The 144,179-nt window shown below is 43.7% G+C and overlaps 1 protein-coding gene and 1 non-coding gene across 4 annotated transcripts; both read left to right on the top strand.

The window, feature by feature from the left end:
* Positions 1-66,476: 66,476 nt before the first annotated feature.
* LOC119925056 lies at positions 66,477-66,614 on the top strand. The gene has a single exon (XR_005449728.1). It is a non-coding gene; the product is annotated as a small nucleolar RNA SNORA7 (small nucleolar RNA).
* A 14,350-nt stretch (positions 66,615-80,964) lies between these two features.
* Positions 80,965-139,467, top strand: TMEM196 (transmembrane protein 196). 3 transcript variants are annotated; one of them, XM_038741436.1, is made up of 5 exons: positions 80,965-81,145; positions 126,606-126,662; positions 135,693-135,947; positions 137,646-137,719; positions 139,189-139,243. In XM_038741436.1, exons 1-5 carry the CDS (start codon positions 80,999-81,001, stop codon positions 139,193-139,195), a joined length of 540 nt encoding a protein of 179 aa, XP_038597364.1. In that variant the 5' UTR covers positions 80,965-80,998; the 3' UTR covers positions 139,196-139,243. The 3 variants fall into 3 exon arrangements, 2 of the variants coding, with proteins under 2 accessions (XP_038597364.1, XP_038597372.1); XR_005448461.1 differs by lacking the exon at positions 137,646-137,719 and having other exon boundaries at positions 135,693-136,112; positions 139,189-139,241; XM_038741444.1 differs by lacking the exon at positions 137,646-137,719 and having other exon boundaries at positions 139,189-139,467.
* The last annotated feature ends 4,712 nt before the right edge of the window (positions 139,468-144,179 follow it).

Here is a 144,179-nt window from a genome sequence, read left to right as displayed (position 1 = left end):
GGAATCCTATGTCTCTTACTTAAATGACCTATTTCAGAAAAGTGAAAAATCACTTCACATTGACTGGCGAATTTTCAGTGAATTATTATGGAAGAAGTTGGGTTTTCCAATACACCTTTGCCTTGACAATGATCAATTTGGGTTTTTCAGTCTCTCTTTTCCAGCTCAACACACATGGGCACTCTCTCTCTCTCTCTCTCTCTCTCTCTCTCTCTCTCTCTCTCTCTCTCTCTCTCTCTCTCTCTCCCTCTTTCTCTCTCTCAGAAATTTTAAAAGAAGAGAGGCTGAACTTATTGACCCCTTTTGTTTCACTCCCTGGCACAAGTCTCCTGGGTCCAACCTTTTCTTTTTCTCTTTAACTATTAGAGTACAAAGATCTCCCATTCACTCAGTGACTCCCTGCCCTACCTGAACAAGGCAGTGATTAGCTCGGTGGGGAGCCTGTCTTCCTCCCAAGTTCCTTCACTCAACTCCCACCTGTGACTTTTCTCCCATTAGCTGGGACCAACTCTCCTGCTGCCTCTTTCCTACACCTACCTACTTTCACCCACTCTTTGGACCTGTGATGTGCTCTGGCTGATCAGTCCTTTTCTAGAAGGAACTCACTGTAATAATAATAATAATAATAATTATGGTACTTAAGTGCTTACTTTGGGTGAGGCATTGTACTAAATACTGATGCAGATACAAAGTAATTGAGTTGACACAGTCCCTGTACCACATGGGGCTTACAGTGTTAACCTCCATTTTACAGATGAGATAATTGAGGCACAGAGAAGTGAAGTGATTTACCCAAGATCACACAGAAGAAAAGTGGCAGAGCAGGGATTAGAATTCAAGTCCCTCTGACTCCCAGGACCATGCTGTGTCTACTAAGCCATTCTTCTTCCCATCAAGCCGTGCTGCTTCCCACGGACCTCCTGAATCTTGTCTGTCTTGTTGCTGACTGCTCACCCACATCCTGCCCCTGGTCTGGAACTCCCTCCCATTCATATAATAACAATAATAATAATAACAATGGTATTTGTTAAGCACTTACTATATGCAAAGCACTGTTCTAAGCACTGCTGTCACCAAAACCTGCCAGTCTCACCTCCACAACATCGCCAAGATCTACCCTTTCCTCACCATCCAAACCACTACCCTCCTCGTTCAATCTCTCATCCTATCCTGACTGGATTACCGCATCAGTCTCCTCTCCAATCTCCCATCCTCCTGTCTCTCCCCACTTCAATCTATACTTCATACTGCTGCCTGGATCGTCTTTGTGCAGAAACACTCCGGGCATGTTGCTCCCCTCCTCAAAAATCTCCAGTGGCTACCAAACAACCTACGCATCAGGCAAAAACTCCTCACTCTCGGCTTCAAGGCTGTCCATCACCTCGCCCCCACCTACCTCACCTCCCTTCTCTCCTTCTCCAGCCCAGCCTGCACCCTCCGCTCCTCTGCCGCTAACCTCCTCACCGGGCCTCGTTCTCACCTGTCCCGCCATCGACCCCCGGCCCACATCCTCCCCCGGGCCTGGAATGCCCTCCCTCTGCACATCCGCCAAGCTAGCTCTCTTCCTCCCTTCAAAGCCCTACTGAGAGCTCACCTCCTCCAGGAGGCCTCCCACACTGAGCCCCCTCCTTCCTCTCCCCCCCTTCCCCCTCTCCATCCCCCCGCCTTACCTCCCTCCCCTCCCCACACCACCTGTATATATGTATATATGTTTGTACATATTTATTACTCTATATATTTATTTTACTTGTACATATTTATTCTATTTATTTTATTTTGTTAGTATGTTTTGTTTTGTTGTCTATCTCCCGCTTCTAGACTGTGAGCCTGCTGTTGGGTAGGGACCGTCTCTATATGTTGCCAACTTGTACTTCCCAAGCGCTTAGTACAGTGCTCTGCACACAGTAAGCACTCAATAAATATGATTGAATGAGTGAATGAATGCAAGGTGATCAGGTTGTCCCACGGGGGGCTCGCGGTTTTAATCCCCATTTTACAGATGAGGTAACTGAGGCCCAAAGAAGTGAAGTGACTTGCCCAAAGTCACACTGCTGACAGTTGGGGGAGCAGGAATTTGAACCCATGACCTCTGACACCAAAGCCTGGGCTCTTTCCACTGAGTAATGCTGCTTCTCAAGCTCCTTGTGGACAGGGAACATGTCTACCATCTCTGTGTGACTTTGGGCAAGTCACTTCACTTCTCTGGGCCTCAGTTCCCTCATCTGTAAAGTGGGGATTAGGACTGTGAGCCCAAGGTGGGACAATGAACGAATAGCACCTGGGGTGCTGGGGACCATCTGCAGAGCCGGGGTGTTGGGGAAAGTGACACTTCACACGTGGCCAGGCAAGGTTCCCTGCTTGAAATAGCCTCTCTCTTCTATATCACCAAGAGCCTTCTCTTTAAACTGGTGTCCAGCGCTTAGAACAGTGCCCAGCGCTTAGAACAGTGCTTTGCACATAGTAAGCATTTAATAAATGCCATTATTATTATTATTATTATTATTATTATTTAGTAAAGCAGAGCTGGGGAGGTTCTTTAAATTTTAAATACCTCTGAAGGAATTTAGATACCTCTCCCCCTTCTAGTCTGTGAGCCCATTGTTGGGTAGGGACCGTCTCTGTATGTTGCCAACTTGTACTTCCCATGCGCTTAGTACAGTGCTCTGCACACAGTAAGTGCTCAATAGATACGATTGAATGAATGAATGAATGAATGACAACCTGATCTCCTTGTAACCTCCCCAGCACCTAGAACAGTGCTTTGCACATAGTAAGCGCTTAATAAATGCCATCATCATTATTTCTCTCCCAAGCGGTTAGTACAGTACTCGGCACACAGTAAGCATTCAATAAATACGATTGATTGATTCATTGATTAGAAGGAAACATCCTCAAGGGATATAGGTAGTTTTATATCCTACAGTGCTATTTCCCAGTGACCCAAAAGGCTAAAAGCAATGCTATTATTGGATCAGGTGAATGGTCCACTCCAACAAACATTTTTGTCTCTGAAGGTGGCAGAAAGGTTCTTGGAGAACCATTTGGTGGTTAATAAATGCCATCATTATTATTTCTAGGGGGATAGTTAGGAAATCTAGAACAGAAACTTGGGGATTCATTCATTCAATCATATTAATTGAGCACTTACTGTGTGCAGAGCACTGTACTAAGCACTTGGGATGGTAGATAATTGCCCCTTAGTCATTGGTATTGATGTCAAGGAGAATGATAGCCCCACATGGTTAATAATAACAATATCAATGTATTATAATTAATAATAATAATTAAGGTACTTGTTAAGCACTTAGTATGTGCCAAGAACTGCTCTAAGCTCTGGGGTAGTCACAGGTTAATTAGGTTGGACACAGTCCCTGTCCCACATGAGGCTCACACTCTTAACAGATGAGGTAATTGAGGCCCAGAGAAGTTAAGGGACTTCCCCAAGGTCACACAGCAAAAACGTTGCAGAGCTAAGATTAGAACCCAGGTCCTTCTGAATTCCTGGACTGTGTTTTACCCAATAAGCCATGCTGCTCCTCGTATATAATAATAGTATTATTATTATAATTCCTCTAAAAACCTTGTTTTTTATGGCATTTATTAAGCGCTTACTGTGTGTGCAAAGCACTGTTCTAAGTGCTGGGGAGGTTACAAGGTGATCAGGTTGTCCCACGGGGGGCTCACAGTTTTCATCCCCATTTTACAGATGAGGGAACTGAGGCTCAGAGAAGTGAAGTGACTTGCCCAAAGTCACACAGCTGACAAGTGGCACAGCCGGGATTTGAACCCATGACCTCTGACTCCAAAGCCCAGGCTCTTTCCACTGAGCCAGGCTGCTTCTTCTTGTTGCCATTGTTAGGCCTGGAATCAGACCTAGGTAGACCATTGTTGGTCTGATTCAGTAATGGCATTTCTTCCACCGTTGTGTCCTCCTTAAACGATGGGGTTGAAAGTTTTTTAAATTTGAATTTAACCTTGAAATAAAACATATTTTCTGTGATTACTTACTAAATATGCCTTATGGCCATGTTGTGCATCTAAGGTTTATAAATCTTTTATGAATCAAACCTTTAATTTCCAATTTGAAAATTAAATATTCATGCCAAAGCTTACTCTACAAGGAAAATTAAGTTCTCTAGAACTATTCTACACATTTGCAAGTCATGGTTAAATTACAATGCTTTGAAACTACCCATACTTATTTCCCTTTGGTATCCTGTCTAGGTATTCAATAAACTGAACGGGAAACAATTATAGATAAATTAGATAAGCTCATATCCCTGGGTTCTTAAAATAGCCATAATGATTACAATAGGAAAGAGTCTAAATAGTCAAGCTAGAGAGGGAATCTTATACAATACTAATGAGAAGGTTTTCTAGATTTCACTTTTTACTTTAACCTTACTGAGAGAGCAGCAGTTTCAGATGTAAAGTGACACTAACCTATTCATTAAGGTGTTTTAATTTCACCAAGGTGTTTTAATTTCTTTGTCTTCACGATGACCATTTTGCCAGTTTTCCTCCAGTTACTCCCCAATTTCTTTCTCCCTTTGCTGTGGTAAGTATTCTAAATTGCATTATTATAATGATATAATTCTCCACATTCTGCAGTCCACTTAATTATCCAGAGAGGATCACTTAAATCGATAGCTCAGTGGTCATTCTGTGTGTCACTAAGGTTGAAAAAGAAATTGATACAATTAGAACAATCCTATGCAAAGTAAGGTATGTTAATAGGACACATCTATGCAGAAGACTAAATTTTATCTAAGCTTTTGAAAGCAAACTGTGGGTTCTCCCAGGGAAACTCAGTGTCTTCCCACTGACAGAACCTGTGGAGTTTAGCGGGCTGCATTTCTGCCAACTGAAGATGATGATATGTTACTTGTCATGATGTAGTAATACATTTTATTCTGTTGTTGGAAAGACTCATTCCCTAGTGTTGTCAGTACTGTGTACCTGCTGGCAAGCACATGTACACAAACGGATATACAACTTTTATTGATTTTTGAGGTCCAAATGAATTGAAGAGGTGATTTAGATATCTTTATTTTTGGCAAGTATATTCTCTCCTTTCCTCCCTTGTGAATGGAACTCTATGTACCTTCTGGGTCCTAATTGGAAAGGGGTAACCTCTCTGAGATGCCCCAGCTTAAGAGTCTCATCAACCTCCAAAAACACAATTGTGTCCAGAAGTTTGCGTGTGTGTGAGAGTTTTGTGAGGCAGCCAAAGAATCTGCTGGGAGAGAAACGGAAAACAGCAGCACCATTTGGAATGTGGGATTATACTTAGAGATGGAACTCCCTCCCCATTCATATCTGACGAACTATCACAATCTCCATCTTCAAAAGCCTACTAAAATCACGTCTCCTCGTGGAAGCCTTCCCTGGCTAACCTTGCATCTCTCCTTCTGACTTTGTTTTTGTTCTGTGTATTTGTCTGTGTTGTGTTGTAATGTTTCCTCATTCCTGATGCATCTGTCTTCAGCCCTTTATCACCACTTGGACTCATAATTTGTGAACTCCCTGAGGGAGGAAGGGACCATATCTCATTTCCATTGTTATATAAGCTTCCGGAGCTTAGTACTGTGCTCTGCCAACAGTAAGCGCTTAATAAATGCTATTACTACTATTAGTTATCCCTCTGCACTATCCCCAGATGGAGTGATGAGAGACCTGTTCAAGTTTCTCTGACACAATGCTACAGCTAGCTAGGGAAACATAGATCTCTTTCATTAAGGTCATGAACCCTGATTGCTTCTGTCCCTTTCCTAGAACAGCAACTGGCTTTCTAAATTTGCAATCTTTATCCCATATTCACCTGTCCACATATCTTCGGAAGACTCCTCTCCCCTCTGTGGGCTGTAAAGTGATCAAATTACAGTAATCTGCAGCAGGCTTCTTTGAAATGCCTGGCCCCCTGGCTCTGAAAGAATAAAAATCAATGAAAATCTTTCTCTTCTTCATTCTGAAAGGAAAAGCCGTGGTTCTCTAGTCACCAGAGACACCTTCTAGCTACAGTGACGGAAGCAGAAGCCTTCAGTTTGTGAAAGGTGAATAACAGCTATTTGATTCTCGTTCCTTTAAACAGGAACCTAGTTTTGCTCAAGAGATTAAGCCTCAGAATAATGGGAAAGGGACACTGAAAATCTGCATTTTTCTGTATTTTGTCTCTAAGCATCCTGTTTTGAAATTTGCTGTAGATTACCATAACCTGCATGATGTTGTGTGTGTGTTTGTGTGTGTGTGCGCATGTACATTATTATAGCTGTCTTTTGAGCTCAAAGTTGTAATAATAATAATAATAATAATAATGGCATTTATTAAGTGCTTACTATGTGCAAAGCACTGTTCTAAGCACTGGGGAGGTTTCAAGGTGATCAGGTTGTCCCAAGGGGGGCTCACAGTCTTTATCCCCATTTTACAGATGAGGGAACTAAGGCCTAGAGAAGTGACTTCCCCAAAGTCACACAGCTGACAATTGGCGGGGTAGGGATTTGAACCCATGACCTCTGACTCCAAAGTCCGTGCTCTTTTCCACTGAGCCAAGCTGCTTCTCTGCATTACTACTAACAATAATAATAATGACATTTGTTCATCACTTACTATGTGCCAAGCACTGTTCTAAGTGCTGGGGGTAATAATAATAATAATAATGGCATTTATTAAGCACTTACTATGTGCAAAGCACTGTTCTAAGCGCTGGAAAGATACAAGGTAATTAGGTTAGTAGCCGTAACTGTAGTAGTAGTATTCCTAGAACAGCCACTCAGTGCAGTGCACTATAGGAGACACTTGTCACTGACATTGGTTTTTTTTTCTCTAGAACAGCCACTCAGTGCAGTGCACTATAGGAGACACTTGTCACTGACATTGGTTTTTTTTTCTCCATTCTTGCAAGTGTGGCTGATGAGAACAATGTTTTTCACTTCTTGTGCATGAAAGTATTGTCCCATGCTGAATCACTGCATTTATAGCCCTCTGGAGCTGTTGCTGTTCTCCTTTCAAGTGTTATGTAAGTCTCTGCTTTCAAACAGTTACCTCTTATCTGAACGCCAAGATGATCTGTTTTTGGCAGCTGTCTCCCTCTCGCCCACCCTAAAGTAAGATGGTCTAGTGGAAAGAGTACGGGCCTGGGTGTTAGAGGATGTGGATCCTAATCCCGGCTCTGCCACTGGTCTGCTGTGTGACCTTGGGCAAGTCGCTTCACTTCTCTGTACCTCAGTTACCTCATATGTAAAATGGATATTAAGACTGTGAGGCCCATGTGGAACCAAGACTGTGTCCAACCTGATTATCTTGTATCTACCCCAGTGCTAAGAACGGTGCTTGGCACATAGTAAGTACTTAACAAGTACCACAATTATTATTATTATATGCTTTATCTTTTTGCCTCATGGTGTCTTTAAAGGATTTTTTTTTTTCTGTCTCTCTGGCTCATGGTTCACCCCATTTCATAAAACATACATTTGGGTATCCTGCTATCATCCATTCCCCTGACATGGCCCTGCCAGTGAAGGTGAGATAATGTGATAATCATTGGTGTGATGTCGACAGCATAATTGCACTCCCCAAACTCATTGTTTGGTTGCCTATTTTACCACTTACTGATAAATGGTGTAGGTGGGTAGGTGGTGGTAGGGAAACTGCTTCAGAAGTCTATTTGTATGGCTCTTACAGCTATAAAGAAAGTGGAACACTGCATTAGTTATATAGACTTTCTGTTTGGTCTCAATCTTAATATAATATTTGTTCCTCATTCTGACTGTCTCTTGAAGGACCTATGAGCTTCTGTGATTTGATATTTTAACTATAGAAGTAATGGTATTTATTGAGCAGTTACTATATAATGTAATAGATGCTGGGTAATTGAATCAGATAAGGTCTTTGTGCCCCAGAGGGCTCAAAGTCTAAGTGGGGGTAAACAGATCCAAAGAAGAGTTAGAGTTAATTATGAATAACAGTAGATAGAAACTCAAAGATCCAATCTCAGAGTGCTGGACATCATGATGCCTGAGTAGCAAAATTCAAAGATGGCATTCATCAACAGCTCTCGGTAGCTGATGGTGGTCTTTTTGGTGCGTGGGGTTTTCCAAGTGTGAGCCAGTTCATGATTTCAGTCTTCTTCAGACCAATTTGCTGATCCTGAGAAGAAGTTAAAATTTACCTGCTTGTGTTCCTGGAGTGTACCTCTCTAGCCTACTCATTAACAAGCAGAAACTCCTGAGTGACTGAACCAAGGACTTGCAGCTCACCGGGCTGAGAACGTCATTGGAAGAGTTTCCCAGGGAATTGAAACTAGCTTCTTGATAATAATAACTGTGGTTAATCGCTTACTATGCGCCAGGCACTGTTCTAAGCACTGGAGTAGATACAAGGTAATCAGGTTAAACACAGTCCCAAGTGGGGCTCATAGCCTGAAACCCCATTCTACAGATGAGGTAACTAAGGCACAGAGAAGTGAAATGACTTGCCCACGGTCATGCAGAAGACATATGGCAGAGCCAAGATTAGAACCTCCATCCTCGGACTCCCAAGTCCATGGTCTTTCCACTGAGCCATGCATGCTGTGTCCTTGAGCATGGCTACCTCTACTAGATTAAATGTAGCTCCCTCCCTAGATTGTAAACTTGCCCTCTATGCTGTAATTTCCTTGTGGGCAGTGAATATGTCTACCTCCTCTATTGTATTGTAATAATGATAATAATAATAATAATAATAATGATAATATAATTGGCATTTGTTAAGTGCTTACTATGTGCAAAGCACTGTTCTAAGCACTGGGGAGGATACAAGATGATCAGGTTGTCCTACGTGGGGCTCACAGTCTTAATCCCCATTTTACAGATGAGGTAACTGAGGCCAAGAGAAGTTAAGTGACTTGCCCAAGATCACACAGCAGACAGGTGGCGGAGTCGGGATTTGAACCCATGACCTCTGACTCCAAAGCCCGTGCTCTTTCCACTGAGCCACGCTGCTTCTCTACTCTTCCAAGCACTTAGTACAGTGCTTTACACACAGAAGACTCCCTCCACACTGACGCAGCAGGGAAATTCATCCAGCCCCGTGTGGACAGGGACTGCATCCAAGCCAATTTGCTTGTGCCCACCCAGAGCTTAGTACGGTGCTTGGCACACAGTAAGCGCTTAACAAATACCACAATTATTATTATTATCATCAACCAATAGAGAGGTCCAGAAAGTAGGAGGATATATGAGACTGCAGAGAAGGAGAGAGATCAGGGCTGGAGATACAGATTTAGGAATCATCCACGTAGAGATGGTAGTTGAAGCTATGAATCTCCAAGGAGAGAGAAGGGGACCCAGAACTGAGCCTTTAGGGACTCCCAAAGTCAGGCGATGGGAGGCAGAGGAGGAGCCCATGAAAGAGACTGAGAATGAGCAGCTAGAGAGACAGGAATAGTATTTATTAAGCATGCATTGTGTACACAATATTGTACTAAGTACTTGGGAGAGCACGATAGCATTGGCAAATATGACCCCTGTCCCTGAGGAGCTTATTCGGTAATTGAGAACTTACAATCTAGTTGGGATTTTACAATCTAGGGGCACATATTCACTTTTTATCCGGAAACCTATTCTAGTAGTAGTGCAGTATTTACTGCAGTGCAGTGTACTCTACTAAGCAGTTGAGAAGGACAAAACAAAGAAATAATATAGACTCCCTGCCACCAGGAGCTTGTATTCTAACAGAGAAACTAAAGCTCTAATGGTTCGAAGAACATCATCTTCAAAGGTGGAATGGGTTACCGAGGCAAATAGCTTCTTCCTGTATCTCGCCCTGCCCTATTCATTCATTCATTCATTCAATCGTATTTATTGAGCGCTTTCTGTGTGCAGAGTACTAAGCACTTGGGAAGTACAAGTCGGCAACATATAGAGATGGTCCCTGCCCAACAACGGGCTCACAGTCTAGAAGGGGGAAACAGACAACAATACAAAACATGTAATATTCAAGGTAGAGGGGGCCAGCCACATGAGCTGAGTTGGTTGTTCTGCCAGCCAGAGACCAGATTTCCATCAGGAGCTTGTCCAGGCAAAGAAAAGGTGTGGGGAGATAATAATAATCATAGTAATGATAATGATAATAATAATCATAACTGTGGTATTTGTTAAGCATTTACTATGTTCCTAGCACTATACTAAATACTGGGGTAGATTCAACACAGTGAGGTCCCACACGGGGCTCACAGTCTAAGTAGGGGAGAGAAGAGAAGCAGCATGGCTCAGTGGAAAGGGCATGGGCTTTGGAGACAGAGGTCATGGGTTCAAACCCCCGCTCCGCCAATTGTCATCTGTGTGACTTCGGGCAAGTCACTTCACTTCTCTGGGCCTCAGTTCCCTCATCTGCAAAATGGGGATTGACTGTGAGCCCCCCATGGGACAACCTGATCACCTTGTAACCTTCCCAGTGCTTGGAACAGTGCTTTGCACATAGTAAGCGCTTACTAAATACGATTGAATGAATGAATGAGTAGGTATCAAATCCCCATTTTATAGATAAGGAAACTGATACAGTATTCTAGACTGTGAGCCCACTGTTGGGTAGGGACCGTCTCTATATATTGCCAACTTGTACTTCCCAAGCGCTTAGTACAGTGCTCTGCACACAGTAAGCGGTCAATAAATACAATTGAATGAATGAATGATACACAGAGAAGTGAATTGACTTGACCCAGGTCACACAGAAGGTAGGTGGTAGAGCCTTTATTAGAGTCCAGGTCCTCTGACTCCCAGGAACCGTGTTCTTTCCACTAGGCCATGCTGCTCCCTAGTGGAAATCATCATAATAATGATAATTATGGTATCTGGTAACTGCTCACTGTGTGCCGAGCACTGTATTAAGCGCTGGGGCAATACAAGTTAATCAGGTACCCCATTGGGCTCTCAGCCTGAGTAGGAGGGAGAACAGGTATTGAATCCCCATTGTGCAGATGAGCTAAACGAGGACTTGCCCAAGGTCACACGGTAGATACGTGCAGGAGCCGGGAATAGACCCCAGGTCCTCTGATTCTCCTGCCCGGGTTCTGTCCACTGGGCTGGTGTTTTTCAAAATTACTAGGATGTAGGTGAGCAGCGTCAGTGGACAGGAATGAGGAGGGGTCTACGCTCCACTAGCAAGGTCAGAGTACATTAACTTCTCTGTGCCTCAGTTACCTCATCTGTAAAATGGGGATTAAGACTGTGAGCCCCATGTGGGACAACCTGTCTTCTAGACTGTGAACCCACTGTTGGGTAGGGACCGCCTCTATATGTTGCCAACTTGTACTTCCCAAGCGCTTTGTACAGTGCTCTGCACACAGTAAGCGCTCAATAAATATGATTGAATGAATGAATGAATGAATCACAGGGGTGGGGAAGGGCTGGCCTGGGGCTGGGCCATGGGTGGGGATGAGGGAAAGCAAGAACACCATGTGGAGAGATCTCTAGCTCTCACTGTGTGCTGAGCACTATACTAACCGCTTAGGACAGTACAATATAATAATATAACAGGCACATGCCCTACCCACAGCGAGCTTGCAGTCTAGAGACAGGCTTGCAGTCTAGCTACAGTCTAGCGCCCAGTCTTCTGTTGATCTGGCATCCCCTTTCCTCTCTCCTCAGAGACCAGAACCCTAGTTTCCCCCTTTCTTCACCGTCTCCTTCCCCTCTCGACACGCTCTGGAAGAGCAGACGTTAATGGTGGTGACTTGCCAGTCCAGCAACCAATAGAGAGACATGGAAGATTCACGCCTTTGTGACTGTCTCGGGGAGGGAGTGGGCAAATAGACAAAAGCTATAAATGGCCAGTTCTGGAGGTAACTTGTGATGAGCACCTGGACCCTCAGACGTTCATTTATTCATTCATTCATTCATTCGTTCAGTCATATTTATTGAGCGCTTACTGTGTGCAGAGCACTGTATTAAGCGCTTGGGAAGTCCAAGTTGGCAACATATAGAGACGGTCCCTACCCAACAGTGGGCTCACAGTCTAGAAGGGGGAGCCAGAGAACAAAACAAAACATATTAACAAATGAAATAAATAAAATAAACATGTACAAATAAAATAAATAAGTAAATGGAGTAATAAATCCGTACAAACATATATACATATATACAGGTGCTGTGGGGAGGGGAAGGAGGTAGGGCAGGCAGATGGAGAGGGGGAGGGGACGTGTGTTGGGGCCTACTGGGTGAGAGTGAAAATGAAGGTGCTTGGACTGAAATGAGCTGCCTTTGGGGTGTTTTCTACACTATGCTCCTCAGGGGCGTGGTAGCAGAAGGGTTGTTAAAGGACCCAGTGAAGTGTGGTTGCCAACTCAGTAATGTTTCCGTTTTGTCTGTGTTGAGGGCGGAGCAATTACTCCTTTCCCGTGGCGCAGTGATGGTGAAGATGGGTCTCTGGGCTCTCTTCAGGCCTGTATAGAAGATCTTGATTTGGTTTCAGAATATGTAGCTCTTCAGCCTTGGCATCCTGCCACGAGTTTCACACGGACACATGCATATGTGTATAAATACACACACGCAAACACACACACCCCTCTTAGCTTGTTGGGTGCTTCATTAGGCCTCTGTAAATATCCCTCTTGTGAGGATTGGCAGGTATTGTTAGTAACTCTTTGATCTCAGTGACATTCTCTTGTGTTTTCCTTTTTCCTACAGCACCCACAGTCTTAAGGACTTTCTGGTCTTAACTATCTTGGAGAGACTCCCAATCATTGCTCTCACAGGAGAAGCAAACATCTGCTTCTGATGTTCATCCTGAAGTTTCTGTCTCTGGGAAATTAAGATATCAGATCAACAGCCTGTTTGTTTATAACTCAAGACCTAGGCGTGGTGGTTAATTCAGCTCAGACCATCTCAGCAATGACTGGATCAAATCTATTGAGCACTTATTGGATGCAGACTACCGTACTAAATACTTGGGAGAATACAATACAACTGATTTGGTAGACATATTCCCTACCCACAAGAATCTTACAGTGCAGAGGAGAAGACAGGCATTTTTTAATAGCATTTTATTAAGTGCTTACTACGTGCCAAGCAGTGTTCTAAGCTCTGGGGAGGTTACAAGGTGATCAGCTTGTCCCACATGGGGCTCACAGTCTTAATCCCCATTTTTCAGATGAGGGAACTGAGGCCTAGAGAAGTTAAGTGACTTGCCCAAAGTCACACAGCAGACAGGCGGCGAAGCGGGGATGAGAACCCATGACCACTGACTCCAAAGCCCAGGCTCTTTCCACTGAGCCACGCTGCTTCCCATTAATAAATATTAATATTTATTTATATAAATAATATATAAATAAATCAATTACAACCCAAGTACATGTCCCACTGGTGGTAGGATACAGCTTTCGCCTCAACCACTTAGTACAGTGCTCTATGCATGGTAAGTGCTCAGTAAATGCCATTGATTGATTTACTGGCATGTGAGCAACACTAACTTGACGTCAAGGAACAAGAAAAAGAGCAATACTGGTCTCAAATCAGAAATGTTTTCAAGACTGGTCTCTGTAAGGCACTGTGGTAGGATAAGAGCCCGGGCTTGGGAGCCAGAGGTCCTGGGTTTTAATCCTGGCTCTGCCACTTGTCAGCTGTGTGACTTTGGGCAAGTCACTTCACTTCTCTGGGCCTCAGTTACCTCATCTGTAAAATGGGGATGAAGACTGTGAGCCCCATGTGGGACAACCTGATCACCTTGCATCCCTTGCATGGGGAAGCAGCACCTTGCACCTTGCATGGGGAAGCAGCATGGCTTAGTGGAAAGAGCCCAGGCTTTGGAGTCAGAGTTCATGGGTTCGAATCCCGGCTCCGCCAATTGTCAGCTGTGTGACTTTGGGCAAGTCACTTAACTTCTCTGTGTCTCAGTTACCTCATCTGTAAAGTGGGGATTAAGATTGTTAGCTCCCCATGGGACAACCTGATCACCTTGTAACCTCCCCAGCGCTTAGAACAGTGCTTTGCACATAGTAAGCGCTTAATAAATGCCATTATTATTATTATTATCCCCCAGCGCTTAGAACAGTGCTTCGCACATAGTAAGTGCTTAACAAATGCCATTATCATTATTATTATTATTATAAGCACTCTGCCCCTCTGCTTGTGGCAAGGCATATTTCAATGAAAGAGAGTTCCCCATATTTTTCATCCCCCGTTTTTCTTTTCCTCAGTTTATTTTAATGGTATTTGTTAAGTACTGACCATGTGTCAAACACTGTTCTAAGCATTGGAGTGGGTACAATTTAATTAGCATCGGATCCCTGTCCTGTATGGGTCTAACAGTCTAAGTAGGAGGGAGAACAGGTATTGAAGCCCCATTTTACAACTGAGAAAACTGAGGCACAGAGAAGGGAAGTGACTTGCCCATGGTCACACAGCAAGCAATTGGCAGATCTGGTATTAGAACCCAGGTCCCCAGATTTCCAGGCCAATGCTCTTTCTACTAGGCCACACTGCTTCTCACTTCACTTTTCTCTGACTCCAGGAACTGGGCCTCCTTTCCTCAGCCCCCACTAAGCTTTAGAGCAGTGGAGAGTCCTACAGTGCTGTAGTCTGCTGTACTTTAATAGATCTGTCCCAAATTTATTTGCTAAAGTATACAAAGTCCGTCCTCGGTGACCTCCTTTCCCACTGACTCAGTGATTCAGAAGAAGTGGTTACTTCTCAGGGAGAGTTTTAATAATAATAATGATGGCATTTATTAAGCGCTTACTATGTGCAATGCACTGTTCTAAGCGTTGGGGAGGTTACAAGGTGATCAGATTGTCCCACGGGGGGCTCACAGTCTTAATCCCCATTTTACAGATGAGGGAACTGAGGCACAGAGAAGTTAAGTGACTTGCCCAAAGTCACACAGCTGATAATTGGTGGAGCAGGGATTTGAACCCATGGCCTCTGACTCCACAGCTCCTGCTCTTTCCACTGAGCCACGCTGCTTCTAACAACCATGCTATTGGGAATTCAGTTTATCTTCTCAAGGAAATTCAATCATCATTCAATCGTATATATTGAGAGCTTTCTGTGTGCAGAGCACCGTACTAAGCACTTGGGAAGTACAAGTTGGCAACATTTAGAGACGGTTCCTACCCAAAAATGGGCTCACAGTCTAGAAGGGGGAGACAGACAACAAAACAAAACACGTAGAGAGGTGTCAAAACCTTCAGAACAAATAGAATTATAGCTATATGCACATCATTAATAAAATAGAGTAGTAGATATGTACAAGTAAAATAAATAGAGTAATAAATATGTACACATATATACAAGTGCTGTGGGGAGGGGAAGGATGTAGGGCAGAGGGGGAGTGATGGAGAGGGAAGGAGGAGAGGAAAAGGGGGGCTCAGTCTGGGAAGGCCTCCTGGAGGAGATGAGCTCTCAGTAGAGCCTTGAAGGGAGGAAGAGAGCTAGTTTGGCGGATGTGTGGAGGAAGGGCATTCCAAGACAGGGGAAGGACATGGGCTGGGGGTCAACGGCAGGATAGGTGAGAACGAGGCACAGTGAGGAGGTTAGCAACAGAGGAATAGAGGGTGCAGGCTGGGCTGTAGAAGGAGAGAAGGGAGATGAGGTAGGAGGGGGCGAGGTGATGGAAAGACTTGAAGCTGAGAGTGAGGTGCTTTTGCTTGTTTCATAGGTTGACACGCACCACTGGAGATTTTTGAGGAGAGGAGTGACATGCCCAGAGCATTTCTGTACAGAGATAATCAGGGCAGCAGAGTGAAATATAGACTGAAGCAGGGAGAGACAGGAGGAAGGGAGATCAGAGAAGAGGCTGATGCAGTAATCCAGTTGGGATAGGAAGAGAGATTGAACCAGCAAGGTAGTACCAGCTGGTAATCACGGAAGTGACAGTGCTTTTGCCAACTAGGTCCTAATTCCCCCTACTCTGTCTCCCTTCTGGGTCACCTTTGAACTTGGATCTGTATCCTATATTCATCCCACCCTCAGCCCCACAGCACTTTAGTACATATCGGTAATTTATTTATTTTCATAACTGTCTTCTCTGCTAGGTTGTATGTTTTTTGTGGGCAAGGAACATGTCTACCAACTCTGTTATATTGTTCTCCACTAAGGGCTCAGTATAGTGCTCTGTACACAAGAAGCACACAATACATCTAATTGATTGATTGATTTCTGTGGGTGGTTGGAGGGATGTTTCCCAAGACATGTAGGCTGGGAAAGTGAGAGAAAGAGAAGACTGACTGAGTGGGGGGGGGGCGGGGGGGGAGGTGAAGAGAGGGAAAGAGAAAGGAAATCAAAGTGAGGAGACAGAGGTAGAAAATGACAAGGAGAGAGACGAAGAAAAGAATTAATCATAATTGTTGTGTTTCTTAAAACTTATGCCAAGCACTATACTTAATGCTAGAGTAGATATGAGATCATCAGATTGGGATTGGATGCAGTCCCCCTCCCATTGTGGATTCTCACATCATTTTACAGTCAAGGAAACTGAAGAACAGAGAAGTTAAATGACTTGACCAAGGTCACAGAGCAGGAAAATAGAGGAAACCAAGATTAGAACCTAGAGGGAGAGAAAGAGAATGAGAGAGAAAGAGAACAAAAGAGATTGGCAATGTGCAATGGCAAGCCAGGGTCATTCTATAGATTTCACAAGGCAGAATTCCCAGGATCAGAATGTTGTATATTACCTTCTATTAAAAAAATAGGTCATAGTGGGGTGGAAAGGGAGAGGAAGAAGGGAGGGAAAGGGGATAAGAATAAGGGGGAGAACCCAGGAGCCTAAAATCCTCACAAGAAGCAAAAAAGATGTTTCCAATGGAAACAGGAGTGTGGTCATCTCCTGTGTGTGTGTGCTCTAGAAGTTATAAATTTGCCCTTGGGATGTAATAACACTTTTAATTATTATTACCCAACTTTCCTGACTTTTTATTGTGAAAAGATGAATTTCTATTGTTGGAATTCTCTATGGAGTTGCCCTAACTGGAGTGCCCAGATTTGGCTTTTGAGTGAATGCAGTAATGAATGCCGGGTGGAAACTTTGGCAGCAAAGCATAATCATTAAGAAGAAAAAAAATCCATCTGTCACCTCAACTATCGAGCAATAATATTATGAATTTTTTTCTCGAATAACAAAAACAGATGCAAACATTTTTAGCTGTTTGCAATCGGATGAATGAGACAATGATTTATTGCAGCGGTTACTAGTAATTGTATTTGAGTTAGAGTAAGGACTGCCATTCTCTTGTGTCTAGGAAAAATCATTCAAAAGAAAATGCAGCAACAGTTGGGAAGTTCTGTGGTCTGAGGGATTTGATAAATCTTTTCAAAAATAAATTGTAAACCCGGTGTCATTATAGTTCATTTTCAAACTCTGTATGCTTGTGTTAGGTACCTCTTATTCTCTGCCACCAGGAAGGAGACTGTAAGAAGAGAGTTTGGATGGGATAAGGGCTGAGTGGTTTTTAATTTAACAGAACCATCTTCTGGGGAATTCAAAGCTCAGTTTTTAATGGGATAACTTTACGGTTCATCTTATTTGAGCTGCCAAAGGGATCCTGTCGATCTTGAGATTGACTGATGCAATGTGTAAGAGCAAAGAGACAGGTGACCAGCTTCTGAAACTCTGAGCTCTGCCAAGCCTAGAAACAAGATTTCTCTGTCACTACCACATTCAGCCAGATCAAAGGCTTCTTCTCTCTTTCCTCTCCTTCCTTTCTCTACCTTCCTATTTCTCTTCTCTCTCCTCTTCCTTTGACACTTCTACCCTCTCTTCCTCTTACTCTTCTGCTCTCTTTCCCTCTCTCCCACCCTATTTTTCTCCCACAATCTCCCTCCCTTCAGTTCTCTACCTCTCTTTTATTCTACCTTATTCTCTCTCTCATATTTTCCCTTTCTGCTTTTTTCTCCCTCTACTTCTCTCCCACTCCCTCATATTCCTCTATTCTGCTCTGTCTTGATGCTTTCTCCCTTCTTCCCTCCCTTACTCTTTAACTCTCCCTGTCACTCCCTTACACTGTCTCTGTCTCTCCCTCTCTCTCTCTCTCTCTCTCTCTCTCTCTCTCTCTCTCTCCCTCTCTCTCTCTCTCTCTCTCTCTCTCTCTCTCTCTCTCCCCTCCCTTGAAAAGGGAAGGCTAGCACTCAACTCTTCGGCCAGAGCCGAATGGAATGTTTGGACTGGTATCTGGTCAATTCTGGGCAGGCAAGAGAGTTGACAGGTTCAGGGAAAAGCAGAGCTTTGGCCAGACTTCTCCAGACTGGCTGTCTGCTCTGCCCTATTTTCCCTGGATGAGTCTATAACCCTCCTCTTTCCTTTTGGCTGTCTCATCCAGGGGTGTCAAACTCAGAGTTGCTGCTGGATCAAATTTCTTCAGGAAATCTGGCCAGTTTATGCTTAGAGGGGTGGGGAAGATGGGAGAGGAATAGAAGGTGGGGATGGACTGATGAAGCTAGTCTCTTTAGAAGGGTGTACACTCAAGAGCCAAAGCTAAATAGTGACAGAGCTCTGTTCCCCAGATTCGGTCAACAACACTCATTCTGAAAATACACCCTGTCCCACATGGGGATCACAGTCTCAATCCTTATTTTATAGATGAGGGAAATGAGGCACAGAGAAGTTGAGTGACTTGTCTGAAGACAAGTGGCAGACCCCAGAACAAGTATTTTGTTGTAAGAAAAGCCTGCTTTCTTCCTTCCCCTATAGCACTGTATTCATTCATTCATTCACACGTATTTACTGAGCACTTACTGTGTGCAGGGCACTGTACTAAGGGCTTGGGAGAGTATGATTCAACAATAAACAGTCACATTCCCAGCCCACAATGAGCTTAAAGTCTAGAGGACAAGCCCCACTACCCTGGTCTTCCCCAGTCAATCAGTTGATCAATCAGTAGTACTTACTGACCACCTGTGGTGTGTAGATCACTGAACTAAGCCCCTCGGGGAGTGCAAAGAGGAAAACTTACAATCCAGCAGAGGGGAGTCAGACACTAATAATAACTGTGATATTTGTTAAGGGCTCATTATATGCCAAACACTGTACTAAGCATTGGGGTAGATATGAGATATTCAGGTCCCACATGTGTAGGAGGGAGAAGAGGTATTTTGCAGATGAGGTAGAGACATAGAGAAGTTAAGTGACTCAGCCAAGGTCACACAGTAGACAAGTGGCAGAGCTGGGATTAGAATACAGGGCCTTTGATTCCCAGGCCTGTTCTCTTTTCAGTAGACCACACTGCTTCCCACACTAAATATGTGGAAGGACTGATGGAGGAACTGGAGGATAGAAAGTGGGGAGCTGAGAGAAGAAACAAAGATGGCCTCTTGGAGGAGATGTGATTTCAGATGGGTTTTGAAGATGGGAAGGGCTGTGATCTGTAGGATGTAAAGGGGGAAGGAGTTCCAGACAGGAAGAAGGATGTGAGCAAGAGGATGGTGTCCAGAGAGGTGAGATGAGTACACAGACGGGTGAGTTAGTTGGCATGAGAGGGATGAAGAGAGTGAGCTGAGGTAAATTAGGAGAAGACAGCAGATAAATTGGAGGAAGAGATTCAATTGAGGGCCTTAAAAACAATGGTCAGAAATATTTTTTTCTTGAAGCAGAAAGAAATGGACAAAGACTGCAGGTTTGTGAGGAGTGGGAAGATGTGTGCAGACCATCTTTTTAGAAACCAACCCAAACAGCAGAGTGAATAACAAACTAGAGAGGGGAGAGATCAGACACAAGGACATCAGTGAAGAGGCTGAGGCAGTAATTAAATGGGGATATGACAAGTGCCTGGACCAGTGTGGTGGCCATTTGGATGGAGAGAATGGGGTGGATCTTGGAACACACTTTCTGGCACATACAAACTGGCACGTATTAGCTGGCACATAGACTGGCCCACATATTTACCTCATCCTTTTCCCAGCCTCTGGCATCCAGGATGGTGCCAATCAGCACTCTAGAACTCTTGCATCCCTTATATATTCCAGAGCCCAAGTTCCCCACTGTCATCCACCTCATTCCAAGGTGATGGCCTCCATATTTGAAAGGAATCCAATGCAGACTATTGTGTCAGACCTGAGGGTCTCTACAGCCCAGTCCGCACCCTCTGCTCCTCCACTGCTGATCTCCTCACCGTACCTCGCTCTCACCTGTCCCGCCATCGGCCCCCGGCCCACGTCATCCCCCGGGCCTGGAATGCCCTCCCTCTGCCCATCCGCCAAGCTAGCTCTCTTCCTCCCTTCAAGGCCCTGCTGAGAGCTCACCTCCTCCAGGAGGCCTTCCCAGACTGAGCCCCTTCCTTCCTCTCCCCCTCGTCCCCCTCTCCATCCCCCCATCTTACCTCCCTCCCTTCCCCACAGCACCTGTATATATGTATATATGCTTGTACATATTTTTTGACTCTATTTATTTATTTATTTATTTATTTAACTTATTTGTACATATCTATTCTATTTATTTTATTTTGTTAGTATGTTTGGTCTCTGTCTCCCCCTTTTAGACTGTGAGCCCACTGTTGGGTAGGGACTGTCTCTATATGTTGCCAATTTGTACTTCCCAAGCGCTTAGTACAGTGCTCTGCACATAGTAAGCGCTCAATAAATACGATTGATGATGATGATGATGATGAGGGATTTCTCTCTGGCTCTTTCTTAGCAACCTCCTTAGCCCCACCTCATCTGGGAGGTCGAGGGCAGAGATCATGTCTACTAACTCTATTATACTCTCCCAAGTGCTTAATACAGTGATCTGGCCACAGCAGGTGCTTAATGGATATGATTAATTGACGATACAGGATAATGCAGCAACTAATACACTTAATCCAGATTGAGAGGCAGCTGGGGTGGGGTGGAGCAGAGCCGGGCGCCAGGGGAGGGAAATGGTGGGAGCACACTGAAGTGTAGCTGCAGCTGCCAGATGGGGAAGAAATAAGAGCAGGGATGGGTCTCAGGCCTGATGGGAGTTGGGTTTTTCTCTTGGCTCTGGCTTTGTCCTACTTCAGGCCTTAGGGAAAAGTTCTGGAAAGAGCCGAACCAACACTGGGACACACACACACTCACACACACACACCCGCACACACGCACCACTCGGTCAACTCACCATCTCCATTTCAATCAGTCAATCAATCAGTCAATCAGAGAGAGAGGGAGAGAAGTATTTATTGAGAGCTTACTGTGTGTAGAGAACTGCACTAAGCGCTTGGGCGACTCAAATGCAACAATATAACAGACACATTCCCTGCCTGCAATGACCTTACAGTCTAGAGGGGAAGACAGAAATTCATATAAATAACTAAATTATGGCTATGTACATAAGTGTTGTGGGGCTGGAGGGAGGAATGGATTGGGAATAAAGGGAGCAATTCAAGGTGACACAGAAGGGAGTGCATAAAGAGGAAATGAAGGCTTAGCCAGGGAAGGCCTCCTGGAGAAGATAGGCATGAAATAAGGCTTTGAAGAGGGAGGGGATTCCAGGCTAGAGGCAGGATGTGGCTGAGAGGTTGGTGAGACAGATGAAATCCAGATACAGTGAGTAGGTTGGCATTAGAAGAGTGAAGTATGAGGGCTGGGTTGTAGTAGGAGAGTAGCGAGGTGAGGTAGCAGGGAGCAAAGTCATCGAGCTCCATTTCCCTGTGTCCCAGAGCCTGCTATTGCCATGACGGTGGTGTGAGGGAACACATGGTTATTTGCCCTTTGGAACTTCTGTTTGGGAACCATCAGGGAAGGCCTGGAAGAAGGATGGGAGTCGGGATGGAAAAGCCAGGCAAGCTCCTCCTTCTCTTCCTCCTCCTCCTCTTTTTCCTCCTCCTCTCACATTTAGACACTTGACTATCACTCAACAAACCCACGGCTGCATTCTTGGCTGCATATCCATAATTTATTTATTTATATTAATGTCTGTCTCCCCCTCTAGACTGTAAGTTCATTGTGGGCAGGGCATGTGTCTACCAACATGTTCAATAAATATGTTTGATTAATTGATAGACTGATTCTCCGCAAAGGGCTGAGCATGACTTGAGGACGTCCAGGACAAGAAGATGGGCAAAAGCTACAGTTGGCAGAAAGCAGAAGGGAACCCAAGGGAGAAAAAAGAAAGAGTCCATCTAAGAACTGCAGGATCAGACAATTATTCCAGGGAACCTCTTCCAGATCATTCGGGCCATAAGGACAACTCCAAGTTCTGTGAAAAGTCCCTTTGGCTAAAGATATATAGGTGGCAAATGACCCCATCCCTGGCTGGTCAAACACTTCCCAGGTTGGGAAGACAGCGGAAAGAACCCAGGACGAGTCAGACACCCGGATTCTAATCACGGTACTGCCACTTCCTAGCTGTGGGATCTTAGGCCAGTCACATTTATTGTAGTGTACTAAATGTTCCAAGCCCTAGCCAGGAGCCTAAAGCCAATCAATCAATCAGTGGTACTGACTGAGTACTTTCTGTTCACAGAGCTCTCACTGTACTAAGCTCTTGAGAAAGTACAATCCAACAGAGTTAGTAGACTTGATCCCTGCTCAAAATGACAGGGGAAAGAAGCAGCATGGACCAGGGGAAAGACCACAGGCTTATGAATGGGAGGACCTGGGTTCTAATTTAGGTCCCCTACTTACCTGCTCTGTGACCCTGGGCAAGTCACTTAACTTTTCTGAGTCTCAGTTTCCTCATCCTCAAAATGAGGATTCAATACTTGCTCTCCCTTCTATTGAAATTTCAAGCCCCACGTGGGATCTGATTATCTAGTATCTATCCCAGGGCTTAGTACAGTGCTTGGCACATACTAAGCACTAAACAAATACCACATTATCATTCTCTGTGTCTCCGCTTCCTCAAGCGTAATAAGGGAGTTTAAATATTGTTCTCCCTCCTCTACAGACTCAGTGGAACAGGGAACCTGTTCAATCTGACTACCCTCTATCTACCCTAGGGCTTTACACGGTGCTTGACATATGCTAAATTATTAACTGGTACTACAGTTATTATTATTATTATTATTACAATTGTTGTTGTTATTATTGAAGGCCTTTGTCCCCCAGCCCTGAGGAACTTAAGTATCATTCTGCACAGTCTCACAAGGAGAGAAAACTCAGACCTCTTTTCATTGCTTTCCAAGTGACCCATTTGGGACTTCTTAGTCTTGGGGTCATCAGTCAGACAATGTTATTTATTGAGTGTTTACTGTGTGCAGCATAGCTTAGAGGAAAGAGCATGGCCTTGGGAGTCAGAGGACGTGGGTTTTAATTCCAGCTCCATCACCTCTCTGCTGTATGACCTTGGGCAAGCCACTTAACTGCTCTGTACCTCACTTACCTCATCTGCAAAGTGGGGATAAAGACTGTGAGCCCCACGTGGGACAATCTGATTACCTTGTATCCGTCCCAGTGCTTAGAACGGGGCTTGACATATAGTAAGTGCTTAATGAATGTCATAATTATTATTATTATTATTACTATGAGGGGGTGCAGTTCAGTAAAGTTGGTAGACATGGTTCCTGCCCACGAGGAACTTTCAGTCTACAAGCGGAGACAGACATTAAAATAGATAGAGGAAATAGGAGGATAAGGATATTTACATAATCAGGGTGAGCATTCAAGGCATGTGGGTTATTGCTCCCAACACATGAATTGAGAGAAGGACAGATGGATAACAAAAACTGCCCCTCACCAAGGCAGTATCCTTCTTCAGTTCTCATAATCAGGGGTTGGGGGCATTTCTCCAAACCTTCATCCTCCTCTCAGCCCAGGCCAAGGAAGCAGTGTTGGGATGTGGGGGTCAGCAGCAGGTATGGAGGGGGATTTGATAAGGAGTGGCCTAATAGAGAGAGCTTCCATCTGGGAATCAGAGAACCTGAGTTCTAATCGTAGCTCCACCACTTGTCCTCTGTGTGATCTTGAGCAGGTCCCTTAACTTCTCTGCCTCGGTTTCCTTATCTGAGAAGTGGGATAAAATCCATTTTAGACTGTGAGCCCCATGTGGGGCAGGGTCTGTGTCCAGGCTGATTATCTTGTATCCACCCCAGTGCTTAATATCTGGCCCACAGTTAGTATTTAACAAATCCCATTAAAACAAAAGAGTGGGAGCAGCAGCAATGTGGCCAGATGTAGAAACTGGACTGCATTCCTCAGTAGCACTATGACCAAAACTGTATCCATCAATCAATCATTAAGCACTTAGTGTTTTTTTAATGGTATTTGTTCAGTACTCACTGTGTGCCAGGCACTGTACTAAGCTCTGGAGTAGATACGAGATCATCAGGTTGGACACAGTCCCCATCCCACATGGAGCTCACAGTCTTATTCCCCATTTTGCAGATGAGGGAACCGAGGCACGGAGAAGTAAAGTGACTTGCCTGAGGTCACACAGCAGACCTTGGCGGAGAATCCCGGGCCTTTTGATTCCCAGGCCCGTGCTCTATCCACTAGACCATGCTGCTTCTCAAACTACTTACTGTGTGCAGAGTACTATACTAAATGCTTGGGGGAGGCTGATACAAAAGAGTTGGTAGATATGATCCCTGCCCTCCAGAAGCGTACAGTCTGGAGGGGGAATCTCCAGCATCTTCCCTATCTTCTCTTGGGTCTCAATCCTTCCCCAAGTCCAGAGGTCCAGACAGGGAGGGGTTCCCAGTCCCCAAATTCAGGCACCTTCTCTCCCCATAGCATCCTGTCAAATGCTTTGTACAGGACTACAGATCACCTGACCCTGATAGAGCTCCTGCCTCCACTGCAAACAGAAAAAATGCACGGGGCTTGACTCAGAGGGAAATGAAAACACACTCCAGACTCAAAGCCTCAGTCAACTAGAACGGCAGACATGCCAGTGTGTGTCATTAGAGGGACCCGCTTCCACACAGACATAACAAATACCTTTGCAGTGAAAGAATTTCATTTATTTTCCTCCTCCAAAATATGCCAGAATCATGTGGAAAAAAGACCAAGGAATTTATTATACCTATAAAGGGTCCCTGATCTTTCACATAGCTTTTGGTGGGATTTTTATAAGCGTTGAGTTAAAAACAGGCTTTTATTGATTTTGCTATCTCACTGGAGTGGGTTACTACCAGATTGTTGTGCCAGAGAAATGATAATCACAAAACAGGACCGACGTTTTGTGAGTTACAGGATCAAAGTTCTGTCCATCCAAGTTGAACTAGCATTCCTGCGAGCTCTCAGGTTAGAAGTCCTTGACAGATAATAATAATAATAATAATAATAATGGTAGCATTTGTTAAGCACTTACTATGTGCAAAGGACTGTTCTAAGCGCTGGGGATGTTACAAGGTGATCAAGTTGTCCCACGGGGGGCTCACAGTCTTAATCCCCATATGTACAAAGTACTGTTCTAAGCACTGGGGAGGTTACAAGGTGATCAAGTTGTCCCACGGGGGGCTCACAGTCTTAATCCCCATTTTATAGATGGGGTAACTGAGGCACAGAGAAGTTAAGTGACTTGCTCGAAGTCACACAGCTGACAAGTGGTGGACTCAGGATTTGAACCCATGACCTCTGACTACAAAGCCCGTGCTCTTTCCACTGAGCCACGCTGCTTCTCTTAAGAAGAAGCAGGTGGTTCCACGGGTAGAGGGCAGGATTTAAGATCAGCCTGGCTCTCCCTGGTTCCATTTTCCTACTGTTTTAGGGCCCTTTCTATCTGGAGGACCACTCTCTTCCATCTTTAGAGCCCTTCTGAAATAACACCACTTCCTGGAAGCCTTCCCTGATTAGTCTCTTATCCGCCCGATGCATTTCCCCCTCTACTGGCACTTCCCTATCACTTAAGCACTTGAATACTCCCATCCATCCCTGACTCCCTGATAGCACTTTGATAATAGTATTTATTATGCACTTTGCTAAGCACTGAGAAAGATATAAGATATGGAGATCACACACAGACTCTGTCCCATAGGGGCTCACAGTTTAAGAGGGAGGGTGAGCTGACACCCCCCTCCCCCCCCATTTTGCAGATGAGAAAACAGAGCCCCAGAGAAGTTAAACAACTTGCCCAAGGTCACACAGCGGGCAAATGGCTCTTTGAGGTGGGGAACGTGTCTACCAACTCTTGTATTGTGCTCTCCCAAGGGTTTGGTATGGTGCTCTGCACGCAGTAAGCATTCTGCTTTATAGTATTTATAGTATCTATACTATTTATAGTATAGTATAGTATTTATAGTATCTATAAATACTATTGATTGATTGAAATGGGAAAGCTGGGACCAAAACAAGGTCTCCCATCTCCCAGTCCCAGGCCCACTAGGCCATGATGCCATTTTATAAGCCCCTTAAAGGCAGGGGTTACATCTACCAGCTCTATCGTATTGTACTGTCCCAAGCACTTAGTACAGTACTCTGAACACAGTAAGCACTTAATAAACACCATTGAAAGAGGGTTAGATTGATTTAAATTCAGTTGCTTCCCCTTACCTTTCATTTATTTTCTCCCACTATTTCTCCAAAATAAGGGCTTAATAAATACTACAGATTGATTGACTGAATGATTTTCTGCTCCGTGACCCAAGGTTGAAGCTTCACGGGACATCAGCGCTGACCAAATAGGAGATGGAGATTCCAGGGGGCGTGGTCAATGTCCAGGATCTTTATTTATCCATTTATTTTTATTTTTATGATATTTGTTAAGTACTTACCAAGTGCCAAGCACTACACTAAGTGCTGGGGGTAGATACAAACTTATCAGTTTGGGCACAGTCCCTGCCCCACATGGTGCTTACAGTCTTAAACTCCATTTTACAGATGAGGTGACTGAGGGACAGAGAAGTGCAGTGACCTGTCCAAGGTCACACAGCAGACAAGTAGCAGAGCCAGGATTAGAACCCAGGTCCTCTGACTCCAAGGTCTGTGTTGTTTCCACTAGGTCCTGATGCTTCTCTAAGCTTGTGCTCAGGGAGAGAGAGGAAAGAAAAGGCCTTCCCAGACTGAGCCCCTTCCTTCCTCTCCCCCTCGTCCCCCTCTCCATCCCCCCCATCTTACCTCCTTCCCTTCCCCACAGCACCTGTATATATGTATATATGTTTGTACATATTTATTACTCTATTTATTTATTTATTTATTTAATTTGTATATATCTATTCTATTTATTTTATTTTGTTAGTATGTTTGGTTTTGTTCTCTGTCTCCCCCTTTTAGACTGTGAGCCCACTGTTGGGTAGGGACTGTCTCTATATGTTGCCAATTTGTACTTCCCAAGTGCTTAGTACAGTGCTCTGCACATAGTAAGCGCTCAATAAATACGATTGATGATGATGAAAGACAACCAATACGAGAAGAACTGAGGAGAAGAGTCACAGAAGACCCAAGCAGGAGATTAAATGAGCAGACCAGGATTCTGTGCCTCTTCTGAGCTTCCGCTCCCACTTGATTGGAATGAGAGTAAGAGCCCGGAAGATGACGATAGAAGGGAATGGCATGGCTCTCTTGTTCCTGGCCCCTCTGCCAGGCCTGAGAGCACTGCATCTTGGAGCAGAGGACAGGGAACATGAGCAGGGTAAGGACCAAGCGCTTAGTACAGTGCTCTGCACGCAGTAAGTGCTCAATAAATACGATTGATTGATTGATTGACCAGTCACCAGTACTTCACTCTGCCCCTGTTGGCTCCATTCCTGGCAAGTCCGGGGACAGATGCTTTCTCTATCTTCCGCAGAGCTTTAACTCTAAAGCCTTGAGTCCATAGGCATGGCCAACACCATGGCAAGAACAAATAAGACTGTAAGATCATCAAGGGCAGGGAAGATGTGTCTTTCTTTTTCTTTTATATTTGTTAAGTGCTTACTATGTGCCGGACACTGTACTAAGCACTGGGGTTGATACAAGATTATCAGACTGAACACAATCCACGTCCTACCGTCATTCAGTTGCACTTATTGAGTACTTACTGTGTGCAGAGCACTGTACGAGTGCTTGGGAAAGTACAACACAACAATAAACACAACATAACAATACACACAACACAACGATAGCAACCCATGAGCCCACATGGGGCTCACAGGCTTAATTCCCATTTTACAGGTGAGGTAACCGAGGCACGGAGAAGTGAAATGATTTGCCCAAGGTCACACTGCAGACAGGTAGTGGAGTGAGGATTAGAACTCAGGTCCTCTGTCTCCCAGGCCTGTGCTCTATCCACTAGACCATGCTACTTGCCATGTTGCTTTTGTCTATTGTATCCGCCCCAGTGCTTACTACAGTGTTTAGCACTCAGTAGGTACCACACAGTAAGCACTCGATAAACATTGATTGAATGGTTGGCCCCACATAAACACTCTAGCTCTTCATACTGGTTTGGTCTTGATGTTCCACGGTTGCCTCATTCCTTCATTCATTCAATCACATTTATTGAGCACCTACTGTGTGCAGAGCACTGTACTAATTGCTTGGGAAGTACAAGTTGGCAACATAGAGTGACAGTCCCTACCCAACAATGGGCTCACAGTCTAGAAGGAGGAGACAGACAACAAAACCTACCCAACAACGGGCTCACAGTCTAGAAGGGGGAGACAGACAACAAAACAAAACAACCAAACAAAACATGCGGACAGGTGTCAAGACGTCAGAACAAATAGAATTACAGCTAAATGCACATCATTAACAAAATAAATGGAATGGTAAATATGTACAAGTTGCAGTCTGGCTTTTTGATTCTGTTTGGTTTGATTCTGAACTGAGGCCCGGAGAACATCTGTGACCTGTACAAGGTCACACCTCGGACAAGTGGAGGATCCAGGATTGGGAGCCAGGTCTCCTGATTGCCAGGCCTGTGCCTTTTCCACAAGGCAACACCGCTTCCCCTAACTAATACCATAATTAGCGGGTGAAGCAGGCGGGAGATCAGACATCTGAGGGGACTTCCCCTCTTGGGGAACCCAGAAACCACAGGGATGGGGAACCACATGGGCAGGTTTCCAGAGGAAAAGTTTAGTTCCTTCTCAAGCTAACAAACAGTATGACCTAGTGGAAAGGACACGGGCCTGAGTTTCAGAGGGCCTGGCTCTGCTACTCGTCTGGTTTGTGACTTTGGGCATGTCAGTTAGCTTCTTTGTGCCTCAGTTGCCTCATCTGTAAAATGGGGATTAAGACTGTGAGCTCTATGGGGAACAGGGACTATGTCCAACCTGATCGGGGTAGCTAGTGCAGCGCTTAATATGGTGCCTGGCACACATTAAGTGCTTAATGAATACCCTAAAAAATTAAAAACCAACCTTTGTATTATGCTCTCCCAAGCAATTAGTATAGGACTCTGCATGGATTAAGTGCTCAATAAATGCCACTGATGACGATGATGATGATGATTATTGTTTGCATCTCTGTTTAGCCGTGCATCATTGGACAGAGAACTGCCTACACAGCAGGATTTAGTAACATCATTAAGATCTGAATTCTTGATGAAAACCTTGGGTTATGGGTTTGTTCATGTCATAATAAATTGGTAATTTAGGAAGTTGCCGGCAATAGGAATTCAAGTGGGGATGTTAAAACTTTGGAAAAAAGGCAAATGTTTCGAAACGACTGAGAAATCGGCAAATCAAACTCACAGAACCACACTGAAATTCAGCAGGGATGTATACAAGGCAATGCATTTAGGGACAAAGCATGAAGACTGGATTGGAATAATGAAAAGCTTAGTGTGAGTTGCAATGAAGCCAGTCTGGCAGTAGTAATATTAATAGTAAGTATTAAGAGCTTGCTATATAATCAGAACACTTTACTGAGATCTGGGAGAAAATAACAGGTGGAAATTAGACATTAGACATAGTCCTCGTTCCTTGGGGGAATCAGGAGTGCATTAAAGCAGCAGGACATGCAATAGTAGAACAGTCCCTTTATTTTCATTTTTTTTATTGTATTTGGTATTTGCTGCAGGGGTTGGGGCTGGCAGTTGGTATTGTTTTGATGATTTGTTTGGCCCTTATTATGGGCCAGGCACTGTTCTAAATGCTGGGGTACATACAAAGTAATCAGATTGAACACAGTCCATGTCCCACATGGGGCTCACCTTCTTAATCCCCAGTTTTCAGTAGAGGTAACTGAGACACAGAGAAGTTAAATGACTTGCCCAAGGTTACACAGCAGGCAAGGGACAGAGCAGAGATTAGAACCCAGGTCCGTGCTCTATCCGCTAGGCCATGCTGCTTCTTAAGGAGGCTTGTTCCGTTCCGGTCACCAGTTGTGATTCAGTTAAGATGTGGAGAAATGGGATTGAGCCAAAGAATGTATAAGGAAAGAGATGGAATCACTCAATCAATCATTTGATGCTGTTTATTGAGCCCTTACTGTGTGCAGAGCCCTGAACTAAGCACTTAGGAGAGTATAATACAGTAGAGATAAGTAGATTAATTCCCTGCCCACAACAAGCTTTACTCTCTAGAACGGGAGATGGAAAGTGCAGCTTAGGTGAAATCTGAAAGGAATTGAGGTTGTTTAACCCAAAAGATTATCCAATTGCTGCCCAATAATTAGGGTGCTGAACAGTTGTTCTTACTCTCCCCACTGGCCAAAGGAAAATGCCCTTAAATTGCTGGACATAAAGAAAAATCAAGTGGCTGATAGGATGGAACACCAAAATAGTGTAAAGAAAGAGATAGTGCTGTGTTCATTCCTGGAGACCTTTAAAGGAATGAAAGCCATGGATTTTGTCATTCATGGGTTTAGAGGCAGAGAGCCGAGAACCTATCAGGCCTCTGATCTTACATGCGTATTGCTTCTTCCAAAGACTTCAAACACAGCCAGTGAAGAGGAAAGTTTGGCTTATTGGCAATTTTTTTTTAACAATTTATCATGGCAGTTAAATTGTTCTATGGAAAGTGTTCTGACATACCCATGTTTAGGTACTGGTGTATTTCTGAAAAATTCTTGATGTCATTTCCAAGACAGTGATTCTGATTAGCCTTCTGATCTGAGCCACATTGCAAGACAAATTGAATAGACAGATGATATTTTTTAACGAGAATGCATTTTATAACCTAAAATGTCCTTCTTATTAAAGGTCGATTAGATGACTTTGTAGGGTTTCTGAGAGCTGGGGAAATATTCAAGACTTTCTGGTTAATGCTCAAAACAATCTAAAGATAAGGAGAGCAGGAAAGCAAATTCTTATCCAAGTGGGAGGGGATTTTATAAAGAATGTCCCAACCCCTAAACACTAAATATGTTAAAAGCCTTCCAGCTCTAGTCTTTAGAGCCCACGTGGTAGGAATATTAGTAATAGTATATATTAAGCACTTACTATGTACAGAGCATTGCACCAAGTGCTGGGTAGGAATTCACCAGTGGAAATTGGACCTTGGTCCAACCCATCATGGGACTAAGAATTTTAAAATCACTTTAATGAATATCATTACCCATACATACACTCACATTACTCACATGAGAAGCAGCGTGGCTCAGTGGAAAGGGCACGGGCTTTGGAGTCAGAGGTCATGGGTTCAAACCCCGGTTCTGCCAATTGTCGGCTGTGTGACTTTGGGCAAGTCACTTAACTTCTCTGTGCCTCAGTTACCTTATCTGTAAAATGGGAATTTAGACTGTGAGCCCCCCGCAGGACAACCTGATCACCTTGTAACCTCCCCAGTGCTTAGAACAGTGTTTTGCCCATAGTAAGCGCTTAATAAATGTCATTATTATTATTATTATCTCCCATCTGGACTTGCATCTGGAAGAGAGCGTGATTTAATTTTGCAGACTCATTAAGGAGGTGGAACAGGGTGAACCTGGGTTTACATTCATTCATTCAATCGTATTTATTGAGCATTACTGTGTGCAGAGCACTGTATTAAGCACTTGGGAAGTACAAGTTGGCAACATATAGAGACGGTCCCTACCCATCAGTGGGCTCACAGTCTAGAAGGGGGAGAAAATATTTGTTAAATGCTTACTATGTGCAAAGCACTGTTCTAAGCGCTTGGGGGATACAAGGTAATCAGGTTGTCCCATGTGGGGCTCACAGTCCCAGTCCCCACCCCATAGATGAGGGAACTGGGGCCCAGGGAAGTTAAGTGGCTTGACCAAGGTCACACAGCCGACAAGCGGCGGAGCCGGTACTCGAACCCATGACCTCTGACTCCCAAGCCCGTGCTCTTTCCACTGAGCCATGCTGCTTCTCTAGTATATTATTATAGTTATTAGGAATGCCGAGAGCTAACCTTTGCCAGGAGCCGGCCACGGGGCGACCCACCCATCCACCCCTCTGGGGAGGGACTGTCGATGGGAGGTGTTGGGGACAAGGGGCTGACAAGCGTGGACAATGCTTAGTGCAGTGCTCTGCAAATAGAAAATGCTCAATAAAAACCACTGATTCATTGAAATACCATTGAATGACAGCATCCCTCAGGGAGGAAGGCCTATAGGGGAAGCTAAGGAAAGTGGATTGGGGGGCGGGGAAGGCCCGCGGCCGATCGATGGCTGCAGTCTCTGAGTGGGCCATGAGGGCAGGGGTGGTGACGGTGGACAGGAGGAATTCCTAGGAGGACGATCCCGGCCCCAAGGCCGCCTGTCCCGGTGGCTCCCCGAGCCACCACATAGCAGCCCCCGGGCCCGTTGATGCCCACTCGCCTTACAGTTCAACAAATCCCAAACCAATAGTTGTAGGGGAAGTATTGAGGGTGATAGGCTGAAAAATCAAAGGATGAGGGTTTTGTTTTTTTCTCCTAGCAGGTGATAAGTTTATGGAATTCATTAATATAGGAAAGTGTAGGCAGGCAGATAGATTCAGAATGGGACTGGAGAGAGTCATAATACAGGAATCCCTGTTGGGGCAATAGAGAGAAATATAACTGATGTTAAAAAGTTCATTAAATCAATCAATCAATAGTCTTTGTTGAGTGCTTATTGTGTGCAGAGCACTGTACTAAGTGATGGGAGAGTAAAATGCAACATTCCTAGGAAGATGATTGACTGTCAGGAAGACAGTCATCACTGTTCCTGCCAGGGTACATTGATGTGATTGTCAGGATGGCTGTATCATTGATCTGAGCCAGTAAATGGCTCTGCTTACGTTCTTGGAGGATTTTGAGACAGTTCATTTTTGTATCTTAAAAATCAGGAAACATATCAACGTATACACAATTAATTATAAGAAGCAGCATCTCCTATTGGAAAGAGAGAGGGCCAGGGAGCCAAAGGACCTGTATTCTAATCCCGGATCTGCCACTTGTCTGCTCTGTGACCTTGGGCAAATCACTTCACTTCTCTGTGCTTCAGTTGCCTCATCTACAAATGGGGATTAAGACTACATGGGATAGGGACTGTGACCAATCTGATGAACTTGTATCTTCCCCAACATTTAGTACAGTGTCTGATGAACTTGTATCTTCCCCAACATTTAGTACAGTGTCTGGCACATAGTAAGCACTTAACATATACATAAATGAAAAAACTCTTCCCCAACACCATGCTTGTTTCCTGAACCCTTAGCGGGGAGATGTCTTTGCAAATTTAAGCTTGAGGGCAGAAACTGTGTCTTTTATTAGTTTTGAATAGTCATCCTAACCAGAGCCAGGTGCTCTCCAGTCGGTGTTCAACAACTACAGCTGATAATGGGGAAAAGTTATCTTTATTTGATAGAGCTTTCTTTCATGCCTAAACTCTGAGACACAACGAGATGATTCTCTATGCCCTGCCCAGTGCCTTTTATCTCAGCTCATCCTAGATTCTCCGTAACAGCATCCACTAGCCTCCATCAAAGAATGAAACTCAGATTATCTAATAGTGAAACAAATTTTACCTTGCCAGTTTTTGCTCCACCTGTTGACTGATGTTATAAAACAGCAATTTTACCATGGACTTACTAGGCATGAGAAATAACTGGATACATAATCTTTTAATTATCCGATAATATGTTCTGTATTGTGGAAATTGTCGATTCTAATAGCATCAAATCGTTTCCTCTTGTGGTTTGAATGGGAAAGCGGTAACTGCATAATTAGATGGGCAATTAATTAAAAAGAGGTGGTTTTGTGTGAAAATGTCACATTTCCCCAAACCATTCACCTCCTAATGACTTCTGAAAAATGTTTCCTTATGTCATTTCTGTAAATAAGAACTTCCTCACTAACAGTCCCCATATGTTGGAACCCTTTCTCAAGGTAATTATACCAAGGGTCAGTAGAGAGCAAATAAGTCCTTGTTTTGAAGTAATTTGTCACTTATGACATTGAGATGCCAGTGACGTCTAGGTGACCTGAAGAAGAACAGTGAGGAAACAGGATTGAACTCCTCTACTCATTTCCTGTTCTATCTACCTGTAATGAAAGAAAATCTTCTGCAGAAAAGAGCAAACGTCCTCTCCTGTGAACATTCTCTTGTTATATTTCTTTTCCCAATCACCAAGATTACTGAGTCGTTTGTTCTCTAGGAAACTGTGTCTTTAGCTTCTTAATTGTAACCTCATTTCCCAGTAAAGTAAATATTAATGTTATATGGGGCCGAAGAGGAACTACTTGGAAAATGTTTGCCTTGCTAGGAGGGTCTGCAAGACTCCTCGAGTAATTGTCTGAAGCAATTAAATCAGGATGCTCTGAGATAACATTCTGAATCTGGATGGAGGCCAGGTAACCTTTAGGGTTATAAGGGTTTATAAATGCATCCATCAATCAAAGGTATTCATTGAGCATCTTCTGTGAACAGAGGGTTGTATTGAGACTGTGAGTCCCATGTGGGACAGGGACTGTGACCAACTCGATTTGTTGGTATCCTACCCAGAGCTTAGTACAGTGCCTGGTACCTAGAAAGCACTTAAGAAATGCTATTATTATATTATTATTATTATTATTATTATTATTATTATTATTATTATTATTATTATTATTATTATTACTAGCCTTTAAGAGAGTTTGTGACACCTAAAAGACTCAGCTGTATTGAGATCAGTTTTGGTGAGGGCTGTTTTTGAGCTTGAAACATCTAATGGTCTATGTTCTCACTTCCAGAGAGAACACAGAGACAACAGCAACAGAAGCAGTGTGGCTCAGAGGAAAGAGCCCGGGCTTTGGAGTCAGAGGTCATGGGTTCAAATCCCGGCTCCGCCAGTTGTCAGCTCTGTGACTTTGGGCAAGTCACTTAACTTCTCTGGGCCTCAGTTACCTCATCTGTAAAATGGGGATGAAGATGGTGAGCCCCACATGGGACAACCTGATCACCTTGTAACCTCCCCAGCTCTTAGAGCAGTGCTTTGCACATAGTAAGCGCTTAATAAATGCCACCGTTATTATTATTACAATGGCTCATATCATGTCGGGAACGTGGCTCAGTGGAAAGAGCACAGGCTTTGGAGTCAGAGGTCATGGGTTCGAACCCCAACTCCGCCACGTGTCTGCTGGGTGATCTTGGGCAAGTCACTTAACTTCTCTGGGCCTCAGTTCCCTCATCTGTAAAATGGGGATGAAGACTGTGAGCCCCACATGGGACAGCCTGATCACCCTGTATCCTCCCCAGTGCTTAGAACAGTGCTTTGCACATAGTAAGCGCTTAACAAATGCCAATTATTATATTATTATTATTATTAAATCCCACTTCTTCCCAGAAGGTCTTGGCTACTTAGGTAGGGTTTTATCACATATGCTCATTTGCACAATCCCACCCCTAGCCAACACAGTCAGCCCTCTTTTGTTCTCCTGAAGATGATCCAACTGGAACAAGCTATCCTCGGTCCCCAAGCTGTTGGTCCGATTTGGTGACTTCTCTTTGGTGGTTGAGCAGGAGGTTGGCATCCCTCAATCTCCAACAAATAAATAATAAAAATAACTATGGGATATATTAAGTGCTCACTATGTGCCAGGCACTGTACTAAGCACTGTGGTGGATATAAGCAGTCCTTGTCCCACGTGGGGCTCACAGTTTCAACTCCCATTTTACAGATGAGGTAACTGAGGAACAGAGAAGTGAAGTGATTTATCCAAGGTCACACAGCAGACAAGGCGGGGAGCAGGGATTAGACCCCATGACCTCTGACACCCAGGCTTCTGCTCTATCCATTATGTCATGCTGCTTCTCCAGTGATACCTTTATTCATTCATTCGTTCATTCAATGGTATTTATTGAGCACTTACTGTGTGCAGAGCACTGTACGAAGCACTTGGGAAGTCCAAGTTGCTCTATGCATTATGTCATGCTGCTTCTCCAGTGATACCTTTATTCATTCATTCATTCATTCAATAGTATTTATTGAGCACTTACTGTGTGCAGAGCACTGTACTAAGCACTTGGGAAGTCCAAGTTGGCAACGTCTAGAGACGGTCCCTACCCAACGGCGGGCTCACACTCTAGAAGGGGGAGACAGACAAGAAAAGAAGACATATTAACAAAATAAAATAAATAGAATAAATATGTACAAATAAAATAAATAAATAGAGTAATAAATACATACAAACATATATCAATCAATCAATCATATTTATTGAGTGCTTACTGTGTGCAGAGCACTGTACTAAGCGCTTGGGAAGTACAAGTTGGCAACATATAGAGACAGTCCCTACCCAAGAGTGGGCTGTGGGGAGGGGAAGGAGGTAAGGTGGTGGGGATGGGGAGGAGGGGGAGAGGAAGGAGGGGGCTCATACCTGTTTATCACCATAGGTTCCTCCTTCACTGTTGATCTCCACCTCACGGCACGATCCACTGTCTTGGAGCCTCATGACCCAGAGGGGAAGGGGACAAGATGGACACCCCCAGATTCTAAGGTTTTGGGGTTAGGATTAAGGGGCTAGGGTCAATCCTAAACTGTGATGGGGTAGGGATTGGAGGTGCCCTGCAATGGTAATGGTTCCAGGAGATGCTATGAGCTGGGCTCTGGGGTAAGACTGGGGGACAAGCCATGACTCCTTGGTGACAGGATGTGTGTTGTGGGGGGGACATGGGTGGCAGTCCTGAGTTACTAGAGCCACGTCAAGAGACCAGGAGGCCTTCCCAGACTGAGCCCCTTCCTTCCTCTCCCCCTCGTCCCCATCTCCATCGCCCCCATCTTACGTCCTTCCCTTCCCCGCAGCACCTGTATATATGTATATATGTTTGTACATATTTATTACTCTATTTATTTATTTATTTATTTTATTTGTACATATCTATTCTATTTTATTTGGTTAGAATGTTTGGTTTTGTTCTCTGTCTCCCCCTTTTAGACTGTGAGCCCGCTGTTGGGTAGGGACTGTCTCTATATGTTGCCAACTTGTACTTCCCAAGCGTTTAGTACAGTGCTCTGCCCACAGTAAGCACTCAATAAATATGATTGATTGATTGATTGATTGATGTCAACAGTGGAGGCAGGCCCCACGATTGGGGGGGGGGGAGGTGCTGCACAAAGGCCCCAAGGCACCACTGCCTCTCTGCAACAGAGCCCAAGCTTTTTGAGGCAGGTAAGGGAATTGAGAAGCAGCATGGCTCAGTGGAAAGAGCACGGGCTTTGGAGTCAGGGGTTCAAATCCGGGGTCCACCACTTGTCAGCTGTGTGACTGTGTGCAAGTCACTTAACTTCTCTGGGCCTCAGTGATCTCATCTGGAAAATGGGGATGAAGACTGTGAGCCCCACGTGGGGCAACCTGATCACCTTGTAACCTCCCCAGCGCTTAGAACAGTGCTTTGCACATAGTAAGCGCTTAATAAATGCTGTCATTATTATTATTATTATTATTATTGCATAGATGGAAAGGAGAAACTACATTTCCCAGGGACACAAAGGGGCTGAAAACACACAATAAAGGCAAAGCCAAGACCTTCTGCGATCTCTTGGCCTGGGTAGAGAAAGTTCTCCGGCTTCCCCTCTTCCTCTCCTGGCATTTCCCTCTGCAGATCTGGTAAGGAAGTCCATATCCCCTAATTAAGCTGATAAGGAAGCCAGAGAAGCGAGGGCTAAAGATCTATTTTGGAGTTTTATGTTATGAATCACTGTGCTTTTAAATTTCTATAGGAATTTACTTTCTTACATTATTTTCAATTCAATGTCTGATTAACATATGGTTTTCAGGCAAACATGTATAATCAAAGTTTTATAGTTTTATATTCCAGCAGAGTTCCCTTTAGGATTCTGGCCAGATTCTACATCTCTTTCATTCCTTTACAAAGCCTGGTTTGGCGAAGGGTATTTTAGGTATTTTTTTTCAAGGGGGCATCTGCCTAACAATCCCTAACCTCGAGGAACTTGCAATCTTAAGAGGGAGTGCAGGAATGGAAAAATGAAGCTACAAATCTAATCGATAACTCTGGCCTACAGAATAAATTCCTCTCTCAGGGTCGCACCTAGAGAGTTTCCACTACTCTACCAGTCTCGACTATGGGAGGGAGAGTCAAGCGGAGGTATATCCATGCTATTCCTAGCTTGGGCGCTGGCTAACGAGTGGAAGGCAATCTGCTACAAGTCAAAACTCACCTGTGCTAGGCAGCAGCAGCATGGAAGAGAGTCAAGGGAGAAGACTCAAGTTTACTGTTTGGAAGGAGGCAAAGGTAAACCACTTCTGTAGTTTTATCTAGAAAACTCTGTGGATACACTACCAGAACGATTGCAGATGGAGGTGGGGCATTCTGGGAGAGTTGTTTCCGTGGAATCGCCATGGGTCGGAGACGACTCTACAGCATAAGACAAGATAAATTAATGCAACATATATTGTTCTTGATGCTCCCCAATTTTGAAGGGCAGATGAATTTCGTTTGTGTGACTATATAAGGTGAAGGTGATGGAAGACATATAAAACTAGGTTGTAAACTCTTGCAAGCCGGGGACTACGTCCAGTCCCAATTTAGTATATGCCATAAATCCTGATACAGTGCCTGAGTCCCATCATTATTCAGAATCAATCAATCAATCAGTGGTATTTACTGAATGTGTACTGATCACTACAATATATACTTGGGAGACTACAATGCAATAGAGTTGGAAAACTAGATCCCTGCCCTCAAAGATTTTACAATCCAGAGAATGTCTGTTGGTGAGATCGATGGTTTCCCTAGTCCTTAATTGACCAATGAGAAGCAACATAGACTGACCTTGGGCAAGTTATTTCACTTCTCTGTTATCTTATCTGTCAAATGGAGATTAAGGCTGTGATTCCCATGTGAGACAGGGACTATGTCCAACCTGATTACCTTCAATCTACCCAGCACTTAGTACAGTGCCTGACACATAATAAGTACTTAGCGAATACCATGAAAACAAACAAACAAGCAAAACCACCAAGGGTATTTACTGAACACCCATTGAGTGCTTGGCACTGTTCTAACTGCTCGAGAGCGTATGATGATAGCAAGATTCATACTTCTGCCTTGAGTGATTTTATAATCTAATTCTTAACTTCCTATATACCCAGTAATATTTTAGTACTCTCCAGAGAGACCTTACCATTTGGTACAAGTATTTCAATTTTAAAAAGATAGGGATCCTGAAAACACGAGACTCACGGTTGAAGAATGGATTAAGGGCTTCAAAGGGTTTATTTAGGGGACTGATTGAAGAGGAAGAATTGCAGAATGATTAGAGCCCAGTAATGTGGTTATAAATTACATAAAGGATTAGGCAGAGGATTCTATTTAATTCTTTAAATGTAGTTAGATGTCAGAGTATTACATGGCCAAAGGGATTATATTGTTAAAAGGATCGGAAAAACCTCATCGCCAATGTGGAAGGATTATACTGCTATTGTAAAGAATAGTCTAATCTGGGGGTATTATTCCCACTAATGGTAAATTAATACTTGGATAAGGTTCATGTGTAAAGTCGTCTACATAGCTGGCTGCAAAATTTAGAAAAATCTGACTTTGGGGCAGTTAAACTGACAGACATGCTTGCTGCTTTATTCCAGCTTCAGTTTGCCCTGATATGGGATGTAACTCTGTTCCAACCGAGGGTCAGTCAGGAGACTCTCTCAGCCCGTTCAGACTCCCGGGTGAATTCTGCCAGCAACGTCAGGCAGCATGGTAAGAATTTGAGCTGAACTGGAGCTGATTCCATGAAGGATTAGCACCATTTTGAGCTATAACACATTTAACAGGCAAAGTCCTTCAAGGTGATCCAGTAAGCAGCTACCTTATATCCACATCACATCCTTTGTCTAGGTCATTTAAACTATGGAGTCACCAGGCTGACAAAAAGGAGTGAAGTCAGGAAAGAAAGAGGAGGGACATTCCAAGATCCCCTCTTCTGTGTTTCCCACAGAGCCTCCGTGTTCCTCCTCTTCTCCCCTCACTCCCTGCCCCATCTCCTCTCTGTCCTCTGAAAGGGTGGGGATCCTGGGGGCTGACAGACAGACATGACGCCTCTGTGAAGATCCAGGATGCAGTGTTGTGAAGCTTGGAGAATGTGTGAGATTCTGGGGAAATTGCCTAGATCTCTCCCTCCCCCCACTATCCACATCAGATTGTGTCACATGATTGGCAGATGTTCCAAATGAATCAGATCCCATCTGCAGGAACAAGAGGATGTAGCTCATTAGCCGGTCCTAAATCAACACCTTCAACTGCTTGGAAGACAATTAGAAGGAGGGGCCCCAAGCACACCCTAAATCCAATCAAACTCACTGTAGTCAATTTGTGTCCCTATGGTGTACACCGCCCCCACCAACATCTCAAGGATTCCGTCTGCTCCAGGTTGCATATCTTCACTCCCAAGAACACCAATCGCCCCCTCCTACCTCACCTCCCTTCTTTCCTTCTACAGCCCAGAACACACCCTCTACTCCTCTGCCACTAACCTCCTCACTGTGCCTCGTTCTCGCCTGTCCTGCCATCGGTCCCCAGCCCACATCCTTCCTGTGTCCTGGAATGCCCTTCCTCCACACATCTGCCCAGCTAGCTCTCTTCCTCCCTTCAAAACCCTACTGAGAGCTCACCTCCTCCAGGAGGCCTTCCCAGACTGAGCCACTTCCTTCCTCTTCCCCTCTTCCCCCCTCCATCTCCCTGCCTTACCTCCTTCCCCTCCCCACAGCACCTGTATGTATGTATATATGTTTGTACATATTTATTATTTATTTATTATTTATTTTACTTGTACATATTTATTCTATTTATTTTATTTTGTTAATATGTTTTGTTTTGTTGTCTGTCTCCCCCTTCTAGACCGTGAGTCCGCTGTTGGGTAGGGACCGTCTCTATATGTCGCCAACTTGTACTTCCCAAGCTCTTAGTACAGTGCTCTGGACACAGTAACTGCTCAACAAATACAATTGAATGAAAGTCACTTCTCTGTGCCTCAGTTCCCTCATCTGTAAAATGAGGATTAAGACTGTGAGACCCACATGGGACAAGGGACGGTGTCCAACCTCATTAAATCATATCTATCCCAGTGCTCACTATAGCTCCTGGCACAGTGTAAGCGCTTAACAAATATCATTATTATTATTATTACTTTAAGCGACCCTATTTCTATACCGGAGCTCTCACTGGTCCATGAAAATATCGGCAAGACAACATGCTAAATTCACTGGGTCATGCATCAGGGTACTCATTCATAAAACAAAATTCCTTCAAATAAATGAGTCTGGCTGGACAATGTTACCTCACATCAAATCAAAGATCTTATTTTAAGTGTTCTTTGAGGATTGGGCCCACTTAACTCCAGCAAGACATAGATATTGTGAGTCAAAGATTTGTCAGAGCAAAATGGCACGGAGACTGGGCTAGATCTGCATCTGCCTTATCTACCCCAGCGTTTAGCACATAGTAAGCAACAAACAAATACCACTGCTATTAGTGATTCCCGGAATGAAGCCACTGAACAAAATTTTGATTTTCCCTAGACTCTGTACCACAGCCAGCTGGATAGGGGCTAATGGGAACTAAAGTCTTTCTTCAGCTACTCACCTACCATTTCACAAAGACTGGTCCATCGGTAAATTAGTTGGTAAAGTAATTGATCACATATATTCCATTGGAAGCTTGTGGTTTAGAGAATAAAAAAAAAATTAATAGATTCATTTCCATTTGACCTGGGCATTTTCCAGGGTTCTGATCTAGATGCTGGAAAACTTCGGTTCTATTTCTAGCTTTGCCAGGAATACAACCTCTCTTCTATGTCCCATTGGATAATTCCTCAATTATCCAACTTGACTACTCAATTATCTCATCCTACTGTAGGCAAGAAAAGCAGCATGGCCTAGTGAAGAGAGCACAGGCCTGGGTTCTAAACCTAGGCTGCCAGGATTAGATTAGCAAGAAAGGTAGACCCAATCAATCATATTTATCAAGCACTTATAGTGTGCAGAGCACTGTTCTAAGTGTTCAGGAGAGTACAATATAACAATATAACAGACGCATTCCCCACCCACAACGAGCTTACAGTCCAGAAGGGAAGACCAACATTAATGTAAACAAATATTTACATCATAAATATTTCTATTTCTATTCCCCTGGTAATTTTGTTCTCAAAATATGGCAGCATTAGCTCATTCCAGATCAATTTCATCAGTCACCTTCCATCCCATAGTCACTATTTTCCTGGAGGACATCTGCCTCCGTCCCCTTAAGGGAATGTAAGCCTCTCCTCTTGGGTAGTTGATATTGATGATATTCCCTTCCCATCATTTTCCAAGGGGAAACAATATTCCCACCAAATTTGTGAATGCAGTACTCTTGAGAACAAATAGCAAATGAAGCATTTCCCAGAACAGTAAAGCAAATGCACAAAAACAAAAAATAAGATGAAAATGAGACAAGACAGAACAGCTTTGTAGGCTTTCCAAACAAACCACCCATTCCCTGTGAGTATGGTGGCCAGTTTGGCACTTGGGGATGATTAAGACATGTTGACTTGTTGTTGTTCCTGAAAAGATGGGAGCCAGCCTGGTCTTAGAGATCCAAGACCTCAATAGCCACCTGGGAGTCTACTGCTGAGAAAAGAAATTGTGGGAATTTGGTTTCAAAGCCATTGTCTCCTTAACTAGTCTCCCGTGAGTACTGTCCGACTGCCGCCACACTGAACAATGTGGTACGGATAGCTTCCCTCATTAAGACTTGACTACTCAATTATCCTAACTATCCCTCACTCTTCCCTCTCCCTCTGCCAACACGTTGTGCACTCTGACACCCCTGCCAGGAATATCCTCCCAACTCAGTTTTGCCAATCCACATCATTCCCTTCCTTCAAATCCCTCCTAAAGAGCCCCCTCTTCCAGGAATCATTCCCTGATTAATTCCTCAAACTTTGATCAATTGTTCAATCAATCAATCAATCAATGGTATTTATTGAGCACTTACTGGGTGTAGGACACTGTACCAAAAGCTTGAGAGGGTACAATATATCAGAGTTGATAGACCTGTCCCCTGCCCGAAGGAGCTTAGAATCTAGCAGGTGGGAAGGGAGACAGGGGAGCAGATGTTACAATTAATTAAAGATATGTACTTAATTGTGGAGGGGCTAAGGAGGGACACAATAAAAGGTACAGATCTAAGTTTGAAGGTGATGCAGAAGGGAGAGGGAGTGGGGAAAATGAGGCCTTAGACAGGGAAGGCCTCTTGGAGGAGAGAAGTTATCTCATGTATAGACCTATTTATTATAGTTGTAGTTGTTCACTTTTATCTCTTATTTTTAGCAATCTCTCAATCAATGGTATTGAATAAGTGCTTACTGTTTACAGAGCAATCAATCAGTGGTATTTATTGAGCACTTACAATGTTTAAGGCACTGTACTTAGCACTGGGGAGAGTACCGTACAATAGAGTTGGTAGATATGTTTCTTGCCCACAGTGGACTTACAGTCTAGAGGAGGAGGCAGATATTAATATAAATAATGTATAATTTATATATTTATACGTATTTAATTAATAGCTATGTCATGTGTATCCTCACATCTCGTATCTTCATACTCTACCCACTCTTCATTCACCCAGAGCCCTCGTGTCCAATTTCTTTATATTCCAGTGCTTCCCACACTTCACAGAGCAGTGTGGCTTAGTGGAAGAAGCACAAGTCTGGGAGCCAAAGGACCTGGGTTCTAATCCTGGCTCCGCCACTTACCTATGTGACCTTGAGCAAGTCACTTAACTTCTCTGTGCCTCAGTTCCTTTATCTGCAAAATGGAGATCCAATACCTGTTCTCCTTCCTCCTTAGAATGTGAGCCCCATGTAGGACAGATTTAGCCTGTACCTACTCCAGAGCTTAGTACGATGCTTGGCCTATAGTAAGCGCTTAACAAATAGCACAGTTGATTATATTAGAGTCTCAGTCCCTCACTAGATTGTGCTGAGACAGACTAGCAGGCCGGGCAGGGGAGAGGACCACTGACCATCTTCCGGGCCCTGAGACGGGGGGCATGCGCAGCCCCTTTGCTGGACATAAGGCCTGCTCAGAGGGACTGTAGCAGGAAGGAAAGGGGTATTGGGAGCAGGGGCTGCTTCTGATGCATTGGTTAGCAGTGCCCATTCATTCATTCATTCATTCAATTGTATTTATTGAGTGCTTACTGTGTGCAGAGCACTGTACTAAGCACTTGGGAAGTAGGGGTTCGCAACATAGAGAGACGGTCCCTACCCAACAATAGGCTCACAGTCTAGAAGGGGGAGACAAACAACAAAACAAAAAATATGGGCAGGTGTCATCAGAACAAATAGAATTAAAGCTAAATGCATATCATCAACAAAATAAATAGAATAGTAAGTATGTACAATTAAATAAATAGAGTAATAAATCTGTACAAACATATATACAGGTGCTGTGGGGAGGAGAAGGAGGTAGGGCTGGGGGGATGAGGAGGGGGAGGAGGGGGAGAGGAAGGAGGTGGCTCAGTCTGGGAAGGCCTCCTGGAAGAGGTGACCTCTCAGTAGGGCTTTGAAAGGAGGAAGAGAGCTAGCTTGGCAGATGTGTGGAGGGAAGGCATGCCCATGGCACCTGACACGGGGCTGCACTAAATAACAATGGTTTTAACAAGCCCGTTTAATGTGTCAAAGCAGCATGGTGCTTTGCAACTCTGGCATCCCCTTTGCCCCTTTCCCAAATGAAAACAACCAGAAATAAATGCATTCTTTTCCTCCCTCTTCCTTTTTCTCTCTGCTCTCGTCCTCTCCTCTCTCTCTTCCCCTCTCTCCTCTCTCTCCTTCTCTCTCTCCTCCTCTTCTTTTCTTCCCTCTTCTTCCTTCCGCTCTCCTCATCTGCCTCTTTTCTCTCTCCCTTTCTCTTCTCTCTCCTCTCAATCCCATTAGAAAACAGCAATGCAAGTACAATATTAAACCTAATATATTACAACTATTATTTAATAATCACACCTCCACAATGAAATGATACTTTTTGTGGTTTTTGTTAAGTGCTTACTATGTGCCAGGCACTGTACTAAGCATTGAGGTAGATACAGCTAATCAGGTTGGACCCAATCCTTGTCCCACAGAGGGGACTCATGGTCTTAATTCTCATTTGCAGATGAGGTTACTGAAGCATGGAGAAGTGATTTGCCCAAAGTCACACAACACACAAATGGCGGAGCCAGGATTAGAACCTAAGTCCTTCTGACTCCGACGCGTTTACTTTATCAACTAGGCCACACTGCTTCTCGAAATGCGCTACTATGTATTTAAATTATATGACTGGCTCTCCTGCACAAAAAGTTGCCAAATCTTGTTATAACATATAAGAAAGTAATAAAGAGTCTATGCTTTCATCCAAGCTTCTGAATACACATTTAATATCCTTAGGAAGCTAGGTTTAAGAAACTGGGACATAAATTCCTGGCATTATATTGGAGAACTGAAGATTGAAGCCCAATTTAATGAGGCTTCACATATTTGACAGATCATTACTCTAGTTCAAAGAGTATTGGTCTCAGAGTCAGTGGACCTGAGCCTTAATCCAGGCCCAGTCCCTTAACGTCTCTGTGACTCAGTTTCTTCATCTGACTATTTTGACTGCGATGCCCATGTGAAACAAGAACTGTATCTGGCCTGATTAAGCAGTGTGGCTCAACAGAAAGAGCCTGGGCTTGGGAGTCAGAGGTCATAGGTTCAAATCCTGGCTCCGCCAATTGTCAGATGTGTGACCTTGGGCAAGTCCCTTAACTTCTCTGTGCCTCAGTTACCTCATCTGTAAAATGGGGATTAAGACTGTGAGCCCCACGTGGGACAACCTGATCACCTTGTATCCTCCCCAGCACGTAGAACAGTGCTTTGCAAATAGTAAGCATTTAATGAATGCCATTATTATTATTATTATTTTTATTATTATCTTGTATCTATCCTGGTGCTTAGTACAGAATTTGGCATTCAACTCACTGTGGGCAGGGAATGTGTCTGTTTATTGTTGCATTGTACTCTCCCAAGCCCTTAGTACAGGCTCTGTATACAGTAAGTGCTCAACAAATACGAATGAATGAACATAATATGCATTTAACAAATACCAAATACTATTATTATTACTTAAAGATCGGGAACCAGCTGTTGAGGGTAGTGCAAGTAGAAACAGTCTTGACCAACAACATGAAGATTTAATTTGGATATGAATTTCTCATTGATGATTTACAAATCGTGGAATCTCTTTCCCCTGGCTGTTTTAAAACCCCAACAAACTTCTGATTATGTGGAGTAGTTTAGGCATGGGTTTACTTGAAAAGAGGTGCTGGATAACATAAAATTGGTTTCATTATATTCTTGGCAATGTTTTGCCTGAAGGACTGCGGTTGGAAAAAGCGCGAGCTCTACTCTGCATGTCCTGCCACTGTTGGACAGGAGAAATATGAAGGGATAGTGAGCTTGCTTAATTTAAGCCAGGACTCAAGTAGTGATGAATTTTACACTCTACATTCAGAATGAGTTTGAAAGGACCTGCTGATGCCACAGGTGGCAGGGTTATGGACTGCCAACTCTATGGGTGCCAGGGTTATGAGATGCCAACTCCAGAGGTGACTAGTAGAAACTTCCAATCCAGAGGTGCCAGGGTTGTTATGAATTACCAATTCTGTGGGTGCCAGGGCTATGAACTAACCAATTCCAGAAGTGTCAGGGCTGCTACAAACTGCCAACTCCGGGGATGCCAAGGATGAACGCTTGCAAGCCCCGAACTGAAGCAAGCTCTGGATATTGGATTCTGTGAACTATGGTTGATAGAGAATCAGCACACATTGTGAAAGTGCTGAGTGTTGTGGAGGAACTAATTAGAAAGTAGTTTGGAAAGTGTAGGTTTGAGCATTGCGCCAGATAAGGTTACTCTTTTATTTGAGGGCAGTATTAAAGTCTTAAAATGTACATACCTAGAAGGATCCACATGGGGCCTGACTACTGGAACCAGCCCCAAAGGGAGCCAGTCAGTCACTCAATAATATTTATTGAGCACTCACTGTGTGCTGAGCACTGTATTAAGTGTTTGAGAGAGTATAATAGAGCAATAAATGGACACATTCCCTGCCCAAAGTGAGCTGTCTAGAGGGGGAGACAGGCATTAATATAAATCAATAAATTACAGTCATGTACATAAGTGGTGTGGGGCTGGGCGGGGGGATAAATAAAGGGAGCAAGTCAGGGTGGGGCAGAAGGGAGTGGGAGAAGAGGAAAGGAGGGCTTAGTCACGGAAGCCTCTTGGAGGACATGTGATTTCAATAAGACTTTGAAGGAGGGGAGAGTAATTGTCTGTCAGATATGAGGAGGGAGGGTGCTCCAGGCCAGAGGCAGGACTTGGGAGAGAGGTCGGAGGCAAGATAGAAGAGATCGAGGTACAGTGAGTAGGTTGGCATTAGGAGAGTGAAATCTGCAGGTTGGGTTTGGGTAGGAGAGCAGAGAGATGAGGTAGGAGGGAGGAAGTTGAATGAGTGAGTAGTTTCAAGGTGAGATTCTGTTTGCTGAGGAGGTGGATGGGCAACCAGAAAGTGGAGTTTCTTGAGGAGTAGGGAAACATGGCCTGAACGTCTTTGTAGAAAAATGATCCGGGCTACAGAGTGAAGTATGGACGGGAATGGGGAGAGACAGAAGGTGGGAGATCAGCAAGGAGACTGATGACAGTTATCAAGGTGGGATAGGACAAATGCTGTCACAGTGTTTTGAGCTGGCCTCCTAGCTTACTGCGTTTGGGCTCAGCAAGACTAGAGGGTTTCCGGTCAGTTATGAAAAGCCCACGTTGGTCGCTGTTAGACCTGCTACCTCTTTGAAGTTGGACCTCATCTAGTCCCCTTGGCCCCTTAAATCCCTGTCCTCCCACCTCTCCAAATCCCCCATGTCTATGCCTTATGCCAAGGGCTTACGCAGGTCTTACCCGGCACTTTACTCCTCTCACTAACTCTCTAGAACCAGTTGTTGTCTTATGTTGTCTTATGCTGTCGCATTGTGTCCGACCCATAGCGATACCATGGACACAACTCTCCCAGAACGCCCCACCTCTACCTGCAATCGTTCTGGTAGTGTATCCATAGAGTTTTGTTGGTAAAAATATGGAAGTGGTTTACCATAGCTTCGTTCTGTGCAGTAAACGTGAGTCTCCGCCCTTGAGTCTCTCCCATGTTGCTGCTGCCCAGCATAGCCGAGTTTTGAGCTGTAGCAGATTGCCTTTCACTCGCCAACCACTGCCAAGCTTGGAATATAATGGATATATCTCTCCTGGACTCTCTCTCCCATAGTCGAGACTGGTAGAGTGCTGGAAACTCTCTGGGTGCGACCCTGAGAGAAGGAACCAGTTAGAAGAGGATTTTCTGATGACATCAAATTTTCTGCTCTTCCATAGAGCTGTGGCAGAAAGGACCCTAATGCTCAGGGTCTAGAATTGAGTCTCGTTGGCCCCAGTTACTCATTTTCACTTAGCTTGCATTTAGATGGGCTGCACTTTCATGCCCCAGCAGGTTTGAGAGCGCTCTGGTGAAGGAGAAATGTAAGAAGTGATTTGCCCTGCAATCAGAATGGAAGCATTTAATTAAGCTTCGACTTAATGGATCATTGTGGGATATGGAATTTATCCCACAAGCAAGAGAAGCACCACAAGACTGGAGAATGCCAGCTTCCCAAGAGGATGATGTAAATTACCCCTTCAGAGGACATTTAAGTCAATATTTCGTTTTTTTAACGAAACCGTGAATATGGTAGTTATTATACTGTACTTTACTTTTTTCTTTAAAAGCAGAAGAAACATCGATGTCTGCATCAAGACCTGGCCTTCCATTAGATTGTAAAGTCTTCAAAGGCAGGGACTGCATCTTCTACATTTAGCGATTCAATCGATCAGTCGATCAGTGTTATTTATTGAGCACTTACTATGTGCACAGCACTGAAATATGCACTTGGGAGAGTTGGTAAAAAAACATTCCCTGCCCACAATTCACTTACAGTCTAGATTTTCCTTCCCTCCTCCAACAAGCCCTCTCTGATTAATTTCCATCATCCCAAGTCTTATAGAGTCACTGGCCACCTCTAGTACTTATTCACATATTTATAACCATCCTCAGGACTTGTGAATGCATGTCACTGTGGACAGGGAATGTCACTGTTGATTGTTGTGCTGCCTTTTCCCAGAGCTTAGTACAGTGCTCTGCACATAATAAGCACTCAATAAATACAGCCGAATGAATTATTCCTTTTTGATTTCACTATGCTTGAGTGCTTTTATATCTGCCTCCCCATTCTTGCGTGAGAGGTCACTTGGGTCACTTACTATGGGTGACTTACTATGGGTCACTTCTCTGTCTTGGATTTAGGTTATTGCATTGCCCCCAGTTGATGTATATTAGTAGTAGTAGTAGTAGTAGTAGTAGTAGTAGTAGTAGTAGTAGTAGTAGTAGTAGTAGTAGTAGTAGTATTGTGTTTGTTAAACATTTTCTATGTAAAAGCACTCTTTTAGGCACTGAGGGTGATAAAAAGTTCATCAGGTTGGGCACAGTCCACAGTCTAAGTAGTAGGGAGAATGGATATTTAATCCCCATGAGGGAACCGAGGCACAAAGAAATTAGGTGACTTGCCCATGGTCACACGGCACACAATTGGAAGAAGTGGGATTAGAAAACAGGATCTCTGACTCTCAGGACCATTCTCTTTCCACTAGACCATGTTGTATCCCTCTGATAGATCAGTGCTGGGGAACTCTGACCTGTTTGGTGGTGGCGATAGCCAGGGAAGGAAACTTTTAAAAAAACCCCTCCCTCCCACCTCCTCCAACAAAATTTCCTTTATTAAAACCCACGACTTTGAGCCACATTATCTCTTCAGTCAGTTCTTGCATTTTTGAACTTATTTACACCCACCTTGGTACACATGTCTATAAATGCACTTAATTAATTTATTCTTGACCATTCTAGTTGTAAATATATTTACGTTTGTCTCTTCTGTTAGAGTGCAAGCTCCTTGCAGGCAGAGAACTTGTCATTCATAATTCTGTTCTTCTATCCCAAGTGGGTCTTCAATAAATGCTTGCACTACCAGTGGTTAGAACAGTGCTTTGCACATAGTAAGTGCTTAATAAATGCCATCATTATTACTATTACTTTATGTATGTACTAAATGTATAGTATGCAATTAGCATCTACTGTGTGTGTAGCACTGTACTAAGCTCTTGAATGAGTATAATAAATAGACATGATCCCTGCCCTCAAGGAGCTTACAAACTTTGAAATATTATATGATGAGAAGGTTTCTTCTCTAAAAGCACCGGTTAGCAGGTTGTGTTATTTGTTAAGTGCTTATTATGGGGCAAGCTCTGAACTAAACCCTGGGTACATTATTAAGCTGGTTAGTTAGAATGAAGATTAAAACAAGCAGGGATCTGCTGCTTCCATTTATTTTTGTTTAGGGAAGATAGTGTTCTCTGTTGTTCAATAACATCACATTAAGGGTGCTAAAGTAAAGTTTGGTTATTAATATAATCGTAAAGCGAAATGCTAATCCAAAGATTGAAATCAAAATGGGGCCCAGGGATCTGGCCCAGAGGAGCAGCGTGGCTCAGTGGAAAGACCAAGGGCTTTGGAGTCAGAGGTCATGGGTTCAAATCCTGGCTCCGCCAATTGTCAGCTGTGTGGCTTTGGGCAAGTCCTTTAACTTCTCTGTGCCTCAGTTACCTCATCTGTAAAATAGGGATTAAGACTGTGAATCCCCCATGGGACAACCTGATCACCTTGTAACCTCCCCAGCACTTAGAACAGTGCTTTGCACATAGTAAGCACTTAAAAAATGCCATTATTATTATTATTATCTGGCACATGGACAGAATTCTACTTTTTTATGGTATTTGTTAAATGCTTACTGTGTGACTTGGCACTGTGCTAAATACTGTGGTAGACACAAGCTAATGAAGTTGGACAGAGTCCATGCCCCTCATGGGGCTCACAGTCTTAATCTCCATTTCACGGATGAGGTAACTGAGGCACAGAGAAGTTAAGTGACTTGACCAAGGTCACAGAACCACCCTTGGATATGCAAGAGAAATGCTAGTTGGTATGAAATAAGCACTACATTGAGATACCCTTGTATTTCTCACAAGTTTAAAAAGAGATTTGGTATAAGCCCAAATGTGTGGTTCATGTAAACTACTTAGTGGGAGCCCATAAAGGGTGAACCTATCAGAAAGACTGTAAACTCACTTTAACAATAGCAAGTGAATGCCTAATCCATGTTTTATGTACTGCCTTGAAATGAAAATGTGGGCAAACGATAAAATTTCTCAGGAACCCTGGAGAGTCATTACCACTAAACAATCAATGATGGCTTGGGGCTTTCCAATCACTTTCATTGTTATTTCTCAATTCCACACTGAGAAGGCACCTTTGTCATCTCTACTTCCAGAAAATCTAGATTTAAGGAGAAGCTCCAAATTGCCTGAGAAAAATTAGCGACAGCTGAACTAGAGAGGCAGTGCCTTCTCGTGGATAGACCAAGGCCTTGGAAGTCAGAAGGACCTGGGTTCTAATTCCTGTTCACCATCTGTCTTCTGTGTGACCTTGAGCAAGTCACTTCTCTGCTCCTCAGTTACCTCATTTATAAAATGGTGATTAAGACTGTGAGTCCCATCTGGGACATGGACTATGTCCAACCAGATTAGTTTATGTCTACTCCAGAGTTTAGTACAGTGCCTGACGCAGAGTAATCACTTAACATATTCTATTTAAAAAGGTGAATCTGCGTTCATTCTCATCATACACTTCAATTGTGGCTTAGACATCGAGTTCTTTGCCTCTCTGTTATGCAGATTTTTCAATCAATCAATCAATCAATGGTATTTATTAAGCATGTACTTGTTGGGAGCGGAGTCTTCTACTCAGGAATTGGGAAAATACAATACAATAGTTTTGTTAATATAACCCCAGCCCACAAGGAGCTTACCAGTACAAAATTCCCCAATTCCCCCAAAGTGGTTTGGGTGGAATCAATTTTGCTTTTAAAATAATTATGTAAAGGACGAATTTCACATTCTCCCCCACTTTCCTGGACTCAGAAGCCCAATTATAGGGAGATTCGGGAAAGAAATTAAGGTTCTTCTTTGTTCCATCCCTTTATCCGAAGTCTGCAGAACCACTTCCAGGACTCCCACCTCATCCTCTGCCAGGAAGTGCCCCCCATGAAATTTTGGGAGTCAAAACTTCAGGCTGCCTTAGTGCAGTAACAGGAGGGTACGGCCAGCGATGCTATTACCCTATGTCATGTAGAACTAGAAGGTATTGAGAAAACAGTGTTCAGTCCATGTTTCCCCACCCCTCAAGAACCTCCAGCGGTGGCCCGTCATTCATTCATTCAATCATATTTATTGAGCCCTTATTGTGTGCAGAGCACTGTACTAAGCGCTTGAACCATCCACCTATAACTAACCATAGGAAATAACTAAGCACTAACCATCCACCTCTGCCTCAAACAGAAACTCTTTAGCAATGGTTTTAAACCACTCAGTCACCTTATCCCCTCCAGCCTTACCTCGCTGATTTCCTCCTACAATCCAGTCTGCATACTTCTCTCCCCTAACACTGACTTGCTCACCATACCATGATCTTGTTTGTCTTGCTACTGACCCTTAGCCCGTGTCCTCCCTCTGACCTGGAATTCCCTCCCCCTCCATATATGACAAACCACCACGATCTCCACTTTCAAAGCCTTATTACAATCCCAGCTCCTCCAAACGGCCTTGCTAAATTAAGCCCTCTTTTCTCCTATTCCCTCGCCCTTCTACAGCACCTATGCACTTGGAGCTGTACCCTTTAAAACAGTTAATATTCACCCCACCTTCACAGCATTTATATACATATCCATAATATATTCATTTATATTAACATGGACTTGGAGCTGTACCCTTTAAAGCAGTTAATATTCACCCCACCTTCACAGCATTTATATACATATCCACAATATATTCATTTGTATTAACATCCACCTCTCCCTCTAGACCATAAGCTCCTTGTGGATAGGGAATGTGTCTATCAACTCTCTTGTATTACACCGTCCCAAGCTCTTAGTACAGTGCTCTGCATGCAGAAAAGCTCAATAAATTATCACTGATTGCTTGACTGATGTGGGAATATAAAATAATAATAATAACAGTGATTATGGTATTTGTTAAGCGCTTACTATGTGCCAGGCACTGTACTAAGAGCTGGGGTGAATACCAGAAAATAGGGTTGGACACAATCGCTGTCCCAACTCAGTCTCCATTTTTCAGATGAGGTAACTGAGGCACAGAAAGGTGAAGTGACTTGCCCAAAGTCACGCGGCAGATAAGAGGCAGAGCCGGGATTAGAACCCATGACCTTCTGACACCCAAGGCCAGCCTCTCTCCACTACACTGTGATGTTGTTACCTGCTTGTTGCTTTCCAGACTGTTTTAAAAATAGTATTTTCTGTGTGCTTTCCCTCTCCAGACTAGCAGAGGAAGCTTTAAGGTGAATGACAAAATATTTACCTTGAAAGTCTCAGCCAGAACAATGTAATACTTTGGCTAATTTAGGCTTTATGAGTGCTATTTTTAAAGAAGCCCTTTCATCTCCTCTCTACCCGCCCCTTATTGACTTTGATTAAGTTTAAGGGAGTCTGGCACAGATAGAAAACATTTTTATTGATGTATTAAAGTGAGCTGCTTACCAGGTGGGTTTTTTCCAAGTCTGCCCTGCTCAGTGTTGCTTTCATTCGGCATCACTACCATGAATTCAGCATGCTTAGACCGTGAAGGGGCTCAAAGTGGTGATTTTAAAACCACAGCAAGTGCACAAATCTTCTCCCAAAATGCCACACTGGAAATCTCCGAACCTCCCATTGCCTCAACTCTAAGAAAATACCATGTCATTTCATTTTTTCCTCAATATCTGTGGGTTTTTTATTACCTATATTTGAAATGGATAGCCACAATTGCTGTTTCAAAACAGGAGACTATTTCTTTGTAAAACCAGTTTCGAATTTATCAAAACATACATTTGGCAATGCAGTATAAGGGTTTTCAAGCACTGGGACTGTAAATTTGATTCATGAGTTCTACTGCAGGAATGCTTTTTTAAAAAAAGATCACTAAAGTTTTTAAATCACATCTAATTCCAAACTACTGTGTGGACCTCACAGGCCTGGGAGTCAGAAAGTCATGGGTTCTAACCCTGGCTCCACCACTTGTCTGCTGTGTGACCTTGGGCAAGTCACTTCACTTCTCTGCCTCAGTTGCCTCATCTGCAAAATGGGCATTGAGACTGTGAGCCTCATCTGGGAGAGGGATTGTGTCCAACCTGATTTGCTTGTATCCACCCCAGTGCTTAGTACAGTGCCTGGCACATATCAAATGCTTAGCAAATGCCACAGTAATAATAAGCACTGGGATGGATTCAAGCAAGTTCCCAGCATGCGTTAGCGTGACTCAGTTGAAAGAGCATGGGCTTTGGAGTCAGAGGTCATGGGTTCAAATCCTGGCTCTGCCAATCGTCAGCTGTGTGACTTTGGGCAAGTCACTTAACTTCTCTGGGCCTCAGATACCTCATCTGTAAAATGGGGATTAAGACTGTGAGCCCCCAGCGGGACAACCTGATCACCTTGCTACCTCTCCAGTGCTTAGAACAGTGCTTTGCACATAGTAAGTGCTTAATAAATGCCATTATTATTATTATATTATTATTATTATTATCTATCCTTTCACCGATCCCTTGTCCACATTCTCCCTAAGGCCTGAAACTTCCTCTCCTTTTATAATAATAATGATGGTATTTGTTAAGTGCTTACTATGTGTCCAGCACTGTTCTATGCTCTGTTATAGCTGACAGTTCAACTTTGTTGTACTGCACTTTCCCAGATGCTTAATACAGTGGTCTGCCCTCAGTGAGCTCTCAGTAAGTACCACTGATAAATTGATATCAACACACTAAGCAATTTTTACAACTGTCTCACACCTCTGAGGACTGGAAACTCATGTCATCAGTTGGGACATTCAAGTATTAATTGTGATGTTTCATCCTCACTCTCAAAAATATTCTCAGGACTACCTAGCAGTAGTAGTTGTAGTAGCATTTATTGAGCACCTACTTGCTGAGATGTGCTGCAATAAGCACTTGGAAAATACAGAATAAAGAACTTCCCTGACTGTAAGGAGTTTACACTCAATAGAGGAGACAAACATGAAGCTATTGATAATTAAAGTTTATCTTTTATATGGTATTTGTCAAGTGCTTACTGTGTGTCAAACCTTGAACTAAGCTCTGGGGTAGATACAAAATTAATCAGGTGACGCACAGTCCCTGTCTCATATCCAAGGAGGAGGGAAAACAAGTATTTAATCCCCATTTTACAGTTAAGGAAACTGAAGTACAGAGAAGCAAAGTGAGTTGTCCATGGTCACACAGTAGGCAAATGGCAGAGCCAGAATTAGAACCCAGGTCCTCTGACCCAGGTCCAGACTCTTCCTACTAGATTTTACTCATTTTATGAATATTGGAAAAAGCCATTTGAGAGAGAAGGCAATGGCCCCCTGGGTGATGTGATCTTACCAATGGCTGCCGGGTACATATGACATCAAAACAAATGAAACACCTGCCAGAGGAGCATGAAAATCAATGCCTGGAAGATAGTAGGATCATAAATACGAAATATCTACATTTTAAAAAGGAAATGATGCCGGGTGGACCTGCTGCATTTCTTTTCCTGCAATTATGGGATGAGGGGTGGAGGTGCTACCACTGATGTGAACAGTAATAAATTCATTCATTCATTCATTCAATCATATTTATTGAGTGCTTACTTTGTACAGAGCACTGTACTAAGCACTTGGGAAGTACAAGTTGGCAACATATAGAGACGGTCCCTACCCAACAACGGGCTCACAGTCTAGAAGGGGGAGACAACAAAACAAAACATGTGGACAGGTGTCAACTCAACAGAATAAATAGAAGTAAAGCTAGATGCACATCATTAACAAAATAAATAGAATAGTAAATATGTACAAGTAAAATAGAGTAATTAATCTGTATAAACATATGTACATGTCCTGTGTGGAGGGGGAGGAGGTGGGGTGGGGATGGGGAGGAGGAGAGGAAAAGGGGGGCTCAGTCTGGGAAGGCCTCCTGGAGGAAGTGAGCTCTCAGTAGGGCTTTGAAGGGAGGAAGAGAGCTAGCTTGGCGGAGGTGCGGAGGGAGGGCATTCCAGGCCAGGGAGAGGATGTGGGCCAGGGGTCGATGGTGGGACAGGTGAGAACGAGGTACAGTGAGAAGGTTAGTGGCAGAGGAGCAGAGGGTGCGGGCTGGGCTGTAGAAGGAGAGAAGGGAGGTGAGGTAGGAGGGGACGAGGTGATGGACAGCCTTGAAGCTGAGAGGGAGGAGTTTTTGCTTGATGTGTAGGTTGACTGGTAGCTACTGGAGATTTTTGAGGAGGGGATTAACATACCCAGAGCGTTTCTGCACAAAGATGATCCGGGCGGCAGTGTGAAGTATAGACTGAAGTGGGGAGAGACAGGAAGATGGGAGTTCAGTGGACATCTAATGAGACTCTACTGACAAAATTTGTGCAAATGGGCTTAGGTGGAAAAAGTGTCCAAAAGACTGAACACTTAGTTAACAAAAAGGGAAGAAGAATGGGTTTCATGGTAGGAACTCTTGCTGAGGCAGGGGCAGATGAAAAAATGTTCAGCGAGAGTACACATTAAGACAATCTTGTTTGGCATCCTTGCCTTATGATGGGGAAGAGGACTATGCCCTACCAATGAGCCCCCATCTCTTCCCATTGCCCCCCACACCCATGGAGCCCTGCCATATATTCTGTTGGCCAATAACCTCAAACCACCTGAGAGGTGGGAAGGGAAGATAATGAAACTGCCACAGAGTAGCAGCTCCAATCCTGTTGCTGGCCAGCAAGGCTCAAAGACCTCAGAGAATCAATCAATCAATCAATCGTATTTATTGAGCACTTACTATGTGCAGAGCACTGTACTAAGCGCTTGGGAAGTACAAATTGGCAACATATAGAGACAGTCCCTACCCAACAGTGGGCTCACAGTCTAAAAAGTTGCCAGCATGCATTTAGAGGGCCCCCAATATCCCTGGTTACCCACTCTCTCTATCTTTTAGACATTGGGCCCCAGTGGGAGAACCCAAGCTGATTTCTTTCTATCTACCCCTGTGTTTAGCAGTGTGCACCAAAGTGCATTGTATGCCTTTAATACATACCTTGATTGCAATAAAAATTGGCGACTAAAATTCTTCCTGCCTTGCAGTGCTCCTCTCTAGCGACTTCTAATCCTCCTAAGTTACTTTCCCATGATAGTGACTTTAGGCTAGGGCAAAAGTGACCTGAGGGACAGCTTATTAAGGGAGGGGATGAAGTCTGATCTCATTTTGGGTTGGAGGGAACTTACCGAAGGAGTCAGTGCAGAGAGTGGCACTGCCCTCGTGTGCTCGAAGGGCAGAATAGAGTGGAGTCTTTACCTTGCATCTCCCTGTGAAACGAGGAGTACTGGAAGAGAATAGCAAAACCAGCACAACAACCTAATAATAATAGTAATAATTGTAATATTTGTTAAGTGCTTACTATGTGCCGGGCACTTTACTAAATGCTGGGGTTGAGAAAAACAAATCAGGTTGGACCCAATCCCTGTCCTGCATGGTGCTCACAGTCTTAATCCCCATTTTACAGATGAGGGAACTGAGTCATAGAGAAATGAAATGACTTGCCCAAGGTCAAGTAGCAGACGTGTGGTGGAGCCTGGATTAGATCCCGGGTCCTGCCGACTTTCAGACCTGTACTCTAATCCACTAGGCCACGCTGCTTCTCTTAACCCTGGGGAAAACCAACCAGAAGGCCTTGAAGCCTTGGCCTCCTCCCTCTGTCATCACTATCGGAGGCCCCTCAGGACCCCTTCGGGAACCAAAGCAAAGGAATCTCAGGCCTTTCTGAACCCTTGAGCATTGAGTAATTATTGCATCTGACCAGATAACTGTGAGAACCAGTGTGGCTCAGTGGAAAGAGCACGGGCTTTGGAGTCAGAGGTCATGGGCTCAAATCCCAGCTCTGCCACTTATCAACTGTGTGACTTTGGGCAAGTCACTTCACTTCTCTGGGCCTCAGTTACCTCATCTGTAAAATGGGGATTAAGACTGTGAGCCTCCCGTGGGACAACCTGATTACCTTGTAACCTCCCCAGTGCTTAAAACCGTGCTTGGCACATATAAGCGCTTAATAAATGTCATCGTCATCATCAAAAGAACTGAAGAGAGGGCTTTGGGGAATGGAATGCCTGATGCCTGATGGGTCCTGTCACCGGCTCAGAGCTGCCAGGAGGGTCCTGTTTACAGTTAAGTCTAAACTTTCCACTTCCAAGTGTTGGATGTTTTCCATGGGCTTGTCTTCTACCCCTTTGTCTGTGGGCTCCTTGAGAGCTGGGACAGGTTCCAATTCATTCCTTTGCAAATTCCCAGACTCCTAATTCAGTGCTCAGCACACACTGGCCATTCATATGATACTGGATATGGACTGATTGATTGCTGGACTGATTTTACTATAGACAAATCTATTTTTTTTTGCAGTTGAGACATCTCAATGGATGTGTCAACGACTGCAGAAAAAGAACCTCTTTTCCATCCGTTTTCAGGAACCCAATCGGCTCTCCCCCTCCTCCCTTAACTGGCTCACCTCTGACTACAAACCAGCCCTCAAACTGTGCTCCTCTAATGTTAATCTATTCACTGCATCTCATTCTTGACTCTCTCCCCAATTACCCATGTCCTCCCTCCGGTCTTCAACTCCCTCCCCCTGACAGACCACCACTCTTCCCTTCCTAAAATCACATCTCCAAAAAGCCTTCCTTGACTCATCCCTCATTTCCTTTTTGTCCCTCCCTTCTTTATCCCTATGCACTTGGATTTATACTCTGAAGCCCTCGATATTCATCCCACTCTCAAATCACTTGATGTTCACCCCACCCTCAAACCCCACAGAATTTATGTACATATCCTAACATTCTGCCATCTCCCTTGTGTGTAATGTATTCATTTCTACATCCTCAATCGATCAGTTAATGGTATTATTGAGCACTTATTGTATGCAGGGCACTGTATTAAGCACTTGGGAGAGCTGGATTCCATAGAGTTGGTAAACACCTGTCTACTTGTTTTGTTCTGTTGTCTATCTCCCCCTTCTATACTGTGAGTCCATTGTTGGGTAGGGACTGTCTCTGTTGCCAAATTGTACTTTCTAAGTGCTTAGTACAGTGTTCTGCACACAGTAAGCACTCAGTAAATACGATTGAATGAATTTATAAATAAGTTCTCTGCCCACAACATGCTTAAGGTCTAGAGGGGGAGAGAGACATTAATAAAAATTAATGTACGTGAGCATTGTCGGGCCATGGGTGGAGTGAATACCTAATGTCCAAAGGTTACAGATCCAAGTGTATAGATGACTAAAGGGGAAAGGGAGTTGGGGAAAAGAGGGCTTAATTTGGGAAGGCTTCTTGCAGGAGATGTGACCTTAAAAAGGCTTTGAAGGTGGGGAGAATGGTCGTCTGGTTTGTATGGAGAGGAGGGAGTTTCAAGCCAGAAGCAGGCCATGAGAAAAGGGTCGCGGGTGAGATAAAAAAGACCTTGACTAAAGGGACAAAGCATGTGGGCTGGGCTTTAGCAGGAGATCAATGAGGTAAATAATAATAATAATAATGATGGTATTTATTAAGTGCTTACTATGTGCAAACCACTGTTCTAAGCACTGGGGAGTTTACGAGGCAATCGGGTTGTCCCACAGGGGTCTCACAGTCTTAATCCCCATTTTACAGATGAGGTTACTGAGGCACAGAGAAGTTAAGTGACTTGCCCAAAGTCACACAGCCAACAATTAGCAGAGCCGGGATTTGAATCCATGATCTCTGACTCCAAAGCCCGTGCTCTTTCCACTGAGCCACGCTGCTTCCAAATAAAGCTGATGGTAAGGAGTTTCTGTTTGATGTGAAGGTCGATGGGAAACCAGTGAAGTTTCTTGAGGAGCGGGGAGACATGGAGTGAGCATTTTTGTAGGAAAATGATCCCAGTAGCAGAGTGAAGTATGCACTGGAGTGGGCAGAGATAAGGAGAAGGGAGGTCAGCCAGGATGCAGATGCAGTTGTCAAGGCAAATAAGGCACTCAAATCCTCCTCTAGCCTGCAAGCTTCTTGGGGACAGGGATCACGCCTATCATCTCTGTTGTATTCTACTCTGACAAGTGGTTAGTACAGTGCTCTGTGCTCAGTAAGCACTTGGTAAATGTTATTTATTTAATGATTGATTGATGCTGGGGTTTTTACCACCCCCGTGGCTGACCGTGATATTCACATCATTGAATGTTGGGGGTAGAATCCATATTAGGCCGTGTGGCCCAGGGCTTTACAGTTTTAGGATCCCATCTACTAGGCTAGAAGGGATATTGAATGGATTGTTGAGGTTTTGCTTTTCCATTTGTTTGTTTCCAGCAATCCCTCCCTGTTCACCATGAAATCTGAAATTCCACTACCCCTGGGTAAAATGCCACGCATTTGGGTGGCCTCTCCCTCTCCACTGTCTTTTCACATTTCTCCTTTTCATTTGGTTCCACTTACTCCTCCTTGTGCTCCTCTTCCCTCCCGCTTTATTCCATTTGTTCTATCTACAATTTTCCTAAGTCCCTTGCCCAAAATGAGTGCAGATTTTGGGGTATTTTAGAGCCTAACATAGCCCTTAGACAGATTAACTGGGGGCCATTACAGTCTATCCAGATTTTGTAAGAAGCCGGTTTAGTATCTGACACCCTAGCCTTGTTTAACTATGCTTAATCTGGATAGTTTATAAATTCAAAAGGAATCCGGCCAAGACCTAACTGCCTAACACTCTAGGTGGCTCAATTTGCAGTATTAGAAGCAGGTGTGGTACACAATTCAGACACCGAGCTTTAATCTCATTGACAATTGCCTTTAATAACGATTCAGACCAAGTTGGAACTCTGCAGGGCTTTATGGCTGGGAGACTTGCCACACACGGCACTTTCAGCTTCTCGAGCGTTTTCCTGTGCATCACCTGAGAGTCCTATTTAACGTGAAATGGGAAGGCGAGACTATTAGCAACTGGAATAAAGCCAGTCCTCCTGGGGTGAATAAATGTTAGCTACAACTTCAGTCCTGTGATAGGATGTGTGCAGAGAGGATGGTTGACACATATAGGCAACTTTTATAGGGCAAACTCAAGAGGACTGGGTATTGGTTAAGAAAAAAAAAATGAGGCTTTCTACGCGGAGTGTATCATTTGCCAATACAACCAAAAACAATAAACTCAATAGTCAGTTCTTCCTCCAGTCTAAAAATACTTCATTCTGAAAGATGGCACAGAAAAGCTTGATGACAAAATAATAATAATGATGGCATTTATTAAGCGCTTACTATGTGCAAAGCACTGTTCTAAGACCTGGGGAGATTACACGGTGCTCAGATTGTCCCACGGGGGGCTCACAGTCTTAATCCCCACTTTACAGATGAGTTAACTGAGGCACAGAGAAGTTAAGTGACTTGCCCAAAGTCACACAGCTGATAATTGGCAGAGCCGGGATTTGAACCCATGACCTCCGACTCCAAAGCCCGTGCTCTTTCCACTGAGCCACGTAAGTGTGCTTGATGAAAATGTAAAGAAACAGCCCAAACCCAAATTTTCAATAATTGAGTAAAACTATCAATCATCTTTGATTGTGAAGCCATAGAAATAGGTTTGAATTCCCCACTCTCACCTATCCCCAAATTCCCCTCTAGTCCTGGCAACTCTGGCTATATTTCAGAGGAAATCCATCTCTCCCTTTCTTCCTGCACATCTTCTTTCATCCTTCCCTCAATTTCCATCCCCTTACCCTAATGTGGGTAAAGGTTAGCAATATCCATCCCTCCCTTCTGTGAGGTAGACTTCAGCAGTGGGGCAGAAAGGGAGATTATTCTGCCTCTTGGGGGAGATCCAGTTTAGAGATCCTGACAGTCAGTCAGTCGATCATATTTATTGAGCACTTACTGTGAGCAGGACACTGTACTAAGTGGTTGGGAGAGGACAATATACAATATAACAGACATATTCCCTGGCCAGACAAGTGGATGTATTGCTATTAGCATCCCTGGTGCTCTAATCACCACCTACAGCTTTTTGTCGAGTTTGTCTCATTTCAAATAGAAGATGCTGGGTTTAGGGCAAGTTAGTAGGTCCACACCACCAAAGTGACTTTTGGATAGAGCACGGGCCTTGGAGTCAGAGGTTGCAGATTCCAATCCCAGCTCTGCCACATGTCTACTGACACTTTGCCAGTTGTCAGCTGTGTGACTTTGGGCAAGTCACTTCACTTTTCCGTACCTCAGTTACCTCATCTGTAAAATGGGGATTAAGACTGTGAGCCCCCCCATGGGACAACCTGATCACCTGGTAACCTCCCCAGCATTTAGAACAGTGCTTTGCACATAGTAAGCGCTCGATAAATGCCATCATTATTATTAACTGTGGGCTCAATGGATCATTCATATGAGCCATGGTAAAATTTCTTAATGTTTTATGTTTCATTTTTAGTATTACTTGGTGGACCACTCATTTTCAAAGATTTGTTAGTGTAGCCTGGTGGGTCAAAATCTCTAGGTCTATTAAAATATACTTGGGAAATCAGTCAATCAATCAATGGTATTTATTGAGCACTTACTGTGTGCAGAGCACTGTACTCACTTGGGAGAATATGCTATAACAATATAACAGACACATTTCCTGCCAATGTACACCATGCTTTCCCATACCTAATGGATCAGCTCTATTCTAGTAGACACAGTGTAGCCTAACAAAGTTTTATTAAAGGCCCAACTCCTCCAAGAGACCTTCCCAGACTAAACCCCAATTTTCCTCGTCTCCCAAACCCTTTGGCATCACCCTGACTTGCCCTCTTTTCTCTTCCCCCTCTCCCAGCCCCACAGCACCTATGTCCATAACTTTAAATTTTATTTCTTTGTATTGATGTCTGACTAGCCCACCTCTAGACTGGAAGCTTGTTGTGGGTGGGGAATGTGAATGTTCATTGCTGCATTGAGAAGCAGTGAGGCTCAGTGGAAAGAGCACAGGCTTTGGAGTCAGAGGTCATGGGTTCAAATCCCGGCTCTGCCAATTGTCAGCTGTGTGACTCTGGGCAAGTCACTTAACTTCTCTGTGCCTCAGTTCCCTCATCTGTAAAATGGGGATTAAGACTGTGAGCCCCATGTGGGACAACCTGGTCACGTTGTAGCCCCCCAGCATTTAGAACAGTGCTTTGCACACAGTAAGTGCTTAGCAAATACCATCATTAATTAATTAATTAATTATTGTAATCACCCAAGCGCTTATTTCAGTGCTCTGCACACAGTAGGCACTCAATAAATATGATTGAATAAATTAATGGATGAATAATTGTGGCTTGTATTTTTATTTTGTATTTGAATTTCCGCCTCTGATAGTGTTATCCGGTGAAATCTCAGATTACTCTTTTTCAAGCCCTGAATTTATAAGCCAGTACTAGTTTACAGGCTTATCAGTTTACAAATTCACTAGTTTACATCATTCACCTCCATGTAGGAGGTAGGAATTTTGATATTTGCTTATTCACGGCATCAAATAAAGTTGGCACTATTTGGGGCAGCTTGTCATGTCAAGGAGATGATTATCTCTCCCTACACACTTGTGCGAATTGCATCTAGAATTCATCTTTTTGTTTTTCAGTGACTCAGAAACAGCTACAATTTGAAAAACCAATAGGAGTCTTGGGAAGAGCTGCTAGATGACGGAGGGAAGGTCTGGCTAATAAGGACAAATTAGAGGTTAGAGGTACAGTGCTCAGCTTGATTACAGCATATGGGAACTAGCATGGTCTAGTGGAAAGAAATGGCCCCGGGCGTCAGGAAAACTAGTTTCTAACTCCGACTCCCCTGCTTGCTTCTCTGTGATCTTGGGCAAGTCACTTACCTGCTTTTTGTCTCAGGCTCCTCATCTATGAAATGGTGATAAGATGCCTGCTCTCCCTCTATTAAACTGTAAGCTCCATCCCCCCATCTTACCTCCTTCCCTTCCCCACAGCACCTGTATATATGTATATATGTTTGTACATATTTATTACTCTATTCATTTATTTATTTTACTTGTACATATCTTTTCTATTTATTTTATTTTGTTAGTATGTTTGGTTTTGTTCTCTGTCTCCCCCTTTTAGACTGTGAGCCCACTGTTGGGTAGGGACTGTCTTTATATGTTGCCAATTTGTGCTTCCCTAGCGTTTAGTACAGTGCTCTGCACATAGTAAGCGCTCAATAAATACGATTGATGATGATGATGATGACAGGGACGGGGTACGATCTTAATAATAATAATGATAATCAATCAATCATATTTATTGAGTGCTTACTGTGTGCAGAGCACTGTACTAAGCACTTGGGAAGTACAAGTTGGCAACATATAGAGACGGTCCCTACCCAACAGTGGGCTCACCGTCTAGAAGGGATAATAATAATTATGGTATTTGTTAAGTGCTTATTATGTGCCAGGCACTGTACTAAGGGCTGGGGTGGATACAAGCAAATCGGGTTGGACACAGTCGCTGTCCCGCATGGAGCTCACAGTCTTAATCCCCATTTTACAGGTGAGGTAACTGAGGCCCAGAGAAGTTAAGCGACTTGCCCAAGGCCACGCAGCAGACAAGTAGCAGAGCAGGATCAGAACCCATGACCTCCTGCCTCTCAGGCCCAATCCACTACGCCATATTTTTATCTTGTATTGACCCATTGTTTGGCATATTGAAAATGCTTAACAATACCACAAAAATTTGGGGTCTTACCTCCTTCCCCTCCCCACAGCACCTGCATATATGTATATATGTTTGTACATATTTATTACTCTATTTATTTTATTTGTACATATTTATTCTATTTATTTTATCTTGTTAATATGTTTTGTTTTGTTGTCTGTCTCCCCCTTCTAGACTGTGAGCCCGCTGTTGGGCAGGTACTGTCTTTATTGTACTTCCCAAGCACTTAGTACAGTGCTCTGCACACAGTAAGCGCTCAATAAATATGATTGAATGAATGAATGAATGGGGTCTAGACTGTAAGCTCATTCCTCTCCCCCTCCTCCCCTTCTCCATCCCTCCCGCCTTACCTCCTTCCCTTCCCCACAGCACCTGTATATATGTATATCATCAATTGTATTTATTGAGTGCTTACTGTGTGCAGAGCACTGTACTAAGCGCTTGGGAAATACAAGTTGGCAACATAAGAGACAGTCCCTACCCAACAGTGGGCTCACATATATGAGTATATATGTTTTCACATATTTATTACTCTATTTATTTATTTTACTTGTACATATTCTATTTATTTTATTTTGTTAATATGTTTTGTTTTGTTCTCTGTCTCCCCCTTCTAGACTGTGAGCCCTCTGTTGAGTAGGGACCGTCTCTATATGTTGCCAACTTGTACTTCCCAAGCGCTTAGTACAGTGCTCTGCACACAGTAAGCGCTCAATAAATATGATTGAATGAATGAATGAATAGGGAACGTGTCTACCAACTCTGTAATATTATACCCTCAAGCACTTAGTGCAGTGCTCTGAACACAATAAGCACTCAATAAATACGATTGATTGATTGATGTGAAACATGTAAATGTCTGTATCTCTGTATGAGAGAAAGAGAACGAGAGGGAGGAAAGAGAGAGAGAAAGGAGTAACTGGGAACAGTGAGATGACAGTAAGAAGAAGAACACGTAGGTTATTGTAATGCAGGAGCTTAGCTCCAATCAATCAATCAATCATATTTATTGAGTGCTTACTGTGTGCAGAGCACTGTACTAGGCGCTTGGGAAATACAAGTTGGCAACATATAGAGACGGTCCCTACCCAGCAGTGGGCTCACAGTCTAGAAGACTAGAACCAAGCAGATTCATTCCGGATTTGGTGAGACCGAAGAAAGAGAGAGGAGCCTTTGCAATGGGGTTCACATCACCTTTAATCTCACGGATGCTTCACGGATGTCCCGTGAAAGGGGGCTGTCCGTACACCAGGACCTCGACCGGCCACCGCGAGATTAAAGGTGATATGAACCCCATTGCAAAGGCTCCTCTCTCTTTCTTCGGTCTCGCCGAATCCAGAATGAATCTGCTTGGAGCTAAGCTCCTACGTTACAGTTATGATGATGGACTGTGAGCCCCATGTGAATTAGGGATGGTGCCCATCCTGACTATCTTATATCTACCCCAGCGCTTTCCCCTCTCAGGGTCACACCTGGAGAGTTTCCAGTCCTCTACCAGTCTCGGCTATGGGAGGGAGAGTCAAGCAGAGGCCTGTCCCTTCCATTCTTAGCTTGGACAGTGACTAGTGAGTGGAAGGCAATCTGCTACAAGTCAAAACTCCCCTGCACGCGGCAGCAGCGGCATGGAAGAGGGGAGAGGGTGGGGATTCAAGTTGACAGTGCAGAAGAAGGCAGTGGTAAACCACTTCTGGATTTTTATCAGGAAAACTCTCTGGATAGACTACCGGAACAATTGCAGATGGAGATGGGGTGTTCAGGGAGAGATGTTCCATGGTGTCGCTATGGGCCGGAGATGACTTGACAGCATAAGACAAGAGACAAGACCCCAGTGCTTAGAGCAATAATAATAATAATAATGGCATTTGTTAAGTGCTTACTCTGTGCAAAGCACTATTCTAAGCACTGACAAGCTGGTCTAACAATGCTTGGCACATAGTAATTGATTGATTATAGTGCTACTGGTTGCGCTTACTATGTGCAGAGCACTGTTCTAAGCACTGACAAGCTGGTCTAACAATGCTGGGCACATAGTAATTGATTGATTACAGTGCTACTGGTTTGTGCACGTGTACTCTCTCATCCCTGCCAGGCACATAATAATAATAATCATAATCATAATAATCATTGTAATAATAGTAAGATTTGGTAAGCACTTACTATGTGTCAAGCACTGTTCTAAACTCTGGGGTTAACAAGCTAATCACGCCTGTCGGGGTGGTGGATACAATGGCTTTGTAGCTTAGTGGAAAGGGCACAGGCTTGCCACTCAAGTTCTATGTGCCTCAGTTACCTCATCTGTAAAATGGGGATTAAGACTGTGAGCCCTGCATGGGACAATCTGATTACTTTGTAACTACCACAGCACTTAGAACAGTGCTCAGCACATAGTAAGCACTTAACAAGTACCGACATCATCATCATCATCATCACCAACGGCCTGGAAATCAGAAGGACCTGGGTTCTGATTCCACTCTGCCACTTGTCTGTTGAGTTACCTTGGACTAGTGACTTACCTTTTGTATGCTTCAGTTTCCTTTTTCATTCATTCATTTGTTCAATCATATTTATTGAGCACTTACTGTGTGCAGAGCACTGTACTAAGCGCTTGGGAGAGTAGGATACAGTAATAAACAGTCACATTCCCTGCCCACAACAGGTTTACATCAATATGTAAAATGAAGATTGATACTGTGAGCTCTGTGTGGGACAGGGAGCTAATCCTGTGCCACAGAGTCACAGACCAACAGCTGGGTTTTTTTATGGTTTTATTAAGCATTTATTATATATCAGGCACTGTACTAAGCAAATGGGTAGACATAATATAATCAACTTGGACACAGTCTCTGTCCCACATATTGCTCTCAGTCTTAATCCCCATCAGACAGATGAGGCTCCTGAAGCACAGAGAAGTTTAAGTTTGTTTTGTTTCATGACATTTGTTAAGCACTTACTATGTGCAAGGCACTCTTCTAAGCGCTGGGGGATACAAGGTGATCAGGTTGTGCCACGTGGGGCTCACAGTCTTCATCCCCATTTTACAGATGAGGGAACTGAGGCTCAGAGAAGTTAAGTGACTTGCCCAAGGCCACACAGCAGACAAGTGGCAGAGCCGGGATTTGAACCCATGACCTCTGACTCCCAAGCCCGGGCTCTTTCCACTGAGCCCCGTTAAGTGACTTGCCCAAGGCCACAAATCAGACAAGTGGCAGAGCCGGCATTAGAATCCAGGTCCTCCTAACTCCCAGGCCCGAGCTCCTTCCACCAGACTGTGCTTGAATGTCTACATTCATTCACTCAATTATATTTATTGAGCGCTTACTGTGTGCAGAGCACTGTACTAAGCGCTTGGGAAGTACAAGTTGGCAACATATAGAGATGGTCCCTACCCAACAAGGGGCTCACAGTCTAGAAGTCTACATGTTTTGTTTTGTTGTCTGTCTCCCCCTTCTAGACTCTGAGCCCATTGTTGGGTAGGGACCGTCTCCATATGTTGCCGACTTGTACTTCCCAAGTGCTTAGTACAGTGTTCTGCACACAGTAAGTGCTCAATAAATACGATTGAATGAATGAATGAACACTTCACTCCTCTTCATATTCAACAGGCAACCACTCTCCTCACGTTCAAAGCCCTATTAAAAGCACATCTCCTTCAAGATGCCTTCCCCAACAAAGCCCTCTCATTTCCTCATTTCCCACTCCATTCTGTCACCTTTGCACTTGAATTTTCTCCCTTTATTCATCCTTGGCTCAGTCCCACAACACATGTACATATCCATAACATTTCTTTATATTAACGTCTGTAACCCGCTCTGGGTTGTAAGCAGGGAAATTCTACCAACTCTGTTATGTTGTCCTCTCCCAAGTGCTTAGGACAGTGTTCTGCACACAGTAAACACTCAATTATGATTGATTGATTGATAGATTCTCAAGTTAGAGAAGAAGCCTAGTAGAAAGAGATGGGAAGTCAGAGAACCTGGGTTCCAATTCCAGCTCTTCCATTTAATAATGATGGCATTTATTAAGCGCTTACTATGTGCCAAGCACTGTTCTAAGCGCTGTGCTGTGGAACTTTGGACAAGTCAATTAACTTCCCTGTGCCTCACTTTCCTCATCTATAAAGTGGGGGTTCAATGTTAATTTTCCCTCCCTCATTGACTGTGATTCCCATGAGGGACAGGAACTGTGTCTGACTGATTGCCCAATGCTTAATACAGTGCTTAACACATACATTATTATTACACAGTAAATATATATCTTCCCTGGAAGATTTTTAACATGGCTCTATTAATTCAATGCCATGGAAATCTTTGGATAATCAAAGGAATTTACTGAGCATTTACTGTGTGCAGAGCATATTTCTAAGCCCTTGGGAAAGTACAATTTAACAGAGTTAGTAGACACTTTCCCTGCCCACGTTGAAAGAGTTGGGATTACAGTGGCAGCAGAGAAAAAGCAAGATATTAAAATCAGTTTCATTTTGTTTTTCAAATATAAGCCCGTTGTTTCCCCCCTTCAAGGCTCTTGCCTCTCTTCCTGGGAAAGAGGAGGTCATGTTTCCTTGACCTCCGCATTATTTGGAAAATATTAACACAACTTCATCTTTTAAATACAATCTTAGCCTGTGTTACTGGTACTTGGGACAATTCTCCAAACCTTGTGAATTGTTTTCATCCCCACTCATTAGACATATGGTTGTGAAGAGATCAGGGGTCAAACTCCCTTCCTGGAGCTATCTGAGCTCTTTATTTGTGATTCCTCAACATCACCAAGAACTCCCTCTAACACCTAGCATGGTTCTGACACACCGGGGGCAACTTGCTGAAGTTAAGACTCCACCGAGTGCAGAAATATGTGGCCAATAGCCCCAAGACTGAAAGCTAATTGTGGGCAGGAAATGTGTTTACTAATTCCGTTGTACTTTCCCAAGCACTTAGGACAGTGCTTTGCATGCCTTAAGTGCTCGATAAATATGACTGATTGATTATAATGGAGACAAAGGAGTTCAGCAAAGATTAGAAGCCACTGAGAAGTTTGTCTCTATTTTCCCCCTGTTCTTTCCCTACAGTCCACTCCCCTTGAAAGTTTCAGGGAATTTCTTGTGTATGATGTCAGAGGGTCATATTCCATAGGTGTTGCTGGCAATCTCTTGTTGCAGTCGGTTGTCAGCAGGTAATCAATCAAGGTATTTTTTGATCACTTAATGTGCGCAAAGCAGTCAGTGGCATTTATTGAGCAATTACTTTGTGCAGAGCACTGTACTAAGAGCTTGGGAGAGTACAATAAAACAGAGCTGGTAGACATGTTCCTTGCCCATAATGATAATTATAATAATGATGGCATTTTTTAAGCACTTACTATGTGCCAAGCACTGTGCTAAGCTCTGGGGTAGATACAAGGTAATCAGGTTGTGCCACGTGGGGCTCACAGTCCTTATCCCCATTTTACAGATGAGGTAACCGAGGCACAGATAAGACATCCATCTGGATGTCCGCCCGCCACCTAAAGCTCAACATGTCGAAGACTGAGCTCCTTGTCTTCCCTCCCAAACCTTGTCCTCTCCCTGACTTTCCCATCTCTGTTGACGGCACTACCATCCTTCCCGTCTCACAAGCCCGCAACTTTGGTGTCATCCTCGACTCTGCTCTCTCATTCACCCCTCACATCCAAGCCGTCACCAAAACCTGCCGGTCTCAGCTCCGCAACATTGCCAAGATCCGCCCTTTCCTCTCCATCCAAACCGCTACCCTGCTAATTCAAGCTCTCATCCTATCCCGTCTGGACTACTGCACTAGCCTTCTCTCTGATCTCCCATCCTCGTGTCTCTCTCCACTTCAATCCATACTTCATGCTGCTGCCCACATTATCTTTGTCCAGAAACGCTCTGGACATATTACTCCCCTCCTCAAAAACCTCCAATGGCTACCGATCAATCTGCGCATCAGGCAGAAACTCCTCACCCTGGGCTTCAAGGCTGTCCATCACCTCGCCCCCTCCTACCTCACCTCCCTTCTCTCCTTCTACTGCCCAGCCCGCACCCTCCGCTCCTCCGCCACTAATCTCCTCACTGTACCTCGCTCTCGCCTGTCCCGCCATCGACCCCCGGCCCACGTCATCCCCCGGGGCCTGGAATGCCCTCCCTCTGCCCATCCGCCAAGCTAGCTCTCTTCCTCCCTTCAAGGCCCTGCTGAGAGCTCACCTCCTCCAGGAGGCCTTCCCAGACTGAGCCCTTTCTTTCCTCTCCCCCTCATCCCCCTCTCCATCCCCCCGTCTTACCTCCTTCCCTTCCCCACAGCACCTGTATATATGTATATATGGTTGTACATATTTATTACTCTATTTATTTATTTATTTATTTATTTTACTTGTACATTTCTATCCTACTTATTTTATTTTGTTGGTATGTTTGGTTCTGTTCTCTGTCTCCCCCTTTTAGACTGTGAGCCCACTGTTGGGTAGGGACTGTCTCTATGTGATGCCAATTTGTACTTCCCAAGCGCTTAGTACAGTGCTCTGCACATAGTAAGCGCTCAATAAATACGATTGATTGATTGATTGATTAAGTGACAGGCCCAAAGTCACACAGCTGACAAGTGGCAGAGGCAGGAGTAGAACCCATGACCTCTGACTCCCAAGGCCGGGCTCTTTCCACTAAGCCACGCTGCTTCTAGTCTACACTTGTTCCTTCCCTTGTTTGGCTCATCCTTACCTTCCTCCTAGCTCTGATCTGCAGTGGACCAGAACCAAGGATTGAGAGAGGAAGGGGATGGAGGATAAATCTGGGGTAGTAGGAGGACTGTAAGCTCCTTCTAGACTGTAAGCCCGTTGTGGGCAGGGGTTGTCTGTCTTCATTGCTGAACTGTACTTTCTAAGTGCTCTGCACACAGTAAGTGCTCAATAGATACCATTGAATGAATGAATCAAAGGATGAGTGCAGAGGTGAAACCAGGTGAAAAGGGCTGGGGGGGAGACACTGAAGGGCAGAGACAGGGTAGAGTGGGCAAGACGAGTTTAAAAAAATGGTGGATTGGGTTAGGAAAGTGGGAAGGCAGAGTTGGGTGTCGGGGGGATCTTCCCAAAGCTGTACAGATGGGAAAGGCGAGCAGCTTCTTAAAAAGGAGTTTGGGTTGGGGTGAGGGATAGGTGTGTAGGGAAGGGGGGAGGAATGATTAAAAAAAAATAACTGAAATGGGGAGATTCTTGTGTCCACTACTAATAATATACCTTGGATATTTAATCAATTCTTAGTTAAGTTCTACGCACCTAGCACTGAGTGTATACCGCCATGGAGTGAGAAGCAGCATGGCCTAGTGGATAGAACATAGGCTTTGGGAGTGAGAGGACCTGGGTCTTAATCCCAGCTCTGCCACTTTTCTGCTGGGCAAGTCACTTCACTTCTCTGTGCCTCATTCATCTCATCTGTAAAATGGGGGCTAGGAGTGTGAGCTCCATATGGTACATGGACTGTGTCGAACCAGATTAACTTGTATCTGCCCCAGCATTTAGTACACTATCTGGATCACAGTCAGTGCTTAACAAGTACCATTTAAAAAAAAAATTGTAGGGCATATTCATTGAGATGCATTCTCATTTCTAAGGCTAGGAAGGCAACAGCAGAAAAGTCTTCTGGTGGTGAGTCTGGCTCCAAAAGGATGATAATGAGGGTCTGGTTCTCTCTATTAATAATAATGGCATTTATTAAGCACTTACTATGTGCAAAGCACTGTTCTAAGCGCTGGGGAGGTTACAAGGCAATCAGGTTGTCCCACCGGGGGCTCATAGTCTTAATCCCCATTTTTACAGATTCCCTCTCTATTCCCTCTGTGACCCCCACCCATCACTTCTGGATTCCAAAAGCCCCTTACAGTGCTTCATATGCAGTGATAATAATGATAATAACAATTATTATGGTATTTGTTAAGTGCTTACTATACGCCGGGCACTGTACTAAACGCTGGGGTGGATACACACGAATCGAGTTGGACACAGTCCCTGTCCCACGTGGGGCTTACATTCTTAACCCCCATTTTACAGATGAGGTAACTGAGGTACACAGAAGCGAAGTGACTTGCCCAAGACCACACAGCAGACAAGTGGCAGAGCCGGGAAGATGATGATGATGATTCCTCTGCGTTCCGTCCGGCTCCAGCCTCTGTGGGGAAGGTTGCTGTGCTGGACAGTAAGAAGTATTTCTGGATATTTATGCATTTAAATGTCTCCAAATGAAGGAATTTGAGACAGTCTTGATAAGGAGGTAGTAAGTGCAGAGAAATCACCAATGAAATCTCTTTCCACTCCAGTTATATTCTTCCCATCTGCAGCCAGTCAGCAGCAGAAGAATTTTATTAGAGATTGAATATAAGCTGCCTGCTTCATAGAGACCACTGATGGTGAAATTCACCTATGGGTGCAGCTGTGATTGAAAAGGTCAGTGTGTGACTCCAGTTCCAGCTACAAAGCCTGTCCCTTTCTGTGTTATGTTTGAGCCTTGCAATTTTTGGTGCTATTTTTGCTTTGTCTCTTTACTCCTCGAGCCTTAGGAAGCTTCTGTTCAAAAACAGCCACCCTCTTCTTGCTTTCAGTTAGACGTGCTGCTCTTCAGCTGGGATGTAAAGCTTGGATGAGAAGCAGCGTGGCTCAGTGGAAAGAGCAGGGGCTTTGGAGTCAGAAGTCATGGGTTCAAATCCCGGCTCTGCCAATTGTCGGCTGTGTAACTTTGGGCAAGTCACTTAGCTTCTCTGTGCCTCAGTTCCCTCATCTGTAAAATGGGGATTAAGACTGTGAACCCCCCGTGGGACAACCTGATCACCTTGTAACCTCCCCAGAGCTTAGAACAGTGCTTTGCACATAGTAAGCACTTAATAAATGTCATTATTATTATTATTATTATTATTATTATTATTTAAATCCTATGGCAGGGTTGATCATAATAATAATGATAAAGTTATTTAGTAAACATAGCCTATGTGATAAGTACTGTGCTAAGCCCTGAGGTATATTCAAGAAAATCAGATCTGACACAGTCCCTGTCCCACATGGGATTTACAGTCTAACAGGGAGGGAGAACAGGTGTCATTCTCATGGTACAGTTAAGAAAATCGATGGCACAGCGACTTACCCAAGGTCACACAGCAGGTGAGGGACAGTGTCCGTGGCCAGAAGCTGGGTCTTCACTATGGGTCCTGTAGTAGAAATACATAGAAAAGTCCTCACTGCTGGCAGGTGTCACCCTGGTGCACGATCTCAGGCCAGAAGAGATGTTCCCGAGTAGCAGGGCACTGCTAAGTGGAGTCCAGCTGGTTCATTGTTTTCCCTGGGCACCGGGAGTTCACCCATTCACTCTTTCCTTCTGCTATCTCTACACATGGCCTCTTTGTCTCTGGCCCTCATCTCCTCCCCTGGGAAGAGCCATAACAGTGGCTCCTGAATATCGTCTGAGCATAGGAGTCCTCTCAACTATTCTCTGCCCCTCTTGCCTCTCCAAGCTGAAAACTGTGAAACTGCTACCATAAATTGATTTTTTATCTACCTCAGCTCAGAGACAAACACTGCAAAAACTGCTCATTAGGGAAAATGAGGAAAAGTTTGAAAGGGTATTTTTTTTTTCATCAGAACTGCGACTTTTAAATTGGGAGGGATCTATTCTTAAATTAGGAGGGATGTATTTCTCTGTGGAAGGTTAAAATGGGCAGTTGCAGGACAAACTGCCCCTAATGACGTATCAACACTCTGTGATGATGTCGTTTTGTGATTGCAAAGTGTTTCATTAGTCCTGCTATTATTTTCACTTCCTGAGCAGAACTAGAGATGTTGCTGCAGAGAAACACAAAGCCAGTCAGGATCTAGAGCCTGGAGATGCACTGCTGCACTAAGCGCTGGAGTGGATACAAGCAAATGGGTTTGGACACAGTCCTGTCCCACGTGGGGCTCAAAGTCTCGATCCCCATTTTATGGATGAGGGAACCGAGGCAGAGAAGTAAAGTGACTTCTCCAAGGTCACACAAGAGACAAGGGTGGAGCCGGGATTAGAACCCATGACCTTCTAACTCCGAGGCCCATGGTCTATCCAGTATGCCATCCTGCTTCTCCACTAGGCCCTTGCCATCTTTCTTTCAGGAATGGGAATGTGTGGGTCACTAGACAAGAGGTACCTTGGATCATCAAGTTCCTCTTGGTCTGATGAGATATCACGGTGCTGGGACTTGATTGACTGGGACACCATGATCCCAAGAAATAGATGGAGAGTCTAATCGCTTTTCACCAAGTAACAGCCAAGTCAGCAGATGGTTAGTTGGGGATTTTAAGATTGTTGCCGATTCGGATTTGCACTTGGGACCAGGGATGGGAGCAGAACCTGAAATTCACTCTAAGGGAGGGGATACAGGGGCGGGGGTGGGAGGAGATCTAGCACAGGATGGAGAGTGCTTCAGCAGAGGCAGTACAGTAGAGTTGAAGATTGTGTCTAACAGCTATATTGTACTTTCCCAAGTGCTCAATACAATGGACTGCACAATAAATATCATTGATCAATAATGGGAGAAGCAAGCAAGATTCAATTCCTGTTCCATCTCCCACTTAGAGTGTGAACCCCATGCGGGGTAGGAACAGTGTCTGACCTGTATCTACCCCAGCACTTAAGTACAGTGCTTGGTATATAGTAGGAGCTTAACTGATATTATTATTATTACCATCATTATTAATCATTAATACTACTGGTGAGAGAACCAGTCATGGAGAACACAGTTCTCCAAGTTTCCACCTGACTTCCCTCAGTTAGCCTTCTCCGTTCCCTTCCCAGGCTAGCACTGGTCCTCCTGTTGTTCCTGAGGAAAGGAGCTGGGAAGGATGGGAAGAAACAGCGTGGCTCAGCGGAATAAGCCTGGGCTTTGGAGTCAGAGGCCATAAGTTCAAATCCCAGCTCCGCCAACTGTCAGCTGTGTGACTTTGGGCAAGTCACTTAACTTCTCTGGGCCTCAGTTACCTCATCTGTAAAATGGGGATTAAGACTGTGAGCCCCCCCCGTGGGACAACCTGATCACCTTGTAACTTCCCCAGCGCTTAGAACAGTGCTTTGCACATAGTAAGTGCTTAATAAATGCCATCAAAAAAAAAAAAGAACAGAAGATGTGCTGATTGGTCAGAAACCCCCGGATGCAGGAACAGGACTTTCTATTAACCGACCACATCCTAGCTGAGTTAATATAGCAGATGCACTCCAATAACTCCATGTAGCCAACAGTAGCTAGTGTCCGGGAGAAGTGTTGGGGAAAGAATGATGAGAATAAGATTTAAACAGAGACCTGTGGGAGCTGTTAACTTGAATACACATGTTGTTTTCAAGGATCAAAATACAATTACTTATGGTCAGAAGGGTTCCCCATGCTTCCCCCATGGTGGGAAGCAGTGTGGCTCAGTGGAAAGAGCCCGGGCTTGGGAGTCAGAGGTCATGGGTTCAAATCCCGGCTCCGCCACATGTCCACTGTGTGACCTAGGGCAAGTCACTTAACTTCTCTGAGCCTCAGTTACCTCATCTGTAAAATGGGGATTAAGACTGTGAGCCCCACGTGGGACAACCTGATCACCTTGTATTCCCGCGAGCACTTAGAACAGCTATTAGTTCTAATAACTTATAATGTGTTAAGTGCACATAGTAAGTGCTTAACAAACGCTATTATTATTACTATTATTATTGTTATAAAGGGCAAAAGGGAGCAGTTAACTTTTTACAATTTGAGCCCACCCTGCACCAGTGAATGGAAACTACCGCATCAAAGGAGGGGTCACCTGAGTGTCCCACCCCCAGGTTGGCCCCAGAAAACCATTGGCTGCTGCGGCAGTGGTGGGGAGGGGTGGTTCTTTGGCCAAGCTCCCACCAACTCCATATCCCAACCCCCCGGCAGTTGTCCAGGCCTGTGGGATTGCTCGGATCTTGGCGCTCTGGTCCAATTCTGCCCCTTTTGTTCTCTCCCTTTCTCAGCTCTGATCCGGTCCCCTGATCCTCCCTGCCCACTGCCCTGTCCAGCCACCCCACACTGCCCAGGCCTGTTTTCTCCCAGTGGCCTACATCTCTGCCCCTGGTCTCTCCCCCTCTCTCCAGGCTCGCATCTCCTCCTGCCTTCAGGACATCTCCATTTGGATGTCTGCCCGCCACCTAAAGCTCAACATGTCGAAGACTGAACTCCTTGTCTTCCCTCCCAAACCTTGCCCTCTCCCTGACTTTCCCATCTCTGTTGACGGCACTACCATCCTTCCCGTCTCACAAGCCCGCAACCTTGGTGTCATTCTCGACTCCGCTCTCTCATTCACCCCTCACATCCATGCCGTGACCAAAACCTGCCGGTCTCAGCTCCACAACATTGCCAAGATCCGCCCTTTCCTCTCCATCCCAACCGCTACCCTGCTCATTCAAGCTCTCATCCTATCCCGTCTGGACTACTGCATCAGCCTTCTCTCTGATCTCCCATCCTCGTGTCTCTCTCCTCTTCAATCCATACTTCATGCTGCTGCCCGGATTATCTTTGTCCAGAAACGCTCTGGGCATATCACTCCCCTCCTCAAAAATCTCCAGTGGCTACCAATCAATCTGTGCATCAGGCAGAAACTCCTCACCCTGGGCTTCAAGGCTGTCCATCACCTCGCCCCCTCCTACCTCACCTCCCTTCTCTCCTTCTCCAGCCCAGCCCGCACCCTCCGCTCCTCCACCGCTAATCTCCTCACCGTACCTCGCTCTCGCCTGTCCCGCCATCGACCCCCGGCCCACGTCATCCCCCGGGCCTGGAATGCCCTCCCTCTGCCCACCCGCCAAGCTAGCTCTCTTCCTCCCTTCAAGGCCCTACTGAGAGCTCACCTCCTCCAGGAGGCCTTCCCAGACTGAGCCCCTTCCTCTCCCCCTCGTCCCCCTCTCCATCGCCCCCATCTTACCTCCTTCCCTTCCCCACAGCACCTGTATATATGTATGTATGTTTGTACATATTTATTACTCTATTTATTTATTTATTTTTTGTACATATCTTTCCTATTTATTTTATTTTGTTAGTATGTTTGGTTTTGTTCTCTGTCTCCCCCTTTTAGACTGTGAGCCCACTGCTGGGTAGGGACTGTCTCTATATGTTGCCAATTTGTACTTCCCAAGCGCTTAGTACAGTGCTCTGCACATAGAAAGCGCTCAATAAATACGATTGATGATGATGATGATGGAAGGGGTGGTGCCCAGAGATTGACTGACGATTGACAACTTGATTGATTGATCGATAATGGATGGATTGAACCCAGAAGCACCCCGACCCTGGGCCTGAACATCAGGGAGAGTAAGCCAGGAAGAGAATCAGGCCGGGTGTGCCCGGCTCAGAACCGTTTTTCCGAGGCCATTTGCCCCGGACCTGGGGAGTCTGGGGCCTCGCTCTGGCTTTGGAGATGTGGAGTGGGAGGGAGGAGGGAGAGAGGAAGGGAGGAGGAAGGAGGGAAGAAGGGAGGGAGGAAGGAGGGAAGAAGGGAGGAGGAAGGAAGGAGGGAAGAAGGGAAGAGGAAGGAAGGAGTTAAGGAGGAAGGGAGGGACGATGGAGGGACGAAGGGAGAAGATAGAGGAGATGGAGGAGTGGGAATAGGAAAGAGGGAAGGCAGGGAGGGAGGAGGGAGAAGAAGGGAGGGGAGAGAGAGGGAAGGGAGGAGAGGGAAAAGAGAGGGAAACCGAAGAGGGTGGAAAAGGGAGGAAAGGGGGGCAGAAGGGATAGAAGTGGGGGAGAAGGGAGGGAGAAAGGAATGAGAAGAAGGGATTAGAAGAGGGAGAAGAAGGGAGAGAAGAGGAAGGTAGTGGGGGTGAGAAGTGGGGAATGAGGAGGGAGTAGAGAGAGGCAGAGCATCCTTTTCTCCATGCTTGGTGCCGACTCCTCTGAAGGCTGGAGACGGGGTTCCCTTGAGGGGAGGGGGAGCTGGGAGAGGTAAAACTCCACAAGGCCCTGACGAATCTCTAAGGGAGAAAATGTCGCTTCGGGATGGTTTGTCCTTGTGTGTGTAAGCGTCTTTGTGTGAGAGTGTGTGGGGGGGGGGGGGGGGGGGGGGCGGGGGGGGGGGGGGGGGCGGGGGGGGGGGGGGCGGGAGTGTGGGTCTGGAATGTGTAGATGCATTTTAAGTATGTGTGTGTGAATTTAGGTGTATGTGTAGGTGTATATTTAAGTGTGTGTTCCTACATGTGTATCCTCCGTTTTACAGGGCTCCTCCCTTCTCCTTGTCCTCCTCCTTCTCCTCTGACTCCTCAATGAATCATTCACTCAAACGGGGGTATTTTTTTTAGCACGTACTGTGGGTAAAGCACTGTACTAAGCTCTTGGGGAAGTATAGTCGAACAACTAAGCTCTTGGGGAAGTATAGTCGAACAGAGCAGGTCCTTGCCCTCCAGGAATTGACCGATTACCTTCTCTTCCTCTTCTTCCTCCACCTGGTCCTCATTATACTCCTTCTCCTTTCCTCCTCCTCTTCCTTCTCTTCCTCCTCCTTTTACCCCTCCTCTTCCTTCTTCTCTTCTTTCTCCTCCTCCTTCTTGTCCTCCTCCTCCCCCTTCTCCTCCTCCTCCCCCTTCTCCTCCTCTTCCTCCCCTTCTCCTCTTCTTCCTCCTCCCCCTTTTCCTCCTCTCCTTCTCCTCTTCTCCCTTCTCCTCCTCCTCCTCCTTCCCCCCTCCTGCCCCTTCTCCTTCTCCTCCCCCTTTTCCCCTTCTTCTTCTCCTTCTCCTCCTTTTCCTCCCCCTTCTCCTTCTCCTCCCCTTCTCCCCTTCTTCCTCCTCTGCTCCTCCTCTTCTCCCTCCTCCCTATCCTCCTCCTTCTCTTCCCCTCCTCCCCTTTTCCCTCCTCTCCTCCTCCTCTTCTCCCTCCTCCCCATCCTCCTCCTTCTCTTCCCCTCCTCCCCTTTTCCTTCCCCTCCTCCTCCTCTTCTCCCTCCTCCTCCTCCTTCTCTTCCCCTTCTCCCCTTTTCCCTCCTCTCCTCCTCCTCTTCTCCCTCCTCCCCATCCTCCTCCTTCTCCTCCCCTTCTCCCCTTTTCCCTCCTCTGCTCCTCCTCTTCTCCCTCCTCTCCGTCCTCCTCCTTCTCTGCCCCTTCTCCCCTTTTCCCTCCTGTCCTCCTCCTCTTCTCCCTCCTCCTCCTCTTCCCGTTCTCCCCTTTTCCCTCCTCTCCTCCTCCTCTTCTCCCTCCACCACCTCCTCCTCCTCCTTTTCCTCCCCTTCTCCCCTTTTCCCTCCTCTCCTCCCTCCTCCTCCTCCCCCTCCCCCTCCTCCCCGCCTTCCTCCCGCACTCCCAAGAAACTTTTGCCCCCCAGGAGCAGCGGCGTTGACGCAGGTCCCCTCTCGCCGCCGGCTCGGTGGGAGCGGCGGGCTGGGGGCGGGGAGAAGGCGGGCTCGGCTCCCCCGAGCTCCCGGCTCCCGGGGCGGGGCCGGGAGGGCCCGCCGGCCAGGGTATTGGTTCCGGACCCATAAATACATCCGTGGTTTCTCCCTCCTCCATCCACCTCCCAAATCCCAGTGAGGTCACTGCGATGAGAGAGAGCAAGCTAAGGCGAGGAGAAAGGAAGGAGAAGGAAGCCGCGAAAGGGAGGGAAAGGGCTGGTGGGAGACCGGGCCAGCCTGGGCTCGGAGCGGGGGGCTGCAGCCAAGAAGGGCAGAGCAGGGCACAGCCACAGCCACTCTGGTCCGGCCAGGGGACAGGGGGCGGCGGGGGCTTGGCCCGGGACCCCTGAGCCTCCCCGAGCACCCTGGACAGCTCCCGGAGAGCAGCTCCTCCTCCGCATCGGACCCTCCACGAGGGACACGGACGGCTGCCCTCCAGGGAGCCCCCCAACAACCCCCACCCCCCGCCCTCCTCCCTCCCCCTCGGAGCCGCCCCGCCGGGCAAGACTGAAAAGTTTGGGGTCCCCGCCGCGGGAGGGAGGGCCACGGAGCCGGCGGATGCTGGGGTCTTCTCGGCGGAGCTGGAAGGAATGATGACCCAGGGAGGATGTGCACCAGCGGCCAGATCATCGGGGGCCTCCTGGTGCTCTCTGTGCTGGAGATAGGGCTGGGGGTGGCCAGCGTGGCCGTGGGGGCGGTCAGCTTCAGCTTGGCCCTCACCGACCACAAGCCGCAGCTGGGAGACTCTTCCCCGGTATGGAGCGGGGTGTGTGTACGTTAAACCATTTCACTCTCTCTTTAACTCTTTACGGGGGTGCTCACTGGGGGGCTGGGGGGCGGGATGGGGGTGGGGATGACCCCCTCCATCCCCAAAGGGGGCCGGAGAAGGGGGCAGGGACCAACCGGCCCGCAGGGAGCCCTTGGGGGCTAGGGAGACATCCCTGGGTGCCTGGATCCGTGGGGCTTTTCCTGGGCTTGAAGGAAAGCAAAATCCCGGAATCCCGGCCCCGGCCTCGGGACGGAGGGGAAAACCTTCCCCTGGGGGGCTCCTGGAAGGACCATTGGCGAGGAGGATCGGGGAGCATCTTCTAAAGGGTATCCAGGGCCCGGCCGCTGAGACCTCTGGCCCCTTCAGGAGAAAGATGAAGGAAAAGGTCTTACATCACCGCCTCACTTGGAGGAGCGGCTACAGGCTGATTGTCCATGGCGAGGTGGATCGGGGAGCATCTTCTAAAGGGTATCCAGGGCACGTCCACTGAGACCTCTGGCCCCTTCAGGAGAAAGATGAAGGAAAAGGTCTTACATCACCGCCTCACTTGGAGGAGCGGCTAGAGGCTGATTGTCCATTTCCCTAGGAAACGGCAGTGCCCGGGGAGAACAGAAATGACCATCCACCTGGGCTGAATCCGGGGAGGGAGGGGACGTGTTCGGGGAGAGGGTTTCTGTTATTGCTAATGTGCTTGAAGGGGTGACCCTAGTTGTTCTCTTCCCTCGAGTCCTCCCGTCCCTCTGTGTCCTCCTTGACTGGACGGTCACCAATCACCCCAGATACGGTCTTCTGGGCTCTTGACGAACCCCTGGGCCAAAAGGAGACGGAGCAGTCGGGATGAGAATACGTGTATTTGAGAAAATATTGGCTCGGGATCTCTAGTCAGAGCAGGTTTCATCCTTTCGCCTAAGCAAGAAGACGTCAGAGCCGATACACTTCCTACTTCTTCACCCATCAATCAATCAATCGCATTTATTGAGCGCTTACTGTATGCAGAGCACTGTGCTAAGCGCTTGGGAAGTACAAGTTGGCAACATATAGAGACAGTCCCTACCCAACAGTGGGCTCACCACTGATGAAGCTTGAAGACAGCTTAGGAAATTCATCCCCACTCACACAACCCTTTAGAGAGGATTGAAGAATAACTCAGGTTCTCTTGGAGTCTACAAACAAAGCGTGAAAACTGTATCTCTCTCTTACTTTTTTGCCCCTGTCTCCTTCAAGCACACACACACACAGACACACACACAGACACACACTTTTCCACACCCTGGGCTTGTAACTGGGTTCTCCTGTTCAACCGAATGTCATTTGATGTTGCTTCCTTCATCTGGGTTTTGTTTTGTTGACCATATCATCGGTGTGGTAGCAAAGTTAGAGTTTGACTTTGGACCTGAGCTGGTCACAGATAAGAAGAGAAAATGAGCATTATGATTAAGTGTAATCTCCCGCTGAGGAAAAGTGTTTTCATTTTAATTAAGTATAGAGCTACAAAAAAAATGCATCTAGGTAATTGGTATGCAAGGGCCATCTTACAGATAATAACTTTGCCAAGATTATTCTTTTCAGAATGAGATTTAGTAGGATTGATCTCTTAGATTTATATCTGTGAAAAATGAGGTGGACATTTTTTTGAGTCCCAGAAGAACAAACTAATCAGAATAAGATGAATTTTGAAATTGGATGAATTCCAAGAATGATTTCTTCTAAAATGCCGTTCCGAGCATGCCAGCACTTCCAAATGAAATTAAAAAAAATCCCTTTTGTTGACTATCCTCAACTGCCTACGCAAATCATACACCAAAAAAACAGTGTTCATCGGTTAAATATACAATGGAAATCTTTATTTGTCATTTCAGGTGTGCAGTGGCTATATCTTGAAAATGGCATCTTATAACATGGCATACTAGTTGGGTTTCAAACTTTTTCCAGAAAGTTCTAGTCATCGTAAAATAAAAGATGAAAATGTATAGCAGAGCAGTGTAATCTGTGGATGACTTGGGAAGCAGGGGATCTCTGTTCCTTTCCTGATATACCATTCACAAGTTAATACCATTTTCTGATGAGGAAAAAGAGTACATCACTTAACTTTTCAGGACCCCAGTTTTCTTATCTGTATACTAGGGACCATCATTCCTATCACATGTACACTCTCCCAGTAATGAGATGGGTTTGATGTAGATAAGTGCTTAGTACAGTGCTCTGCACACAGTAAGCGCTCAATAAATATGATTAAATGAATAATATGTTACAGGCTTAAAGCAATGTGGTGGTCTATAAATTCAAGTTTTGACTCATTCGACATCATGAGGTGATTTTACAATGGAATACAAGCTTAGTGATAGCAACATGTATCAGTAGCATCGACATCCATGCTGCAAAGTTTTCTTTCTTTTTCTTTTTTACTCCATCAGGCTTCCTGGCTTAAATTTATAAAAGTAGAGAAAGTCAAATTTAACAAAGCACGAGTCTGCTTCATTGCATCCAGTTTTTGTCCAAAGAAGCTTAAAAATATCTCAGTCTATGTCTGAGTAATGGAGTAAAGCAGGGAGTTGAATCAACTATTCAGACATGAGTGCAAAAGATCTGCTAGTAATAATAATAATGATGATGGCATTCATTAAGTGCTTACTATGTGCAAAACACCATTCTAAGTGCTGGGAAGGTTACAAGGCGATCAGGTTGTCCCACAGGGGGCTTGCAGTCAATCCCCATTTTACAGATGAGGTAACTGAGGCACAGAGAAGTTAAGTGACTTGCCCAAAGTCACACAGCTGACAATTGGAATATCTGAGATTTGAACCCATAACCTCTGACTCCAAACCCTGTGCTTTTTCCACTGAGCCATGCTGCTTCTCAAGGAGCTGTGGCTACAAATGATCCAGATTAGTCACCCAAATTGATTAAATTAACTTGATATGTGTCTGGATAGGCATAGCAGTAGTATTCTCAGTGACTATTTCATACCTGAGTCAAGATTTAGACGTATTTTCCCTCATAAGCAAAAAGTTAGCTGAGGCGGGTTCGTGAAAACACCTTGACACTTAAGAGTTTAACAGTAATTTCAGACAGATGGCATTCTCTATTACCATACTATTAAGACTGCGTTCTTATAGCCTATGATGTTTCGGGTTTTAAGATCCAAATATAATAAACAAAAGAGAAAGTTCAAAGAAAATTGTGAATGGATTATATCTTTTTGTTTTCCTTTAGGATTCATTTTAGAATTTCTTTGAAACTTTTTTGACACATAATTAAAATAAATTAAGTTTTTGTATTAACGCACAGGTTACTGAAACAGGTCAATTGCAATGCCACAAGGAGTTTTCTGAGAGCGTGCTACGTGAATTGAGTTGCTCCACTTGTTAAAATTAAATTAAATTTAAAAATTAATTATTCAGATGAGTGGGGAAGAGATCATACTTCAGAAAATCACCTGTTCAGTGAACACCTCTGACTCACCATGGCAACAACTCAACCAATATCAAAAACTAAATGAAATCCACATATATAGACACATCCCATTGCATGATATCGCAACAAATAGTGTAGTGTGCGTAGACATAAATGCTGCATGAAAGATAACTCAGATAAATATTATTTTCGAAATGATTTTATTCTGGTCAAATGTTCAAAGTGGAGTAAAATTTCAAGAGAGCTAGAAATTTCAGGTATATGAATATTGAGCATTCCTTTGACCAGCTATAGTACAATTTTTTTTGTGTTGAGGAAAGTAGCTGCTGATTCCTATTATGCCATTCTTCTCGGGAATTTTTAATTTGTTCGAGTGTAGGGCAAAGCATCTATCAGAATAAACTCAATTTAGTCTAGGGCTAGCTTTATGTAGGCAGAGTCAAATAGCTGCACAGTAAGGAGGTCGCTATTTGACTCTGATGCCAAAGTTACAGGAACGTTCCCTTCTCTATTCTGCTTCTTATTCTAGAATCCCCTTTTTCTTGGAACCTGTGCCCTGGGTTAACTGATGTGTGTTTGAGATACCATGTGGTTGACATGGTTCCCCCATGTACAGGGAATATAGATAATGATAGCAACCCTGTTCTCTAGTAGATTTTGGCATTTTCAATAGGCAATCTGGATCATTTAGACTTTGAGCCCTGTGTGAGCCTGATTTATGCAGTGTAGTTTGATAGGGATGGTGGAGGTTGGTTCTGTGGACTGTCCTGAATTCTGAGAGAATCGCGCAGCCTTCTGCTTCCATTGAGCCACACAGACCTAGATTCTCAATGGTTCGATCCATCACCGACCACTTCCCCCTCTACAGGGAAATGCCAGAGGACAATTGCGAGAATTCTCTTGTTGACCACGTCCTTACAAGTTTTTAGCTATTTCTAAAGCTGTGCAGATCAAACTATTCACCCCGATCCAAGTTTCCAGAGAGTTACTGAAATTGTCCGTCATGACTTTCTCTCTTTTGGGAAATACCCCAGATAAGTTTACTGGAAGGAGCTGAAGGAGAAAATTGGGCTTTTAAAGACTCGGTTTTATTAATGGAAGATAAAAGTAATCATTTCATTTTACTTCTCAGTTTTTAAAATCAGGTGCTTCTAACCTGGATAGTGAAATCCACACATTGAAAACAATTTCAAGACTCAGAAAATGGAGGCATATGAAAGTCTAGGATTCCATTAAAGGCAGGCCAAAGTTAATTTGTTTGGGGCCACCGGTATCCTACTTGCAGGTCCATAGATACCATGCATGTAGAACTTTTCCCATATTTCATTTCAATATGGAACAAATTAAAATGTCTCTAGCACAAAACTAAAAAATCTCTCTCGTCACTATCTGATTTATCTTCCCAACGTTCCCATGGCCTAGAAAGTGCTGTTACTCGTTCTTTAAAATGGACATCCTGAAGTAGCAGAGGTTAATCAGCCGTCCCGAGAACAAATGATAAATCCGTGCCGCAACCGGATCTAAACCTAGGTTAGGCGGCATTTCCTACTTGGGATATCTCTCCTGGCCACTGATGGGAAGGTTCTACCCAGAGGAATTGTTGGACCCCCCAAATAACCACCTGGCAAGAACAAATACTGCCTGAAAGGTGAAATGGCTTTCAATCAGGAACGTGACGTGTCTGACACGATCTTTGCTGCTAGACAGCTGCAGGAAAAAGGCAGAGAGCAGAACCAAGACCCTTATATGATCTTCCAAGTCTTTACAGAGGATTTCAACTCGGCATGGAGTAATGGCTAGAATACGGGGCTGGGAGTCAGAAGGTCACGAGGTCTAATCCCGGCTCTTCTACTTGTCTGCTAGGTGACCTTGGGCAAGTCATTTCACTTCTCTGAGCCTCGGTTACCTCATCTGTAAAATGGGGATTGAGACTGTGAGCCCCCTGTGGGACAGGGACTGTGTCCAACCTAATTTGCTTGTACCCCCCCCCCCCCCCCAGCGCTTAGTACAGGGCCCGGCGCACAGTAAGCACTTAACAAATACCGTAATTATTATTGTTTTTATTATTAAATGTGATGGCCTGGAGGTCATTATTCATGAGTTTGGCTGTCTGGAGAAGTCGGTTACATCACAAGGTGTCTCCACCCTGAAATGACTATCAGAATTCAGCGTGATGGCTGATTCTCGACATTCTTCTTTGAAATTAATGGAATCAAGCAAGGCTGAGTTTTTGCACTGATGCTCTTTTCTGGGATATCTGTGACTTTTCTAGACTCTAAGCACTTCCCTCTAGACTGTAAGCACCTTTCTCTAGACCATAAGCACCTCGTTGGGAGCGGGGAATCATGTCTTACCAACCTTATCTCATTGTACTCTCCCAAGCGCTTAGTGCAGTGCTCTGCACACAGTAGGCATTCAGTAAACACCACTGATTAACGGAGGCATTTAAAGGCACAGATCATGAAGACTACATGCAGTATTGCTTAGGAAATAGATTCAGATTTTTTGCAACTTCAAGTGAAGACAAAGATGGCAATGGCTCTCATCCACCAGCAGCTATCTGTGGGAAATTAAACAGATCTGAACATATAAATGTTCTGGACTGACCACCCTCTTGAAGAACACTTAACACTGAAGTCATGCTCCAGTTGAGGCCCAGCTTCATCACTACAGTATCTACTTCAATGACAACCAATGATGATGCGCAGCTTTAAGCACCCAAAATTCTGATAGTTGGGCAGGATTCTCTTGGAAATTGTCATTATCGATGATGACATTTAAGATGTATTAGTATGGCCAGTGCAGCAGCTGGTAAGTTCTGGAAGGAAAGAGAGACCAGCCTGAAGATAAAGATTGTCTGAAGTGCCCCTGTCTTTAAAACTTCATTATATGGAAGTCATGGTCACCCTGTCATTGGCATATAAGGAATTTGACTAGTACTATTTGTGCCATCTGAGATGGAGAGCTAGCAAAAAATAGCAAGCTCTCATATTAAGCACTGAGATCCTACAATCTGAGAAGCAGCATGGCCTCTATGCCTCAGTTACCTCTTCTGTAAAATGGGGATTGAGACTTTGAGCCTCACGTCAGCGAGACACTGTGTCCAACCCGATTTGCTTGTATCCACCCCAGCGTTTATGCTTGGCACATAGTAAATGCTTAAGAAATAGCATCATCATTGTTATTATTATTAGAGAAGCAGCGTGGCTCAATGGAGAGAGCCTGGGCTTGGGAGTCAGAGGTCATGGGTTCAAATCCCGACTCCACCACTTGTCAGCTGTGTGACTTTGGGCAAGTCACTTAACTTCTCTGTGCCTCAGTTCCCTCAACTGTAAAATGGGAATTAAGACTGTGAGCCCCACCTGGGACAACCTGATCACCTTGTATCCTCCCCAGCGCTTAGAACAGTGCCTTGCACATAGTAAGTGCTTAACAAATGCCATTATTATTATTATCATTATTATTATTACAATTTGGTCATATCACAGGCATCAAGGCACTGAAGACTACAGTTCAGCTTCAGTGGTGCAAGTGTCTAGTACAATAATAATGATAATACCAATAATAATAATCTGGGTCTTTGTTATGCATTTTCAATGTGCCATACTCCATATTAAGTGCTGGGTTAGATACAAGATAACCAAGTCAGACACAATCTCTGTCTCATATGGGGTTCACAATCTCAGTAGGACTGCACACAGTAAACATTCAATAGATGCGATTGACTGACTCCCCATTTTACAGATGAGGGAACTGAGGCACAGAGAAGTTAAATGACTTGCCCAGAGTCATCCAGTAGTCAAGTGGCAGACTTTGGATTAGAACCCACATCCCCTGACAAGTGGATGATAAAATTATTCTCCAGAGATCTTTTATAGAGAGCTTAGGACAGTACTCTGCATACAGTAAGTGCTCAAATTCTGCCCAAGAGCTTAGTGCAGTGCTCTGCACACAGTAAGCGCTGAATAAATATGATTGAATGAATGAATGAATGAATAAATACCATTGATTGATTAACCCTGGGTCATGCTTGAAAGGTGACCGGAAGAAAAGGACAAACATACTCAAAGCCAACCACAAAACACGGTTCAGTGACATTATTGCTTGGAAACTCATGGCTCAAAGTCGGTCTAGTAGACGTCAAATTGCCACAGCAAAGGAGAAACATGCTAAATGAAAGGGCTTTCAACACAACTCCAAGACCAGCACTTACTCTCACATTGTCAGGCTGTGGTCAACACTGGGCCCCTTGGCCTGTACACAGGCCTCATCATTCACAAGCAGTGGTGGGACCAAAGTTTATGTGACATTTTTGCCTGACCTTTTTTAGGGTCAGTCCCAGATTTTATTCCTCAACTGCTCACCCCTATGCATGACTTTGGTTGGATGAGAATCAGGATAACCCTTCTTCTATCATAGTTGCTCCCACCAGGAGAAGCAGAGTTAGGTTTTCCCTCTCTTGGCCCCCAGGGTCAAATGGGTGGTTTAAACTTGGAGAAAATCGAGTCCTGCAACTAGTCTCTTGGTTATCTCCCACCAGGGTGCACTTTCTCCTCTCAAAAAACATCAGCTACCAACCTTCACTCCTAATGGGGAATATTTCAGGAGTGTAAAGCTCGGAATATTGGGTTTCAATCCCCTTGTGGTCCTGCATAAATGAGTTAATTTTATTTTACAGTAGATCCCGCAAGCGGGGACCTTTTAGATACATTGTTCATTGGCTTTAAAATGAGATTTAAATTCAGCTCTCCCTGAATTAACTGAAAATAATCTGTCTATAATTGAATTTTTTATGGTACATTCAAATAAGGCTGAAAATGTACATCTATTCAGTTGTATTTAGCACAAAAAATGCCTACACACTCTAAAGAATAATGCAGATTAGTCATGTCGACTTAACTTTAGAAATCCTTCTTTCTAGCAAAAAAGTGCATTTTTTTCTTTTTTGGCTCTGTAACCGTACCCGAAAGGAGGTGTAATTTTAAAAAGAATATGAAGCAGACACGAAAGACTGATTTTAATGTGGGGAAAATCATAAAGCATGTGAATAGGGTGAATATGGAATTGTGTTCATCAAATCTTCTTCAGCCTGCACTAGGTCAAGAGGAGAAACTTGAAGCTTGAAGATGTTAGGCAAAAAGTAAATGGAGGTATCTTCCCTGTGTAGCTGTAAGCATGTGGAATTTGTTGTTTGAGGAAGCTGTGTGGGTTTGTGTGTGTGTGTGTGTGTGTGTGTGTTGTGTGTGTGTGTATTGGAAGAAGACACCACTGATGGTGTAGCTCACCGACAAATGTTTGTTAAGCTGAAAAAGGTAATTCAGGTCATACAGTCTTTTTTTTTAGTGGTATTTATTAAGTGCTTACAATGCTGTAGTAGACACAAGATCATCCAAGTAGACACAATCCATGTCTCACGTGGGGTTCATGGTCTTATCCTCATTTTATATATGAGATATGTGAGGCACAGAGAAGTTAAGTGACTTGCCCAAAGGCACACAGCAGACAAGTGGCGGAGCGGGGATTAGAACTCAGGTCCTCTCGGTCACAGACCCGTGCTTTTTTTACTAGGCCATGCTTCTTCTCAGGCCACAGTCCTGCCCACACTGGGCGTACCAAATGGCTGACACTTATGCTGCAATGATTTACGTTTTCAGTGCTGTTTTCTCATTTTCTTCCCTTTATTCTCCTTACGAACAAGGCAGCAAATATCAGCAGTGTCAGAGGAGTTTGGATAAGTTCATGGATGAAGGTTGCCCTTCCCCATACGCCCTCCAATCTGCATCAACTATGCACTTGGCTATGTACTCCTTTAAGTATTTTGATAACCCAGCCGACGGCCCTTATGCAAATATCCGTATCCTCTCCTATTTCCCCTATCCTTAATCTATTTTAATATCTGTGTCCCCTTGTAGACTGTAAGCACCTGGTGGGTAGAGATCATGTCTACCAATTCTATTTGTATTGTACTTTTCCAAGCACTTAGTAGAGTGTTCTGCACACAGTAAGTGCTCAATAAATACCATTGATTGATTGATTGATTGGGGATATTCACTGATACATCCATAAATGTTAGGATCAATGTTCAGGAGGTCAACTGACACACAGTTCTCCAAGCATCCTGTTGCCTGGAATAGAAACCTGGGAAGACTGGAATTTTAGTTGGGACTAGTGATAGCACCGCGCATAGTGTTATGAAATGAAATAGTTATTGAGAACAGTGACTACCTCAAAGGTTCTTCAGGGCAATTAGCAGATGGATTTACTGCAAAATCAACTCCTTTGTGCTGAATTCTGGTAACTGAGTTTTAATCTCCCTCGGCTTTTTTTACGGTATAAACAAATCCAGTATCCAGGGACTTCATGAATTTGGCAGAATGAATAGGATTCATCAGTAGCATTTTTTCAGCCCTTACTGTGTGCAGAGCATCTACTAGGCACTTGGGAGTGTATAGGAGAGTTGGCATTTATAATCCCTCCCCTTAACAATTTTACAATATGATCAGATAATTTTTAAAAAGGATGAAAACAGATACAGAACAGAATCCAATACATAATGCATTAACCTCATGACATTAAAAAGGGAGGCTGTAGGGGAGATGTGAAGGAACGGTACTGAGTGGAAAGGGAAATTTGTTCCGAGTACTAGAGGATTTGGGCTCCTGCCAAAGGGCTCTTAGTTTGGAGTTTGATCCACTGAACAGATTGTGTGTGTCGGAGATCCACGGGTTTCTGGAAGTTTGCTTGGTGAAAGACTCACTCTTTTTAAGACTGCTTTGCTCTTCTAAAGCTTCACTCCCTTTTCTTCTCCCTTAGTCTCATTTCTTTCAAAGACTTCTTTCTCACTGTGCTAAGCACTTTGTACAGTACATTGCATCAGTTGGAATTCAATAAGTAACAGTATTACTACCTCCACTGGGGAAATTTCCCATGCCATTTGCTCCATTTGGTAATTCAGCTCAATAGCCAAGTCTGCTAGTTAGGCTTTCTCCGAATCTCCCCCTGCTAGTGTTTTACCAGACTGCTTGGATTTTATTTTCAATGGAGATGCTCAATGACATCAGCAAGTTTAACCGGTCTGCACAATCAGTGGTGTTTCATCTTTGTATTTTCAGCTCAACGAGTGCTGGGATTTTTTTTTACTTCTTCTAAATATTGGGCTATTAGGCATAGTTCAAAGCAATCTGTTTATGGGGCAGATCATGAATTTTCACTATCCCAGTATATCTGGATGCATATCTTTTGGTGATGGAAGTGGATTTTGTCTCCTGTTTATGCATTAGCATTCTGGGTGAGGCGGAAAATGGCTTTAAAAATATCTCTGAGATTATTAATAAAGGGCAAAAAAAATAAAATCTTGTATGGAGAAAAATGGTATCAATGGAATTCCTAATCTTTAAAAGGTGAACAAGATGTAATCAAGAAATGAGAGTCAAAGAAGTGTAGTTCACCTTATTTTCATTTTTTGGAATAATAAGAGTAATAATATTTAAGCCCTTATTATGTGCCAAATGCTGTGGTAGATATAATATAATCAGATTAGACTCAGTCCCTGTCGCACATGGGACTCATAATCTAACAGTGAGGGAAATCAGGTATTTTTCCCCAAGTTATAGATGAAGTAATTGTGTGAGACTTTGGATAAGTCACTTAACTACTCTGTGCCTCAGTTACCTCTTCTGTAACAGGGTAGTTAAGTGACTACTACCAAGGTCACACAACAGACAAGCTGCAGAGCTCTGATTAGAATCCAGGTTCTCTGATTCCCAGGCCCCTTTTCTTTCCATTAGGCCACTTGCAATCTTTCAAGGGTTAATATTCTTCTTTCTCAGTTCCCCAAAATGCTGCATTGTAATTATTCAATTATTTATACAGAATTATAATGTCCAATCATCAGTGGTATTTCCTGCGTGCGTATTGTGTGCAGAGGACTAGGCTAAGCACTCGGGAGAGAACAGTACAATAATAATAATGATGATATTTGTTAAGTGCTTACTATGTGCAAAGCATTGTACTAAGCGCTGGGGGGATACAAGGTGATCGGGTTGTCCCACGTGGGGCTCACAATCTTAATCCCCATTTTCCAGATGAGGGAACTGAGGCCCAAAGAAGTGAATTGACTTCCCCAAAGTCACACAGCTGACAATTGGCGAAGCCGGGATTTGAACCCATGACCTCTGACTCCAAAGCCCGGGCTCTTTCCACTGAGCCACGCTGACACTTTCCTGGCTCAGAATGAGCTTACGGTCCAGAATCATCATGGCACCAGTTCAGCTGTGTTGGATAAGCAGTCCTGCAATATGTGGAGCTCTGCAAGTTTCCGTGACTCTCAAATCGCGGTGTTTATTATTTTTGAAAATCCCGTTTGCTCTTATAAACAAACGTCTAAATAGCGAGCTGGCCCTATCTACTCATTCCAAACAAAGGCTTGCTCTAATGCGGCACCTCTGTTTCACTGGCCTCTCCACTGACATCCTGCCTTCCTTTTTCCAAGTGAACAGACCACTTCCAATATACCCCCTTTGGCAAATTCAGCCTTTCCATTGTACTTCTAACACTACCTTATTACTGGGTGACTGACCTGCTTTTCAGAGATTGAGCCCCACAGTTCTTCCTGGCTTTGTGGTTCTCAGAAGAGAAGGGTGATCTGTAATAATAAAAATAAGGATGGTATTTGTTAAGTGCTTACTATGTGCCAAGCACTGCTCTAAGCATTACAGTAGATTTAAGGTAATCAGGTTGTCCCACATGGGGCTCACAGTCTTAGTCACCATTTTACAGATAAGGTAACTGAGGCACAGAGAAGTTAAGTGACTGGCCCAAGGTCACACAGCTGACAAGTGGCAGAGCTGTGATTAGAACTCATGATTCCCAAACCTGTGCTCCTGCCTCTAAGCCATGCTGCCGCCCCTCTGGGAATGGGCTATTCCTTCTCTGAGTTTTGGAGATTAGAAATAGATTGACTTCAAGGTGATTAGAAATATATGGTTTAAAAACTCAGTTTGTTCAGCTACTGACCCAAATCTTTCCAAAACAATCCACACAAAAACATTCTCAGCCTAAAAGAAAAGAACAGGACTTTAATTATCAGTGGTATTTATTGATCACTTACCGTGCACAGAGCACCATACTAAGCATTGTTCAAATTTAAACTGAAGTGCTTTAATATAATTTCTAGAATTTCCTTCCTAATGGGTTATTCCCTGGGAACAATTTTTGTCTGAAGATTTTGAAATGCCTTCTCCAGAATCAGGTAGCACAGTGGCACTTGAAGAAGAAAACTAATTTTTCAACTGACCTAGATTGCTCTCGGTATTCAGGAAGAAATCAAAGTTTCTGGAGTGGTGTGGTGATTCTAAGAGCAAGTCAGTGAAAGTGCAAAGAATCCAAACTGCAATTACAGGTAGTTATTTTTAAGGATCATTTACATGAAGACATACTATACTCTCCTATCTGGCAGTGTGCTGTTGTTTCTAAAGGCTTCACAAAAAAAAATTGATGTGAATAAGTGTAAAATGAATATCTAGAAAGATATAGCACTTTAAAATCTTAAAATATCTTATATGTCATGTTTTTTTTACAAGAAACCCATTCTTGTCTACTTATACTTTCTCACTATCCTTACTCTTTTCACTTTGCTTTAAGGTGAAATCATCGGGAATCTCAGACTGAACAAAAAACCAGACATAGAGAAATCCGTTGCTACCTTCTAATTCAATCTGAATTTCATTTTCGACAGAATTACCAAATCTTGGGTCGATACATATCAAATTTCTCCATGAAGATCTCTGCGTTAATTGAAATGTAAATATTTTATCTACAAAACAGAGATAGTGTGCTTTACTGGTATTAGAGAGGTTTTGTGCAAGTTCCATTCAAATGCTTAGGTAACTACTGAAAAGAAACATGATCTATGGTTATGCCGCTTCCTAAATAATTGGTTGACCCCAATATGATATTAGGAAATTTAGGTCAATTGTCTAATGATTGCTGAACCCAGGAGGAGGAAATATATGGCTATGTATATGCATGAAAGAGAATTGAAACCATCCCAAATGTTTAATAATCTGCAGATGGACCTTTACCAATAGATTCTGAGATCTCCCTCAGGGATGACTAAGGTCAGTCTTTACCGTTAACATTGGGTCGGTACGTTTTCTTGAATAATTATGAGTCTGTGCTAGTACCAGAACTACCACTGTCTCTTCTTGAGCTGTTTCTTAAAGCATGGTGTCACGGCCCCACATTTAAAAATTGGATTGCTGCTTCTCTGGTAAAAAGTAAATGGAAAATTCCTTCCCTGTTTTAGCCTCAGTAAAATTTCCTCTTGGCGATAAGGTGAATTTTAAAATATAATTTTTCTCTAACCAGAAATGATCACGCTTTAACAATGTGCGTTAGGTTCTTTAAGGTTTAGAACTGAAGTAAAAGCACCACAAGATCTCTGGTTAGCCTTATTTTCTGTAAATTACAGCTGTCACCGTTCATTGAAATATCTTTCAGCCTTTAGGACTTACAGCCAGTGTTCAGAAAATCAAGGGGAAAGGTAGCAGTCGGTTATCTAAAATCCTGTAGCCACTGCAGCAAAAATCTTCAAGAGTTGCAGAGGCTGGGTGGTTGATTTGAGAGAGGGGAGAAATTCCCAGGAGTAAGAATCCTGAGCTGGGCTCACTCTAAGTAGCTGGTAAGACTGCTGCCCTGAGGAGCAATTCAGCTCTAAATTGTAAGCTCGCTGTGGGCAGGGAATGTGTCTGTTTATTGTTGTAGTGTACTCTCTCATGCATTTAATTCAGTGCTCTGTAAACAGTGAGTGCTCAATAAATACGATCGACTGGCTGACTGAATCTTAAAACCCTTCTCAATAGTTAGAAGCAGTTCCAGCCAAGCCCAGGCCAGTCTAATTCCTAGTACCAACCTGGAGATTACCGCTGTCCCAGAGTCTACCCTGCGTCTCTATTAAGTGATCGACCCAATGATATACTTAATGACCAAACCTGGAGGAGATACCCTGCTCAATTACTTACCCAGACTTTTCCTCAAGATTCTTTAGACCCTCAAAGATGCTGCCATCATCACCATCATCAAGATGGAAGGTACATGATTAAACTGTGGTTTCTCACTGTACTGCCGTACTCTTGGATGATGGCAAAAAACTAGCCACAGTCTTCTGGACTGGCTCCTAGAGATTATCACCGAAAGCACACCAAAAGAATCACAGTGCACTTCCTACCTCAGTGTGACTGAGAATCGTGCCTATTGGGTTTATGGTAATATTCTGATACCTTTTTTTTTTTGTAGAGCTGTATCCCTGCTCTTGGAAAGATATCTTCTGCCCCACCCAATCTGGGCCGCATCTATTCTGGCAAGCCAACCATACGATGTCAAGTTAATATTATTTAGACAATCAATCAATGGTATTTATTGAGTGCTTACTGTGTGCAGAGCACTGTACTAAGCACTGGGGAGGGGACAATGCAACAGAATTGGTAGACATGTTCCCTGCCCACAATGCACTTATGGTCTAGAGGGATGAGTGACTTCAAAGTATGTGATATTATTCATTAGTCTCCATTAATTTAATTGTTTTCTGTGGTCACGTAAGGTCCTGAAAATGTTTTAACTTTTTTAAGGAGTTTGCCAACTGGGTGCCTTGCACATAGTAAGTGCTTAATAAATATCTTCATTATTATTATTATCAGTTCCTCCCATATGGGAGAGGGGCTATTACGACTCAGTATCTTCTGGTTCTCTCCTTGTGGGGCGTGTTTTTCTGTTAAAGGCTTCAGTGATGGTGTGGTCGAAACAGCTATTGTAGTATAGGAAACAGCTATTCTAGCATATCTTTTAAAGTGATAGCTCCTGTCTTCATTAAAAAAAGTTAATTTAATAATTTGTTCAATACCAGGGGTCGGGTAGCAAGTCCATTGTCCATTGAGCAGATCTGGGCAGGCATCATGTGCCAAAGGTTTATCCAGATATTTCATCCTCAGAGTTTCTAGGAAGTAGATTTCAATTCCCAGATTGTAATTCCAAGATTTTTTTTAAGTGCAGCTGAGGTGTGCTGAACATTAACTTCATTTTTGAAGTGGGAACATACCTAGAAAATTGATTTTAATCCCACGGTGCCCTGGTTCAAGTGTCCAGGTCAATGAAACACAAGTTGGCTACTACTAATGACAGCAGTAATCCTATTCAATCAATCAATTAATGAGTGCTATTGTTTGCAGAGCACTGTACTAAGTACACCTATTTTAACATCTGTCACCCCTGGTAAAATGTTAGCATCTTGTGGAGAGGGATCATGTCTTCCAACTTTGAAGTATTATACTTCCCAAGTGCTTAGTATAGTGCTCTGCCCACAGTGATCATTGAGTGACTACCATTGATTAATTGATTAGAGTTTATAGACACAATCTCTGCCTTCAAGGAGGTTTCAAGGGACACCTTTGGTCTGCTTGTAAAAATATCATCTATGCGGGAAGTATATTGTTGCTAGAGAATATTCAATCTCAGAATATTTTGGTATGAGGGGAGGCATGAGGATGACATTTGTCTCATTAGCAAAGGTTTGCGAAGGTAAATGTCAATAGGTCAAGGAAGAAAAGGAGCAGGAGTAGAAGAAAGAGGAGAAAAAAGACATTAACCTTGGGGGAATAGGGCTCTCAAGTTAATTAAAACATGAGATGTCTCATGAGGCAGAGGCAGAGTGTCAAAGAAGACTGGGCAAGAAAAAGGTTGAACTAGCAACTTTCTTAAGGATGGGATTCATGTAGTCAGGATTTATTAAGGGATTTTATTATGAACCTGGAACACAGGACACATGCTAAAGAGTAGACATTGTACTGGAAACTCTTCATTTGAAGTTGTATTACATTTACTAGGGACAAAACTGTGCACTACACACCATGGAATTATAGAAATTGAATTTAATAATAATAACTGTGGTACTTGTTGAGCAATTACTATATGCCAGCACCCTGCTAAACATTAGGGTAGTTACAGGAAAATTGCAGAAATGTCCAACATGGGGTTTACAGTCTAAAAGAGAAGGTGAACAGGCATTTAATCCCCATTTCACAAATGAGGAAACTGAGGCCCAGAGAAGCCGAGAAACAGTGTGGCCTAGTGGAAAGAGCATGGGCCTGGGTCCTCTGAAGTCCTAACTTCACTACGTACCTGCTGTGTAACCTTGGGTAAGTCACTTCACTTCTCTGTGCTTCAATTCCCGCATCCGCAAAATGGGAATTCAAACCTGTTCTCATTCCTACTAAGACTGAGCCTCACTGATTATCTCATTGGGCCCTGATTATCTCATGTCTAATCCAGCACTTAGTACAGTGCTTGGCACATAATAAGCGCTTAACAAATACCACAAATATTGTTAAGTGACTTGTCCAGGGTAATAAAACAGGCAAGTAGCAGGGCCAGGATTAGACTGTCAAACACACTGATTCCTGGTGTGCTATATGCAGACTGTAAATTCATTGTGTCTGTTATATTGCACTCTCCCAAGTACTTAGTACAGTGCTCTGCACACAATAAGTGCTCAATAAATATGTTTAATTGATTGACTGATTATGCCCCAGGTGGATGAAGATGAATGGACATCCTTTGACAACCAATCAATCATTAATCGATCGTAGTTTTTGAATGCTTACTTCTTCCAGGTTTTTTTTTTGCCCCTCCTTATAAAGCTACATCAAATAGTGCTCTTTGCTCACGCCAAAATGAACTAACTAATTTAGGTTACAGAAACGGAGAAAAATGAATTGCAAAGAAACCTTTATTCTAACAATTTAGAGAAGTTTTAGTCTATTCTTCCACCCCTAGAAGGGTTATATTCCAGAAGTTATCATTGAGGGATGAGAAAAGATAGTTGAGACTGGCAGCAAAACTAACCTGGCATCTGAAGATCCTAAGGAGAGGATTCAGAGGGGATGAAACTGGAGCTTAGGGAAGCCCACCTTCCTCTTGTCAAACTACAGGGCTCCAGTGGTTAGAACAGTGCTTGGCACATAGTAAGCGTTTAACAAATACCAGCATTATTATTATTACTATAATTAATCAATCGATGTTATTTATTGAGCACTTGCTGTGTGAAGAGTGTTGTACTAAGTAATTGGGAGAGTGTAGTCTAACAAAGATGGTAGACACATTCCCTGCACACAGCAAGCCTACACTCTAGAGGGGGAGATGTGAGCCCGCTGTTGGGTAGGGACTGTCTCTATATGTTGTCAACTTGTACTTCCCAAGCGCTTAGTACAGTGCTATGCACACAGTAAGCGTTCAATAAATACGATTGAATGAATGAATGAATGAAGCACTTAGTACAGTGCTATGCACACAGTAGGAGCTCAATAAATACAATTGAATGAATGAATATGACTATAAATAATGAAATTACAGATGTAACTGCCTTTCTTCTCTGACTGCTTCATTATGCATCAGCAGACCCTGAAACTCCCTTTTAATCTTCTCTTCTCAATTCCACACACTTCCCCAGGGATTCTGTTCCCAAATTCATCATGATTTCCAGTGTTCTCCTTTGGGCCTCCTCTAAATGATCTACTTTCCAAACTGTGGAAAGTCCAAGGACGGATTCTCCCATCCTCTCTCTCATCGATCCCGTTGAACAGGACAGAAGAAGAACTATTAAACTGCAGACCTGAGAGAGGGGGGAAAAATAAGCAAGAAGAAAAAATTCGGAAGCTAAAGGATGAGAAAGGAAGGGATGACAGCACTGTGAGAGTGTGAGGCTCAAACCCTTTCGTTTTTTGAGATGAGGATATGTTGTTGTGGGCGCTCTCCTCGGATTTGAATGGGTACCTGCTGCCATCAAGTGGTCAGACACAACGTTGAGTTGTTTAGTTGTCAACGCTGCAACTGTTGCCTATTTCCTTGTTGTCCTGTCTGTCTCCCCCATTCTAGACTGTGAGCCCGCTGTGGGCAGGGATTGTCTCTCTTTGTTGCTGAATTGTACTTCCCAAGCATTCATTCGTTCATTCAGTCGTGGTCAGACACAGCCTTGAGCTGTTTAGTTGTCAATGCTGCAACTGATGCCTATTTCCTTGTTGTCCTGTCTGTCTCCCCCCTTCTAGACTGTGAGCCCACCGTGGGCAGGGATTGTCTCTCTTTGTTGCTAAACTGTAGTTCCTAAGCATTCATTCGCTCATTCAATCGTGGTCAGACACAACCTTGAGTTGCTTAGTCGACAACACTGCAACTGATGCCTATTTCCTTGTTGTCCTGTCTGTCTCCCCCCTTCTAGACTGTGAGCCCCCTGTGGGCAGGGATTGTCTCTCTTTGTTGCTAAACTGTAGTTCCTAAGCATTCATTCGTTCATTCAGTCGTGGTCAGACACAACCTTGAGTTGTTTAGTTGTCAACGCTGCAACTGATGCCTATTTCCTTGTTGTCCTGTCTGTCTCCCCCCTTCTAGACTGTGAGCCCCCTGTGGGCAGGGATTGTCTCTCTTTGTTGCTAAACTGTAGTTCCTAAGCATTCATTCGCTCATTCAATCGTGGTCAGACACAACCTTGAGTTGCTTAGTCGACAACGCTGCAACTGATGCCTTTTTCCTTGTTGTCCTGTCTGTCTACCCCCTTCTAGACTGTGAGCCCCCTGTGGGCAGGGATTGTCTCTCTTTGTTGCTAAACTGTAGTTCCTAAGCATTCATTCGCTCATTCAATCGTGGTCAGACACAACCTTGAGTTGCTTAGTTGTCAACACTGCAACTGATGCCTATTTCCTTGTTGTCCTGTCTGTCTCCCCCCTTCTAGACTGTGAGCCCACCGTGGGCAGGGATTGTCTCTCTTTGTTGCTAAACTGTAGTTCCTAAGCGTTCATTCGCTCATTCAATCGTGGTCAGACACAACCTTGAGTTGCTTAGTCGACAATGCTGCAACTGTTGCCTATTTCCTTGTTGTCCTGTCTGTCTCCCCACTTCTAGACTGTGAGCCTGCTGTGGGCAGGGATTGTCTCTCTTTGTTGCTGAATTGTACTTCCTAAGCATTCATTCGTTCATTCAATCGTGGTCAGACACAACCTTGAGTTATTTAGTTGTCAACGCTGCAACTGATGTCTATTTCCTTGTTTTCCTGTCTGTCTCCCCTCTTCTAGACTGTGAGCCCGTGGTGGGCAGGGATTGTCTCTCTTTGTTGCTGAATTGTACTTCCTAAGCATTCATTCGTTCATTCAATCGTGGTCAGACACAACCTTGAGTTATTTAGTTGTCAACGCTGCAACTGAAGCCTATTTCCTTGTTTTCCCGTCTGTCTCATCATCATCATCAATCGTATTTTTTGAGCGCTTACTATGTGCAGAGCACTGTACTAAGCGCTTGGGATGTACAAATTGGCAACATATAGAGACAGTCTGTACCCAACAGTGGGCTCACAGTCTAAAAGGGGGAAACAGAGAACAAAACCAAACATACCAACAAAATAAAATAAATAGGATAGATATGTACAAGTAAAATAAATAAATAAATAAATAGAGTAATAAATATGTACAACCATATACAGGTGCTGTGGGGAAGGGAAGGAGGTAAGATGGGGGGGATGGAGAGGGGGACGAGGGGGAGAGGAAGGAAGGGGCTCAGTCTGGGAAGGCCTCCTGGAGGAGGTGAGCTCTCAGCAGGGCCTTGAAGGGAGGAAGAGAGCTAGCTTGGCGGATGGGCAGAGGGAGGGCATTCCAGGCACGGGGGATGACGTGGGCCGGCGGTCGATGGCGGGACAGGCGAGAGCGAGGTACGGTGAGGAGATTAGCGGCGGAGGAGCGGAGGGTGCGGGCTGGGCAGTAGAAGGAGAGAAGGGAGGTGAGGTAGGAGGGGGCGAGGTGATGGACAGCCTTGAAGCCCAGGGTGAGGAGTTTCTGCCTGATGCGCAGATTGATCGGTAGCCATTGGAGGTTTTTGAGGAGGGGAGTAATATGCCCAGAGCGTTTCTGGACAAAGATAATCCGGGCAGCAGCATGAAGTATGGATTGAAGTGGAGAGAGACATGAGGATGGGAGATCAGAGAGAAGGCTGGTGCAGTAGTCCAGACGGGATAGGATGAGAGCTTGAATGAGCAGGGTAGCAGTTTGGATGGAGAGGAAAGGGCGGATCTTGGCAATGTTGCGGAGCTGAGACCGGCAGGTTTTGGTGACGGCTTGGATGTGAGGGGTGAATGAGAGAGCGGAGTTGAGGATGACACCAAGGTTGCGGGCTTGTGAGATGGGAAGGATGGTAGTGCCGTCAACAGAGATGGGAAAGTCAGGGAGAGGACAAGGTTTGGGAGGGAAGACAAGGAGTTCAGTCTTCGACATGTTGAGCTTTAGGCGGTGGGCAGACATCCAGATGGAGATGTCCTGAAGGCAGGAGGAGATGCGAGCCTGGAGAGAGGGGGAGAGAGCAGGGGCAGAGATGTAGATCTGGGTGTCATCAGCGTAGAGATGATAGTTGAAGCCGTGGGAGCGAATGAGGTCACCAAGGGAGTGTGTGTAGATCGAGAACAGAAGGGGACCAAGCACTGAACCTTGGGGAACCCCCACAGTAAGAGGATGGGAGGGGGAGGAGGAGCCTGCAAAAGAGACTGAGAAAGAACGACCGGAGAGATAAGAGGAGAACCAGGAGAGGACGGAGTCTGTGAAGCCAAGGTCAGATAGCGTGTTGAGGAGAAGGGGGTGGTCCACAGTGTCAAAGGCAGCTGAGAGGTCGAGGAGGATTAGGACAGCGTAGGAGCCGTTGGATTTGGCAAGCAGGAGGTCACTGGTGACCTTTGAGAGGTCTCCCCCCCTCTAGACTGTGAGCCTGCTGTGTGCAGGGTTTGTCTCTCTTTGTTGCTAAATTGTACTTCCAAAGCATTCATTCATTCATTCAATCGTGGTCAGACACAACCTTGAGTTGTTTAGTTGTCAACGCTGCAACTGATGCCTATTTCCTTGTTTTCCTGTCTCCCCACTTCTAGACTGTGAGCCCATTGTGGGCAGGGATTGTCTCTCTTTGTTGCTGAATTGTACTTCCTAAGCATTCATTCGTTCATTCAATTGTGGTCAGACACAACCTTGAGTTGTTTAGTTGTCAACGCTGCAACTGATGCCTATTTCCTTGTTTTCCTGTCTGTCTCCCCGCCTTCTAGACTGTGAGCCCGTTGTGGGCAGGGATTGTCTTTCTTTGCTGCTGAATTGTACTTCATAAGCATTCATTAGTTCATGCAATCACGGGCTTTGGAGTCAGAGGTCATGGGTTCAAATTCCGACCCCTCCACTTAATAATAATAATGATGATGGCATTTATTAAGCACTTACTATGTGCCAAGCGCTGGGGAGGTTACAAGGTGATCAGGTTGTCCAGGGGGCTCACAGTATTAATCCCCATTTTACAGTTGAGGTAACTGAGGCACAGATAAGTTAAGTGACTTGCCCAAAGTCACACAGCTGACAATAGAAAGCACTTAATAAATACCATTATTATTATTATTTATATTGAGCACTTACTGTGTGCAGAGCACTGAACTAAGCACTTGGGTAGCACAAATTGGCCACATATAGAGACAGTCCCTACCCAACAGTGCTCTGCACACAGTGAGTGCTCAATAAATATGATTAAATGAATGAATGAATGAAATCACCACATCTTACTAAATAATAACAATAATACTGACGGTATCTGTTAAGCATTTACTGTGTGCCAAGCACTGTTCTAAGCGCTGGGGTAGATTCAAGGTAATCAGGTTGTCCCATGTGGGGCTCACAGTCTTAACCCCCACTTTACAGATGAGGTAACTGAGGCACAGAGAAGTTAAGTGACTTGCCCAAAGTCACACAGCTGACAAGTGGTGGAGTTGGGATTAGAACTCATGACCTCTGACTCCCAAACCCGGGCTCTTTCCACTAAGCCATGCTGCTTCCAGGGAGCCTTTAAGGAAAAGTGCTTTTGGGTGTGAATGTCAGTCACTTGTCAGTCAGTAGGATTAATTGGGCACTTACCATGTGCAAAGAGCTGTACTAAGCGCTTGGGAGCGTGCAATACAACAATAAACAGACACATCACCCGCTCCCAACGAGCTACATGCAGTCTAGTAATCTCAGTTGGTACTAAAGCATTAACGTCAAACCTTTTTCTGAGCCTTGTAAATTTGTCCTAATTCTTTCATCACTATTCTCACATCCACTAAAATCTGTAAATTTCAGTTTGGCCCCGGAATTCTCATTCCTGTGAACAGCAGAAACACACAAGTGTCACAATGTATTCGGGGGTACATAAAACCATAGATAATTTAATAATTTTCAAAACCATTTTTTCAGAAACTCATTTGGAGAGACAGACTCGATCATTTGATGGTCACGAAATAGAGAGGAGACATTTAATTCCTAAATCTAGTTTTGTCTCTGGTTCCTTCTCTGGCTTTTGACGAAGTATTAGATTTCATCACCATTAAAAAATATCAAATAGAGAGTAGAGAAGGGAAAGCAAAGGGTTTGGAAGAGGTGAGGGTTTGAATGACCAGAGCAATTATTTGTACGAAGTGGAAAGCTTAGTGCGAGTCAGAGGACCTGTGTTCTAATCCCAGCTCCACCACTTGACTGCTGTGTGTCCTTGGACAAGTTACTTAACATCTCTGTGCCACAGCTTACTTGTAAAATGAGACTTCAGTACTTCTCTGCCGCCTACTTGGACTGTGAGTTCCATGTGGGATGGGAACTGTGTTTAACTTGATTATCTTGATTAATGCAAAGTTTGGCCCAATAGTAAGTTTTTAACAAATTCCACAGTAGGATCTGTAACATTTGGAGAGTGGGAGTAGGTTTTGAGAGCAAGTGGGAGCTCTTTTGAGAAGAAGCTAGGAAGGAAAAGAATATGACCATGGGCCCAGGAGAGCATTGCAGAAATGAGGCAGCCTCGTCATTATTAATCATACTATTTGTTAAGCCCTTGCTATGTGTCAAACACTGTTCTATGACCTGAGGAAGATAAAAGATAATCAGGTTGTCCTCCATGGGACTTACAGTCCACGTAGATTTAATCCCATTTTACAGATGAAGTAACTGAGGTACAGAGAAGTTAAGCGACTTCCCCAAAGTCAATCAGTAAATCAATCAATCGTATTTATTGAGCACTTACTGTGTGCAGAGCACTGTACTAAGCGCTTGGGAAGTACAAGTTGGCAATGTATAGAGACAGTCCCTACCCAACAGTGGGCTCACAGTCTAAAACGGGGAGACAGAGAACAAAACCAAACATACTAACAAAATAAAATAAATAGAATAGATATACAAGTAAAATAAATAAATAAATAAATAGAGTAATAAATATGTACAAACATATATACATATATACAGGTGCTGTAGAAGACGAGTGGCAGAGCCGGAATTGGAACCCAGGTCCTCTGACTCTCAGGAAAGTCACGCTGCTTCCCCATGGAGAAGTTCACATCTGATTGTTTCAATTCTACTGACAAAGCAGTTGCCAAAATTGTTAGGGATTAAAGGGGGAAGAGAGGGATCACTAAGGTCTTCAGGAGGAAGTTAAACTTTTCGCTCTCAGCCTCCCACTTAGAAAGAGTTAACATCATCACCTCTTTTAATGACAGAGGGGCTCTGAATCATCAATCTTGTGTCTGAAGGGAAAGGGAGAGGGGAAGAGGATGGTGGAATTATTGTTTGGGCTCTCTGGTGCAAAATGAGCTCGATGCATGCAATCTCCCACAGACCCCAGGTTGAGAAATACTTTTCTTTAGCTTTAGAGGAAAACAGAAAGACCCAAACAAACACGCTTCAAGATTGACTTCTTGAGAAGCAGCATGGCAGAGTAGACAGAGCACGGGGCTGGGAGTCAGAAAGTAATGAGTTCTAGTTACGGCTCTGCCACTTGTCTGCTTTGTGGCCTTGGACAAGTCACTTCACTTCTATGTGCCTCAGTTACCTCATCTGTGAAATGAGACTGTCAACCCCGTGTGGGACAGGGATTGTGTCCAACCCGATGTGCTTGTAACCACCCCAGTGTTCAGTACAGTGCCTGGTGCACATAGTAAGTGCTTCACAGATACCAGAATTATTATTATTATTTTAGATTCAAAAGAAGGAAGTGAGGGACTAGAAAAGACAACCATCAGGTGTCAATCAGGCAGTCTTCCAACCAATCTGGAGACTTGGAGTCAAAGTCATGAAATGATTGTATGCGTCAAATTCAGTGGCTTCGATTCAATCCCGAATTCAATCTACATGGGCCATTCACAATCTTCTCTCTCTCTGAATGCTAGTAAAGCGGGACAGTCAGTGTTCAGAAATTGTTTTAAAAATGAGAATTGGTTTTGCCCCAGTCAGAGAGCCATGGATCCAGTTCCCCAATAAGAAATCCTTCATTCTAGTTTATTCCTGTTTGGGGAAGCCCTGATTACAGTACACTGAATTAACTGGCGAGTTCTAAGAAGGCAGTTGTAAATGTATGGAGCAAATCACTCCATGCATACCAATTTCCATTTTCTTCAAAAGGAAGCCTGCAGCTTACACTTATTCACTTAAAATGAAAAGAAATGTAGTAATAGTGTGACTGGCTCTCTGATTACTTGTTTAAGGTAGTAACTGACACTTCTTTTCAACTCAAACGTAGCAATTATAATTTGGCTCGTTGGTTAGTGAGCATGCAATCCAAGTGGGTGTGTTTCCGAGGTGCCTACTCTTAAAGCGCCAAACACATGGACCGCAATGAAAGGTAGCCATAAGGCAACCGAGTCATTTGATCAGTGTGGCATGAATGGGACTTGCAAATCAATAAAGTGGATTTTTGAATGAAAAGTCAGTGAAGGACAGGTTAGGCTGGACAACTCCAGAAGCAGCGTGGCTCAGTGGAAAGAGCCCGGGCTTTGGAGTCAGAGGTCATGGGTTCAAATCCCGGCTCCACCACTTGTCAGCCGTGTGACTTTGGGCAAGCCACTTAACTTCTCTGGGCCTCAGTTCCCTCATCTGTAAAATAGGGATTAAGACTGTGAGCCCCCCCGGGACAACCTGATCATCTTGTAACCTCCCCAGTGCTTAGAACAGTGTTTTGCACATAGTAAGTGCTTAATAAATGCTATCATTATTTTAACTCAAGTCAGGAATGTTAGATTTTAATTCCAGACTTGATCTAGCAGTCTCTGTATCCATTAGCTCATAAGGTCCTTGAAGAGGGGATCATGTGCCTTTCTTCCGCTGTACTTACCCCAGGGATTAGTAAAGAGCTTCAAGCTCAGTGATGTTCCATAAATACCCTTGGCTGAGGGGTGATGTTATCCCCAGGTCCTCTACCTTTAAAGGATGGAATATTCCACTGGATTCTCCCCTTCTTGTCTGAGAGGGCACTAGCCATAAAAAAGAATGGCTTTCAGTCCTCTGCTGGACTCTTTGATTCAGGCGGAAAGGGAGCTATTGTATTCTCCAACTGGAGATGCCCTTCGGCTTTGAGGTGCAACTGGCATATGAATTACCATGGACACAGGGAGGCTGGAGGATGCGGAATCCGGACAGAGACTAGCAGATGAGCATATTCAGTGGAACACTGCTTTGTGTAGGGGCAAAAAAAGTAGAGTCCTTGAAAGGAAATATTCATCACATCTTGCCCAAAAGACCCTTCAAGGACAATCATGGTAATAATACCTAATCATTCCCTCCCTGTCTCCTTCCCTCCTCAAAGAGAAGGCTGTAAAAATAACTAACATGGGTAAAGTACTGCTCAGAAATATAGCAAGCAAGCATATTTGAGATCTTAAGTCTGTAGAAACACGTAGGAGAAGCTGTCATGCATCTATTTTGAGGAATCTGGGACAGGGGCAAATCTTGGCATATGGTGAGGAATGGATAAGAGGATTTATACTCATGGACATCTGACTAAGAAATCCTTGCTCTAATTGTTATAAACTTGAAGCCAGATTGCAGCTAAGTGTTATGAGGAAAGAATATCAGGGGGAGGTAATGGTGGTAGTTGGAATGGCCGAAGACAGGACCCAAGAGTCACTTCCCTTCAGGAACCATTGGCTCCTTCTGTCCCAGATTTGAGCTATCACCCACAGAGCAGGGTTGCTAGTCACTGTTAACCTTGCTCAGAAGCAATCAGACTTGGTGGAAGGATCTTGATATTGGGAGTCAGGAGACCCAAGTTTTAGCTCAACTTTGCCCTGGACTGCTGTGTGACCTCAGACAAGTTTCTCTGAGCCTTATCAGTAAAATAGAGTTGATACCTCTTCTCTCTACCACAAAGTAGAACAGGGCCTGTTTCTGATTTGATCATCTTGTATCATCTTGTATCTATCCCCAGGCTTGCCACATATTAAGTGCTTAACAAATAACATAAATTGGATGTAATCTGAATTTAGGAGAACTGAATTCTGACTATCACCATTAAGTGCCTATCTACTGAGTCAAAATCTTCCCACTTAGATGAGTAAACATTTTCCTTCTATTTTCTACATTCACTACCTTGGTTAGATGGGGTTGATTGGAAATCGGGTGGCTCTCATCCAGAAGCTAATTGGTGACTGAATATCAGCACCTGGAACTGATTTGCTTGGATTTGGTACTAAAGTGATGTGGAAGGCAGGACACTCTGAAGGGCTAATACTTCCTCTTTCCACTATCTATGGTCTGTCAGAGCAGTGGAAAAGAAAGTTGCAGTAACATTTGCTGCTGCAAGTGGAGAATTGTTTAGGTTCGGACCAGCAGAGGAAGTTAATCTGGGAAGGAAGGCCTCTTGGGAAGCCAAATCTAGGATCTTAGAAGGGGAGGGGACTGTCACTCATTGAGTGATTGTCCAATAATGTTTTCCACTGCACGTAACAGATGGCTCACACCAACTGTCCTGCTGAGAGATTTTGTTTGGGAAATGAGCTCTTGCTTTTTGTTCAAAGATTCATCTTGTCAACACTTGGAATTGACTTTCCTAGTGGTCCTCTGGATGGAAAAACTGCTTTGGCTGACACTGGAGGTGTACTTGTGAGGATTCAGAAGAACTCTGGGCCCTTCTAGTTCTCCTAGGGTCTTGCTATGAAACCCCCAAGTCTGATCAGTAAGACACCTGCAATAGGTACAAGGTGGGGAACTTGTCTGTTTATTGTTGTATTGTATTCTTCCAAGTGCTTAGTACAGTGCTCTGTTCATTAAATACAATTGAATGAAGGAATAGATGAATGAGGGTGACTGAGTAGACATTTCCCCAACTCTCACCTCCCTTCAGACCCTATCTTCTCTCTTCAGACCCAATCTCTGCCCCTGCTACTGGAAAAAGAGAAGCAGTATTGCCTACCAGGAATAGAATGGAGATTTGGTCAGGAGACCTGACGAGGGGCCCATTGTTTAACCTCTCTCCCTCAGCCTTCTCATCTATGAAATGGGTATGGTGCCTTCTCTCCTTCTGTGATCGTAGATCATGGGAAGGGTGAGAATTATGTCCAGGCACCTAATCTTCTACCTAAAGGAGTTATTATTCTATTTATTTATTTTATTTGTACATATTTATTCTATTTATTTTGTTAATATGTTTCATTTTGTTCTCTGTCTCCCCCTGTGAGCGGTTGTTGGGTAGGGACCGTCTCTATATGTTGCCAACTTGTACTTCCCAAGCGCTTAGTACAGTGATCTGCACACAGTAAGTGCTCAAATATGATTGAATGAATGAGTGGCCTAACCTAGTGGAAAGAGCACCCAGCCTGAGAGGCAGAGGATCAGTGGAAAGAGCCCGGGCTTTGGAGTCAGAGGTCATGGGTTCAAATCCCGGCTCCACCAACTGTCAGCTGTGTGACTTTGAGCAAGTCACTTTACTTCTCTGTGCCTCAGTTCCCTCATCTGTAAAATGGGGATTAAAACTGTGAGCCCCCCGTGGTTCAACCTGATCACCTTGTAATCGCCCCAGTGCTTAGAACAGTGCTTTGCACATAGTAAGTGCTTAATAAATGCTATTATTATTATTATTATCTGGGTTCTAATTGCTGCTCGGCTAGTTGCCTGCTGTGTGACCTTGGACATGTCACTTAACTTCTTTGTGCCTCAGTTTCTTCATCTGAAAAATAGGGATTCAGTGCCTGTTCTCTCTCTTTCATTCAATCATATTTATTGAGCACTTACTGTGTGCAGAGCACTGTACTAAGTACTTAGAACATATAGGTCTCCTATTTAGACTATGAACACAGTGTGGAATAGGGATTGTGCAGGACCTGATTATCTGTTATCTACCCCAGTGTTTACCACAGTGCTTTGCATATAGTAAATACTTTAACAAATATCACAATTACCTCAACACTTGGCACATACAAATACCTTATAGATATTATTTATTGTAGAGAAGTAGCATGGTCTAGTGGATAGAGCACCGCCCTGGAAGTCATAAAGACCTGGGTTCTAATCCTGAGTCCTCCATTCATCTATTGTGTGACCTTGGTCAAGTCACTTAACTTCTCTGTGCCTCAGTTACCTCATCTGTAAAATGGAGATTGATTGTCAACACTATGGAGGACAGGGATTGGGTCCAACCTGATTAGCCTGTATTTACCGCAGTGCTTAGTACGGTGCCTGGCACAATCTAAGTGCTGAACAAGTACCATAAAAAAGACCCAATTATCTTGTATCTACCCTAGAGTTGAGTACAGTGCCTGGCACATTCTAAGTGCTTAACAAGTACCATAAAAAAAGACCCAATTATCTTGTATCTACCCTAGAGTTGAGTACAGTGCCTGGCACTTAGTAAGTGCTTAAGAAATACTGCAATTATTATTGTTGTTTTTATCATTGCTACTGTTGTTACAAGCAGGGTGGTGAGGGACTCAGGAATGGTGATTGGGCTCAAAACTCAGCTAGTGCTGGGATTATCCTGCATGGAATCGAATGCATCCTGTAACCAGTGCCTGTGCTCACTTAAACAGGATTAAACCTCATCCAATGAAAAACCCAGCTGTCCATTCAGAGTCTCTTTACATTGGCTGAAATAATAATAATAATGATAGCATTTATTAAGAGCTTACTATGTGCAAAGCACTGTTCTAAGCGCTGGAGAGGTTACAAGGTGATCAGGTTGTCCCACGGGGGGCTCACACTCTTAATCCCCATTTATAGATGAGGTAACAGGCACAGAGAAGTTAAGTGACTTGCCCAAAGTCACACAATTGGCAGAGCCGGATTTGAACTCATGACCTCTGACTCCAAAGCTCGTGCTCTTTTCATTGAGCCACACTGCTTCTCTGAAAGAGGAGCTGTCAGGAAATAACCATGTAATAATGAAACGTGAGCTATCACCTTGAAGCATATAGTCCTAAAGTGTTTGAATTGCAAAGCTACACTATTAAAAGCCACATTAGAGAGTTTAGTTTATTGGCAGCATTTTGCCAACTGCAGACATTTTAAGGAATCTGATTATGTTCAATTTACAGCATAAAAGAGCTCTTCATTTTCTATCAAATGTCCATTTTCTTTTTGCTTACCAAATAGACAACAAAATCCCAGTAGTTAGTCTGCTTTAGCACAGAGGGGAAAAAATATCAGGATGGTTTCCTGAACAAAAGGTATGTTTTAAGTGCACAGCATAATAAACCTCTACTTCCCATAAAGATGAAATACAGGCTGAAAGTTGGTGGGACAACCACCCACTCTTTACTTTGCTGCGAATCATGATTACATTGTGTTTAACTGGAAAGTAAAACAATGCTCACTCACTGGCCTAACTCCTTCAAGAGGAATGTGACATATAGGAGGAAGTGTTGGGCGGGATCCCATTAAGGTTTTCCAAGGCACTTTTGGAATCTCATTACCTAGAGCCTTAATGATCATTTGCAAAGTGCTGATCCTCCTCCGTGCTGCTGAGGAAGCATTTCTCAGTTGCTGTTCTTGTTTCTTATCTGAAAAGGAAACTTGATCTCCCCCATGCTGGGTCCCATGTGAAAGGGGAGCCTCAAAGTTGGGGAGACAACACAGAATGTAGACTCAAAGAAAGTTGTAAAAGTTCAGTTGGGAAATAAGATCTCTGAAAATCTGGGCTTATTCGGGTTCAGGAATAATAATAATAATAATGGCATTTATTAAACACTTACTATGTGTTAAGCGCTGTTCTAAGTGCTGGGGAGGTTACAAGGTGATCAGATTGTCCCACGGGGGGCTCACAGTCTTAATCCCCATTTTTACAGATGAGGTAACTGAGGCACAGAGAAGTTAAGTGACTTGCCCAAAGTCACACAGCTGACAACTGGCGGTTCTATTGTTTTTAATAATACCCTGCTAGCCAACTCTGGGCTATGACCAGCTGTTCTTTATTGTCATCCAAGAAGAAAGCATTTTAGATTGCAGCTTGATTGGCTCAGACAAGATATGAGAGTTCTAATCCCAGCTCTGCCAGTTGTCTGCTGTGTGACTCTGGGCAAGTCACTTCACTTCTCTGTGCCTGTTGCCTCATCTATAAAATGGGGATTGAGACCCTGAGCCCCTCGTGGGACAGGGACTGTATCCAATCTGATTTTCCTGTATCTGCCTCAGTGCTTAGTACAGTGCCTGGAACATAGTAAGCACTTAACAAATACCATAATTATTAATTGTTAATATTAAAAGCTTCCTGACAGTAGAAATGACACACTGGAGTGGGTTGCTGTGGGTGGAGTCCTCCATAAAAACTGGAAAGCTGTGTTAGTTTGGGTTGGTCTAGGTGTGGTCTCATCCAAAAGTAGGGGAATGGATTGGCGATCTTGCAAGTTCTCTGTGATTCATTGTAGTATTTTCTCTCTTCCAAAAGGAAGGGAGGGAACTGCTGACATTGCATCCTGAGATCTCTCTTCACTGAACACTCTCCCTTGTGCCCCCTCCCTCCCTCTTTGACTCTTTGAAAGACTTCCACCAGCTCCTCATCATCCTGTAGAGACCTAGCTTGCCATTCTCCTGGCTACCTTTGGGGAAGTGGTGGTAGCCATTTGATTCTTGGGTTCTCGGGGTCTCACCTCCTCCCTTGAATAGGAAGGTGTATTCTTCCCCGATCAAAGGGAAGCATTATTCTTGAGGACTCGAGATGGGGAAAAAAGAGACCAGATCTAATATCCTAGGAGAATTTGCCCTATTAAAGGATGAAAAGCTTTCCAGATACTTGGTGCATCTAGCAGAAATGTTCTCATCGCTCCTCAGAGGATAATGCTTCATCCTTCCGTGAGCTGACAAAGTTTTGAACACCAACAGAGCTGGCTCTTTTAGACTGTGAGCCCACTGTTGGGTAGGGACTGTCTCTATATGTTGCCAACTTGTACTTCCCAAGCACTTAGTATGGTGCTCTGCACACAGTAAGTGCTCAATAAATATGATTGATTGATTGATTGGCTCTTTCTCAAGGCCTCATGCTCGGCAACCCAGGACACCTTCCCAAATCTGCTCCAAGATTCCTCAGCCATGAAGTCACTGGGTCGTGACTGGCATGTGATGTCTGGCATGTGCGCATCACGAGCTCTCAAAAATGGCAGGAGGCTCATGTGGTTGCTGTCAGGATCCCCCAAGGATAGGAAGAGGCAGGAGCTGCAAGATAAGAGGTCCAGTGCTTGGCACAGTGTTGTATAATAAATGTGTTTGATTGATTAAGTGATCGGCTCCTGATCTGAGCTGGAGCTAAAGACCCCAGGGCTGTGGGGATAGGAGGAATTCAGTCCCACTGGTATTTCTACTCTGTCCAGAAATCCTGGTCCATGTGAGCCCACTCTTGGGTAGGGACTGTCTCTATATGTTGCCAACTTGTACTTCCCAAGTGCTTAGTACAGTGCTCTGCACACAGTAAGTGCTCAATAAATATGATTGATTGATTGATTGATGTGTTTGCCAACCTGGGAGCTAGGGAGGTGCTGGAATAGACAGGAATGAGGTTGGGATCCTGAAGCTACCCTATGTCTGCCCTAGGTGTCTTTAGAAGCTGAGCTGCTACACAAACACTGATCCCTTCCTCCTTCCTCCTTCTACTTCTCTCCGTCCCACCATGTAACCCCTGAGCAAATCCATGCCCTAACTGATTTATGATCTTAGCTGATGGAGAAGCAGAATGCAACATAACTCATACTTACATAGACAGTTACCCTTCATTCATTCAATTGTATTTATTAAGCCCTTATTGTGCGCAAAGCATTGTACTAAGAGCTTGGAAGAGTCCAATACAATAATACACAGACACATTACAGTCTAGAGGGGAAGACAGATATTAATATAAATAAATAAATTACAGTTAAATACATAAGTGCTGTGGGGCTGGAAGGGGAGATGAATAGAGGGAGCAAGTCAGGGTGATGCAGAAGGGAGTAGGAAAAGAGGCAAATAGGGCTTAGAGAAGACCTCTTTGAGAAGGTGTGTCTTTAATAAGATACATCTTACCCACATCCTTGCATACGCGTACATACATTCACTTACATGCACATACATTCACTAACCACATATACAATACACACATAAGCTTGCTCACACTTGCTTAACTTGAGAGAGCCGTATTCTCCCAAGCTTGCTCACACCCAAACACAGAAAGTTTTGTTTTCAAAGACAAAAGAATTGATGATCCAATCCATAAGCAAGGGTAGGGCTGCATAGACTAATGAGCAGTTGATTGGGCTCATATACATTCAAACCATTAAATTTTGGTTTCTAAATTTAAGAATGTGCGAGGCTGTATGGATCATCATTTTGATTGGCTCCACTTGTTCTCAGGAACAAGTCGAACTTCCACATAAACCATTTCCAGTCCTGAGCATCACTTACAATCAATCAGTAATATGTGTTGAGCACTTATTTTGTGCAGAACACTCTACTAAGTGCTTGGGTGAGAAAAATAAAGTTATTAGATGCAGTCCCAGCCCTCAGAGAGCTAGCCATCTAGTTGGGAAGAGAAGATACTAAAAAAAATTATATATATATATATATATATATATATATATATATATATATATGTAACTTTAAAGATGTGTTCTGGATAGTACTGGAAGGGGGGCAGAGTCAGGAGCATCCAAATCCTGAAGTGCTAAAGACTCTTGGGCTGAGGTGACAAAGAAATGGTGAAGTAGATGGTGAGGGCTGGAGGGGGAACGCAGAAAAAGTAATCAAGGAAGGCCTCCAGGAGGAGGTGTGGTTTCAAAGGGATATATTTCCCATTGGTAAATATTGGGTACTGTTAGGTGTCAATTACTGACTACGTTCTGTGTCATCCCCCGCTACTGTCATGATAGTGTTTCTTCCTGGTTTGAGCCAGATGCTGTGTTTTTTATTTATCAATTAATAGTAATTTCGAGCTCACTGTGCAGAGCATTATATTGAGATCTTAAGAGAGTATTCTGGAATTAGTATATATTATCCTTTATCAAACAATAAATAGCTTGTTTATATAATTTATCTGGGTGCAAGCGAATCTCGTGTCTTAGTTCCTGTGTCAATTGTAATAATAATAATAATTATTACATATAATAATTATTATTATATTATATAATAGTATAACAATTATTATTATTATGTATAATTATTACTATTATTATGGCATTTGTTAAGCTCTTACTATGTACCAGGTGCTGTACTGAGCACTGGGGTGGAGCGTGGATCAGTGGAAAGAGCCCGGGCTTTGGAGTCAGATGCCATGAGTTCAAATCCTGGCTGCGCCAACTGTCAGCTGTGTGACTTTGGGCAAGTCACTTACCTTCTCTGTGCCTCAGTTACCTCATCTGTAAAATGGGGATCAAGACTGTGAGCCCCCAGTGGGACAACCTGATCACCTTGTAACCTCCCCTGCACTTAGAACAGTGCTTTACACATAGTAAGCGCTTAATAAATGCCATTATTATTATTACAAGCAAATCAGGTTGGACACAGTCCCTGTCCCATGCGGGATTTACAATCTCAATCCCTATTTTACAGATGAGTTAACTGAGGCACAGAGAAGTGAAGTGATTTACCCACGGCCACACAGCAGGCAAGCGGCAGAACCAGTTTTAGAACCAATGTTGTACCGACTCCCAAACCCAGGCTTTTTCCACTACATCATGCTGCTTAGTCCGGTCATTAGTGTTATTAGTTATTAGTGTTGTCTGTCTGACCGAGTAGGGATGATGGGATGGGCCACTGGTTTTCCATCTGTTAATCTGCAGGCATTTCTCTTTGTAGGCTCAGTCTCTATAGGCCAAGGCTCCCATGGGCTTTTTTTTTAAATCTATTTTAATATATAATAGCATGCTGTCAGGTCAGATGATTGGGATAAAAATGAACTGAACCACTTTGGTTTTCTGTGGCACTTAACGTTTTAAATTGTGAACAGAACCTTTTAGAAATGCAACATTATTCATTCCTGAATCAGAGACTGGAGTGGAATAAAGGTAGCTAGAAAACATTGGTATTTAAACAGGCTACCAATGTTCACAGTAACCCTCTTGACTGTAAGCCCATTGTGGGCAGGGAATGTGTCAGTTATATTGTCACGTTGTACTCTCCAAAGTGCTTGTAAAATGCTCTGCACACAGTAAGCACTCAGTAAATATAATTGAGTAAAAATACAACAATTGATGTTTCAATCTTGAGGTTGCCTCGATTAAGTTCTGGATCAGAGTTGGCCCCATCTTTTTGTGTCTGGAAGAAAGAGACCAGTAATTGAAGGGAAAGAAGATAATGTTCTTCCATTAGATGAAGGGCAGCTTTACAGAGGAGAGTGAATAGCTAGCAACAGATGATCAAGAAGAAACAGACTTGAAGGCAGAATATAAGATTTAGGTGACTGGCCATGAAGGATTGGAAGGAGTTTCTGACAGTTGTTTGCATTACGTAGGGACAGTTGTGTTGGGTTACGTGGGAAGTTGTGGAATAGATTAAAAATAGGCTAGATTCTCATCAATCTAATTGTTAATCACTTCACGCTGCTGCCCGGATTGTCTTTGTCCAGAAATGCTCAGGCATGTTACTCCCCTCCTCAAAAATCTCCAGTGGCTACCAATCAACCTATGCATCAGGCAGAAACTCCTCACCCTGGGCTTCAAGGCTGTCCATCACCTCGCCCCCTCCTACCTCACCTCCCTTCTCTCCTTCTCCAGCCCAGCCCGCACCCTCCGCTCTTCTGCCGCTAATCTCCTCACCATGACTCGTTCTCGCCTGTCCCGCCATCCACCCCCCGGCCCACGTCATCCCTCTGGTCTGGAATGCCTTCCCTCCCCACATCCGCCAAGCTAGCTCTCTTCCTCCCTTCAAGGCCCTACTCAGAGCTTGCCTCATCCAGGAGGCCTTCCCAGACTGAACCCCCTCCTTCCTCTCCCCCTCCTCCCCCTCTTCATCCCCCCCGCCTTACCTCCATCCCCTTCCCACAGCACCTGTATATATGTATATATGTTTGTATGTATTTATTACTCTATTTATTTATGTATTTTATTTGTACATGCTTATTCTATTTATTTTATTTTGTTAATATGTTTTGTTTTGTTTTCTGTCTCCCCCTTCTAGACTGTGAGCCCGCTGTTGGGTAGGGACCGTTTCTACATGTTGCTAACTTGTACTTCCCAAGCACTTAGTACAGTGCTCTGCACACAGTAAGTGCTCAATAAATACGATTGATTGATTACAACAGAAGCACAAAGCACATTCTCTGTCCAAAAGGAGCTTATACTCCAATGGGGAAGACAGATTTAAAATATTTATAAATAATGAATAATTGCAGAGATAATTAGTAGAAAAGTGAAGATATTTAGACAATTCAATAGAACTACTTTATTACAGTATTTGTTAAGTGACTGCCATGTGCGGGGGCACTGTACTAAGCCCTGCGGTAAATCCAAGCTAATCACACTGGACACCGTCCAGGTCTCACATGGGGCTCAGTCTTCATCCCCATTTTACAGATGTGGTAACTGAAGCAAAGAGAATTTAAGTGACTTTCCTAAATTCATACGGAAGACAAGCAGAGGAGCTGTAAATACTATCCAGGCATTTCTGACTCCCAGTCCTGTGCACTGTGAACTATTCCATGTGGATTTCAAGTAGATGATGATGGTGGTAGTGAACAATTTAGAATCCAAGAAGGTAGAACTCTTGGAGAAAACATGGGGATTAAGACTGTGAGCCCCATGTGGGACAGTGACTGTATCCAACCCCATTATATCTACCCCAGTGCTTAGTACAGTGCCTGGCACATAGCGCTTAAAAAATACCACCATAACTTTGTCTGAGGTCAGGGTCTTGTCCACAGAATATATTAAATATATCTTATCCCAACACTCTCCCCACCTAGGAGACAGATAGACTGGAACAGTGGAAAGACCAAGTACCATAGCCAAAAAAGAAAATCTCATTAGCCAAAATTCATGCAGCCAAGTTTCAGCAAAACAACAGTAAATACATTAGATCTGCTTCAATAATTGATTACGGTTTCGTCAATGGTTATGTTCACTTTAATAATAGGGATTCAAAATGGGGTTAGATAAATACACAGATGAGTGGCCTATAATCAGTGCTGGAGGGATGGAGAGAGAATAGGAATTTAGGTGGTCCATGACTATTCATTATGGTGTGCGTCAAAGACGGTAACCAATTATGTTGTCCCTCTGAGCATCCTGTTGCCCTATAGGAGTCTGAATCCTGCGATGGATGACACTTTAGTCTGACCCAATGATGGCATTGTTCTTGTTCTGATACTGTTGTGAAGAGAGGTGAAAAGACATGACATTTGACTCTGCTATTGAACTCTCCATTTGGTCAGATTTACCAGTTACTAAAATTGTGCCCCAAAGATTACCCTGATTCATTCATTTCATTCATTCATTCAATCAATCGTATTTATTGAGTGCTTACTGTGTGCAGAGCACTGTACTAAGCGTTTGGAAAGTACAAGTCAGCAACATATAGAGATGGTCCCTACCCAACAACGGGCTTAGTTCACTCCCCCTGTAAGTCCTGGGGCAGAGGAGAACTGGAAAACACATTTTCAGGGACGGGCACGCTTTCTCTGTTTGGTTGCATGGATGGGCTAAATGATCCTACAGGTTCATTCCTATAATAATCTATTCATTGTATTTTCCTCCTTGTGGGGAGCAGCGTGGCTCAGTGGAAAGAGCGCGGGCTTTGGAGTCAGAGGTCATGGGTTTGAATCCCGACTCCCCCACATGTCTGCTGTGTGACCTTGGGCAAGTCACTGAGCCTCAGTTACCTCATCTGTAAAATGGGGATTAAGACTGTGAGCCCCACATGGGAAAACTTGATCACCTTGTAACTCCCCCAGCGCTTAAAACAGTGCTCTGCACATAGTAAGCGCTTAACAAATGCCATTATTATTATTTATTATTATTTAAGTCAGCTGGGGTCATTCATGATTCAATCATATTTATTGAGCTCAATAAATACGATTGATGATGATGATGATGATTGAGCGCTTACTGTGAGCAGAGCACTGTCCTAAGCGCTTGAGAAGTACAAGTTGGCAACGTAGAGAGACAGTCCCTACCCAACAACGGGCTCACAGTCTAGAAGGGGGAGACAGACAACAAAGCAAAACAAAATGAAACGAGGGCGGTTCCAGGTTCCTCAGATTGGGCGATGATGAGCCAAAGACCAGACACGGAGCCAGAGTGGTGAGTTCTGCCTCTTTATTGGGTGTACTTACATACAAGCGCTTAGTACAGTGCTCTGCACATAGTAAGCGCTCAATAAATACGATTGATGATAAATACGATTGATACCCGTAGCGCAGCAAGAAAGCCAAGGAGGGGGTACAATTCCTAATCAGCAGGGCGGGCTCTGCATGGCTCGGTCTAAACAAATACGACTGATTGATAAACACCTACAACTAATAATAGCAGCAATGCCTCCTATATATGAAGATCCCTTGTACCAGTTAGCCCTCCCCGTGTTCCCAGGATGTCTATCTGATTGGGACAGTTCCCATCCCACAACCGTCTCTATTTGTTGCCGACTTGTACTTCCCAAGCGCTTAGTACAGTGCTTTGCACACAGTAAACATTCAATAAATACGACTGAATGAATGAATGAACCTTGTACTGTAGCAGTTCCATGTCCTTGCTGTGTGTTGCTCAGACAGAGGGAAGGGGTGACTTCACAGATAGGGCACTCTTCCCACACTCCGAATATCCTAAATTATTCATAATCCTAAATAAAAGATTTGAAAGTTGGAAATGCAGTCGGGATCTCACATAAGCAAAGACACAGAGAGTCAGGAGCAATGAATTCAAATTCCTCCTCTTCCCCTTATTAACTGCCTAACTGGAGAAATCAAGTTATTCGCTCTCTGGTTTGTTTCCTGACCTACAAAATGAAAGCAACAATATCTATGTCCTAACTTAAAAGAATGTTACCAGATTGAATTGCAAAACATTTGGGCTATTGTTTGAGTTGCCCTTGGAGATATACTAAAACTCCCAAACCGAGTTCCATTCAGACACAGCCCTCAGTTCTGTTGCAGACATGAATAATGAATAGCTTTAAATGAGTCAAAGGAATTTGAAACAAGAAAAACCCTGGAGTTTGGATCTTGCATGTTTTGACTTTGTTTTAGGAGGAAAAGCAAAATCGTGCATGGGTGATTTGGTAAAAATGGCCAACAAGGGTTTATATAATGCATTGTTTAAAAAAAAGGGAACATAAAGGCAGATGACATGATTCAATCTCTGAACAAAAACACGTGTGTAGATTGAGAAAAATTTCCCCAAAGTTCATAAATGATAGCATTATAACCAAAATTTGCGGGAAATAATAAGGATATGATACCGTGCTCTGGGGTTGTACAATAAATCGTCTAAAATAAAGCATCTGAAATTAAATTTCCTAGTCATGAAAAAATCCTCCCATCCCCCCCAAAAAAACACTTAAAAAGGTAAAATAACACTTTCCCCCATAACTTCGCAACTATTTGCCAGTAGAAACAAGCACTATTGATTGATTGTTTAATGCTACTGGAAAGCTAATTTTATTGCTAAAATCTGTGAGGATTTGAGTAGTTTAGACAATTTTATTTCAGTTATTTAGATGATTTGTCATCATGAACAATCTGGTCAAAAGATAGGGAGGCAGGATATTTTAACTCTTAGTTTGGGTTCTGAGGGTTGATTCTTCCCAAAGAAAAATATTCCTTCACTGAACCTACTGGGTTACTACAGTGTTTTTGTCTCAGTCCAGTGGTGAGGATTAATGAGTGAATTTTGGCCTAGCTCTTTGAATAAGAAATACCTTTAATAAGGGTGAAATATTACCTCTAGAATTCGTTAACTTCATTTGAAGAAGAAATACCATTCCAGCGAAATTTGCAAATGGAGTTAGTTATCTGAGAGCTAAATCTTAAATGGGATTAAATGGGATCAGAGAAGCAACGTGGCTCAGTGGAAAGAGCACGGGCTTTGGAGTCAGAGGTCGTGGGTTCGAATCCCGGCTCCGCCACATGCCTGATGTGTGAGCTTGGGCAAGTCACTTCACTTCTCTGAGCCTCAGTTACCTCATCTGTAAAATGGGGATTAAGACTGTAAGCCCCGCGTGGGACAACCTGATCACCTTGTATACCCCCAGTGCTTAGAACAGTGCTTTGCACATAGTAAGCGCTTAACAAATGCCATTATTATTATTATTATTATTATTATCAAACAGGCCCCATTATGAGGAATTGCTACAGTTTCATTAGAGAAGCAGTGTGGCTAATTGGAAAGAGCAAGAGCCTGGGAGTGAGAGAACCTGGGTTCTTATTCCTCCTTGGCCACTTGGCTGCTGTGTGACTTTGGGCTAGACACTTAACATCTCTGTGTCTCAGTTCACTCATCGACAAAATGTGGATTCAATACCTGTTCTCCCTCCTACTTAGATTGGGAGCCCCATGTGGGACCTGATCACCTTGTATGCTTGACATGTGGTAAGCGCTTAACAAATATAACTATTATCATGAACTATTATTTCATTAATACATAGAACAATTCTTGATCCCTGTAATTAGATGGCTTGATTTCCCATCCTTTACTGGAGGGAGAACAAAGCAAATGAGTTGTTCTGGCTCTAGGTGATATTTTTATGAAGTTAAATTATATTTTCATATATGAGGGCACATAGACCAAAGTGCCATAGACCATGTTGCCCACTTGTACTTCCCAAGCACTTAGTACAGTGCTCTGCACTCAGTAAGTGCTCAATAAATGCGATTGAATGAATGAATGAATGAATGAATGAATGAATGAAGGAGATTCCTCACCTTGATCTACGTCTTAATTCTAATCATAATCATGCTATTTAAGAGCTTCCTATGTGCCAAGCACTGTACTAAGCTCTGGGGTGGATACAAGCAAATAGGGTTGGACACAGTCCCTGTCCCATGTGGGGCTCACAGTCTAAATCCCCATTTTACAGATGAGGTAACTGAGGCACAGAGAAGTGAAGTGACTTTCCCAAGGTCATACAGCAGAAAAGTGGCAGAGCTGAGATTAGAACTCATTAATTTACGGCTCCCAGGCCTGTGATCTATCCACTGTGCCATACTGTTAGAAAATTAGGCTGAATAATGATGCTCTTCATTAAATTATAGACAATGCATCTCTACTCCATTGTAATATATCCTTGAATTTCAGGCTTCCAAAGAATTTTTCTGACAATTGTTATTGACCTTTCCCCCCTACAAAAAGTGGGGAGATGGGAAGAAACAAATGAGCTAAAGAGTTATGACTGGGGGCAATATTTCATGGCCTGGGGATAAGGGCATGGGTCTGGGAATCAGAGGTCCTGGGTTCTAATCCTCACCCCACCATTTGTCTACTGAGGGATTTTGAGAAAGTCACTTAACTTGTCCAAGTCGATAAGCAGCATGACCTACTGGAAAGAACACAAGCGTGGGAGTCAGAAGGACCTGGGCTCTAATTTTAGCTTTGCCACTTGTCTGCTGTGTGACCTTGGGTAGGTCACTTAACTTCTCTTTGACTCAGGTACCTCATCTGTAAAATGGGGATTAAGACTGTCCCTCATGGGTCAGGGACTGTGCCTGACCTGATTACTAGATTAGCAAACCATAGTTTAGAAGATCAGTCATATTAGCAAATGCCAACACTTAGTAGAGTGCCTAGTGCAAAGAGCTTAATAAATACCATTAAAAAAAAAACTCTGCCTTTCAGTTTCCTCATCTATAAAATGAGGATAAAATGTCTGTTCTCCCTCTCACTTAATTTGAGGGTCAGGGATTATGCCTGACTTCATTATCTTTTATCAACTGCAGCAGTCAGTTCGGCACCTGGCACATAATAAGGGCTTAACCATTTTATGATTGTCATTGTCATTGAGAAGCAGCATGGCTCAGTGGAAAGAGTCCGGGCTTTTGAGTGAGAGATCATGGGTTCAAATCCCTGTTCTGCCAATTGTCAGCTGTGTGACTTTGGACAAGTCACTTCACTTCTCTGTGCCTCAGTTACCTCATCTGTAAAATGGGGATTAAGACTGTGAGCCCCCCCATGGGACAGCCCGATCACCTTGTAACCTCCCCAGCACTTAGAACAGTGCTTTGCATATAGTAAGCACTTAATAAATGCCATTATTATTATTATTATTATTATTATTATTATTATTATTATTACTATTTCCAATGATCTTTTTCACAGTGCCCATAGTTTGAGCAGAAGTGTTTTGTGGTTGGGAAATACAGATGCGATTCAATTTTCATTTTTCTTTCTTTTGTTCCCCTTTCCTTTTAAATGGAAAGCCTATAGGCTAACTTTGTGTCAGACTGATTGGTAATTTGGTGAATTCAGCTCCCCCTCCCCTCACCATCACCCCAACTTTGCTCTACCTCCCTCCCCACAGAACTTGCATTTATATGTATATCTATAGTTCTATTTATTTATATTAATGCCTGTTTACTTGTTCTGATGTGTACATATACATATATATAATTCTATTTATTTATATTAATGTTATTGATGCCTGTTTATTTGTTTTGATGTCTGTCTCACCCCTTCTAGACTGTGAGCCTCTTGTGGGCAGGGATTGTCTCTCTTTGTTGTTGAATTGTACTTTCCAAGCGCTTAGCAGAGTGCTCTGCACACAGCAAGTGCTCTATAAAAGAAGATCCATGCTGGAGAGGCAGTGTGGCTCAATGGAAAGAGCACGGGCTTTGGAGTCAGAAGACATGGGTTCAAATCCCACTCCGCCAATTGTCAGCTGTGTGACCTTGGACAAGTCACTTAGCTTCTTTGTGCCTCAGTTACCTCATCTGTAAAATGGGGATTAAGACTGTGAGCCCCACGTAGGACAATCTGATCACCTTGTATTTTCCCCAGCGCTTAGAACAGTGCTTTGCACATAGTAAGCGCTTAACAAATGCCATTATTATTAATAAATACAAATGAATGAATGAAGTGAATGAGGTCAGCTGCCTAGTGAGCAAAGTGCAGGTGGTGGGTTGTCATGTGATTTCCTAGCAAGCAGGCCGGCACTCTGGGAAGCTGGTTGTCTGATCTCCAAATTGCTTAGTAGAAGGGGAACCTAGTTCTGGAGAGATTCTGACCAAGACCTTCATTGAATGGAAAGGTATAGTGCTTCCCTTTACTTACTGAGAAGTTAAATCTCTAAACCAACCCAAAGAGTCAACCACCTTCCTGACTGGGACTGTTTAGGAGGTCTCTTCAAGGGTCAAATCACAATGGGTCAGGATTATCAAGCAGTGGTATTTATTCAACGTTTCCTATATACGGAACACTGCACTTCAGTGAGTACAGTTGTTTCCGTAGACAGATTCCTGCCCTTAAGGAATTTACAATCTAGTAATATCTCCTCCCTGCTTGAAAGGTGAGAAGGGAGAACTAGGATTACTTGCTTCAACCAAGTGTCCCTGACACATAAAGGTTAGCTTTAGTTTCATTTTGGAAATGGTTTTAATGTGGTAAATGGCAGAATTAGAAAAAGAATACAAGCCTTCCAACTGAACCATCTCCATACATTCCCTGTCCACAAGGAGTTTACAGTTTACAAGACTCAAAAGGCTATGCAAGTTCTACAGGCAATAATCTGGTTTAGCCTTTTTTTTTTCCAATGGTATTCTTTAAGCACTTACCATGTGCCAGGTACTGTACTTTCTATGCTGATGTAGATACAAAGCTAATCAGGTTGGACATGGTCCCCATCCCACGTGGAACTCACAATATCAATCCCCATTTTACAGATGAGGTAACTGAGGTCCAGAGAAGCAAAGTCACTTGCTCAAGATCAAACCACAAACAAGTAACAAAACCAGGAATAGAATCCAGGTCCTTCTGATTCCTAGGCCCATGCTACTTGGCCACTCTACTTCCCTAATGTTAGCTTCTGGTCTGCCATCTTTTAGTGCGGAGATATTTGGTCAACAATCATTAATGAGTCATGCAAAGAGAGAGATCCTTTGGTAGACACTCCCAGACACCCTTATGTCACAGCGTTCATGGATGCAAATAAAATGTCATCAGCAGTGGAGAACATTAGAGTCATCCAGAAACCATCCTTATGGTAACTTCAAGTCAATGAAAATCATCACCAAATCAACACATCCAAATGCACGGAAGAGATTGCCAAAATAGACGTGCATCTTCCATAACCAAGTCCAGCAAGATTAAACAGCACCGAAAAAAGACAAGCTTCTATCAGAATTAGGAATGAGAATAATTTATTAACATAAATGATTCAAGCCTGCGGCCATATGGACATTTAGCTGAATTTCCAGCTGCTTCAGCATGTAATCTCTACTCAATCTTTTTAATGTCTATAATCTTATAATCTTCTGGTTACAGTCTTTGTTATGTTCATCTTTGTCATTCATTGAATAATCCTGGGACTAGAAATAAGGTAATTTTAGCTATGTGGTGCCATGTGGAAAATTAAGTGAGTTGAGGGATTCATCCTCACTGCCCTGAACATATTAACTATTCATAAAGTAACTTGAACTATACTCAAAACTCTTAAAAGAGAAATCCCAGGTGGATATTCTGGAGATGTTTCCACAGCAAACGTTCATACGGAATGCAAAATTTATTCTCTTTCTATGTTGGAAAATATTTTCTAATAAGTGAACAGGGCTTGCGAAAATGCCTAAAAGGATCCTTTGGGAAAACATTTCTTTCTGCCTAATGAAAATATCTTTCTGCCTCAAGAAAAAACTTTATAGAGTGCCAAAGGGGAAAACACCTGATCACAGAAACAGTCCATCAACTCTGTTATTTTCTTCCAATCTTCACAGCCCTGCCAACAGGGTTCTGACTCCAAGCCTCTAAACAGCATAAATGAGTTTACAAATTTACAATACTTTTGAGATGAGCTGTTGATCAATGATATCTTCTTAATACAGTGCATCAATACATTCTTGCATTTAAAAGAAGAATTTGGAGACAAAACAGCATTGAAATCTTAAAAAAGGAATTGGAATTCAGTTTGGGTTTCCAATCTTTCTTTTTATTTTGGTTTGTGCATTCGGGGGTGAGATTCCTCATGAAGAAATTACCTGGTAGTTGAAATATAAACTGCTTTGAGGTAGAATCTGCTTTAGACTAAAATATAGGATAATTTTTTCAGATATTTTCAGATAATTCAGATTTTTTTTCTCTAAATATCCAGCTAATTGAGATCAAAGCATATTTCTAGCCCTAAGTTACCCAAATAATTGGCTGGTGTAGCACCAATCTTTTAATAATTGTTGCATTCAGGCATTAAAAAACAAATTGTAGCTGTTTTTGGAAAACTAAACACTTTCAGCAACTGAAATGTTTTTGAGCATCACAATTACACAATGGTCCAATTTACTCACTTATCAAATTGAATCCTACAGACATTCAAAGGCATTGCTTAAACTGGTAAATTATGTTTGGTTTATATGCAGTTTTTCAAAGGAAAATCCACTTTCATAAGAATTAACATTTCGAACATTTTTTAACCCATTCTCTCCTAAATGAGTCTGTTAGTGTGAGTGTTGAGATATTCTGGGATTTGAGATTGAGAATAAAATGGCTGACATGACTGAACAATTGTGAATTTAACCGTAGATGAGGTTAGTGATGCCTAATAATCTGTAAGCTATATAGTCTTCAGCTATCGGTGAATATGGAATAATTGGTATTTGTTTTGCTTTGCAGTTTCTGCTTTGTGGCATATGTGGAATATTTTGCGCCAAAAAAAAGTCTGGACTTGTCGTAAGTTTTGCACTGACTATCCTGTGTGTTGTAAGTTCTCGAATTGTAGATGTCTAGAGATGGAAATGGTCAATCGTCATGAACTTTCATGTACACAGAATGTTATTCATTTCATTGAAAAAAGAACTGACTTAAATGTGAGCCCTTCCCAGTGAGATTGTTGGTTTAAAATCACCCAAGGGAAGAGTTTGATGAGCTATTTAAATAGCATGAAATAATAATAATGGTACAAGACAGTTGCAGGGGTCCAAGGAAGTAGCTGTGCTTACAGATACCTTAGATTTCATCGTAGAAGCCCTGCCTTTCCACTTTTCCCATCCCTTCCTGTATCACCCTGACGTGCTCCCTGTGCTCATCACCCCCTTCCTGCCCCACAACACTTTGGTACATATCTTTCATTTCTTTATATTTATGTCTTTCTCCCCCTCTAGACTGTAAGCTTTCTGTGGGCAGGGATTGTGTCTGTTTGTTGTTCTATTGCACTCTCCCAAGTGCTTACTACAGTGCTCTGCACACAGTAAGCACTCAATCAATCAATCAATAGTATTTATTGAGCACTTACTGTGTGCAGAGCACTGTACTAAGCGCTTGGGAAATACAAATTGGCAACATATAGAGACAGTCCCTACCCAACGGTGGGCTCACAGTCTTCTAGACTCAATAAATATGATTGACTGAATGACTCAATCAATCCTGGAGCTGGTGAAGCAAAACACCCAGATGAAGTCAGTGGGGGAACAGTCAGGGCGGGAATAGTCAGGGCTGGGAGTCATAGAGAAGAGAAGCCATAGAGAAGCAGCATGGCTCAGTGGAAAGAGCCCGGGCTTTGGAGTCAGAGGTCATGGGTTCAAATAGCGGCTCTGCCAATTGTCAGCTGTATGACTTTGGGCAAGTCACTTAACTTCTCTGTGCCTCAGTTCCCTCATCTGTAAAATGGGGATTAAGTCTGTGAGCCCCTTGTGGGACAACCTGATCACCTTGTATCTCCCCAGCGCTTAGAACAGTGCTTTGCACTTAGTAAGTGCTTAACAAATACCATCATTATTATTATTATTATGTGCCAAGCACTGTACTAAGTACTGGGGTAGATACAAGATAATCAGATTGGACATAGTCCCTGCCCAGCATGGGTCCCACAGTTTAAGAAAGAGGGCATATAAATTGTTAATCTCCATTTTACAGATGAGCAAACTGAGGCCCAGAGAAGTTAAGTGACTTGCTCAAGGCCACACAACATGCAAGTGGCAGAGCTGGAATTAGAACCTGGGCCCTCTGACTCCCAAGCCAATGGTCTCTCCACAAGGCCACCTTAACTTCTGTCAGTTGTACCTCACCATTCATTCAATTCATTCAATAAGATTTATTTAGTACTTATTATGTGCAGAGCACTGTACTGAGAACCTGGAAGAGTACAATATCACAATAAACAGATACCAGTAACTGCACCAAATCAAAGACCCCCTTATGCAGGCAAAAATCAAATGTTAATCGATCAAAGGTATTTATTCAGTGATTACTGTGTGCAGAGCACTGTATTAAGCACTTGAGAAAGTACAATATGATGGAGCTGGTAGAAACCTTCCCTACCCACAAGGAGCCCACAGTCTAGATGGTGAAATGGGCATTAATATAAATAAATTATGGATATGTACATAAATGCTGTAAGCCTGAGGGTTGCTTAAAGGGTACAGATCCAAGTATGTTGGCAATGCAGAAAGGGGAGGGAGTAGGGCTTAGAACAGTGTTTGGCACATAGTAAATACTTCACAAGTATTATTAAGGGAAAAGAGGGCCTCTTGGAGGAGATGTGATTTCAATAAAGTTCTGAAGGTGAGGAGAGTAGGGGTCTCGAATATGGAGGAGGAGGGATTTGCAGACCAGAGGGAGGGAGTTGACAAGAGATCGGTGGCAGATTTGGGTTTCATCTGCATAGAGGTAGTAGTTGAAGCCAGGGGAGTGAATGAGTTCTCCAAGGGAGTGGGTGTAGATGGAAAATAGAAGAGGACCCAGAACTGAACCTTGAGGGACCCCCACAGTTAGGGGGTGGGAGGCAGAGGAGGAGCCCACAAAAGGGCCTGAGAATGAGGGGCCAGAGAGATAGGAGGAGAACCAGCAGAGTAGAGTGTCGCTGAAGCTAAGGTTGGAAAATTTTTCCAGGAGAAGGGGGTGGTCCACAGCATCAAAGGCAGCTGAGTGGTCGAGGAGGATTAGAATGGAGTAGAGGCCATTGGATCCAGCAAGAAGGAAATCACGGGTAATCTTTGAGAGGGACGTTTCTGTGAAGTTAAGGGGACAGAAGCCGGATTGGAAAGGGTGAAGGAGAGAATTTGGAGGAGAGAAATTTGAGATAGCAGGTGTTGACAACTCGATCAAGGAGTTTAGAGATGAATGGTAAGAGAGGTGGGGCAATAACTGGAGGGAGCCCTTGGGTCAGGGGAGGAGTTTTTTTAGGATAGAGGAGACATAGACATGTTTGAAAGCAGTGAAGAAGAAGCCATTGGAGAGTGAACAGTTGAAAATAGCAGTTATGGAAGTAAGAAGGAGGGAGGCAAATGTTTAGATAAGGTGGGAGGAATAGGGTTGGATGCTCACATAGAGAGATGGATTTTGAGAGAAGATATGAGACCTCTTCTGGAGAGCCTGCTGGGAAAGATGGGAGAGTTGAACAAGGGGCAGGAATGGGGAGGAACTGGGAAGGGACAGAGTTGATTTTAGGGAGATCACAGCTGATAGTGTCAGCTTTTTCAGTAAAGTAGGTGGCCAGGTCACTAGGGGTAAAGAATGGGAGAGGCCAGGGGGAAGGAGATTTGGGGAAGGAGTTCAACGTCTGGAACAACTGGCGAGGGAGATGGGATGGGTGTAAGTAAGGATGGAGAAATAATTTTGCTGGGGAAAGAAGAGGGCAGAGTTAAAGCATGCAAGGATAAACTTCGGTCAGGTGTCTAAATTTCCACCAGCAGCACTCTGCGGTTTGTACATATGAGCAAAGGAGGTGGACTGTGCAGCTAATCCAGGGCTGTGGGTTAGTGGTAATAGATTGACAAAGAGATGGGGAGAATGAGAGTTGAGTTCAGTAGAGAGGGTAGTATTGAGACTATCAATTTGGTCATAAAGGGAAGGTAATTTGGGTAAGGTGGCTAAATGGGGCATGATGAGTTGGGCAAATTTGATGGGGTCAAAAGGTTGGAGATCTCTGCTGGGGAACGGCACAGAGGAGGTGTGTGGGAGAGATGGCAGGTGAGGAAGTTGGGGTCAGAAAGAGGGATTTCAGAGTTGGTGAGGGTAGATATTATGCAGTGACTAGAGATGATGCAAGTAAGTGTGTGTTTGAGTTGGTGAAGGGGTGAGGTGGGGTGGAGAAAGAGGTCAGTAGAGTTGAGGAGAGATAGAAAGTGAGCAGCGGAAGGGTCATCGGGAATATCTATGTGGATATTGAAATCCTCAAGGATCAACATAGGAACGAAGAGAGAGAGAATGTGAGAAATCAGTCTGAGGGTTCAAAATGATTGAAGAAGCTGGACATGGAACCTGGGAGATGGTAGATGAGATGACCATTAATAATAATAATAATAATGATGGCATTTAATTAAGTGCTTACTATGTGCAATGCACTGTTCTAAGCGCTGGGGAGGTTACAAGGTGATCAGATTGTCCCATGGGGGGCTCACAGTCTTCATCCCCATTTTACAGCTGAGGGAACTGAGGCCCAGAGAAGTGAAGTGACTTGCCCAAAGTCACACAGCTGGCATTTGTCAGAGTGGGATTTGAACTCATGACCTCTGACAACAAAGCCCGGGCTCTTTCCACTGAGCCATGCTGCTTCTCCTTTACTAGACCATTACTAGAATCGGGAGTGGGTGGGAGAGGCGGATGATATGTACTTCAAAGGCAGGGAAAGAAAGGGATGGGGGAGGTGGAATGGTGCAAATCAGCTTTGGGGCACAAGAAGGAAGCCAACACCTCCTCTTTTCCCAGTGAGTCTTGGGGCGTGGGAGAAGATGAGGACCCCTCTGGAGAGAGCAGCAGGGGAGACCATGTCACCTGGGGAGAGTCAGGCTTCAGTGATGGTGAGGAGTCATGACTGGGCTGGGAACAGGTCAAGGATGAATAGTAATAATAATAATAATAATGGTATTTGTTAAGTTCTTACTGTGTCAGGCATTGTACTAAGTGCTAGGGTGGATATCAGCAAATCGATTTGGATACAGTCTCTGTCCCACATGGGACTCACGGTCTCGATCCCCATTTTCCAGACTGAGGCCTAGTGCAGTGACTTGCCCAAGGTCACACAGCAGACAAGTTGCGGAGCCGGGATTAGAACCCATGACGACTTCTGTTAGGTTCCCGCCTCGGGAATCTGGGGACCTGCGCCAGCCTGTGCTCCAAAGAATAGCATCTGGCCACCCAAAACAGTCCCTAAATGAGCTTGATCACAACTGAAGGGAGCTCAGACTCAAGGCTGAAGGTTTCTAAGGTCCACTTAGAAAGCTGTCCCCTTGGAAGGCTGGGTGTTGGGGACAATCACCGATGAGTGCAACTGTTGTTCACCTGAGGTAGCGTTTGCAGAAAGTCAGGTGTGGACACTCCTGGACTGAATCAAGCTCACCTCTGACCAGCAGGACCGAATCCACCATGCCACCGGCTTTATCCACCCCAGGACAGAGGCAGGGACTGGAAATTCAGGCTTTGGGCTCCCATTTCAGAGAGTTTAATCCAGGCCTGGTGGTTTAAGAGCCACCGAGCCTTTAGGCAGAAGGTGGTTATTGTTAGCTCTCAAGAATTCATTCATTCAATCGTATTTATTGAGCGCTTACTGTGTGCAGAGCACTGTGCTAAGTGCTTGGGAAGTACAAGTTGGAAACATATAGAGACGGTCCCTACCCAACAATGGGCTCAGATAACCTTCTGCCACACCTTGCCCACACAAAATACTGGACAGAAGCGTTTTTGTTAACTGCTTACTTTGTGCCAAGCGCTGTTCTAAGCACTGTCTGGGGAGATACAAGGTAATCGGGTACCATGTGGGGCTCACGGTCTTAATCCCCATTTTACAGATAAGGTAACTGAGGCCCAGAGAAGTTAAGTGACTTGCCCGAAGTCACACAGCTGACAAGTGGCAGAGCTGGGATTAGAACCCATGACCTCTGACTCCCAAGCCCGTGTTCTTTCCACTGGGCCACGCTGCTCCTCTAAGATGGATCAGTTGAAAACCATGGTTAGTGGAAAGAGCATGGTCTTGGGAGTCAGATGACATGGATTTTAATCCTGGCTCTGCCACTCGTCTGCTGTGTGACCTTGGGCAAGCCACTTAACTCCTCTGTGCCTCAGTTACCTCATCTGTAAAATGGGGATGAAGACTGTGAGCCCCATGTGGGACAACCTGATTACCTTGTATCTACCCTGGAGCTTAGAACAGTGCTTGGTACATAGTAAGAAGTTAAATAATGTTATTAATAACAATAATAATAATAATAATAAATGGGGAAATGGCCATTATTGGGCTTGGCCAGCCTGTGAGACCTCTAATTCAGCCTAAAAACTCATGCTTTTTAAAGGGGAGCAGTTGTAGTGTGGCTCAGTGGAAAGAGCCCAGGCTTTGGAGTCAGAGGTCATGGGTTCAAATTCCGGCTCCACCAAGTGTCAGCTGTGTGACTTTGGGCAAATCACTTAACTTCTCTGGGCCTCAGTTACATCATCTGTAAAATCTGGGAACCCCCCATGGGACAACCTGATCACCTTGTAAACTCCCCAGTGCTTTGCACATGGTAAGTGCTTAATAAATGCCATCATTATTATTATTATTATTATTATTATTCCCACTGACCTCTGCAGTAGGAACAGAACACTACATGTCCTATATTTTCACATAGAACTGACTACTTCCTTTCCCCTCTAGAGAATGCTTGCTCACTTACTAGTAAATGGAAAATTGAATTTTCTGGCTTTCCCAGTGTAAAGTGCTAGCGTTTACCAGGAACCTGTGTTTATTGGCTTCACTGCTACTGTCTTGCATCTTGGGTTTGGGGTGGGGCAGGAGGAGCTGTTAGGCAAGGCCCAGCCGGTTCTGAAAAACATATGAGGAAATCTCTGGCCTGGTGGGTCGAGAGATAGGTGCTAGATGAGCAGACACTCCGCTATTTCTGACTGCTGCTTGGGACTTGTTCCTTATGCAGGGAGTCAGAGGTCATGGGTTCTAATCCCAGCTCAGCCGCTTGTCAGTTGTGTGACTGTGGGCAAGTCACTTAACTTCTCTGTGCCTCAGTTACCTCCTCTGTAAAATGGGGGTTAAAACTGTGAGCCCCACGTGGGACAACCTGATCACGTTGTATCTCCCTCAGCGCTTAGAATGGTGCTTGGCACAAAGTAAGCGCTTAACAAATATCATTTTTTTTTACGGGATCTGGCACTGCTCAGAGCCTAAAGCAGGACAACATCCACCACTCTCTGGGCCATAGATGTTGTCCAGATATAGCAGTGTCCACACTGACCCACCAGGATGTCACCCGGTAGCCCCTCTGACTTAGTAATAATAATAATAATAATAATGACAGCATTTGTTAAGCGCTTACTATGTGCCAAGCACTGTTCTAAGCGCTGGGGGGATACAAGGTGATTAGGTTGTCTCACGGGGGGCTCACAGTCTTACTCCCCATTTGACAGATGAGGGAACTGGGGCTCAGTGAAGTGACTTGCCCAAGGTCACACAGCTGAGATGTGGTGGATCCGGGATTCGAACCCATGACCTTTGACTCCAAAGCCCGGGCTCTTTCCATTGAGCCATGCTGCTTCCCAACTTAGTAGCTAGTTGTGGCTAGATTCAGGGGAGTCTAGGCTAGTCATGGGTGAGACTAGGGAAAATCCTGAGGGCAGGAGAGTCCTTCTCTCTCTCTCTCTATAAGGCTGACATGTAGCATGAAGCCATATGTGTCTGCTAACAGATGTGTACATTATTTTCCTATGGTATTTGTTAAGTCCTTACTATGTCCCAGGCACCATACTAAGTGCTGAGGTAGATACAAGCTAATCAGGTTGGACATTGGCCATGTCCCATGCTGGGCTCACAGTCTTAATCCCCATTTTACAGATGAGGTAACCGAGGTACAAGGAAGTGAAGTGACTTGCCCAAGGTCACAAAGCAGACACGTGGCAGAACTGGGATTAGAACCCAGACCCTCTGACTCTATTTTACCTGTACAGTTCGTGGATGTCAAATTTTGTTAATTGTAAGTGGATTAATAATAATAATAATAATGGCATTTATTAAGTGCTTACTATGTGCAAAGCACTGTTCTAAGCGCTGTGGAGGTTACAAGGTGATCAGGTTGTCCCACATGGGGCTCACAGTCTTAATCCCCATTTTACTGGTGAGGTAACTGAGGCACAGAGAAGTTAAGTGACTTGCCCAAGTCACCCGACAATCGGCGGAACCAGGATTTGAACCCATGACTTCTAATTCCAAAGCCCGTGCTCGTTCCACTGAGCCATGGGCTCAGTACCAATACCTCTAAGTATTGGTAATATAAAGAGGTTATCAGTAACAAATAAATTGTCATTTCCTGTGGCATTAGGCTTGCTCCCTTGATTATGGAGAAGCAACGTGGGAAAAGCATAATAACAGTCATAATGATGGCATTTGTTAGGCGCTTACTATGTGCAAAGCACTGTTCTAAGTGCTGGGGAGGATACAAGGTGATCAAGTTGTCCCAAGTGGGGATCACAGTCTTAATCCCCATTTTACTGATGAAGGAACTGAGGCCCAGAGAACTTAAGTGACTTGTCCGAAGTCATAGAGCTGACAAGCAGCGGAGCTGGGATTTGAACCCATGACATCTGACTCCCAAGCCCGGGCTCTTTCCACTGAGCCACGCTGCTTCTCATGAAGCATGAGACTTGGGGTCAGGAGACCTGAGTTCTTATCTCAGGTCTGCCACTTGCTGCCATGGGACCTTGAGCAAATCACTTCACTTCTCTGCACCTCAGTTTCCTCATCTGTAAAATGGGGATTAAATACCTGTCCTCACTCTCCCTTAGACTCTAAACCCTGTGTGAGACAGGGACTGTGGTCATTCGTTAAATACCATATCTACCCCAGCTCTTAGTACGGTGTTGGGCATACAATGAGCACTTAAAGAATGCCACAATGACTATCATTATTATTAATAGCATTATTATTATTCCAGCAGGCAACGCAGCCTACATCTTGCTTTAATAAATCGTTGCCTTAAAAGCCATTCTGAGGCATGGCTTTAGGTTTACTTTAGGCCACACAGCATGAAAACATTTTTTTTTTGATTAATACGTGGTTGGGCTATGTTCAGGATGAGTCACTACCCTTACCAACATCCGAGAATCCGACATCAAAATACCACCTTGTAATCGGGCAGTTGACTTCTAGGAGTGGATAGAGCACGGTCCTGGGAGACAGATGATCATGGGTTCGAATCCCAGCTCCGCAATTTGTCTGCTGTTTGATCTTGGGAAAGTCACTTCACTTCTCTGGGCCTCATCTGTAAAATGGTGATTTAGACTTTGAGTCCCGTGTGGCACAGGGATTGTATCCAACCTGATTAGCTTGTATCTACTCCAGCGCTTAGAACAGTGCTTGACACATAGTAAGTGCTTAACCAATACCATAATTATTATTATTACTAGCAGTGTACGTTATGAAAGAAGAAGGAAATGTCTGAAATGAAATAGGACTTGAGAGGGTTCAGATTTGCATTTTAATCCCACTTCCTGCAAAGGAAAGTACATCTTGGAAAATTCTGTCGAATAGGAAAACTGACTAAAAACTTTCCTTTTTTGTTATGTCGCCTGCTAGATTGTGTCCTTCTCTCCGTAGCGCTCTGTGCTCAATAAAACAATCGATTGGTTGACTCAAAACATTATCTTGTCAGAAAATACAAAGCGGCAAACCCCATATTTAGCCCTCCGAGGAGACTAAGTCCGTATAATCGTTAAGTTGCGTTCGCTGTTTCCTTCCTCTGTGCTGAGACCCTCGGTAACATGCCCTTTCTTGTTTCCTACCAGATGATCCTTTTTTCGGCCTGTTGTATCTGCGGATTGATCGGAGGCATCCTGAATTTTCAGTTCCTTCGGGCGCTGTCCAAGAAGTCCTCCTCCCTTTACTCCCTGCACCTGGCCTCCATGTCTCTTGCATGCATCGGAATTGGGGGCTGCACCCTTTCTTCATGGCTCACTTGCCGGCTAGCCAGCTATGAACAAAGGCGGATGTTCTCGGAACGAGAGCACTCGCTCCATCACTCTCATGAGATGGCTGAGAAAGTGAGTTGGGTGCCTCTTCCTCCAGCTACTGTCATGTGCTGAAGCATGCAATCTGTCCTAGCTGAATTCACTTGCGGCTTTCTATGAGCAAGAGTTTCTGGGAAATGAGACGCTGTCAACCTCTCTGAGCATTCCCCCGCTATACTGGGGAGAGCTTTTTTTTAGGTACTGTATCTTTGCACTCCACGTGTACATCCATTTCCCACATTATTCCTCCATGGCATCTCTATTCAAAGCACGGCCCCTAAATATAGCATTTCATAAATAATTGATTGCCACATCACTCTGGGTTGGTACGCATTTTGCTGAGAAGAAACACACAAAACGCTTCCTGTACCCACAAGAGCCGGTTTTAGAGAGCTAATAAATTCCCTGTTCTCCCTCACAGCTTTACTTGCAGTAGGTGCTCCTTGGTTGTGTAAATTAGAGCTACGGGCCTAAAGGTTTGTTAATAAAGACACCCAGAAGATTGCTTTTTGGGATTTATAAAAGAAACCAGCAGAAAACTGCTTTATTTTTCACCAGATGTTGCTTGACCCTTTCTGTACTGTCCCTGCTCAGTGCTGCACTGCCCATTCTCAATGGTCTTAATAATAATAACAGTTGTGGTATTTGTTAAGTGCTTGCTATGTGCCAGGCACTGTACTAAGCGCTGGGGTAGATGCAAGGTAATTGGGTTGGACACAGTCCGTGATCCACGCAGGGCTCACGGTCTTAATCCCCGTTTTACAGATGAGGTAACTGAGGCCCAGAGAAATTAAGTGACTTGCCCAAGGTCACACAGCAGACAATTGGCAGTGCTGGGATTAGAACCCAGATCCTTCTAACTCCCAGGCCTGTGCTCTAGCCACTATACCACACTGCTCCTCGAGGTCTTGGGAAACCTACTCTAGTCGAAACTTAGACTAATTTCACAGCATGTTCGTATTTCTAACAAATTGCTAGTGTCCTCAGTTCAGCCCCGTGTCCTAGAAGACTTGAGAGTAAGATATGTACTCCTTTCTTTAGGTCCTTTCCAAAACCTAAAACCAAACGAGGGTGACATCATCACATGGATCGTTTCATACGAATAAATCTACCTAGAAACCTGAGCAAATGGAAGTGTCACATTAGCTCTTTCTTTTCCATAACCTCAATCTGCCCGATAGGAAAATAGAAAAAGGGTGATGGCGCAAGGTGGGCAGAGCATTATCCTGCAGTTTTTTGGTGACTTTTTGTACCTCCCTTAATCTAAAAATCCAACATAGTAAGGAGGCTACTAACTTGACATGACGGTGTCATGTACAGTGCTCTGCACACAGTAAGCGCTCAATAAATGCGATTGATCATGATGATGATGATGATGATGGAGGTAATCATCATCAATTGTATTTATTGAGCGCTTACTATGTGCAGAGCACTGTACTAAGCGCTTGGGAAGTACAAATTGGCAACATATAGAGACAGTCCCTACCCAACAGTGGGCTCACAGTCTAAAAGGTAATCTCAAGCAGGTGTCCATGCAATTTCAAAATATTAATGGAACTTCAAGTGATTCTCCAATGTTAATGTGTCAGCCTGCAGAGACTTCATTACACATTGTTCATTTAGGTTAAGGGCTATTTTTGTGTGTTTTTTTTTATATTGGTGTGATTTAGCCATGCTTTCTATGTATCTGTTTGTGCAATATTTATTGTATAATTGTTATATTTACATTAGAGATTGAGGGGTACTGAAATAACCGACTTGCCCAGCTGTCCGGTCATGCCCCCGACTCCAGAGTTACCTACAAGGTACGCCGAATTCTAGGGAGTTACCGTGTTGTTATGTCGCTGCAGGAAGGACTTCCCTTCAGTGGAAATCTTGGCGGTAGCCAATCGGCATTGGGTTGTTCCTACAGTGTCACTCCTGGAAGTACCGCATTCACAGACGCTACTTCCAGGAAGCGATTGAAGCTTGGAAGATGGTTGAGTATTTAAAATATTCAGCCCGGGTACAGGCATCCAAACGCCCTTCTGTTTGGATGAGTCACAGTTTGCTTATTCTATGCTTCATCATGTCTTGAATTCACTTCCATCATGCACAGAACCATAATTTCATGTCAAGTCGAGACCCAATTGTCTATGTATTTCATGTGGAAATTTCACGAACAATCAACCTTCTACTGTCATGAATCTGGTAGAGCTCTTCAGAAATTCTCACTTGTAAACTGTACTTGTGTGATGCGTTCAGGTTTCTAGACCTCTTCGTCTGCCCATTTACATTTCTCTCCGGAGAAGTTTTCCGCATGGAGAAGCGATTAGAAGCTGGTCTTTAAAACCATTTTCAGAGGGTTTTATTGCAGAAGTTATATTGCTGAAAAGACCCATCAGGAGTTCTAGATGTTAACTAGAGTTATTGTCTAGTGGCTCTGTGAAGGTCTCTCTCAGTCACTGAATTTCTCTCAAAATTACATTGATGTTGACACAGTTGGCACCTTTGTTGATAGACTCAGTATTAGAGGCCTAGGATTTGGGCAGTCTGAGACTGAACCAGCCTCTTGTCTCTCGATGATGCACTTGTGAAGCAGAGGATTGTGGTGGGATTTGGGGAAGGGAGAGAAGAGGCGGGTAATAGAAGAAGAGGAGTGGGAAGCTGGGATTCCAGGAGATAATGGGCCGATGGCACTTTGGACACCTAATGATGATAATAACAATAATGTTCTACTGCATTACCATGTGACAAGCACTGTACTAGACGCTGGAGTGGATACCAGCAAATCCGGGTGGACACAGTCCCTGTCCCACGTGGGGCTCACAGTCTCAATCCCTAGTTTACAGATGAGGGAACTGAGGTACAGAGAAGTGAAATGACTTGCCCAGGGTCACAGCAGACATGTGGCAGAGTCAGGATTGGAACCCATGACCTTCTGACACCCAAGTCCATGCTCTGTTTCTCTGAGGGTACTCTGAGAGCAGGGGTCATGTCTTCTAGGCCTACTCTACTCTCCCAAGTGCCTTATATACAATGCTTTGCACACAGTAAGTGCTTAATAAATGCTAATGATTGATTGATTGGTTGTTAGAGGACTTCAGTCTCTTGCCTGGGAATCCAGAGCCTTTCACACTCTCCAAATTTACCTGAAAAGTCAGTTCCTTCCATTCAACAAAAATTTCAGCCCATGTTTAAATGTCCCAACATGTTGGGTTATGCATCACCGTTAGGGCATGGCTCTCACACTGTAAGAATGTCTTTTAATCCGTGTGTTTTCTTTCCATGACAGGAAATGACGGACAACATGAGCAATGGAGCCCCCCAGCTGATATATAATGGAAGAGTATAATAATGGTTTTTAAAGATTTGAACTTTTTTTTAGGTTTTTCTTCAGAAAGGAGACACCAAAGGACTAGGAAGGAATGAGACACAATTCTGGCATTCACTTCCAGATTTCCTAAACTACAGAGCGGCCCGGACGAATTTCCTCTTAGAATTGACAATTGAAATTTCTCTTCCTGGATTTTCCCGACTGCATTTATCAGCTCCTTTCGTTGGCTGAACAACTTTCCAGAACAACTTTATGCATTATTTTACATAGACTTTTTTGATTTTTCTCAAGAAGATTTTTCAGAAAAAGGAATCTATAAAATGGAAATAGGACTCATGTACTGCACAAGCAACTCGCATGTGAATTAGGCTTATAAAAGGCTTGCATTTCATATGCAGTCTAAATGAACAAATTATGAGAATGCCAATAAACCACTGATGTCTTTGTTCTGAAAGACAGAATGCTTAGTGAATGCCATAAATTGAAACCTCAGCAATGCCTTGTTGTAAAGAAGTTGTAAATATTTCCAATTTGTGAATGAAGTTGATTTTGTAACTTATTCATAAAAGAAAATGGAATCTGAATCATAGAGGGAAGTGATTTTTTTTCTGTTTTTGAAAGAATATGAAGCCGTATAATATTTTTGCATTTTTGCACAAAAGAAGGGAGGGTCATCAGGTGATCGTCATTTCAAATTGTTTCTTTCATCACAGTGTGCAGGCTTATCTGCATGTTCCTCAGTGTCAATACGAATAGAGCGTGGCATGTGTATATATACTGTAAATATAGAAAAATACACACAGCATATATTTATAACATACATATTCATATACAGTGTGAGAAAGAGACTCCGTGATACTATCGGGTCTTGTAAAGATTTGAATCCCACAGGTTTGGGAAGGCTATATCAATCAATCGATAGGATTTATTGAGCACTATACTAAGTGCTTGGGAGAGAACAATACAAGTGAGTTAGTGGAAACATTCCCTGCCCACAACAAACTTACAGTCTAGAGCTTACAGTCTACGGTCTACATAACTGCTGTCAGGAAGATCCAACTATTCAGACCTTCCCAAACTTTTCTGGCCCTACCAAATCACATGTTTAATTAATCTTTGTCTTTTGTAGAAGAGTGTAATGCAGATTTTTTTGCCTTTGAAATACAACTAGTACATGTAAATATTGATGTCATTGGTATTAATGGAGTTTCCTGACCTGAAAAAACAAGCTAAAGAAAACGGATATCTAATAGTTTGGTATGATTTGTGAAACTCAAAAGTTTGTGTAATAGTTTTCATGGCCAAATATTTTATAAATATGGCCCACATATATATGTATATGTATAAATATATACATACATTTTATACACACCTATATATTTATGTATTTGAATATATAGTTATGAAGGTGTGTTGGTCTATAGAAGTATCACATTTAACTTGCTTTACATCTAATAGCTTTATAGAGGGTGGAAAAAAGGGTAGTTTAAAATTAGCTTTAGGTTTTTATGGTGGGGGCAGAGGAGATTCGCATTGGGCAGATATGACTATTACTGGTCTGAACTTTAGACCCTCAAAGAAGAGTGGTGCATAAAAGCGACTTGGAAGTAAATATAAAGAAACAAATCACCTAAAATAAAGGGAATTTTCATTTTAAGGAGTGAGAGTAAACCCCCTGCTCCAGAGCTAGATTGTTGATTCACTACCTGAGCTCGTATCTTGTAGATAGGAAGTACCACTTCTTTGGAATTACATTTCTGGGAACAAAGAAGAATTAGCACAGGAGTAATTTTTGATTGAAAGAGAAATGTATTTTAAAGACTGTACTTTCAAAGGACTGGGCCCATTCACATCACTGGAATGATCCCAGAAAACTGCTGCTCCAATTATTTTATTATACTGCAGGCAGTCATAGAGAAGCACATTTATAAACTTGAGTCTTGAAATTTCCAAATGGGGATGTCTTCATGCTTTAGGAAGGGCGAGTATCCAGCATTTCGGTGAAAGGCAAGTTGAAATTCTTCCATTAGGTTTCAAACGATTGAATCATCTTTTATCTTATTTTAAACAACCACACAGCTCTATTGATAAAATCTCTATTCTAAATGATTTTCTCTGTTTTCTGCTGGGGAAAAACTTTCTATGTGAGGGATTATAGTTTTGCAGTAAGGAGATAAGCACATATGATTTAACACTATATATTTCTTCATTTCTAAGTATGTTTATACAATGCAGTAAACCAGGGCCTGTCCTAGGAGTAATAATATGTTTATGCCTTTCCTGAAATGTGTTTTATAAAATCAGAAATATGTTCTAAATAATAGATATACATAAAGAAAAAACAATGCTCCCTTGGCTCAGATTTTTGAAAGATGCTAAGAAAAATGGCAAACGAACTGTAGCGTACCCTTGACGTGGTGCCCATAGTATTTGGAAAATGTGGTGATTTTGACTTCAAAAAAATTTTAAAACTCAGTTGTTTACAAAGTGATTTAAGCAAATTGTTTGTGATCCCTTTTCAAATGAGGAGAGGAAATTGCCAGGTGCGATGTATAAGTGCTTGAGAATGTAATTTCTAAACCCATTGAATTATGGACTACAGTTTTACAAGTGGTTACCTTAAATATTCTAGTCGGAGCCAATATCCCATTGGAAATGGTATGTTAATCTATGGTAGAAAAGTCAATGAAACCGGTGTGGTGGCGTGATGTAGAGTCTGACTATTGATTTGTCAAAGTTACCGTGAGTCCCCAGAGGAAACAAATGAGTCCCCTGGATATTTTAAAAATATGTATTAATTTGATAAACAATTGGCACATTTTTAAGATTGCTTGGAACCGTGACTCAGCTGATGTGTGTCTACGTAATAAACGAGGAGTGTTTTGAATCTGCAGGCTTCTGTGGCTCTGTCATCATGCTGACAGTTCACATGCTTCACATGACAAAATAGTCATTTTCCTCTGAATTTGAAAGTGGAAACATGTTATACTTGAAAATTCAGTAGGTGTGAGTTGACGAGTAGCATTCAGAGTTCAAGAAGATCAGCGTTCCTTATTAAAAAAAACTGTCTATGAAATTCCAGAGAGATTCAAGCCAAAGTATTTCTAGAATGATAATCTTTTGGATTCATTGCATGCTTGGTGAGCAGAAAGAAAACTGGGTCAGAAAAAAGGATGAATTTCCAGTTTAAGGACTTTAATGTATTCCGGACTTATGTGCTCCATTTAAAAATTCTTGGGTCGCTAAGATCGTTCTGATCTTTGCAGGAAAAGTAATTAGGTTCTATGAGTTAGTCAACCATTTAGAAGCCTAGCAGCATCGTAAACCTTTAAACAGCTAACAACGTAGTACAATCCCTGGTACCGAGCAAGCACTTAACGCATGTCATTAAAAAAACAAAAAAAGCAAAAAAAAAAACCCAACTTCTCAAATATTAGCTAGCTAGAGAGTTCTTGAATTGGTCAATATCATTACAACTCACAAAAGTACAAAAACGACTTGGGCTTTGTACCAAATAATGACAAACTAAATACTAAAGCTCACCAATGATGCTTCAAATAGCCATATGACTACCTAAGTGATATTTTGGGAGCCCCTAAGTATCTAAACATTTCACGTTTGATCTCCAGTCCCTGAATGCTGATTATCTCTAAGATGAAACTTAAATTGTTCAAGATTAGCTCCTTTTTTCTACATTCTCTCTCGAGAGTCCTTTGCTTTTACAGCTCGCAAATATCAGAGCACCAAGAACACAATGTTCTGCTCTTGTCCTCTCATTTCTTTTATCTAGCATTTTCTCAATTTGAATCTACATGGTCCCTAATGTGAGAGGCAGCTGCAATACCAGGAAACACGATTCCAGCTCTTCTTTTTGGTAATACCTCTACCCAAGATTTTCATTCTACCCAACTCGTTTACTCTATGTTGAGTTCATAAGATTCAGATGTGTTCTGTGGGATTAAATTACTAGGAAATGTTCTTTTAGGCAGATAATTGGTTTTGGGGATTCCTAGGGTATAGACATGTGCTTTTAAATTCAGGATAATGCTTCCCTCCTTCACGTTGTATTGTGAACTACGGGGGATGTGTGACTGTAGTCTTCTGATAACTTTGTTTCATTCAGAAGCATTTTGAGGAAGGAATGACTTTCAGGTGCCAGTCAAGGTAAAGCAACTTACTAGAAGGTCCTCACTGTTCGTAAGATTGATGGAGAAGTTTAGTGTGTCATATAATAACATAGGACCGTGGTGAATTAAGGAACACGCCGGGCAACAGGGAAGCTAGTATGAAGTGAAGAAAATGGGCTGCAACGAAGCTGGTAGGAAGTGAGGAAACTGGAGGAGTTGGGCTGGAAGGGAGCTTGGATGGCACGAGAAAGGGCAAGGAACTAGCCTACAGTGGCATTCGTAACTGAGGGCATCCCTGTCCAAACATGTGATGCCAGTTTAGCAGATGGAAAGAGCATGGTCCTGGAGGTCAGAGGACCTGGGTTCTAATCCTGGCTTTGCCTCATACGTGCTCTGTGACCTTGGGTGAATCATTTCACTTCTCTGGGCCTCAGTTACCTCATCTGTGAAATGAGGATTAAGACTGTGAGAGCTTTGTAGGACAGGGACTGTGTCCAACCCAATTATCTTGTAAATTCCCAGCACTTAATTCAGTGCCCTGGCACATAGGAGACACTTTACAGCTACCATTAAAAAAAAAAGAGCAAGAAAAGAACCCAGCCAGTCCAGTCATTTTGCCTTAAGCATAAAGGATACAGAATTTGTGCCCAGAAAAGGCCAAACTTGCCAGTAGAGCCAGACTGAATTTCACTCTACCATTAAAATGTTACGGCTGGAAGAGAGGACACAGGGGATTAAATAGGCATCCGTTTGCCTCAAGTAAAACTGAGGTAAGACTAAAGGAAAATTGCAAATGAAATGTGAGCAAATCTAAATAAAGGA

Source organism: Tachyglossus aculeatus, chromosome 2, assembly GCF_015852505.1.
Source record: "Tachyglossus aculeatus isolate mTacAcu1 chromosome 2, mTacAcu1.pri, whole genome shotgun sequence".
Lineage (NCBI taxonomy): Eukaryota > Metazoa > Chordata > Mammalia > Monotremata > Tachyglossidae > Tachyglossus > Tachyglossus aculeatus.
The sequence above is the reverse complement of the archived record's forward strand: the minus strand, read 5'-3'. Positions and strand labels throughout refer to the sequence as shown.

Excerpts from the sequence above, each read along its gene's own strand:
- TMEM196 (XM_038741436.1), top strand. The coding sequence starts at position 80,999 with ATGTGCACCAGCGGCCAGATCATCGGGGGCCTCCTGGTGCTCTCTGTG. Across the intron at positions 126,663-135,692 it reads AAAAAAAGTCTGGACTTGTC|ATGATCCTTTTTTCGGCCTG; the intron begins GTAAGTTTTGCA and ends GTTTCCTACCAG. Across the intron at positions 135,948-137,645 it reads CTCATGAGATGGCTGAGAAA|AGATTGAGGGGTACTGAAAT; the intron begins GTGAGTTGGGTG and ends TATTTACATTAG.